Genomic DNA, 144,179 nt, shown 5'->3' with positions numbered 1-144,179 from the left:
TGGTTGCTGATAGGTAACTAGGAAATGGAGATCTCAGTCCTGCAACCTCAAGGAACTGAATTTGGCCAACAACATGAATGACCTGGGAAGTAGAGTCCTCTGCAGAGCCTCCAGTAAGAAATGCGACCCTGGTGAACTTCTTGATTTTAGCCTAGTAAGACCCATGTGAGTCTTCTGATCTACAGAAACTGTGAGATAATTAAGCTGTGAACTTAAGTTTGTGGTTATTTTTTATAGCATCCACAGAAAACTAATACACCTCATTTTGGGGTTTCTCTGGTGTAATTCCCTAGTGTGGGTCATGTTTTAAATCTATCCTTCTCCATGTATTCTTGGATATTATGCCTAGGAGGAATTGCTGTTAGAGGGGCTAAAGATTTCCCCAATGCAGGCCAATTTATTACAAAATGTTTCTTTCCTTTTAACACACTCATCGCAGATGAAAACTAAGCTTCTCTAAATACACCAAACTATTACAGCATTCACTCCTTGATGCTTTTATTCCAGCAGTTGTCAAAGTTTAAAGTATATAAAAATCACCTAGAGGGCTTGTTAATACACAAATTGCCGGGCCCCAATCCCAGAGTTTCCGATTCAGTAGCTCAGGGCCCAGAGATTTTCATTTCTGTAACAAGTGCCCAGGTGATGCTAATGCTGCTGGTTAAATGAACATCCTTTGAGAACCACTGTTTACTAAAATCAAATGATTTCTTTTGTTCATAAAATATTAACCTATTTTATTCATACTCCTTTTTATAAACCTATTTCCATACATAGGAAATATTCATCTGGGTATGTACCCTTCCATAAGAGAGTAGAAAAAACTCAAATCAGCAAATTTTTCTGATGATGAAGTAGGCCACCGAAATTATTTGGAGATTACTCATGACAATATTTCTGAAGAGGGAGGCTATTGGCATTTAAGGTAGGGTAATTCCTCATTGTGTCAGATTTTATTAAAGTCCAGTGTATTGCCTCTGGTCCTTGTCCAGCAAATGCCCATAGCGTTCCCCAGTCATTGTGATAACCAGCAATGTTCCCACACATTTCCAAATGTCCCTGTAAAGGATGTAGAACACTAATTGAGAACCATAAATCTATGTTATTCAAATTTACATGCCATTCTTCCCTAATATTAGTAAGGATTTTCAAATTTTATTCCCATGTTTTATTCACAAGTACTGGTTATTCTAAATATTTTAATTAATAGAAAATATTACTCTACTAAATTCCTGAGGCCACAACCAAGAAGAATATGTGGCTGGTACCATGAATTGGCTCACTCAAAAACACATTCCTTCCACTTTTAAGTGTGCAGGGGCTGGAAAGTAAAGGCCACACTTACCAGACTCCTTGAAGTTTCTCTATGTGATTTAATTTCCACCAATAGCTGGATCCTCTTGACCTGAAATCAGAAGAAGGACATCTATGAAGAGGAACTAACCAGGAAGCATCCATTTTATTCATACACATTATAGTAATAGTGATGTATTTTGAAGTCAGAAACTGTAGCAATAGCTTCCTAATTTACTAGTCAACTCCGTGACTCCACACATTCCCACCCTTTCCAGGCTAGTAGACTCCTGAACTGTCCACCTCTACTGTACGGATTTAGGACCCTTTCCTGGAAGCTGTATGACTTTAGGATTCAAACCTCAAAGCTCAGCTTTAAATCAGTTTCTTTAGCGTTCCCCCAAAGTCTGTAAGTCATTTCAGAGCCAGGAATAAATCCTCTTATTTTCAAACTAGCTACCAAGGAATCTGCTCTCTACCACAAAACTCCACTCAATATAGAATACAATTAGAACTAAATATTAGTCAAGAGAAAACCCATGGGTGTTAGTTTGTTTTGAAATCTAGAATCAAGATAATTCAAAGGTAATTATTCCCAGATGCACGCATGGAACAAAAAAGTTATAATAGGTACATAATATTTCTTCTGGATGGAAACCTAGTGGCAGTTCAGGAAGGCAAGAAAAAAAAATATTTGGCCATGAGTGAGGTTGGAATTATAGATAAACAAATTAGCTTTCGTCTTGGTAACTTCTCTTTATTCTCCCTCTACTTCAAGCTGTCAAGGTGGAACATATCCTATCATTAAAGAATGACCTATTTGGCTTTTTAAGACCTTTCAGTCAAAATGCAGTTCTAATTAGAATTTAAAGAGTATCCAGATAGAATTTACCACTTTTTATTAGTGTCCCACAGTATTTAAGACTATGGAAGGAAAGAGTTAGATTGCCTGTCTGGATGAATAAGGACACTGAACTAAATCATCGAAAGTGAAGTTTGGTGCAAAGGTAGCCATGAGAGCTTATCCAGACCCACCTGCCTCAGCCTAAAACAGATATACACGCCACATACACAGGCACAACCCCTGGCCCCTAGGGAGGCAGAGACATTCTGGTGAGGTTCTTGAGCATTCTAAATATTAAAAAACTGACTTATCAGCCAATCTAACTAGTGTTTAGTGGGCGGTGTTATGCTATGACGGTATCTGGTTTTCCCTTATGAATCAAAACCCAACATTTAATGCTGGCTTTTTCCATAGGGAGCCAGCACCAAGAAAGCATTAAATTATATAATGTTTAACTTTATTATTTTTTCAATTATTTGTTTGCTGTTCTTCCTATTTTACTAATATTCTAAATTCGTCATTTATAATACACGCAACTATCCATTTCTAACTCTTCCCTTTTTTTCCACTTTACACACTCAGACACATGCACACACACACTTACACCACAGTTAACGCTCACAGGAAGACTTTCTGTGCATAACATCACAAAAGATTTGGGGCTTGAAAATGTACATTATTGCAATGCAAACTAAGTTGAATATTAAACATCATTTTTAAAAATCTCTATAGATATTTCCAGAACTCATGCCTTAGCTTCCCACCATTCTGTTTGGCTTTCTTGTTGACTCTTTTGCTGTTGTTCTGGTTCTCCTTTCATCTTTCTCTTTTCCAGATTCATTTTCTATTTTTTCCCTCCTCTTTTCTTCAGTGTTCCTTCCCTTTCTTCTCTACCTCACTCAGAGGTCCCCCTCCCCCAAAACCAAACCAAACCAAATAGTAACAATAAATCCTTAATTTTCTTACATACTCAGTGTTCTTTGGTTCCTACCCTTAAATTCAGCAGACTTTTGCGTATTCTAAGAATTTATCTAAAGAATTCCAAGATCTCCATCTTATGTTCTTTGATAATTAGGGTTGGGAGGTTGGAGGGCTGGTGTATGAGGATGATGTAGAAGGATTCAAGGAGGGTGTCATGTTTTCCAGTTACAGAGGGATTTATCCTTCAGTTATTGGTGTTGGAATAATATAAATATTTTTCAATTGTACGGTGAGAAATATTTCAAATTAGAGAATTAGGGGGAGGGTATATAACTAAAGGCTTTATATTGCAAAAACGTCAAATTAATTTTAGCTGATATTGGTTGAGTGATTTCTTCCATTGTGTATCTTTCCATAAGCAGCTCCAATCAAATCTTCCTATCTATCTATGTATATGTTTTCATATCAAGCAAGTTCTAAAAGGGTATTAATATCTTAATTTATTATTCTAATGCTGTAATGCTTTTCACTTGCTTTCTAAAGTTTAGTTATTTTTTTCTGGCTTCTTGCTTCAGTGTATCTATCACCATCCTGTAATTTCTCATGACTTATATTGTTGCCAAAATCATTTTCTGTTTTCTAATCACACAGCTTGACAGTACGTCACTCTTCTTCACTTCAGTTCTCCATTCCAGCTGCATTTGGAATCCTCACAGATAATGAACATGAACTTAATAGACACGCTCCTCAAGTCTGGTAACGAGAAGGGAAAATTAAACTATCTCATTCAGGAATTGAAATTATTAACTGTGAATTTCCTCATTTGTCTCATTTAATGAGGTAATTCATGTGCCAGCACATTCAAATCTATACAGTATTATGCAGATGTTGGTTATTATTTACAATAATAATAATAACAAAACACTTTCTCTTCCCTATTACCATAGTCTTCAGAAACTAATTCAAGCATACCTGTCATGAACTGTGATTTCATTCACTAAAGCCTGGTCAGAAAAGAGCCTAAGAAAAGCCCAGTTTTGATGGTAAAATGTAGTAGAAAAGGCATCTATGGATGATGTCCATTTACAAGGATTTTTGAGATCTAGGAAGATACTTTAGATGAAGATGTAAACATAAACAAATTGTAAGATGGCTACTCAATGAGAAGATTTGCTGCCATAATTCATTTAGACCGAGTCATTTCACAGAATTTACAGTGGCAGACACATTTGACTTTTATTACATTTTCAGAAACAAAATAAAACAAAACTATCTTATCTGTAAAAATAAATCAGGGAAAAAAATAAGTGGGTGTGGAAAGCAAGAAAGTATTTCTCTGAAAACCTTCAAAGTTGCCCCCAAACCTAGAGGTATTTGGTAGGGTCATTGGCAAGGGGTTGGTAGGAAGGGCAAAAGGTTTAGGAGTGGAAGTTTGCCAAGAAACTCACAAAAGCGTCTGGGAGAAGAGGTGTCAACGCATGCCATGGTTTTCCATCTACTGGGAATCCTGAAAAGTCAAGATACCACCTTGGCTAAGTATGGTGAAACAGTCCTCAAACAAACAAACAATCAAAAGTCTTCAGAAGACATTTTGTTGTTGTTGTTGTTGTTGCAAAATAGAGAGGTTAATATCTGCAAGATAAAGTGTTTTGTAAAGACTAATGATCACTCCTTAATTCACTAATTCTCGAGGCAGGGATTTCACTTCATTTTAGGTACATGTATAAAAGCAGCGCCAAATCCAAAGACCGTGGGAAAACAACAGCAGCAGCAGCAACAACCTGGTTAAAAGGAAACTCTCTGACCAGTATTCTAGTTGTAAGGTCTTCATGATTCTGAATAGGCAGCTTATTGATTGTTGGTGTTTTCCCCTGTTTTGGTGATTTTCCCCTCTGTTGTTTTGTCAATATGCTATTTCGATTTCAACCTGAATTTTAGGTACATATCTTGTCCTGAAATCTTCCTTTTGACTCCCCTTGGTCCTTAAATCCCCTTTGGAGTGTTATGAATGTTATCTAATGTGATTATTCCTGATCTAAATACCTACAGCATACAAGCTTTTTTATGATCTATTCAGGTACAGATACATCCTGGTCTTTTAAATATAAACTGATTTCAGTTGCGTAAAAAATTATAACATAAAAAAGATGAAGGCAATAAGAAATAAACATAACTAGATCAGGGAAGAAAATCAGGAAAGGAGAGGTTCATAGATACGTGCAGGAAGTAATCAAATAAACAAGGATTTTTATAATGGCATCATTAATGAACTACAATTTTATGTTAGTCTTCAGCAAAAAGAAATATGGAGGGACCTCCCTGGTGGCGTAGTGGTTAAGAATCCACCTGTCAATACGGGGGACATGGATTCAAGCCCTGGTCCATGAAGATCCCACGTGCCACGGAGCACCTAAGCCCGTGTGCCACAACTACTGAGCCTGCGCTCTAGAGCCCACAAGCCACAACTACTGAGCCCACGTGCCACAGCTACTGAAGCCCATGTGCCTAGAGCCCGTGCTCCGCAACAAGAGAAGCCACTGCAATGAGAAGCCCGCACACGGCAACGAAGAGTAGCCCCTGCTCGCCGCAACTACAGAAAGCCCGTGTGCAGCAACAAAGACCCAACACAGCCAAAAAGAAAGAAAGAAAGAAATATGGAGAAGGAGTAAGGACAATTATGTATTAATGAAGACTATGGTAATAGAGTAGCAATATTAGAGAGCTGTAATGGAATTAAATTTTGTAAAGGAAAATTCTAGAAAGACAGCAGATAAAGCAACATAATGATATGAGCAAGTCAATTGTTCTGAGGAAATTGCACCTGCTAACTTCACTACAGTATTGAAATTTCAATTTTGCTTATAAAAATACAAAGGAAAAAAGAGAACATTATCGTGATATAAACGTCATTTTTATTTCTTTATAATTTAAATTTTGTTATACTTTTCAAGGCTTTTATTTTTACTTTTAAAAAAAAATAAGTATTTATCCCAAAACAACTCTGACAGAGGTTTACAGATGGGGAAGCTAAAGGCTCAAGAGGATTATAATTTTACAAAACTGCACACATCTATTAAGTAGAACCAGAGCCACAGATCCAAACTGGAGTCTTCTTCTTGATGCTAAATTGCTCTCCTACATGTCCACATAACTACATGACTACCTCAACCCTGGATTAACCTGGACAATATCTATTCATTTGAATTTTCTTTCTAATTGTATTTAAGATGAATTTATTCCAACATTGCCAGACTTTCTAATGTTATGCCATGTTGGAAAAAAATCACTTTTAGATCCAATTTATTTTTTATTAGAAATGAAGTCAATAAAGATGATTTACTCTGGTACTGTCTTTTGGCATTTCTCCTTTTCTATTTCTAGAAGAAAGTAAATCATCACCTTTTTTGACCAGGATTCTTTATTTTTGGCTGTGTTGGGTCTTCGTTTCTGTGCCAGGGCCTTCTCTAGTTGCGGCAAGCGGGGGCTACTTTTCATCGCGGTGCGCGGGCCTCTCACTATCGCGGCTTCTCTTGTTGCGGAGCACAGGCTCCAGACGCGCAGGCTCAGTAGTTGTGGCTCACGGGCCTAGTTGCTCCGCGGCATGTGGGATCTTCCCAGACCAGGGCTCGAACCCGTGTCCCCTGCATTAGCAGGCAGATTCTCAACCACTGCACCACCGGGGAAGCCCAATCATCACCTTTTGAAAGAGGTAAATTGAAATGAGAAGGAAATCAACAATATGTAATTGGTTCTTTCAGTAATATTGTGGTCACGCTTCACATATAACAGTACAATTATTCAGGCTTTTATAAATATAGTTTCTCTCTTTACAGGTAAGAATCAAAATGTGAAGTTTGTTGGCTCTTGGGGGGGGGTCTTGCTTTGGTAAAATAAAAATATAGAATAGAAGACTATAGTTTAGAAAAATGAGACATAGGTAGCTAAGCAGATGAGGCCAATTGCTGTTTTAATTATCCATAGCTTTTAAAATAAAATTGCATTTTAAAATGAGCTAATGATACAACTTCTTTGTACAACTGTTTCCTTGATTAAGATTTTATACTAAGTAATAAGTGAGAAAATTCAAGAATATGTTGTATTTTTGTTGAAACATATAGGAATTAGAATCTGAAGTGAGTTTTTAATCAGTGATTAGCTATCTTTCAATCATTCAGATGTCCTGAGATGAATGGTTTATATTCTAAACTAGAAAGGTAATGAAAAAGAAAAGCCATTGTTTTCCTCACGTAATACATTTTACATCAAAGAGAAATAAAATTTAACAATATGGACTTTTCTATTAGGTGCATACAATAAATGACCTTGACTGTCAAAAATGTCATTATCATTGAAAGGAAAACATTGGTCAAAAGAAACAATAATATTTGAGCAAGTTATTCCTTTGCCTCTATGACTACCTTGGTAAGCATTTTAATTTTTTAGTGAGATTTTGAATTAGCTTTTCTCCAAAGCCTTTAAGACAACATATATAAAAGTAAATAAACCTTAACCATTATAAAATTTCAAATGTTGAAACACAGAAGGGAAATGGGGAAGAAGGAAAGTAATAAAAAGCAACCAGTATGGGACATAGTGTTCAAGAATCCTGCTAACGTGGTAAATATCAGTAAATAAAGCAATACCACTGTCTATTTCCTGAGTGAATATGTTTTATGTGAATATTGCTTTCTGGTTCTTCTCAGGCAAAAGAGTTAAGGGAGAGGCTCGGGTTGGACCCTATGTGAGAATTGATTGCTTAATGCCTTTTTTTTTTTTAACATCTTTATTGGAGTATAATTGCTTTACAATGGTGTGTTAGTTTCTGCTTTATAACAAAGTGAAGCAGTTATACATATACATATATCCCCATATCTCTTCCCTCTTGCGTCTCCCTCCCTCCCACCCTCCCTATCCCACCCCTCTAGGTGGTCACAAAGCACCGAGCTGATCTCCCTGTGCTACGCGGCTGCTTCCCACTAGCTATCTATTTTACGTTTGGTAGTGTATATATGTCCATGCCACTCTCTCATTTTGTCCCAGCTTACCCTTCCCCCTCCCCATATCCTCAAGTCCATTCTCTAGTAGGTCTGTGTCTTTATTCCCGTCTTGCCCCTAGGTTCTTCATGACCTTTTTTTTTTTTTTCTTAGATTCCATATATATGTGTCAGCCATAAAAAGAAACGAAATTGAGTTATTTGTAGTGAGGTGGATGGACCTAGAGTCTGTCATACAGAGTGAAGTAAGTCAGAAAGAGAAAAACAAATGCTTAATGCCTTTTTAAGTCTCTTTGAAAATGAATTGGTCAATACAATCCCCCTCTGTCTATTAGGAAGAAGGGAGGCAGTCAGGCCTCTGAGCAGAAGCAAAAGCAGGTGGTAAAGAGTAAACAATTCCCTTCCCCCCACCCCCCTAATGGAACACTTAGAAAGGTGAGGAAAATGTGAGTTCTCTCGATTTCAAATAGTTTCTATACCAGGAAAAGCTGGTGTTAAAGACCCTTTCTAAAAGTTACAGGTGTTTAGCATTCAAATGCAATCTCACAGATACGGGCTGCCTTGGGGTGGAAGTCATCCACAGGAGGAATGTGTCACGGATTTTCCCTAAATCCCCAAACCGAACATCAGCTGTGGCTAAGCTTTTACATTTTTCTTCCTGGATATGAAGATCTCTCGCTCATGCCCACGATTATCACTTTGTTACTTAAATCAATTTAAAGTAAAACTGGAAAAACTAAATGTCATCAGAAATTGCTTTTCTGTGAATAAGGCTTGTCATACTGGATACAAAGAGATAACCAGGGTCCTATCAGGCCTATTTCCACTGGCTTAATCTCCTTAGAATTTGGGCCCTCCAAGTCCACTCAAAACAGTTCTGCCAAGAGCAACCTAAGGGAAGCCCTATATCTGCCTTAATCCAGACGATTTTTATGCTAAGTATTTCTTCAGCAAAAACACAATGTGAAAGAGACTATTAATGCCCATCTCCTGCTGATCCCAAAATAGAAAACTGACTGCTCTCTCACTGCCCTGCATCTTCCTCTGGATTTTTCTCACATCTTTTATTTCTGGGGCCTCTGCTCCAAGAAAATATACATTTCAAAATATATAAAATCTCCATCAGTACACCTTGAATTCCATGTTGAAATATTTAGGTAGGCTTTATTGGTTTTTACCAAGTTAGTAGAATTCTTGAATACTGTGTCCTGTACTGGATGCTTTTTTTCTCTGACACTTTTTGGGCTCACTATGTGTGCATTCCTGTTAATTCTAATAGCAACCAGGTGGGGTACCTATTATTAGCTGTATTTTTTTTGAGATGAGGGTTATTTTACTTACTTGAGGTCACAGAGCTAAGAAATGAGGAAGCCAAGTTAAGACCCCATTGTCTGACTACAAGGCTAGGCTGTTTCCTATAATTAGGTTGCCATCCAGAAATTTGGGCTACAGCTTCCATAAGCACTTGTTTATAAAGAACCTAATAATTGGATAGAGATTGGGAAAGCGAATTTATTAAGGAATGATGGTTAGATGGTGTTCATGAATTTAAATTCAAATCAGTTGTCAGGACTACATGTATCCAAGGAAACCATTTCACAAAATTGTATGCACTTGATATCTCATAATGTCTACTAGAAAAAAGGGCACTTAGTAGTGGCTTAACAGATGTAGTACAATTGGCGTGACCTTAATATTTTAATTGTATAACTAATATGCCTGGTGCCACTCCTTTCTGTTCCATTTCCCCCATGTATAGACATTTTGTCCGCCCATATTCACCACTTACAACCCAATTCAGGAATTTCTCTCTGTTCCTTCATATCTTCATTACATGTAGGCCCACCCCTTGCTAACTTATCTTTATCTACCTCCCTGAAGTAGCTGTAAAACCTAGAATTTCTATCCCAGTCTAAAACTCGCTAAAAACAGATCATAAGGCATTGGCTTGACAGATCCATTTCCTGGTTCAGAGCAGATACTCAATATGCATTTGTGGAGTGGCTTTGGGGCCAGAGGTGACCCACTCCAGCCAGACTTCTAGGCAAGGGAAGATGAGTTAATTCAACACTTAAACATATACATTTTTTCCTAGCCATTCAGATAACTGTGTTCAGGAATTATGATTTGGGTACACTGTTCTTATTTCACCAATGCTAACAAAGAAAAGAAAAAAATACGGGCAAAAGAGAAAATATAATAAAACCACTACATAAAAATTGAGACATTACAGTATGTGAAAACCGACCAGAATAATATAAAGTGGTTAGTGACGGAGGCAATTCAAAATCATTTTCTCAGACGAACAAAATGATACTTGCAATTTTGAGGCAAATATTTTTGTATATTCTTCTATGGCTATATAATTGCTACCTGCTTTTTCTGTAAAATAGATTTACAATTTTTCACGTTCTAGGTAATATTCATAAATCCTAAAATGATTAGTTTAGTCTAAGATTAGGTTCTCAAACTGTTCATTCCCCAGAGTCCTAGGATCCTAAAGAAGGGAATGCCTACAAGAGGGCAATTTGGGGATGGACATCAAACTCTACAGTCATATGTCTCAAATGTGTTCCACATAGAAATCTATCCAAAAGAGGTTTATAAAAAGTGATCTTGCTGCTAGTATTTTAATCCAATTATGGAGGTTGTTTTTCCTTAAAATGTTATTCAAATGTTCTTAAACACTTAGTGGATTGTCATTCTCTTACAGATTTACAGACCTTCTGAGTTTTCAGTTAGTGAATATTTAATAACATTTTAATAAAATTTAATGATATCAAACTGAGTCTGATATTTCGGAAAATATTACTTAGTTTATGCACCATAAATGTGTTTCTAAACTTGCATATTCAACATTTGCTAAATCTTAGAATTTAACAGATTTCATTAATTCTGCATCAAACTGTATGTTGTATATGGCAATGGCAGCTGAGCATGACGGTTAAGAGCCCAGACTCTGTAGAGCCAGTTACTTAGGGGACTTTGGTTGTGATGATTGATTTTATGTGTCAACTTGATGGGCCATGGGGTACTCAGGTTAAACATTATTTCTGGGTGTGTCTGTGAGGGTGTCTTTGGATGAGATTAGCATGTGAATCCGCAGACTCAGTAAATTGCCCTCCCCGGTGTGGGCGGGCATCATCCAATCTTTTGAGGGCCTGAACAGAACAAAAAGTGAAGACTGGAGGAATTTGCCCCTTGTTTTTCTGCTTCACTGCATGAGCTGTAACATCTCGTCTCATCTTCTTTTGCCCTTGGACTGGGACTTATACCATTGGCTCCCCTGGTTCTCAGGCCATTGGACTTGGACTAAATTACACCACCACCTTTCCTAGGTCTCCAGCTTGCAGACAACAGATCTTGAGACTTCTCGGCTTCCATAATTGTGTGAGCCAGTTCCTCATAATAAATCTCCATATATTTTTCTTTCCTATTGCTTCTGTTTCCCTGGAGAACCTTGACTAACACATTTGCCAATTATTTAACCTCTCTATGTCTTAGTTTACTCATCTGTAAAATGGTAACAATAAACCATTTCCCATATAGGGTTACTGAAAACTTCAATAAGAGTATATGTAAATCTTTCTTAGAATTTAATGGATGACTCAGAACAGTGTCTTGCAAGTATAATAGCCATCATTTCGAGAGTGTTTGCTATGTGCCAGGCAGGTAAGAGTTAGCTGTTTTATCATTTGTTTATTTATTCAAAAGAAAATGATGACACTGTGATAATTTACTTGTCAGTAACCATTGGCAGTAGTGTATTAAGCAGTGTTAGAGCAATCAGGCACAGGTGAGATTACAAGTAATAGTGCAATAATGTCTCTTGTGATAAGGAATGTTTAGCTGAAGATTTGTGGTTATTAGCCATTAAATAGCTTTGCATGTGCTTTGGTTCTAATTTACTTTATCTTTTAAGAAAATGTATTATACAGGAAATTCCTCTTCAAAATAAAATCCCACCTTTGTATGAAATGGGGGAAAATTTTTAGATGATAGGTCAGTTGTCTTGCATTTAGTTGAACAAAGGTGATTTTGCTTTATAGCACAAGCATTTTTCTTCTCATTATGGTAAGTAATGTGGCACTTTTTTGGACATCTATCTCAACCTTAGAATCACATTATTATCTCATTACTTTTCACAGTCTCTGTGAGAAAGTCAACATTATCAACTTTCACAATGGAGAAACCATATGGCAAAAAGTCTTAGTAATTTATCCATTGTTTCAAATCAAAGAGAAAGGCAGCGTCTTTAATTCAAGTAAGGTGATTATACTCTTAGTATTGTCACTTTGTAAGTATTACAAACTAACAATTACTTTTCTTCTTGGAAACTAGTATAGATGCATGTATGGGTCGTCAATAAGAAACCTCTAAATTGTTCTCCTTTTTTCACTGCAGAACATTTGGCTATGACTGACCATGCTACATGTCTGCCTATCCACCCGCCTATCTATATATCTATTTATCTGTCTTTCTATCCTTCTATTATCAATATTGTCATTTTTTTTCTTACTTAAAATGATAAATCTGAATATGTTGAAAACTTCATTTTAATTTATATTTGTCTTCAATATTTTATATTTCTTCTTTGCCATTTCCAAAAGCAAACAATATTTTTGGTACATTTTTATTTGCTTTCTTCCGTATTCAACTCAACATGAAACCATTCCATGCAGTAATTTTCTAAATTATTCCAAGTACGTCAAAATTTCTGCCTTAATATACCTCATATAAAACTTCCTTCTATCAAGAAATAAGGGGTTTTCAGCTTTTCCTTTACAAACTGTGTTTCTCCTTTCATATACAGAGAAATGTTCTTAGGTAAACTTTTTTGTTTGCATACTTCTCAGCAGAGGCTTCATTCAGTTGGATGGATGTTAAGATGGAAATTATTTTTGAAGAGTCCCCAGTTAAGGTTACCAGGAAGACAAAGAACTTCTGTGGGTGCATATGAAGCCAGAGACAAAGATATAAATGCATTATCATGAACATACTGAAGGACCAATGAGATGTAGACAATTAGGCCAATGTATTTTTATCTCTCTTTTGTCATCCTAGCCTCCCCCTACCTTCCAGAAGGTAAAAGTGATTGAGTAAAAGATAAAGCAAAACACAATGTTCTACTTAACTTAAAAAGGATTTTCCCAGGATAATGAAATTACAGCTTTCTCATTATTTCACATGAACCATTAAGAGCTATCAGACATACTTGAGTTTGTGTTAAGAATTCCAGATCATGCATCAAGGATGTTTCTAAGGCATAACCTCCGTTATTTACTGCTATGTTACTGGAGAATAGGAACTCTGTCTGCTTTGCTTATATTTTATAGACCCATCACTGCCATTCAAAGAGGTTTTTCATGACGGTGATGACACATTCTCTTCTTTATGTGTTTCGTGCTTGGACTATCAGTCACGTGCATTCCTTCCCTTCAAAGAACTATGTGGTGCTGAAAACTATGACTGAAAATTCCTAAACCCACTTGACCTAACCCTCTTAACACAAAAGAGTGTCTTTCAATGAAGACTAAGTATTTAATAATAAATAAAGATAGAAAAAGAAAACACTGCTGCTTTATTGGCTGTATGCATTCATGTGCAAAACTATATATGAGTGAAAGCAGGAAACAGTCTGGTTTTCTTTTTGATAAAACAAGAGAAAATGTCCTTACGTTTTCTGCCTCTTGCAAGCACTTTTTTCCTGGCTCACTGAATGGAGGTTAAGGGAAAAGGAAACAGTGTAACACACCCTGTGTATGGGTTACTTTGATTGCCTAAATTTTATTTTATGTGATTCATAAAGTTTTTCTTTTTAAGTTGAATATAAATTTATCATGTAATAATTGTTTATTGTAGTGTTTAATTCAGAGACATATCCTGATAAATACTTATTAATTTTGTTCTTCTAAGGATTTTAATTTATATATATATACATATATATGTGTATATATATATAAATCATTCCTTGCTGTTTTGCACATTTAACTGGAATCTGGGCATGAAATAAAAATATTTGTTAAATTGTTGGGGAAAAAGCCTTAGAAATTATAGTCATGTAGCCTTTTAATAAAAAATATTGAAAATTATTTTAACTAATACGCTCTAGAATCAATTAGGATTGTATATTTGATTAATCATTTGGTTAAAGAAAATCAGTCTAAGTAAATCACGTGAGGCAGGTAACATTTTAGACTATCATGTTGGCTTATAGTATACTTATTGATTGACAGGATGAACCTGATAAAAGCAAATTAGAAAATGCAAATGACATTCAACGGAAGATGAAATCTCAAGACTTTGGAATTAGAGTGGCAATGATACATATGGTTTAAAAATTTTTTCAGACTTCTTTTATTATAAGTTTTTGTCATAATAATCCTGCTTTGTGGGTTAAAACTACCTTTAGACTCTGGCTTTCATTTTCACATGTAAGGAGCTTGGAGGTTGTCACTGTGTCCTAACAACAAGTAAAAAGCTGAACAGACAAATCAACATCTCTTCTTGGATCTGTCAGAGAAGTGAGGTCCCAGGGCAAACCACTGCCCCCCAAATTGGAGAAACGGACAGGCTGGATACAAAAAGGCACAACTTATTGGAGCAGAAATGCCCAAGTAAATACCTTTGCAGGAACCAATGCTGGGGAAGGGAAACCTATTGTAATTGAAGAATCATTGGAGGCTCAGATGGGACAGGTCTGTGGTCAAAAAAAACAAACAAACAAAAGGTAGTTCTTTGAAAAGAGCAATAAAATCAATAAGCCTCTAGCTGTGCTAAGCAAAAAAAAAAGAGGACACACATTACTAATAACAGAAACGAAAGAGAGAACATCACTACAGATCCCATGGACATTAAAAGGATAATAAAGTGACGCTATGAACAACTCTATGCCCACAAATTTGATAACCTAGGTGAAATGGACCAATTTCTTGAAAGACACAATCTGTCAAAACTCAGACAAGAAGAAATAGACAATATTAATAGGCCTATATTTATTAAATAAATTAAATCAACAATTAATAACTTTCTAAGACAGAAGGCACCAGACCCAGATGGGTTCACTGGTGAATTCTACCACATATTTAAGGAAGAAATTATACTAATTCTCTACAGTCTCTTTCAGAAGATGGAAGAGAGAGATTTTTTCCTAACTCAAAATCAGACAAAGACATTGCAAGAAAAGAAAAATACAGATCAATATCTTTCATGAACATAGATGTAAAAATCCTCTACAAAATATTAGGCAGTTGACTCCAACAATGTATAAGAAGAATTGTAGGCCCAAAGCAAGTAAGATTTATCCCAGGTGTGCAAGGCCGGTTCAACATTCAAAATCAATAAATGTAACCTATCACATCAACAAGCTAAAGAAGAATAATCACATGATTATATCAACAGATGCAGAAAGCACTTGACAAAAGCCAACATCCATTCACAATAAAAGCTCTCAGTAAACTAGAAATAGAGGAGAACTTCCTCAACTTGATAAAGAATATCTACAAAAACCCTGCAACTCACATTATACTTATAGTGAGAAACTTGAAGATTTCCCACTAAGATCAGGAAAAGGCAAGTATATCCCCTCTCACCGCTACTCTTTAACATCATACCTGAAGTCCTAGTTAGTGCAATAAGAAAAGAAAAGGAAATAAAAAGTATACAGATTGAGAAGGAAGAATAAAACTATCTTTCTTCACAGATGATGGTCATCTATGTAGAAAATTTAAAAGAACGGGCAAAAAAACTCCTGGAACTAATAAGTGATTATAACAAGGTTGCAGTATACAAGGTTAAAAGTCAATCATTTTCCTATATGCCAGCAATAAACATGTGGAATTTGAGATTAAAAATGCAATATCATTGACATTAGGACCAAAAACATGAAATACTTAGGTATAAATCTAACAATATATGTACAAGAGCTACATGAGGAAAACTACAAAACTCTGATGAAAGAAATCAAAGAAGGGCAAAATAATTGGAGAGATATTCCATATTCATGCATAGGAAGACTCAGTATTGTTAAGATGTCCAGTCTTAACAAGCTGATCTATAGGTTCAATACAATTCCAATCAAAATCCCAGCAAATTATTTTGTGGATATTGAATAACTGATTCTATAGTTTATATGGGAAGGTAAAAGACCCCAAATAACCACACAATATTTAAGGAGAAGAACAAATTTGGAGCACTGACACTACCACACTTCAAGACTTACTATAAAACTACAGTATTCAGGACTTACTGTAAAGTTAGTGTGGTCTTGGTGAAAGAATAGACAAACAGATCAATGGAACAGAATAAGGAACCAAGCTACAGAAATTTAGTCAATTGATTTATGACCAAGGAGAAAGGCAATACAATGGATAAAAGATAGTCTTTAACATGTGATGTTGGAGTAGCTGGACATACACATGCCAAAAAAAAGAAAAGAAATGAATCTCTTTGGAACATACTCAACTCTCAGTTAAATATTTGCATCTGCTTCGTAAAAATTGTTAACAGAAAAACTCTCTGTGGCCATATGTCCTACACATTGTATTCAAGAAGATTTTCACTGATAGAAAGACAAGCTAATACAACCAACATTTTATCTATTCTCGTGGCCTTTTGTGTCTCCCAGGAATCTCTTTGGCTCACAGGTTACTCTGACAATAGAAGGTCTTCAGTGAGCAATGCTAGTTTCTTGCCAGAGCCAGCATCGTGAGCATGTGACCTATGCAGTCTCATTTGGTTTAATACTTATCTGTCTCCATCTCAAAATTCTTAATTTTTGAACAAGGAACTCCATATTTTCATTTCACATTGGGCACCACAAATTAATGCAGCTGACTGTAGATGTTTGCTGTGTATTACATTACCCAAATAACATGGAATGTGTGTGTGTGTGTGTGTGTGTGTTGTTTTTAAAACAAGTAAATGACTTTTTAAACGAATTACCAAAGAAAGCAAAGCAAATAATTAAATTATACTAGCAGTGAATACATTTCAGGTTTTGTGTTTGTTTTGTTTGGTTTTGGTTTTGGTTTATTACAATTCTAAATCTTCTTTTAAAAAGCAGAAATAGGGGCTTCCCTGGTGGCGCAGTGGTTGAGAGTCTGCCTGCCAATGCAGGGGACACGGGTTCGAGCCCTGGTCTGGGAAGATCCCACATGCCACGGAGCAACTAAGCCCATGAGCCACAACTACTGAGGCTGCGCGTCTGGAGCCTGTGCTCCGCAACAAGAGAGGCCGCGATAGTGAGAGGCCCGCGCACCGCGATGAGGAGTGGCCCCCGCTCGCCGCAACTGGAGAAAGCCCTCGCACAGAAACGAAGACCCAACACAGCCAAAAATAAACAAATAAATAAATAAATAAAAAAAAAAAAAAAAAAAAAAAAGCAGAAATAGGAAAAACTCAGTTTAGATAGATAAGGGAAGAGAGTAGATTCATTTTCAAAAGTAAAAAGCGTAAAGCTCTGGAGTTATACTACTTATGTCCAAATACAGGATCAATCATTTATAAGCTGTGTGACTTTGGGTAAATTAGTTAACCCTCTCTGTATCTCAATTTTCCCATCAATGAACAGAGTTAATAGTAATACTTATTTTGTGCAGTTCTTTGAGGAAAAATGAGATGTAAAACAGTGCAATGTTTGGCAGAGGAAGGGCTTACTACTGAGATATTATTATTTCCAAATGCCTAAATTCACTAGTACAGTGGCTTGTAGGTGCTAAAATAAATATTAATTAAATTGTTATATTAAAAAAAACCTAAAAAGACATTGAGATGTACCCATGAAAAAATTTTTACTGACAAAATTATGTAATGCATTTTCCTCTATGTTTTATTTGATACATTAGTCTTTCAACAGTGGTTCAATAAATAGAGACCTTAGAATATTGACATTTTTATTGTCTATAAAGCCCTTGGATTTCCTTAAAAGAAAGTATACATACATTCTTGGACATCAGACAATATTATTCATCCTCTTTAAGTCATTTCCATCAGTTTTTAAAGCATAAAAAATCAAGAGGATATTAAAAATAACCAATAATCTTGACCAAAGTGTTATTTTTAGATATCAAATTTATAAAGTTGACTCAGATATACAATTAGAAATTGAAATGTTTTTGTGTGTGGCCTGCATCTACTCTGTATAGAATAACAAACAACTTAAAACCATGCACTAGGAAATATGAAGAAGTTTCTTCAGGACCCACTTGATAAAGGGTTCTGGGGAACTGGTGATCAGCGGACCTTTCTGCGTGGGTATGTGATTTGCTATAAAGGCTTTGAAAGCACAAAGCCTCCAAGACAAATGAGAATAATAATCATAATCCCCAGTCATAAGCCTAGTAACACAGGGGTGATTAAATGTCACTCTCTGGGGAAGAAATAGATTGATTATGTTTCATACAGGGGAAAAAAACCTACATCTTCCTCAACTATGGCATTAAATATATGGCTAAAGTTGGGTTTCAAGCAGAGACTGGTAAATTGAAGAGAGATAATTAACTGCTTCTCTGAGGTATAAGCACTTACCACATGCAGTGGTGGTTATATTGACTAAGCATCTAATTTGGTATTAGCACATTTTAGCTTCTGAATAGATATGATCTTCCTTTTGTTTCCAACACGCTAGCAACCACCTAATTAGATTCTATCATCACACCTCCCATCATCACTACTAACAACGCCCTTCTGTCAACCTCAAGGTATATATACTCTCCATCTTTTAAATAGCAGACCTCCACGAACCTGCAACCTTCTGGTGGCCAGCAGAAAGTTCACCTATAGCTGGGGACCTCCATGATGCTTTCTCTGCCTTCAGCCAGCTCCATTTCTTTAACTCTAATAAATTGATTAAGGATTTTATCACATTGTAATTATAACATATATATTGTACTGTTTAATCACTAACACAAAATAATTACCATAAAAGCAACCGAATACCCACTTCCATATAAGAGGTTTAGTTTACATCAAGGCAGATTTGAGATAGGAGAGAAATAAATATATGTCTGTAGTATTCACCCACTTCCAAAATGAGTAATACCTCAAAATAATATGATTAATAAAAAGTTACCCAGGTAACTAAAGAAAGTGTTCTTTTTTTAGCTCTTTCAGGTGAAGGTATTAATTGACTTATCCACTTCGGATTGTTGGTTCACACAACCTAAGAGGTTAAAAAGAAAACATGAATAATAATAATTTAAAAATAAATGTATTGGTTAGAATGATAAATGCATTCATTTAATTGGTGTAGTATCAATGTTTATGTTCTAGTTCTCTTTCTCTATTTCAGGATAAATCATATCTTGGAAAACCCCAGTAGGTTCATACCTTAAGGAACTACCCCAAGTTTCTTGTTTTTTCCCACTACCTTATTGCTAAAGGAGAAGTCAACTGCTGCACATTTGAAAACGTCTGTATGAGCCAGAGTAGTACAAATTTTAGATAATTTATGTTACACTAACAATTTAAGCAAGCTGTAGAAATTTGAACCAGATTTTGCTTTTGTTCTGTTCTTTTGTTTCAGGAAGTAAAGTAAACTGAGACTTAAAGAAAGATGATAGGTTGCTGCAGTTCCATAGTGTAAATTACAAAAAAAAAAAAAAAAAAAATTAGGAGCACTGAGTCCTGGTCCAATACCTCCTCCTTAAGGCCTTGGCGCTCCGTGCACGCCACAGTAATAGCGTATTAATTCTCCATGATCCTGGCCAGATTTTAAAGTAAAATGATATATACCCAAGGTATCAGCTATAAATTCAGCTAATTATGATTCTGTAATCCGGTTCAGCAAAAGGAGAAAGAGAGACAGAAAAGGTAGACAGATGAGGATGGAGAGAGAAAAAACAAGTAACGTTACCGAAGAAGCATTGTTGTGAGCCTGATGTCTGTCAGCTAGGGAGGAAACCACACATGACATAGGTACTCACAGTGGGTACAGTCTGTTTCTTTGTGAGGCACGTAACCTTCCTGATTATTCTGTGTTCTTACAATTTATTTCTCTCTTTTCTACTCAGCGTTCCAGTTCATGGGTGTTAGATTCAATTTTTTAAGACTGTAGAGTCTCTATTTTATCAAAGAGAGACAGAGAGAGAGACATTAAAATGGGCTACAAGCACTAGGTCTTTTTAAAAATCACAATTAGGCATTATTACTTATAATTATATATGTAGATGTTAACTAAAGCTATACATAAATCTGTAAATTTTAAAACATTGCTTAAGATTTTTGGAGCTGACGAAATGTTTGGTATCATTAATAGTAATCTCAGTGACCTTACAATTGGGGTGGCAATGGGAATTGGGCTCTATTGGAAAAGACTTTACTTGGAAAAAATAACTCTTTATGGAGGGAGTTATCAGGGTTCCCAATCAGGAAAGACTTTATTTGGAAAAAGCCCTCCTTATGAATGGAAATAGTCTCATATTCTCAGGGTGTTTTTGCTTCTTTTGTCTGGAACCGTGTCTCGCCTCCTACGACAATCACTTTTGATTATCTTTTGCTAGAAAAACTTAAAAATAGCAGAATCTAAGCTTTGAACTGAACTCTTACATTATTATTATTTTTCTGTGTTTAAGTTTCAAATAACTTATTTTTTAAAGTAAGTCCAAAGTGTCCTGATTTATACATCTCAATAAAAAAAAATCACAGTGGCTCTTGTTCCACATATACTAAAGTTTAGACTAACCTGTAAAGATTAATTAGCATCTTGACCTAATGCATTAGAATTTTTAAAAAGTTGACTTAGCATTTGAACATCCATTTGTGAGTTCTTGGATTGGTTTTGGTGCAAGTCAGTCTGTACAGTGGCTTATACAAAATCCTTAAAATTCGTGCTGCTGGAGATAGATATCAGCACATGAGCCTCTGACTTCTGCTTTTCTACATTACTTTTCCATTTTAAAAGCATAACCTTTCGATGTGTGCAGGCACAACGTATCTGCAATTATATAATTACATGATGCATATGCATAATGTTAAAATTACAGATGCTCCACTGTGCTCACATAGCTGACAGTGTAAAAAATGCTACCATTCTATCCGTTCATTGTAAGCAGCCAGAAGATTAAAATGTTCACGACTGTTGTTAAGCCATTAACCAAAATGGTCAACAGCCTGATTTTTATCGCTCCTTCTCTCAGAAACATTTAAATAACTGTCCAATTAAATTCGATATTCTGCATATGTGTTTATTATAGCAACTTTAGGCTAAAACATAGATTATTGGTTGTTTGAATGTTTGCTAATTCTACAAATAAATGAACACGTAAATAAATGTTAGTCGACCACTTCTTTGTTAATTCTAAGTCCGGAATTGAATACTAAAAGCAGAAAGGCCAGATCAAAATATGACCAGAACAAAACGAACAGTAAAATCCCCCCAAAATTTCGCAGCGCAAAAATAGATATATTAAACTGATGTTCTGGTTCAGTGGCAGTAGTATTCCAGTGTCTCTTGGTTTTCATTCAGGCATTAGACTTTTCAAAGAAAATCTTAATGTGCTGTCTGTGTTGTTTTATTTTTTCAGTTAGACTCAGTTCCAATAAGGTAATATGTTATAGAACCTCAAATGAGGCTTTTTAAAAATTTCCTTTTTGTAGATTAGAAGAAACAAAGAAGGATATGTGTATGTGCCCTCTGCTGGCAAAGTGAAGATCAAAGTCTCTTTCTAGAGACAGAAACGAAATCCTGGAAGCAGAACAGCACATTATATTCAGTCATTTTACAGACGGAGCAAAACAGATTTGAATTAATTCAGTAAATGTCTTGAAAGAACTGCAGGCAAGTTTGGTATTGCAGTTTATAGCAAAGCTAAATGAAGTTATTGGGAAATAACAATGTTATTTTTTTACTGTTCAAAATTTTATATTAATTTGTTAAAAAATAATGAAGCGTACACATCTAATTTGGTTAATTCCATCAAAGTTCTAGGAGACAAAGTAAAGCTAAATTACTTTACAAGATGAATTTAAGCTTTGTAAGCCTCTGACAATAACTACAGTCCATTTGTCTCTCAATCTTAAAGCTAGATAAATTTGGTATTCCTGGAATCAATAGAATATTTCTCTTTTAAACTGAATTGAGCTGATTTAACATTTCCGTCTTTTTAAAGTCTTGGAAATAATATAAAAAATAAATCCATATAAGCACATCAATTTGAAAAAGCAAAATTAAAAACAAATATATATAAAGATACAGAAAATAAAATTAATCTGCCCCAGGAACTTTGTAAAACATCGACAGACAAATGTCCCCTGAACTGAAAACACTTAGAGAAAATATAAATGAGTAATAGGGATGTGATCAATGCATTAATGTCAACTTCAGGAGAATGTGACAAATGGTGTCTTGGAAGAGTTGATTTGGGACACTTCTCATCAAGTGTCTGGATGATAAAATACAGAACACATTTTTAAAATCTGGAAGTGGCATAGATTCAGTCCCAGCTTGGAAAATGGTGCTTTGGAAGTAAAAGGTGCCTCAGGAGTTAATTCACTCAAAGTCCCTTATTTTGCTAATGAGAAATCTGAGGCCCAGAAAGATTAAGTAAGGTCATAAAGATTGGAAGAAACCATAGTTTCATAAAGAAATAATCAGATACAGGATGTAGTTCAATAAAGACAACTGTGGAGCTGTGCATTAGGAGGGAAAACAAAAATATCCCATAAATCTGGCAGAAAAAAATGGCTTATGATCATGGTTCATAACAAGTTGGCCATGAAGCATTAGTCTGAGAGTACAGCATACAATTTTTTCTTAAAAAAACCCCAACCCAACAATATTAACAGATTGGAGGGAATTCGGAAAGGAGGGAAATGTATAGCAAAAAACATATAAATGGGAATCTCTTCCTTATGCTGCTACCAAATAGTTAAGAACTTTAATCAGTTACTTAATCTATTTGACCCTCAGTTTCTAAATATATAAAATAAACAGGTCAATTAGGTGATCATTCCCTATCATTAGCTTTTTAGGAGCTATGCTCTACTGGCTGGTATACCTACTGAAAGTGGGTTTCCTGAGGGCACACACAATAATACATTATTTTTAATTAAAAATTATATAAATTTATAAGTTTGAAGAATAGTCACAAAACGAATTAATGAGTTAGAAAGAAACTGAGGAATTTTAGAGAATTGGGGTTAAGGGATAAGAAATAGGAGAGGAGAAACGTGTGGTAGTTATGTCATCACAGAATTGTATAACTGGGATATCAAATACTACAATTCTTTCATTTGGAATATGAAGAAATGGGGAATGGGAAAGTTAAATGATATGATTATAGTTAAAAGTTAACAAATGACGGAGAAGTAGAATCCAAGTCTAAGTCGCTTACATTGCCCCTAATAAAGTAGCAAGCTGTGCTGCATTACTGCGGCTAGAATGATAGGATTGAAGAATAGGGAACTTAATTCCAAAGCATTCTCTCTACCTCTTTTAGGAGGGGAAAAAAAACCCCGTAAGTTAACGTTTAGTATCTAGCAGTCTGGATACTCAATAGAAATTGACAATCTACTTCTTATATTTTAATTATTTTTTTTTCATTTTCACTTCACTTTCATATTTGCTTAATGATGTTGGCTATTTATCCTTGTTAGGTATACCTGTAGTTAATTTTTGAACAGTAGTTAAGATTTTCTAAGAGGGTAATGGCTTCTATTTATAGAAGTACTGAGTTTACCATGTAGCTACACTAGTAGTCAATGAATCCCAGTGGAACCCAGTAACAGGGATATTCATCAGTGGGTTTATTTCTTACTGGCCTAACATCTTTAACAGACAACAAGCTTATTCAGGCTTCATGTTTCTATTTCCTCAAAAAAATACTATCTACCAAAAGGTAATGTTGAGGAGACAGGCAATGATTTTAATATATGTGGAAAATATACATATAATAAACAAAATCTCGTGAACAAGGGAGCGTGCCTATCTTGATAAGTAAAAAATCATAGAGGACCATTTGCCAGATGGAAGGGTAATACTGCAAGATGTAAAAGTGTCTTGAGACAGAGGAAATACAGCAAGGCTTATGACACAGTTGGATCAGAAAAAGAACCATGCAGATGGAGGCTAAGTTCTGATGAATATAACAAAATAGGGTCAAGCTGTGTACCAAATAAAGGGAATGGAACTCAAGGGGTGACAGCTTAGCGTTAGATGGCAAAAACACAAAAAAGAAAATTACGGGTATTGCCATTGGTATTCACGTTCTGTGTGAAGATGTTGGAAAGGCTGAAAGCCAAATTTGAAACAATGTGTAAAACCTGTTAACAACAGAGGGTGCCTCACTGAGGCATGAACAGATTTCCACACTTGCAGGTTATCTACTCCATTTGCAATGAACCGTAAACAGTGGTGAAATCTAAGTAACACTGAGGTAAAGGGAAGTAATGGCTGCTGTGTGGGAATGTACATCTTCCACTTAATATTATATACCGAGGTGAACTTTCTAATATAGCTAGACTTCCTCTTGGGACAGTCATTTCTTTAGGAGGGATTTGGGTGTGGGGCATGCTCTGTAGCAGTATACTTTCAGAAAGAGATGTTGCTAGTGGCTAGTTTTAGAGGGCCTTTTCCAGTTTGCTGTGTGAAGACAATGAGACTGCTTTTCAGTCTCATTTCAAATATCCAAGAAGTACCTCTGGGGTACCACAGCTGGCCATCCATATTGGAATATTATAGGCAGTTGCATGCTTTATTAAGATTAAGGATTCTGGGTTTTATTCCTTTTTTTTTTTTTTTCGTTGTCTAGGTTATTTTGGTTTTCTTTGAAATTCAATGGCGCAGAGTAGTTAGTTATCATAATATTCATGCTAGTGAGTTTCCTTTTTCTTTAAAAATAAATTAGAATGTTCAAGAAAGGTAAGCGTCTATAGTCAGAAGTGATTTTTAATTTTTAAAAATTAAATTAATTGTATCAAACAACCATACATAATGGAAAAAAAACACAGCCTTGTGTATTTAGGCAATCTATTTTTACAATATAATTTTCCTTGGTAGATAAATCCTGGAGGCATTGGAAAACTTTAGAACCAAAGTTCTGTAGATTTTGACCAACAGCAAATCGGAGTTCAAGAACCTCCGATTTGTTCCTGCATTGTTCCTTACCATACTTCATCGACAGTTTCCAGACAGCAACTTGATCACACTGGCCACCTGGTCTGTCTTTGTCCGTACATCCGCCCCATTCCCTAACAGCTGAGCATTTCTCTACTCACACGTAGAGAGCTGTGCGTGAGAGGATGGGCTCTGGATGAGGTAACTGTCTCACAGGAGTGGCACAGTACATGGGTGCTCCCAAACTTTCGGCTCTTAATTTGAAGCTCTATTTCCAGGCAATTCAGGAAAATCTTCACTCCCCTGAGAAGAAACAAAATGAACTTCATATTTTAGTACACGTTCATCCATAATACTCTAATCATGTATATAATGAATTATAAAATTATAATTAACCTGCCTATCTTAGTCTGTTTGAGTTACTAACACACAATTACCGTAGATTGGGTGGCTACAACAACAAACATTGACTTCTCACTGTTCAGGAGGCTGGGAAGTCCAAGATCAGGGTGCCAGCAGACTCAGTGTTTGGTGAGGGCTTTCTTCCTGGTTCCTATTGTGGCCATCTTCTCTCTGTGTCCTCACATGGTGAAAGGGGTAATTAAGGGAGCTCTCTGTGGTCTCTTTTAAAAGGAACTAATCCCATTCCTGAGGGCTCCATCCTCATGACCTAATAACCTCCCAAAAGACCCACTCCATCACACTGGAGACTAGGTTTCAATATATAAATTGGGGTGGGGGGGGACATGAACATTCCATCCATGGCTTCACCACTACTGTTTACTTTGGCTCACAGTGTCTAGATTACAAATTACTTTTTCCTTTCTGTTCTTGAGATTTTCCTCTCAATATTTAAATGGCTGGAGATATTCTACAAACAAAGACAGAGTCTGATTCACCTATTTGGGTTAAGTGCCCAAACTTTGGCTTGAGTTAAAGTCTTAGCAAGACCATACACAGTGGAGTTGTGCCAGTTCCCTGAAATGAATTTTGGCTGCTTTTACCAGAAGAAGAGAGAAAAGATATAGGGGAAACCTAAAAAACATAGCTTGTACATAGCAGTCTTCTCGCTGTGTCTTCACATGGTCATCCCTGTATTGTCTGTGTCCTAAAATCCTTTTCTTAGGACACCAGTCATATTGTATTTGGGTTCACCCAGGTTAACTGATTTTACCTTAATTAACTCTTTAAGGCTCTATCTCCACATACACTCACATTCTGAGGTATTGAATTTTAGGAAGTCAACGTATACATTTTGGAAGGTTCACAACTTGGCCCATAACAAAGTTTATTTAAAATAATATCTCTTTGTAAAAGCATTAGAACAACTAGGACTATACTAACTCTTTAATATATTAGAAGGCAATATATTAAATCTTTCTCACAGAATCACCAAATTGTATATCCTTATGTGATCTTGGAGATAGCTCAGTTCAACTCCCCATTTAACATGGAAGAAGTGGAAGCCTGGCTCATGGATGTGACTTGTTCAGATTTACTCTGCTGTGTCACTCCATAGCAAGTGCTTAATATTTACTTCATTTACTGATTATCTCAACACAATTTAGTGCACGTCTATTGGATTTTTGACACTGTGATATGTGCTGTGGAGTTTGTGGCAGGCACAGGCAGAAATAGTCCTAGCCCTCATGGAGCTTACAGCCTCAGAGAATGTACAAATACTACAAAATAATCATGTCAAAAAGATAAAGCACACCTGTGATAAATAATACAAGAGAAATCCATAGTGCTGTGAGAACCTACAGTAGGGTGCCTTACTTGACTTGATCAGGAAGATCTTCTAGCAGAAGTAAACTTGAGCTAAGGGCTGAATTATGAGTAGGAATTAACCAAATAAGGGAGAGAACATTGTAAGTAGAAAGGCCCCATGGTGGGTGGTCTACAAAGCCCCCATTACCTCTTTGACATTTCTCCAATGCTCCCCCTCCCCATTCAGTATCAGTTACACTGTCCTCCCTGCCATCCTCTGAGCAGGCTGAGCTTGCTTCCTCAACCCTTAATGCTCTAGCCCTCATCCTTGCGATATCTCCTCAGCCAGCTCCTTAACATACGTCAGGTGGACATTCTCAGTGAAGTGTCTCCTGACCACCGTATTTTCCATAACACTATCATCTGCTCCACTCTCTCCTCCAGTACTGCTTTATGTGGCGTGATTACTCTTTTTTCTTCTCCCCATAAGATATCACTTTTCCACATAGTTTATAATTTATTTATATATAAATATTTATTGTGTATTAATTGACTCTTCAGCTAGAACGTAGGCTCTGTTGAGGGCAACAATATTTGTCTGATGTATACCAAATTTTTCTGGTGTATACCACATACCACAGACAGATACATAGTAGTCATTCAAAACATACTTACTGGTTGAATTGACTGATTTATCGATTGCTGAAGGAAGGCTTGTGTCTGGAGCAAGAAGTTTAGAAAGGGAGTTAGGGGCCAGACCTGGCAGTCTTGTGACGTTTTGTAACTGAGGTAGAGATAGAGAGAGAAAGGGAGAGGGAGAGAGAGACCATTAAAAGATTTTAGGAAGGGGAACATGAGCAGATATAAATTTTGAAAAAGTTCCTCTGGTATTGGTCACTGTAATAATCCAGGCAAAGGCTATCAGCTTGGGTTAGGGTGACAGAGGGCAAGATGGAAAGCAGAGGATGGAGTCAAGAGAATTTAGGAGGTAAAATGTTGTGTACATGAGGAAAGTATGTCTAGCCAAGAATGCATCTTTTTTCTCGATTCCTAGCCCATGTTCTTTCTATTACAGAGGAAGAGAGAGAGAAAAGAGCATAGAGTTTATATTCAGTAGGTCCTCAGCTTAAATCCTGATTTCAAAACATGCTAAGTAACTTTGGACAAGTAACTTAACCCCTGAGACCCTCAAATTACTGTCTATGCAAAAGGAATAATACTTGCTACCTGGCAGATTTTCTGTAAATGTTAAATTAGAAAATGTAGTCAACAAATAGACGCTATTCTTAGTAACATCTTTCCCTGAAGAATAACTTTCTTTAGGAAAAAAAAAAAAGCTGTTTTACAAAATTGGACTTGCATTTTGGCTTTTCTTCAAAATGTCACTCATGAATGTTGCAATATTAAATGTCTTGTTGCTACTACTGTAAGAGAGAGCGTCTACTGTAATTGTCACCTTCAGCAATGCTCTGTTTATGGTACTCTATTGCAATAATGGCCTCCACTTGTCACCTCCCACACTGACTCCAGGCTTGGCCATATCACTTGCTTTGGCCAATGCAATAGCAAATATGACGTAAGCAGAAAAGCTTGAAAAGCACTTGCACTGTGGGGTTTCCCTTTTTGCTGCTCCTGCGGTCACTGTGATTGTCCCCCGTCAAGAAGTCCACTCTAGTCTCCTGGAGGATGAGTGATCACATACGACTGAGCTGAGTTATCTCTGCTGTAGCCCCCGAGCCCAAGCACACTGCTGGTGGTCATCCTAGACCAAACAGCCCCAGCTAAGACACTACCTGACCACAGACATCACCCAAACTGATTCAGACCAAAAGAATTGCCCAGTGGATCTTGTGGCTCAAGAGAAAGAATAAAAGTTTGTTGTTTTTAGGTCACTAAGTTTTTAAGTAGTTTATTACGCAGCAAAATCATTTAATTGACATATCATTGAATCTCCAGTCCATAGCAAGATCCCTGGAACATAATAGATGATAAATAAATGCTCCAAGAAGTCTGAATCTTTATTTAATGGCCTTAAAACACTATGTGGTTGGATTAATTGCTAAAACTTAATGTTTTGAATAAGAAAACACTTTTCTTCAGCAGTTACTATAACATGAATTATCTGATATGATTTTTTTCTGCCTTGGTAACAGTGTGATAAATACTATTTTCTTAAACCTGTGTGTGATTTATAAGCCATAAAGATCAAATATCATTTTGGTTCTGTGTTAATTTTGAAATTTTAGTTTGCATGAGTTAATTACTAATTATGAAAGACAGGAAAATATTTTTGCATACCTACCTACATACACACTTAAAACTATATGTATATATGCATATGTGTGTATTTATGTGTGCATATGTATATGTATGTATGTGTATAGATGCAAGTGGTTTAATTTTACGTTGTGAGGATTAAATATAATTATATGGTTTGGAGAGCAGTCACAGTTGAGACAAAAAGTTGGCTAAAACCAGCTGTGGAGAAATTTGAACATGCCTTGAAGACTGACATCTCACTCAAACACCACAGTCCTTAGAGTATTTACTATGACTTATAAGGCCCTACATATAGTGTTACTCTCTGACTTCATTCCTAATTACTCACCTCCTCGTTCTCTCCACTACAGCTCTTATGGTCTTCTGTTTGGTCTTTAAACTTGCCAAACTTGCTCACCTCAGGGCCTTTGCACTTACTAATTCCAATGCCTGGATACTTTCCCCAAATAGTTTTGTGGTTAACTCACTCACTTCCTTCAGGTTTTTGCTTAATAACCACTTTCTCAAGAAGACCTTCCCTGGTTGACCTATTTAATTTCTCAACTGCCCTTCAGGATGTCTCTGATTTCTCCTACTTCTCTGATTTTTATTTTCTCCTTGACACTCATCACTGTATCACATACTATATATATTATTTATTTATCTTCTTTATTGTCTACCTCCCCACACCAGAATATAACCAAATAAGGATAGGAATTTTATATAAAAGTTTACTACTTTATCTTCAGTACCTAGAACAGTGACTGACATGTAATAAAGTCTACTAATATTTGTTAAATAAATGAAAGACAAGGGTTTTTATTCCTAGCTGTTTCATGGTCTTGTGAATTAGCTGGACATTTTATGGAACTTTGGTGTAAATGTAAAGATAATTGCAGTTTTATTGGGAGAGGGTCTATGATTTTCAGCAGATTAACAGATTACTTGGAGCAGGAACCCAAAATGCTGCAAAGAGTTGATCTAAAGAATTTTAAATATTTTTTGAAATGCAGAGTTGAGAGGTATTGAAGTTTTTGATAAAGAGAGAAGCAAGAGAAGAATGGTATTAAAGGAAGATTAAGCAGACAGAATGATGGATTCAAGTCAGGATAGATTAAAGGCAAAGAGAACAGTCAGGAGGTTATTATAGTAAATAAGACAAGAATGAATGAGGTCTTGAACTGGAAGCATGGTTTTGGCAAATGAAAAGAAGCATTCAATCTCATTATGTTCAAATACTGTCAGTAACGGCTACTATGTTACAGTGTGATAGCATTGCTGAAATGGAAATCAAGTATCATAGTAAGAAAAAAATATTCTTTTTTAAAACTAAACAGAAGTTCAAATAGTGGGATTTTGTGGGCTGAGATAACCTCACTGCATTAAAGAGAGAAAGCTTTCACCACCAATGCCCCAACCAATTCCAACCTTAATCCAATGGTCATCTTTTCTGTCTGCCTACCAGCGCCACTATGAATGCTTTTGACTGTGAGAAAGATGATGGGACATTATTTGCTTAGTCCCATTAGAGGTACTGGAATAAGACAAAATACTTACTGGTAGGTAACACATTACTTACCAGTTTTCACTCTTTTGATTTGATTAGCTATGAATATACTTAAATATTTTCACTTTCAGCTAGAAAATTAATGTTATTTGGAATATATCTTAATGGAAATTATTTGAAATATTTCACTGAATTGTTCCCTGCAGCAGAGAGAAATAAACATGTAGCCTTGAGAATTGACCTCTCACCTTAAGTTAATTCTAAGTCCTATGTTTTATGTGCATTTTGTGTTCTCATCAATAATTTATCTGTAATTTCAGTAGAAAATAATACTTAAAATTATTCATTGGTTAAATTCTCATGGAAAAATTCTTTAAGAATATTGGTGCTATCTTTATAAACCACCAGTACCATGCTAGATACTCAATTTTGGAAACAAAATGGTAAAGAATTACTTTCATTTTCTCAAATGGTTGCAAAAGGGCCACAATATACGGTGAATCATGAGCTAACATAGTTAATAATCAGAAATTAAATAATAGAAATGTTAGCTGCTAGTATTTGAGAAATTGTTAGGACTGCAATGTAATTCAGCAGTTGGGAAAAAGATGCTCTGCACACTTGAACTTCTTTGCACACTGCTGTGAATTTGATGCCCTTACTGCTCTGTTCCTACAGGCCCAAGCCAGGGGTCCTTTCTCTTCCTTGAGCAAGTCCTAGATTCTTATCTTGCCCCTTGAACTTACCTGTCCAAGTGCTATATTCCTTCAACTTCTGCAATTTGATACGTAACTGATCCAGTGCACATATCCCTTATACTATGACCACGGAAGTTCTTCCAAAGGAGGTCCCCACCCCTAAACATAGGTATATCCCTTCCTGAATGCCTCTCACTCCTGGCCCTTCTTCTCCACTCTCAATGGTACTTCTCCATCTCAATCAGCTCTTTACATCTATGTCCTAACTGCTTTCTCAGCCCTCAGCATTAAAATTTACCTTCCACGTTGCTGGAAATTTGATCACACTATTAACTTTCTCATTTCCCATTACTTTTGCAGGTTGTGCTATTTAATTATTTTTTTTCCCTGAAACATCATGCTTTTCTCTCTACCTGCTAAATGCACTCATTCCTTGTCTTAGTTTCACTGACTCCCTTCTCTTGCCTAGGGAGATTCTTTTTTTTTTTTTTTTTTTTTTAATAAATTTACTTATTTATTTTTAGCTGCGTTTGGTCTTCGTTGCTGCGCGCGGGCTTTCTCTAGTTGCAGCGAGCCAGGGCTGCTCTTCGTTGCGGTGCGCGGGCTTCTCATTGCGGTGGCTTCTCTTGTTGCGGAGCACGGGCTCTAGAGCGCAGGCTCAGTAGTTGTGGCACCCGGGCTTAGTTGCTCTGCGGCATGTGGGGTCTTCCCGGACCAGGGCTCGAACCCGTGTCCCCTGCATTGGCAGGCGGATTCTTAACCACTGCGCCACCAGAGAAGCCCCTCCTAGGCATATTCTTCCTTCCTGTATTTCTACTGAACATTATCTCATTACATAGTAATGGTTAGACAATTCCTTGGTCATCTTTTATCTCCAATGTATAGCATAGTGATTGGTGCATAATTTTGTTTTTACAGTGATAATACCTTCAATCAAATGATGATTCTAATGATGGAAATTCCAGGTTACATATGTGAGAAGGGAAAGTAATGTCTTTCAAACTGTGCCAGGTATGTTTTTTTTGTTTTTTTTTAAATTTTATATATTTATTTATTTATTTTACTTATGGCTGTGTTGGGTCTTTGTTTCTTTGCGAGGGCTTTCTCTAGTTGCGGCAAGTGGGGGCCACTCTTCATCGCGGTGCGCGGGCCTCTCACAATATCGTGGCCTCTCTTGTTGTGGAGCACAGGCTCCAGACGCGCAGGCTCAGCAATTGTGTCTCATGGGCCTAGTCGCTCCGCGGCATGTGGGATCCTCCCAGACCAGGGCTCGAACCCGTGTGCTCCGCATTAGCAGGCAGATTCTCAACCACTGCGCCACCAGGGAAGCCCCCAGGTATGTTTAAGGCAGGCTTAATCACTACTATTCAACCACTACATTTAGGAAACCTTAATCGGACCTTGGCTGACTCATTGTCTGGGTTCTGGCTCCCATAGTGAGGCCATGTGGACATCTAGGAATGAAAGATGAGGGAAGGAAAAGTTTTCAGGAATGAATCAAGGAAACTGCTACTTGGCTTCTGCAACCTCATGCATAATGGCTTCTGGAACTACAGACAGCTGGGCAGGAAAAGCACTGGCTCTCAAAGGAGAGAAACAAATGCTAACCATTTTAATCCTTGCTGTGACTATGCAGGTAAAAAAACAAAACAAAACAACAATAACAGCAAAAACCTAGCCTGTCAGGCTACTTGTCTCCCTCTGTACCAAGGAAATTTCAGCAGCCATGACAGCTACCCTCATCCAGGTATTGCTTTCTGGAACACAAATATTGGACCATCCCAGGAATTCTTGGCTTCCTGACAAGAGTCATCTAATCTCACTGTCTACTCAAGCTAACCATCTGGAAATGAACCTGCTTGCTAAGATGAGCCACCTTGTGTGTATACATCCAGACACACTGGCACAGTAGCCCTGGTCCAAAACCAGGGTTCCTGTATCTTAAACCTAGAAGCATATAATGGGTCCAACTGCTAGAGTTACAGAAAGTGCTCTACATTCCTGGAATGAACCCCTAAGACCTATGAACTAATATTAAACTGAATTTCATTTGTTAAAGGGTCAAGTTTCATTAAAAAATGAAATGATTGTTATTTTAAGATAATGGCATTCAAACATTAATGAATGTATGTATTATAGATGTTCCTTAATATATAAACATAGTCTCTGGGCTTCCCTGGTGGCGCAGTGGTTAAGAATCCGCCTGCCAACACAAGGAACACGGGTTTGATCCCTGGTCCGGAAGATCCCACATGCCGCGGAGCAACTAAACCCGTGTGCCACAACTACTGAAGCCCACGTGCCTAGAGCCCGTGCTTGGCAACAAGAGAAGCCACCGCAATGAGAAGCCCACGCACCGCAATGAAGAGGAGCCCCCGCTCGCCACAACTAGAGAAAGCCTGCGCTCAGCAACAAAGACCCAATGCAGCCAAAAATAAGTTAAAAAAAAAACAAAAAAAAACATTGTCTCTGTATGTTTACATAAAACCAAACTTGCAACATACAATAAATCTACTTTTAAAAACATATTCCACATTTCTAGTGCCCTTTTTATGACTTCTATATCTTATAGGAGACAAGCAATGAAGCCATTTCATTAACAGTTATATTGAAAAACAAGTTGTTACATTTGTCCTCCCCTTCCCACAATCTCATGAGAATTTGAGGACAATGTGAAAAACAAAGTATTCAGTGATTATTGATTCAATGATTCCCTCTCTCCTTTCCCTTCCTGGCAACATCTGTAAATCATGCTTCATATAAGTTTTGAAAAAAATAAGAGGAACACTAAAATAATTCATATGCATAAACATAACAGTATATTATTTGATCTTTACATTTTGCCCAGCATTTATTTTATTATGCTATCATTTGTTTATAAGTTTCAAAAATGGGTCTGTGTAGTTTTTTGTTTTTTTAAAAATTTTATTTATTTATTTATTTATTTATTTATTTATTTATGGCTGTGTTGGATCTTCGTTTCTGTGCAGGCTTTCTCTAGTTGCGGCAAGTGGGGGCTACTCTTCATCACAGTGGGCGGGCCTCTCACTATCGTGGCCTCTCTTATTGCGGAGCACAGGCTCCAGACGCGCAGGCTCAGTAGTTGTGGCTCACGGGCCTAGTTGCTCCGCGGCATGTGGGATCTTCCCAGACCAGGGCTCAAACCCGTGTCCCCTGCATTGGCAGGCAGATTCTCAACCACTGTGCCACCAGGGAAGCCCCACGCCCTGTATTTTTAAAAGCTTGGGATCATATTATAAAATTACATGGTAACTATATTTCCATTCTATGTAAATAGCTTAGCATCTAAACATTATTAGTTGAGCAATACTTTCCTTGATAAAGGAAGGAAGGAAGGAGGGAAGGAAGGAAACCTAAATCTGAAATTAGAAGAGGATTTGCCATTGTGCTCCAGTGCCAAAGCCACTCCATCTTCAGTTGACAACAGCAGAAATGTTCCCATCTTATGACCTGGTGCCGGCATTTGTGGGTTTTGTTGGCACCAGCCAGGTCAGTCTCAGCCGGAAGCAGTGGTGAGAGGTGATAGTAGGTGGCAGTGAGGAGTGGTGCTGGTAGAGGTGATGAGGAGGTTTCCTATGGGTTACTCAGGATGGAGGTCTCAGAATAGACGGCTTATCCAAGGGTACACATGAGCCACTTCTTGGGACTCTGCCTAGTATGTGAAAAAGTCTTTGAAGAACATAAAGTATTATGTTTTCAAAGAAATAGTTTTACTTAGTCTGAACATGACACCATATTTATACCTAGACTGGAGTAACTAGAAGAAATGGAAATTACATTTGTGGAAAAAATTTTTTTTCCAGAGGAAATTAGACTGATAAAAATAAGACTTATATTTCAAAAAGTGATTTTGGGGAAAAATATTTACATTCAAGGAGGCCACAAAATCCAAAGCCAAAAAAATAAAAGCCAGTGTCTAGCTTTGAGATCACTTTTATTAGCAATCAATGTAAGATATTTGTGAGAGATACAAAGAACCTCTGAGCCCTCCTAAAATCACAGTCTAAATTTTCCTCTGCCACAGCCCTTCATAAATGTAAGAGTCACATGAAGTCTGCTGAATGGCACTGCTTTTCCAGTTGATAATTTGTTGTAGACTTTTCTTTACAGACGTGTATTCATTCTTTCCCCCCTTTAAAAGTTTATATAATAGTTTTAAGCTTATTAAAAGAAAATAAAATCCTCCTTTCTTGGGAGAACTTACGGCTACTGATTAGAACTAAACTTCACTCTTAAAGGGAAGAAAGGATGGGGAAGAGTAGATGGAAACACTTCACCTTTTGCTTACTCATTTCAGCTCAGGTGAGTTTTATAGTAAACCAAACTAAAAGCAATTTCATTTGAACTTCTCAGTGACCTTTCTGGAATTGGGCATTGGCAGCTTGTGGTACTTCCTAGAGGAACTGGCCATATTTCAAAACACCAACGTAATTGGCACGCCTTCCAATAACCTTTTCAGAGTCACAAGGGTAAGTGGAAACAGAGCAAAGCAAATATTCACAATGGTCTGTCTTGGACAAGGTTAAAGTCATTTTTTGTTTGTTTGTTTTTTGTTGCTTTGTTTTATTGTGTGGTTGTTTTTCATGAGAGGGAGCTTTGCCCGTAATTCTGTCAATCTAGAACCTTTTATAAATACGGAGATAGAACAAAGTCAATCCGGTATTACATTTATTTTTTGTACTAGTTAGAATCACTGTAAGAGACACACACACAGAAAAATAGTAATCAGATCTGAACACAAAAATGCCCATTTATTAAGTCTCTTCATGGTCAAAACACTACAAATGATATAGCTAAGTGCTGACAGCAAGAAAAATCAGGGTGCTTTTTTATTTTTCTTAACTGGTATGAACGTCATAGGGTCGACAGTGATCATTCTACTCCTTCATGGAATACCCGACAGTAAGTTAATTGGGTATATGTTTTTTTTTTAATCCTCGGCACAGGGAGAATTGAATTGCTCTTGCTTCTGGCCCACTGTGTTTTACCATCTGGATGCCCACAAACTTCAGGAAGTGCCCCTTCCTCCCAAAGAAAAACTAAAAGATAAATGCTTTTGAACACTACCTCATGCCTGTTTAAACATCAATTTCTGACTATACACAGCAGCTTCTTCTCCCCCTCCCCCTCATTCTCTTCGCTTCCCTCCCTCCAACGATCCTGACAAGAGAAAGAAGGAAATCTGACATGTACCACATTCCCATTACGATCCCCAGCGTGGCGCCGTTAAATAGTACCCTTTCTGAGTGGGTCTAATTGGCCGATATATGGTGCTTTCTATTGATGCTTTTTAGTCACTACAGAGTTCGGTGTACTTCCATGTATATAATTCATCACACGAAAGTCACTTTCTTCACCCTTATTGTCCTGCCGTTTAAATAGTTATTTTGTGTGAATTTCCATGTAATTAACTGGTTTGGTGGCAATTTCAAGCACTTCAGAAAGACAAAGGGAAAACTGAAAAACGCCACATTTGTGAATTGGCTTACATTCAGAAGCATTACTTGTCGTTTCCCTAGACCACCAGATGTCAGCCTAAATTGAAGAACGGAAAAGGAACCGTGTATCATAGTGTTAGTGTCTAGTGTGCCAGATGGAGTTTTACACAACCCTGCAGGAAGAGTTAGCCAGCAGTACTTAAAATTCAGTGTTAGAAATAGCACAAGTGACACTGCTGCACTGTAGTATTTTCTGATTATGGAACTTAATTGTATCATAGATCACTGATAGCTTAATTTCTGGGGATTGATTTTGTGAATTCAAGCAGTTCAAAAGTCACTGTTAAAGCTTCAGTCCATTTAATTGTTTCTGACTTAAGCTTTACTCAGGCTCTCGGAAGACGAACGGCTGCATAGAGGTAATACAGTTTTATTTTTTCTGCTGTTTATCCATTTATTTCTACGTGTGTCATTTACCGTGATTTACATTTCAGTGAGCAGTATTAGATATATGGGGCAGATTTTTCTTTTTGCTCTCAGTTGAGCTAAAAAAAAAATGCAAATATTAAACCATTTTAAAAATGTGTCACTTTTGATTTCACTACCATGGGAGAACCGACAGCCCTAGAAGGTTAAGATTTTCTTTTCAAAATTATCATCCATCTCAAATTGAGAGATTACAGGTATTACTTCTTAGGACCAAATTGTTGTGGGCTAATCTAACAGAAGTGGTCTGCTATATTTTTCATTAATATATACAACATTAAGCATGAGGTAAATGCCATGAACCTTAATGCCATGCATTAAGAAAAGCAGTCAGGAATACGTTTAATTTTACTACCTTTTGAATCTAACATGGGAGCATGAATAATATATTACACATGAGCCGGTGCGTGTGTGTGTGTGTGTGTGTGTGTGTGTGTGTGAGAGAGAGAGAGAGAGAGAGAGAGAGAGAGAGAGAGAGAGAGGGGAGAGGAGATGAGATATGTATGTTTTGCCCTGTTGTTAGTTTATTTAGGATTCAATCTTGCTCAAGCTGACTCTCATCACTGATGTATCAGTGAAATGAGGTTTTTCTCCCTCTGTCTCTTCACCTTCTCCTTGAATTTTTAACCCTGATGTTTATTTGAACACCAGTAGCCAGCTTCTTATCTTTTTTCACCCCACTGAGCTATGAAAGCCAAATTCCCTTTGAAGCCAATGATAATGATAATGATAATAAAACCTCATGCTTGCTTATCATTCTGAAAATAAAAGCGCTTAAAATATGTTACAGACACAATCTTATTAACCTCATAATTAAGTCCTTTTTGACTTAGTGAATGCGAATTTCAAAAAGGTTAAAGGCCTCCTCCATGGTTGCACAGTATATCGATGGCAGGATCAAATGAAACTCCTTATTTTATCTCAACAGTGGCTTTGACATCTGAACTTCGTTTAAATCAGATCAGCAGGAAAGAGGGACAAAATAAGAAGCTGGGCCTTTATTTAGTTTTACTTAATCCTTAATAAGAAAGTCTTTTATAATGATTTTCTGTAGTAGAAAATAAAATCTGAAGACTTAAGTTTGATTATATCCTACATATTATGTTTGTATATTTTGAATCTCAAACATCTAATCTATATGTCTTCCATTTTTAGCAAATATTATAATAACCCAGAGGCATATTAATCTCTAGCACATTACAAACAGCCTAGGGTACAGATTTTGTATTATTTACAAAATAAAAAAAAAATCTTCAAATGGTAGAGATACTGCTATCTAAAAGAGGATAGAATATTCTTACTTCTTTCCCAACATAACCACAACATACATTAAGGAAAAGTATAGATTTGATTTGCTAAATGTAATTTCAGAAATAAATGACAAAGAAAATCAAAGACAAAATGCCCAATACAAGCCTATGCAGATTATTCATGCCCATAGGTGTGGAGGGGACATATGGGCCCCGTTACCACAGGTGTGATTAGAGACTGAGTCTGAACATATGCTTTCAGGAACAGGGAGGTAACAGTATACCATACATAGTGGTTTTAGTTTTGCTTTTGTTTGTTTTTGTTTTTCCTATCCAAAGTGGCACAAGATTTTGGGGTTTTGCCTTGCCTGTGCTCCCCAAAGTCTCAAGTCGAAAAGAAAAGAAAAGAAAGAAGGAAGGAAGGAAGGAAGGAAGATAGAAAGAAAAGCTTCTTACTTTGTAGAAGTCACAAAATAGTAGATTATAGTTAAACCGTTCTGAGTTTCACCAAGTAATTGTTTATTATTTAGATCACAAATAGTTTTGAGAATTTCCCTGAGGACCTGTTCACTCCCATACTTCAGTTGCTTGATGCAATTGAAAACTGGGATTGAGGAACTTTCTATCCTTTTCCAGTCAAGCCCAAGTCCACCACAGATAGAAATGCATGATGATTTCCCTCCCTGTCAACACTGTGATATTGAGTAACAATCATAGTTCTTTTTCTCCCAACTCTCTGTGTAATCTCTCAGTTTGGGAAAATAGGTCTCAGAATGACTTTCATCCCTTTGGCTCTCTGCTCACCCACCTTTCCCATTATGCATCTTTGAATATATAATCTGCAACTTTCTTTTTCTCCTTTATGTACTCAAAGCTATGCAACAGACATTTGCTACTGGGCACTGCAGAGGGGATTCAAGGTGACTTAGTCTTCCTGGAGTGCACAGTCCAGCAAGGACAGCAGTGGTTAGTGCTTTATCCAAGTCATAGCACTCCTGGAGGAGCCTAGCAAAGGCAACGATCTCTTCTTTCCTGGATGTGAAAGTGGCTTTGGGAAAGACCCAGCAAAAGAGCCTTGAAGCAAGGATAAGATGTTCCCATGTGAATAGTTTGGGAGTATTTATTCTAGGTATCAAAGGCAGAAATGTATAAAAATTCAGAGGATGTTTGAAGAACAGTATTCACAGAGCGTCCTGGGGGAATGATAGCCCTCAACACTGACTTCATCTAATTCTTCTACTTTAGCTTATAAACCTTCCTTTTAAATGTGTTCATTTATGACAACCCCTGTTAAGCACTTACTAAGCATTAGACTCTGGGGGATATGCAAACCTCACATAGCTGAACATCATAGTTCGATTGTCTTCCATTCTTTATAAACCTCACAACTTTCTATTTTTATTCATTTCCTTCCATGATTTAGGGAAAGTTAGCAACTCCAACCTTTACTGCCCTTTGGAGTCACCTAAAGGGCTAAAAAACAACAACAACAACAGTAAAAACACCCCATACCCAGAGACCTCCTTGGACCAATTAAAGCAGATATTCAGGTGATTCTTGTGTGAGGAGCTCTGGTATAGGCTGTCTAAGGAGGACTGGTCTTTCCTGTTGGGTAAAACCAAGGCCACTGGAAAGAATTAGCAGTACAATCCCCTGCCCTGCCCCAGGGCCATGAGTATGGAACAGATTAACCTCCATCAATCTCTTAAAGCCCTGGCTGCTTTTATCTTTCCTGAGTTAGATACTTAGAATATCTGGAATATCTTTCACTGGGTCCCCATGGACTTCAGGATAAAGTTAAAATTCTTAACAGAGCATTCAAGACCCTTCGCTGATTTCTCACTAGATGTATATTCAGCCTGAGCTGCTGCCATGAACACACACACACACACACAAACACACACACATCTTTTGCTCAAAGATGTAGACACACTGGCCATTCTCAGTTTTGAACAATCTCTTGCTTCTTTTTTTTAAAATTAATTTATTTATTTATTTATTTTGGCTGTGTTGGGTCTTCGTTTCTGTACGAGGGCTTTCTCTAGTTGCGGCAAGCGGGGGCCACTCTTCATCGCGGTGCGCGGGTCTCTCACTGTCGCGGCCTCTCTTGTTGCGGAGCACAGGCTCCAGACGCGCAGGCTCAGTAGTTGTGGCTCACGGGCCTAGTTGCTCCGCGGCATGTGGGATCTTCCCAGACCAGGGCTCGAACCCGCGTCCCCTGCATTGGCAGGCAGATTCTCAACCACTGCGCCACCAGGGAAGCCCCGCTCTTGCTTCTTCTTATCCTAGTCTTATTCACTCTTTTCACTCCACACCTGTGTATGACTAACTTGTTACTCTAGGCTCTAAGAGCAAGTGTTTCTTGATCGTGCCCCATTCCTCAGGATGAATTAGATCCTCCCTCTCTCTACTCTTTGTGCTAGGTCCACTGCAGTACTTTTCTCCCTGTATTATAATTGCTAACTTTTCATTAGTCTCCTCACTAGAAGGCGAGCTCCTGCTGAGTGGGCAGGAGGTCATATTTACTTCTGAAACCCTTTGTCCACAATGCTTGACACACAGCAGAGGCTCAAATATGTATTGAAAAAAGAATTTTATTATTTCATGAAGATGTTACTATTCCATAATATTTCCAGATCCCTGCATTGTTGCTAAATGGTTTTTAAACTCTTGGAACGTTAAGGAGCCAACTTTGTGTAGCATGTTTTAGCTATTGCTAGACATATGCACAGCTTTCTGTGTATAAAACTCTTCAGTTTTAGAGTTATGTTATTTTAAAATTAGTCTATATGTTTAAAAAAGCTGAAAATGCAGACTCAGAAAATGCTCAGTAGTGTAGTGATTTCTTCTTTACATTTATAAAATTAACTGGATAACTTTATTTGGAAAAAATTCCATGCTGAGAAGTAAAGATCTTTCCTTTGTGTTTAATTAACTGTTGCTACTTCAGGCTTAAGGTAAAGGGAAATGAGAAAAACAAATTTATTTAAATTGGATAAGCAATCTGCAGATCAGTGAGAAGAACCTAACGTCCTTTGAAGAGCCCTTTTCTTCAGGTTTCTCCCATTAAAAGGGTAAAAGAGCATTGAAATTGCATAAATAATGCTAATTAATATTTAATGAGTGATTGACCAAATGCCAGATGTGAACCTACCGTGACCAAAACCAAGGAAATATCTTTCAATGGTTTTCACAGTCAATGTCTCTGGGGAATCATTGTTCAAATAGGTTGTTAAAATATTCCTAGTTTTCATGATCAGGCATTTATCTTCTGCTTCTATATTTAGGTGCAAAATAAGAATCTTTGGGCTCGTAATCAATAAGCCAAAAATTGTCTCATGAAAGTACAGCATTGTGTACTTCAAAACTACTGGAAAGACAAAGATAATTTAAACCCTACTATGTGCCACTATGCCATTCTGACTGCTGCAGAGAAATATTCCTGTTATGTAATGAAACTTTTCTATTTGGGTCATTTCCTTTCTTACTATTTTATCTCCATCAATTGCCACTTGCTCTCTTAATACCAGGCTGATACTGCCAAGATGTTACAACTGAATTTTTCATTCTTAAATGTTGAAATTGGATTATTCCCCTTCACACTTCTATTTTCCTAAACAAAGTTTTGGGTCTCTCCACAATTTTATTTTCTCCATCCCTCTCAAACATTTTTATCTTACTCATTTCATATTCTTAACTAGTAAGGGACTTTTGCACGTTGGATTGGCTGGGAAGCAGACTCTGAGATCCACTTTTTTTCCATAAGGTTTATTACAGGGTGGACTCTAGATTGACAACTGTGGAAAGAAAAGAGAGGAAAGCAGGACTGAGCAGAGGAAAAGACTGAGTGGCAACGTAGCCACATCTAAGTCTTCAGCTCAGTCAGTCAGCTGGCCCCATAGGGAGCGCGGAGGCTGAGATGGCCCACCAACAGTCCTGAGTTTAAATGAGGGTGTTGCCAAAATTTGGCCTCTGTTCACTGGTGCTGGATTAAATCTTGGAGACAAACTTTGGGGTGAAGTAGAAAGAAATAGCTTTATTGCTTTGCCAGGCAAAGGGGGCCACAGCAGGCTAATGCCCTCAAAAACTGTGTGTCCTGCCCTGGAGGGCGGAGTGAAGAGTCTTCTAGCGTTCAAGGAGCAGGGCATGATCAGTTCGTGGACGTTCCTCTGGTTGGTTGGTGGTGAGGTAATCGGGAGCCAGCATCATCAACCTTCTGGTTCCAGCCGGTCTGGGGTCTACGTGCTTGTGGGCAGCACACAGTTCACTTCTCCCACCTGATGGGGGTTTCAGTACCTGCAGAACAGCTCAAAGGACATGGCTTAGAAAATTATCTATAGTCCTTGAGGAAGAACTAAAGGTCCTTGACTTTGTTTAATGGCTAAAGTATTATTATTTTGTCTTGCTTGACTCTTTTCCTTTCTTTCTCCATTTTCTCACTTCTCTGATTAGATGTATTCTTTGACTACAGTTTTTCTACAGACAAAAGGCAGTCGTGGACACGGGTGGGGTCTATTCTGGGAAGGTCCTCATAGGGTCCTGCTCGGTTACACGGGGCCAAGGCCTTCGTACACAGACCAATCATTAGCTCTGGGCTGCCCTTGGTCAAGGAGACTCTTCACTTGAGCCAATTTTGGGGCTCACAGAGACAACACTACCAACGGCTAGGGGAGAAGTCTTTGCTTCCTGACGGGGGATCTTGGTGGCACACCATAGTGCCCACTACAAGACCAAACTGGTTCAAATGTGCCTTTTAGCAAAGAGAGCTAGGCCAATATTTCCTAAGGGAATTTAATGACTATTGCCAACTAAGGTCTTTAGATAATACTCTGATGTGCGACATGAAAGGTCTCCTTCAGAAAACAGTTTGAGAGACTGAATTAGGGAGGGGCCCGGGGGAAAAGAGCACAGGAAAATGAGGTGGGAATGAGAAGGACTGAGTGAGTTCGTTTAAGTATGGGCCCTATGTGGAACAAAGTGCCAGTGAGAAACCCCAAGTGGCATGGGAGCCAAAAGGATTTTAAAGAACAGAGTTGTCAATATCTGATTGGAAGTTGTTGCTGTTGCTTCAGTGTCAGCCTCTCTCAACGCCCTCACTCCCACCAAAGTCTTTAATGAAATTTACTTCATGCATGTGTCCTGCATGAATTATGTAATTTTCGTGGAGATTAAGGTGTAAGTTTGAGATTCATAAATGGGTTGACATAGCATATGTGCAAATAGGAGCTCTGTGAATCAGTAGTTTTTAAGGGGTGATAAAATTCCATGGATTTGATACGTGTGAAAACATGTATAGTAGTTTTAAAATAAATAATGAAATTATAATTCAGAATTTAGCAAAAGAACCGCTTTTTGAACTCATTTCCCTTTGAGATAGTGAAGACACGCTAAATATGTTAGTACACACCTGATAGAACCTTACTGCCAGAATGTCTTTTCTTGCATGGATATTTGTGTCAACAATTTATTAAAGGACTAGAGCAATGAAAATTGGATTAGTAAAATCTGTTTGGGGAAGAAACTCATTGCAATTTTAAGATTGAACCTAGAACAATTGGAGGGATAAAAAGCAAACAAAAATCTGCCATTTTCCAAGTACCCATTCTTGGAAGTGGGTACAAGTACACGTACCCAAGTACTCACCAGGCCTTGAGTAAGGTGTCCTGATCCTAACACAACCTTGGATAGTAGATAGTCTCATTTTGCATGGAGGAGCTCAAGGGTTAGAGAGGTTATGTCACTTGACTGAGGCTATAGAACTAAGATTCAAACCCAGGTTGGTCTGGCTAAAGGCCCATGTTTTCTCAATTGCTGAGAAGTTTTGAAACTTTCTCATTAATTCTGATAAAAAGGAAATGCTCAATCTGACTGACATGTTTCAGCAAAATCCTATGGTACAGATATTATATTATTTCCAAAATCCTATGTAGAATATAAATTATCACAAAATGAGGAAACAGAAGGAGAAAGGACAAAAAGATCCTCATAGAACCATTAGTATGTTGGGCTAGGGTGTTTTCAATGACCAAGTAAGAAGGTATTGGTGATTAGCAAGAATGTCATGGTGATTATATCTGCATATTATTTGAATTTGTTATACAACATCTGCTCTGGTTAGTAAATTATAACCTGTTCATTCCATTATCCAATTCCAAACCCATAATATTTCATCACTGATTATCGACATTATTGTGTTGACCTTGAGAGAGATATCTGAACTCACGTGCCAAACTCATAGTTGTAACCACAAAAACAACCCCCATATTTGTACATGTGGGCTGACCAGGCAAGCAACATCATTTACCTAATGATTTCTGAATCAGATCTGTCTATGCTTAGTTCTGTTATACCTTAAACTTATAGATGTCAGAAATACCTTATTTTTAACATATCTATTAATGGCTATAATGGAAACAAATTTATTCTGTGTGAAGAGCTAATCACACTATGTCTCTGTAACTGTTATATAAATTTGTTTGAATCATCTTGGATAGGTTTTATGTAAACTAGTTGTTAAAGAATGAATCCATGTGGTATGTAAATACAAGATTATATTTAAATTCTAAATAATTAAGGGTGGAATTTCTAGAATTAGAGGATATACTGTTTTAAATTGTTACAATAGTCTTCTCCAAAGAGGTATTTTTAATAGTTCCTTGGTGCTTCTTACTCAAACTTCTTTTGATTCTTATGCATTCACCACCACCTCCACTTTAGTACAACTATCCAATATTTTTCCATCCACTCTTCAAAGAACTATTTGGTCATTTTTTTCTATGTCCATGGACTTTTGGGCTTTGTGACTCTATCTTGTTCTGTTCTGCAACTCATAAAAATTAGTTAGCAAGTGTAACACTAAAATCATTTTAGTGAACAAAGCCAACTTCGGTGTCTTCACCGAAAGAAGATGTAACTGCACAGTTTAGAGAGAGCAGATATGTACAAATCAAATCAGGGCTGTCCCCTGTGGGTTCCAGCATCACACAATAGCTTGACTCTCCAGTTACCCAGAGTCTGGTCTCAAATATGCTTTCTTCTAGGCAGGTTTTCTGTAACAGATCCTGTGCCCACAGGACTCTCCCTTGGGCAGAAGCAAGCACAAAGGCGCTTTGTCTTCCTCTTGAACAGGATTCAAGGCGACAGCCCTTGTTTCTTTGCTTGTAAGTTCTCCAAGCTGTTCAGCGTGACAGGAGGAAGCAGAATGTGTCTGTGGTCCTCCCACCTGCCACATTACTCTGAGTCAATTGGGAGCAAACTGTTGGGGACCCTCATCCCACTTCTGAAGTCCAGCTTACAACTCTTAACAGGAGTCTTGAAAGAAGCAAGCTTTCCTTTGGTTATATTTATGTGGTTTACTTGGTGTTATTTCCTGGTAACTACATCATACAGTAAAGGCACATTATTCTGTCTCAGAGGAAGGACATTTTTAGGAAATATCAACACATACAAATTAATATGTTTCCACAGGTTAGAAGAAGAAAAAAGTTTTTTTCTTTATGTTTTACATATGTAAAACATATGTAAAACATGTCTTTGTTTCTTACAGAACCAATAAATATTGATTGAGCTCCTGTAAGTGCACATAAACAGGTGATGATGAGACTGAAACCCTGTGCTTCATACAGGGAAAGTGTGTTCTATCAATGGGCTACAGCCTCTAGGAATTATTGCTTTGCTTGTGTACCACTTGTGTTTCCTTGCTTATTTCTGCTACGTTAGGCTTTGTATCCTCTATCCTTCCAACTTGTTTGGCAAAAATTGCCAAATGCTATGTGTTTTCCCCCTTGTCATTTTCTGAATTTATGTTTGTCATATTTAATTTTCATTGTTCCTAATGTGGTACAGTATTTTCAACATCTCTTTTTAATTCTGAGGCCATACTCTTTATAATGTTTCTCTCCTGTGCTCATGGTGTTATAATCTTTCAACACTTCTAACTTTCAAAGGTTTTATTCTGTGCTTAGTCACTTTCATCCTTTATTTCTCTCTTTTTTCATTCTTGCTTTTGGGTTTACATTCCTAGACTGTGATCCTGCTGGGCAACCGCCTGTTACAAACTGCAGCGCAAGAATCTCCTGGGAACAGCCTGTCAAAATCCTCTGCTTGGCGATCGGTTACAATGCTTGGCAGCTGGTGTGTGACTTATCACTGCTTGAGCAGAAATGTATTAAACTGATATGTGGCCACATTAGTGTCACCTAAACAACTGACTCTAGATGATAAAGTAGCCATGGAGCAGAAAAATAAAATTATATGAACAAAAAGCAAAATTACCAGTGACATCACATAAAATAATGGTAAAGTGTCCAAAGGTGGACCAAAACATTCATGTTTCATTGTTCTGAGACTTACATGTTCTTGTGCTATGAAATAATTTGGTGTGCATATGTGAAACAGCATATAGTATGGATATACCTGTTCGAACTGTGATTTTTGAAAAATATTTTCTAATTCTCATCTTTGTGTTTCTGTTCCCTAGGCTCTCCCCATGTTCACTGGAACGGACCTAGATACTCTACAGCAAAACCATTTAGTAGAGGAGAAAACATACAGCATCATGAGAATGGAGTGGGAAGGGGTAAAAACGACTAGGAATGTTACCTGGGATCCTAACGAATCCTCGCATTCCGTTTAAAGAAAATAGGTCCCTACAGTATAACGGTATGGTATTCTACATCTGGGCCTTAATAAAATCAGAAACTATTCTTTTTTTTTTTTTTTAAATTACCGGTACATTTTTCTTTTTCTTTTTTTTTAAAATTAATTAATTAATTTATTTATTTTTGGCTGTGTTGGGTCTTCGTTTCTGTGCGAGGGCTTTCTCTAGTTGCGGCGAGCGGGGGCCACTCTTCATCGCAGTGCGCGGGCCTCTCACTATCGTGGCCTCTCTTGGTGCGGAGCACAGGCTCCAGACGCGCAGGCTCAGTAGTTGTGGCTCACGGACCTAGTTGCTCCGCAGCATGTGGGATCTTCCCAGACCAGGGCTCGAACCCGTGTCCCCTGCATTAGCAGGCAGATTCTCAACCACTGCGCCACCAGGGAAGCCCAGAAACTATTCTTTTATATATGTTGAATAAAGAGGAGCAAGAAATTCAATTCTGGAAAAACAGCGAAGGAATTACACGAAAAAGAAAATCCTTTTTTGAATAATTTATTCTGTTAAACCGATAATTATATTTAATCACAAAAATGTTTGATTAAAAGACAACCAGATGAAAAATAACAGGTGCTGGTGAGGATATGGAGAAATTGGAACACTCATATTTTGCTGGGGGAATGTAACATGGTACAGCCACTGTGATAAACGGTTTGGCAGTTCCTCAAAAAATTAAAAATAGAATTACCGTATGACCCAGCAACATTCCTAGGTATATGCTCTGGAAAACTGAAAGCAGGTACCCAAGGAAACACTTGTAAATGAATGTGCATAGCAGCACTATTTACAATAGCTAAAGGTGGAGGCGGTCCAAATGTCATCGGCAGATGAATGGATGTATACGATGTGGTGTATGCAAACAATGGAATATTTTTAGTAATAAAAAGGAACAAAGTACTGAATATGCTACAACACGGATGAACCTTGAAAATATTATGTTGAGTGAAATACATCAGATGGAACAAGTCACATTTTTGCATGATTCCATTTATATGAAATATTCAAAATAGATAAATCCATGGAGTCAGAAAGCAAATTGCTGGTTGCCAGGGACTGAGGAGAGCAGGAAATGGGGAGTGATTTCTTAATGGGCATGGGGGTTTTCTCTGAGGTGATGAAAATGTTTTGAAATGGGGTACAGATTGGAGTTACACAACATTGTAAATATACTACATGCTACTGAATCGTTCACTTTAAACTGGTTAAGTTTATGTTATGTGAATTTCACCTTAATTTAAAAAAGAGAGAGGGAAGTCTTTTTGGAGATCCAAAGATAGATAAAATTTTTCCTGACAATGTGAGGAAATATATATTTTCACAAAAGTTTAATAATCATCTTGCATTTGAATGAGTAGATGAAATTATAGTTTTACATCTTCTCCTGAAGCTTTATTCATCATTTATTTATTTAACAAATATTCATAGAGTGCCTAGTATATTCTAGTTATATTTTAGTGTCACCTGATTCATCCTTCTGGGGAAATTTTCTTTTTTTTTAAAGCAATGTTTTATTAGGTTTATGAATAAAAACAAATAATTACATGTCTATTTAAAATCTATTTTCATGTAGTCTTAGACTTTAAGGGGAATTGTCAAAGAACGTTTGCTTAAAAGATGAATAAGTTGGAACTGGAATCCAGCCCAACATTTCTGTCTTTCTCGCTCCCTCCTTCTCTTTTTCTCTTTCTTACTTCCTGTTTATTTCAAAATTACTAAGTCAAATAAATGAGAATGTTTTTAAATGATAGCTACAGAAGTTTAAAATATTATGTTTTTGATACATAGTATATTTGAAAACAGTTGTGTGTATATTTTTAAAATGTTCCTTTTTTCTATCCTTGGAAGACCAATGATTTTCTAATTCATTTTAGAGCAGAATCCTGTTTTTAAATTTGATCTCATGGAGAAGCTCAATATAGAAAACAGATAAAAGTGGAGCCGATCTACTTGAAGCTGCCCCTGCTTTACCCTTCATCAAGTGGCCTCTGACCTTGGAACACAGTCTGAAAACGGCTACTTCAACCAATTCAATATAGTTAATGACATTTCTTGTTCCCCTATTTCTATATAATTTGTTGAGCTTGTTACTACAAGAAAGGAACAAATTGCTCATTTTCAGTGATACATGGACTCAGGGATTCCTCCAGAATACATTTAGTAAATTACTTCTAGTGAAGTAAATTGTACTTTAGTAGCCTGAAAGAGATCATGAAGTTCAGAAGAAAAAACAACCTCTGTCTCATTCCATTCTTTCTATTAGGTTCTGGGTATTCTGTACAGTTTGGGTTTTTTAAGGTTTTTGTTGCTGTTGTTTGTTTGTTCATTTTGTTTTTTTTGCTTATTCCCATCAGACTAGGTCACGGATCACATATTATTGGTCCCTCTTTCTAATTTTTTATTATTAACCTTGAAAATCATCTGCCAGCTATATCTTCATCTAAGCACAGATGATTTTAAAACTTATTCTTGGGGAATGACCAGACAGCACAGAGTTAATTACAGCAGGAAAAGGCAGGGACTGCATTCATTGATCTAATGACAGCCATCAGGAAGAATTCATTCTAGCAAGATGCATCTCCATAGGGGCTGGAGGAAGACAAAAATTGAGTTTATCGGACTTCCCTGGTGGCACAGTGGTTAAGAATCCGCCTGCCAATTCAGGGGACACGGGTTCGAGCCCTGGTCTGGGAAGATCCCACATGCTGCGGAGCGGCTGGGCCCGTGAGCCACAACTACTGAGCCTGCGCGTCTGGAGCCTGTGCTCCGCAACAAGAGAGGCCGCGATAGTGAGAGGCCCGCGCACCGCGATGAAGAGTGGACCCCACTTGCCGCAACTAGAGAAAGCCCTCGCACAGAAACAAAGACCCAACACAGCCATAAATTTAAAAAAAAAAAAAAAAAAATCGAGTTTATCGTAGCTGCTTGCATGATAATGCCTTAGGTGTCCTATCAAGACAACTATGTACTAATTAGGAATTCAGAAGCTGACCAATGTTTATTCCTATGGAGTCCCAAGACATCTATCTTCTGTAAGCATCAGAGACTGCTACCCTTTCCAAAACTTGGTAGAGGCCAGGATATTACAAATGACATTATTTGCTGCCCACCTGTGCTATTCGATACAGAATATGTCATTTTGGATAGGTCTAAGTCCTTTTGCCTCCCCACTCTTTTCCCTCTCACCCCCACCAGCAGCATACTACTTTGACTAGTAATTCTGGAAAGTTCATGTCCATATCATCCTCCACGCTATGCATCCTCTCCTGCTACCCAGCTTCTTTCTTGCCAATGTTCAAGAACAGCCTTATCCTATTACCTTTTTGTTGTGTCCCTTTGGCAAAATGACAACCCTAGATCAGTGTAGTTCCACCTTTCTTTTCCCATACAGGAGATACTGAATGGTCATAATTGCATAAATTGATACTATAGCAGACTCATTGTGTCCAATCCTGATAGAACAAACTCCCATTGCTGACTGTCAGTCATTCTATGAGTAATTCTCTAAATATTTATTAGGTCTCTATCACATGCCAGGAGCTATTCTATGCTCTGGTGAGGTAGCTGTCAGGAAAACAGAAATGGGTCCCTTCTGTCACAACACATTCCAGTTGAGGAGAGAGAATATAAACAAGTGAACCAGAACAAAAGAAAGTTTCAGTTACTGTTGAGTGCAATAAAAAGGGTCACCAGGATGATATGACAGAGGTATATGGAGAGTGCCACTGTTGGTCATGGTCAGGGAAGGTCTCCTTCTTAGACGAGGTGACTTGAGTTGAGCCAGCAAAACAAAAAACAGAGGGAGGGCATCTCTAGGGCAAATAACTAGATTCATAAGAGAACAGAGGCTTTCAAATAAAGGAAATGAGGCCAATGAACTCAGAGTCGAATATATAACAGCAAGTAGAGTGAGCAGGGCTGATCATACAGGGCTTGTAATCCATGCAAATAATGTTCTGAGTACAGCGGAAAGCCCTTTAAAGGGTTTAAATACTTTTTTTACTGTCTGAGAAAGAGGTTACCAATAAGCAAAAGGGGAATGCTAGAATGCACCCTGCGGTACTGCATTAGATAGGAATCAGCGGAACTAATTACAAATAGTTATTTACAGATGGATAGATAGATAAAAAACATAAGTGTATGTATGTGAGTAAAGGTTCAGGGTACATGCATATATTTCCTAGCTCATACACTGAGAGGGTCTGGAAGCAGTGACTAGCTCTTTGTCAAAGAGCACACCCAGCATCTAGATCTTGGTTTTGAACACATTCTCCAATAAAAGGACCCAGAATTCCTTGGAGAAGCTGATTCCAGGGCTGTGCTGAGAAAAATGCAAGAGAAGCCTAGAGCATCTCACGGTGCCAGAATGTACAAACCCATGCCCAAAAAAGAAAAGACGGTGGGGTTAGATTGAAAGGTCGTAGGATCCAATCTGAAGGAGTTCCTAATGGTCATATCTGGACCTATTTAAGCAGCAATACAAACAACTACGGTACTGGATTATAATCCATACGGATTGGGAATCTGTTGATATTTACCAGTACTGATGCAATTTGGTTTTGAAGCTTTTTATGGTTGGCCTTTGTTCGAAGCTGATTTTCACTCTTGGTCATTTCTGTGAGGACTTGCACAATATACTATTTTTTTTTTTTTTTCACGAGTGATATATACCTGGCTGAGTTCTTGTTGCATCCCCTCCCCACATCTGTCCTTTTACTCCTACGGTCCCTTGTGTCAGGCGATCACCCTCTTGGGGAAGGTCCCTTCAAGGTGACTCTGGCTCAGGGAAAACATTAATCCTGAGCCCACCTGCAGGCCTGCAGATATAGTTTTTGTTTCCAATAGTCACCTCTATTTACTTTAAGATCAGAAAAGCTGGTTATCTGTAATATCTCATTTTAAAACTTTTCCAGATGTGAATGACACTGACATAGTGCCTCCCCAAAACTCTAGGCAGTACAAGTCAAACTCTCTGAGTAGTCCTCCTGACTACCCACTCGATTTGCTCATGTTAAAAGGCCAATAACCTGATCCTTTCTTCTGCTGGGAGAAAAGGGAAAGGGAGGAGAAAATGCTGCAGTAGTTCACTAGCTTTCCTCCAAGAAACTCTTTCTCTCCTGTTCATTCAACTTCAGACTTTTAGAATTCAAAGAGGGAATGGCACAGGAAGAAGTAATGGCTAAGTGTACAAAGTTGATTTTTGATCACCTGCTTTACAAGTCCTGCATAGATGTCTAGCACATTACTATGAAATGTGAAAATACTTGCAAGCTGTGTGTTAATTCTCAAACTGGCAACAACATCTCAAACTTTTGGGCCTTCAGCTATCCTCAAGATCCAAAGAGGCCCATTTTCTTATTTTGAGATAAGAATAAACTTGCCTAATAAGAACTCATTGCCATTTTCCACAATAGACTTGAATAACTTTCCAAACAACTCTTGTGGGCCTTGATAGGACACTTTACCTTATTTGAAAAATGAACTCCAAGAGAAATTACCTCAGTTTTGCCATTTCAGCTACTTTTATCCTTCCCTTCTTTTCATGGAGTGCCCGAATTAATGGATACAAATAAATCCATACCTAGACACATAGTGAATATTCAGAACACTCTGGACAAAGAGAAACTTCTATAAGCTTTCAGAGAGGAAAAGAAAAAAAAAAAAATGGAGGGACACTAATAAAGGGTGAAGGGTCAAAACAACTTTGAATTTCTCCGTGATCACATTGAAAGATCATGGACAACATGCCAAGATTGCAGAAGGAAAGTTGTTTTAAACTGAGAATTCGAGATCAAACCACACTCAGTCGAGGATGAGGATAGAATAAAGATATTTTAGTCATGTAGTGTAGCAAAGAATTATGTCCCTTGTGCTCTTTCTATGAAAGCTGGAGAAGATGATCCGTTCAAACAAAGGACTGAAACAAGCAAGAGGAAAACACTGAATGGATTCTGTTTGGAAAGACATGAAAGGAATCCCCACAATGAGAGTACAAAGAGTCCCTGCATGACAGCTGTGCACCAGGCCAAGAGGGCAATGGGACTAGATTGGAGTCAAAAAAAATGAAATTGATAGAATGACTCATAAATCTGATCATTTAGGAGAAGATTTAAACATTTGGCAAAAGGTTTGGGATTGAATTAGTGATGAGTATAGAGAAAACTAAGCAAACAAAGAAGATAATTAACTCCAGAGAAAACTCGTCTGTTACTAGCATTTGCATAATCATCGTAATGTAAACAAAAATATTAATCTAATCAACCAAATGCCATAGCTATATTGGGAGGATTAGTAATGGGATGGTTGTGTATTTGTGGGGCTCACCTTCCAGAGTAGCAACTGATCAAATGATTCCTAAAACTGAAATATCAAGAAGTAGGAATACCAACATGTTGATGAAAACCATGGAGTTAAATACCACAGTAATCAGTTAAAAGTGATGAACATCATTGCCTATGAAAAGGAGAAATGTGGGGAAAGCGTCCAGGGGATTGCTTTGTTACCAAACCTATGCATTTATTTCTCTTTAAAACTTCTGCATATACCTGGAGAAAACCATAATTCGAAAAGATACAGGCACCCCAATGTTCATTGCAGCACTATTACAATAGCCAGGACATGGAAGCAACATAAATGTCCATCAACAGAGGAATGGATAAAGAAGATGCAGTACATATATACAATGGAATATTCCTCAGACATAAAAAAGAACGAAATAATGCCATTTGCAGCAACATGGATGGACCTAGAGATTGTCATACTGAGTGAAGTAAGTCAGACACAGAAAGACGAATATCATATGATATCACTTATATGTGGAATCTAAAAAAAAAAGGGTACAAATGAACTTATTTACAAAACAGAGGTAGAGTCACAGATGCAGAAAACAAACTTATGGTTACCGGGGGATAAAGTGGAGGGGAGGGGTAAATTGGGAGATTGGGATTGACATATACACTCTACTATATATAAAATAGATAACTAATAAGAACCTGCTGTATAGCACAGGGAACTCTACTCAATACTCTGTAATGACCTGTATGGGAAAAGAATCTAAAAAAAAAAAGAGTGGATATATGTATAGGTAAAACTGATTCATTTTGTTGTACACCTGAAACTAACACAACATTGTAAATCAACTATAATCCAATAAAAATTAAAAAAAAAAACTCTGTACACATAAAATTTTAATAACAGTGAAAAGAAAACACAGTAAAAACAAAACATTTACAGAGACTAATGAGGTCTCACCCTTGTAAGTCATGGGACTTACAGTCTAGTAAGGGAAACAGGTAAATAATAACTAAATAAATAAAATAATGGAACAATAGCAAATAGGGTGCCTGATAGAGAACAACTGGGGAGGTTTCTTTCTTCCTTCCTTCCTTCTTTACTTCCTTCTTTCTTTCTTTTCTTTCTTTCTTTCTTTCTTTCCTTCTTTCTTTCTTTTTCTTTCTTTCTCTCTTCCTTTCCTTCTGTATTGGGTGGTCAGGGACAATGTCTCTAAAGAGGTAAAATGTAAGCTGAAGTTAGAATAAAAAGTCATACGTGGTGGCAATTCCCTGGTGGTCCAGTGGTTAGGACTCCGCACTTCCACTGCAGGGGGCACGGGTTCAATCTCTGGTCGGAGAATTAAGATCTTACAGGCCACGAAGCTAAAAAAAAAAAAACCAAAAACAAAACCCCTGAGAAAAGTCATACATAGGAGTAGCTGGAGGTGGGGTTGGAGGAATGTACCATGTAGAAAGAAATGTCAGTTAGAAAACTTGACATTTAGAGAAACTGAAGAAATTCTTGAGTGTTCATTGTGCATGTGATGGAGTGTTTGAGATGAGTTTGGAGAAACAGGAAGGGGCTAGATTAGGCATGGATTTCATTTATAAAATTATATCTAGAGGAAATTAGGATGTTCAAGCAAGCAAGTAAGCTTATCTAAAGATCAACCTGGCTGCCTAATGGAGAATGGGTTGGACACAGGCAAGATTGGAAGGAGGTAGTCCAGACAAGAAACAATGGGGGCCATGGAAATGGAGAGGCATGATTTAATAGAAAACATATTTGTCATAATGTACAAAATTAGGTGATAGATCTAACATGGTGTTTAAAGGAAAAGGAAGTATTAAAGATAATAGATTTCTGGTTGGAGCAAGCTGGGAGATGATGGCTGCATTTACTAAGACAGGGAATGCCAGAGAAAGAACAGATGGGAAGGGGAGCATGCAAGTAGAAAAGTAAAGTCTTTTCTGCACAATTTAAATTTCAGATGCCATTAGGTACTCAAGAGGAGCCATGAATCTTGCAGATGGATTTGTGAATCTGAAGTTCAGATATATGTCAGGGAGCCATCAAAGATGGGCAGGAGGGCATGGTGATGTAGAAGTCAAAGAGGAAATTGTTTCATGATTGAGAAAGGAAATCAACTATGTTCAATACTGCTGGGGTGAAGGTAAGAAGAGAACAGGTATGTGTCTCTTGTATTTGGCAATATGGAGGATATTAGTGACCTTGAAAAAAAATAGCTTTACCAGAATGGTGGAGGCAGCAATCAGAGCTGTTGAAGAGTGAGAGCTGGGTGAAGAATTAAAAATAGTAGAAAACAGAAAGAGTTATTTCCTAAGAAATATTTGTTGAATGAATTGGATATCCAAACAACTGACTGGTCCCTCAGTAAATAGGAAATGTTGAGTAGGCCACAGGATGAGTTGCAGGATAGGAAATAACAAAGGTCAGGAAAATCCTATATCATAGGAGATTGTAGTGTAAGCTTCGTAAGTTAGACATTAGATCAGTTCCAGACTAGTAACAAATGGCTAGTTTTATTTTTCAAGTAAAAAGCATTCAAATAAGTGTAAAAAAAAAAAAAATCAGAGCCAATCTCTTCACCAAACAGATTCATAGACATCAAGAAGCCCAGAGCTCTTAACACCCAAGTAGTAGTTTAGAATTTTAGTTAGTAAAAGCAAGTTATTTTGAATGCTTATTGACTCTCACATCTTCGATATGTTTTTGTTACTCATACGATTTTAAAACTGGAAAGATCCTGTATTAGTTTCATAGGGCTGCTGTAACAAATTATCAAAAACGTGTTTGCTTTAAACAACAGAAATTTATTGTCACAGTTCTGGAGATCAGGAGTCTAAAATCAGTTTCTTGGGCCAAAATAAGGTGTCAGCAGACACCTGCTGACACGTACTCCCTCCAGAGGTTTTAGGGAAGGATCTGTTCCTCCTTTCTTCCAGCTTCTTGTGACCCCGGCATTCCTTGGCTTGTGGCTGTATCACTCCATGATCACATTGCCTTGTCCTCTTCTGTACCAACTATCCCTCTGCCTCCTTCTTATAAAGATGCTGTGATTACATTTGGGGCTCACCAGATAATCTGAGATAATCTCCCAATCTCAGGATCATTACCTTAAGCACATCTGCCATATTAGCTAACTTTTACACGTTCCAGGGTTTATGTTCAGGGGAGAGGGCCATCATTTGGCTGACCACAAGTCCTCAGAGAACATTAAATGTAACTCTCCTTGTTCGTGAGGGAAAAGATGCAGAGTTGAAGTGACCTACACAGACTTACCTAATAACAGACAGGACTGAAGCCAGATGCCAGCCCCTTGCTGCAGAAACCTCACACTGAATTAGAAGCAGAAGGACACTTTTTTTCTGGTTGTGTATAGGCAAACTAGAGATTCATGAATTACAGAGACTGGAGATCAAAGATTCGAAAAGAAATCATGAATTTGTGGTTTTATTTGGATGATAAACCGAAAAATTATTTTTAACAGTTGTACAGATGAAACTTCTCATTTATAGTGCTAATTCATACTTTAAAATGTTTTGTTAGATTAAGGATGAAGTGACTCCAATTAATGTTTCTTAACTGGGATGTATGGACAATTTTCCTGAGGGTTCTGGAAAATTTTATTCTCTTTTTGTTTTTTTTTTTTTGGTTAGACTCGTTCCAACTTTTTTTTTTTTTTTGAATGAAAAACTTTTTTCTTCTTTTAAAGAAACAATGTTTGAAAACAGTGGTGTTGATCAGTGTGTCAATGTATTAATCATTCAGATAATGAAACATTATTTCCCCTCACACCAGGAGAGAGAGAAATAAGCCTTGTGTGGCCAAGATCCCTCCTGTTGAAGGAGCAGGGAACGTTAGCTGGGTTTTCATGCTTCCAAACCATTTTTTTTTACAATCACTGCAGTACACTCTTTTCCATTTTATTTGTATATTTGTTCCACACATAAGGTTTCCTAGCCAAAGGGAGAAAAAAAAGTTAAAAACAATGTCTTGGATGATTAAATCATACCACAGAGGGTGCTGAAATGGTAAAACTGCTGTTGTCAGTTATCACTGCAGACTTTTCCAAGTGTCACATCATTTCTATTAGGTGAAAAAACCATATAGTACAAGAGGAAAATACTCAAATTCAAGTTGTTTATTTGACAGTCACTCAAAGTTGCCCCAGGGAGGGATGAAGAGATAATATCAGCGTATCTTCAAAATAATTGGGTCAGTTCGAATGCTATTTGGAAATCTCATTTGTAAATATCTATTGAAGAAACTTTTCCATTTCTTAACGTGCTCAGCCCCACCATACCTTGTCTGAAAGCTGAGCTTAACAAACACCATGTTCTGATTCTCGTCTTATGATTTTGTTCTCAAGAATGTGAGCTGCCTGGGTCCTTCTGTTCTGGTGGGCTGACTACTGTGGGTGGTCTAGCAGATGTGGCTGGCCCCTGTCCCAGACCCTGCCTTGTGTGGGAGCTACTAGCTGCTGGTTGTAGGGTCCGGGTCACCAGGTGGTGGGCCGTAAAACCCCAGGGGGCCCCAGAGCTAGTGCTGGCTCACTGGCGGGCAGAGCTGCATCCTGGGGTCTGGTTGCAGGATCCAGGGGTCCCAAACCTGGCGTCGGACCACTGGTTGGTACGGCCAGTTCCTGCCACAGCTTGCTGCAGGATCTGGGGTGTCCTGAAGCTTGTGTGGACCTTTGGTGGGTGGGACTGGGGCTCATCAGTCCAAAGGCTGGTGCTGGCCTGCTGGTGGGTAGGCGGGGTCCTGCCACCGCAGGCTGTGGAGCTGTGGTTGTCCTGGGGCTGGCATCTGCCCTCTGGGTGGTGTGTCTGGTCCCAGAGTCTAGAGCAGGCTTGCTGGTGGCATCAGGCCCCAGGGGATTCTGGAGCTGTTGCCTGCCCACTGGCGGGCAGAGCTGGGTCCCAGGCTGCATCCTCTGGTAGGCAGCATGGCGTCCTGGGAAGGCTGTGGGCTCAGGGGTTTTCTGAGAAGCCTGTGTGCTGGTGTGTGGGGCTGTGGCCCTGCTCAGTTAGTTGCTTGGCCTGAGGCTAATAAGCTGGAGGGAGGATTCCAAACCATCGCTTGCCAACACCAGTATTGTGGTAGAAGGAGCTCCCCAAACGGCTGCCGCCTGGGTCTACATCCCAAGGGTGGGCTCTGCTTGCTTCCTGCCTCCCTGGGAGACTCTCCAAGATCAGCAGATGGGCCTGACCCAGGCTCCTATCCAATGACCTCTGCTGCCCAGGGTCCTGGAGCACGTGAGATTTCGTGATACTCTTTGAGTGGAGTCTCTGCTTCCCACAGCCCTCTGTGTCTCCCGAAAGTAAGCCAGGTGGCCTTCAAAGCCGAACACTGGGGGAGCCTATCTTCCTGGGGCAGAACTCCCACACTGGGGAGCCTGTTATGCGGCTCAAACACCTTGCCGCTCGAGGAGAACCTCTGCAACTGCAATCATTCTCCCATTTGTGGGTCACCCACCCGGGGGTGTGGGTCTGGACGATACCGTGACTCAGCCCCTCCTCCTCATCTCCTTGTGGTCCCTTCTTTATACCCTTAGTTGGAGAAGATCTTTTCTGCTAGGTTCTTGTCTTTTTCACTGATAGTTGTTCTGTAAATAGTCATCATTTTGGTGTCCTTGTGAGAGGAGGTGAACTCAGGATCTTTCTGCTCTGCTGTCTTGGGAACGCCCTCCAATCATTAATTTTAATAACAAAATATCAAATTTTTTCTATTGTGATCAGGCTTACCCAACCATTTTTCATGCTTGATTTTAATCACCTGATCAGTCAGTTGTATAATTTTAAATAAGGGTTTTGAACAACGTGGTTTATTAAATAACATCAACCTTAAGATAAAAATCTTACAATGCAGAGCCCAAATAGAACTGCTTCACAATTATTTTAGTGAGAGTTATGTATTCGTGTAGCACAGTAGGCAAGAGAGTGGATTTTGGAGTCAGACATGGTTCATATCTTTCCTCTGACATCCAGTTCAGATTAGTGAATAGTCTCTCAGTAACTGCTTATGTAAAGTCAGGATAATAATATCTTACTGGTAGGCTAATTTTGAGTTTTAAATGGTTATTGTATATAAGATGCCTTATAACGTCATTTTAAGATATCACTTATGTAAGATTTTAAAGAAGTAGAGTACCAAAATATTTGAAACCTGCACTGTAGTAGAATCCAGTGAAGTTTCCTGCTGTCACTAAAATATATGAATCAAAATATCCCTATAACTATGGCGTAAACACAATTCCTATGAAAGTGAGAATTACAAAGCACCATTCAGGTGATGGAATGATTCCCACAATTTTACTTTACAAATGACACTCAGGTACTTCATCAATTTTTAAATTGCTCTTTGAGAGATGAAAAATAAACTCACGTTATCATCAACAGAATAATGTCAGCTGAAACTGTACTTCAGAATGATGGTCTTGGAAGGAAAATATAAATTAGATTCAACAGTTCTGGAGCCACTTTTTCTCAAGAATTAGATCCCATGGGTCTTAACGATATCTTTAAAACGAATGGGAAAATGCTTGGCAATATTAACAATAAGGTACCATATGTACTGCATGAGCAAAGAATAAGCTTTATTTAAGGAAAAACGTATGCTCTATGAGAATGTGAGGACCCATGATTAAGGATGCAAATACAATAGACCTGTCCAACAACGTGGAGGTTGACAGCATGCTGTTATCAGCATACGTGAGCAAATGATTGGTACATTCTTCTGAGAGAGGCAGCCATGATGCTGTGGGAAGATCAAAACACAGATAGAAATTTCTCATTAAGTTTGTTAGGTTGGAGGCAATTGTGTAAGTGTGTTGTCAGCACTCTTGAAAATGCTCTTGGCTAGAAAAGGCAAATTGCTTGGTAGCAAAGTAGAATTATATGTCCCCTACAAGCTGTCTATAAGGAATGATCTCTGCATTCTATTGTTTTTTCAATTCACAGTTAGTGTTTTCCAGGATAGATGAAAACTTATAAAAATTTATTACTGACATAAGCAAGTTATACTGACCTTAATATTGTTTCTTCTAAGGGAATTCACCCCACTGGAACATATTATAGATAAGATATAGATGATATAGACATAGGTTTAATGTTATCAAACTCTTTTAATTATATATAACTAAATATATATTATATAAATATTAATGTTATATATCAATTTATGTTAATTGTTATATATTAATGTATTTATTACTGTATATAATCAAAAATACATGTATATGTTTGTATAATTATTATAGAAATAACTATATATAATATACACGTATTAGTTTCCTAGGGCTGCCATAACAAAATTCCACAGACTAAGTGGCTTAAGCAACGGAAATTTATTTCATCTGGAGGTATGAAGTCTAAGATCAAGACGTTCACGGGCTTGGTTCCTTCTGAGGCCTCTCCGATAGGTTTGCACATGGCCTCTTCCTGCTGTGTCCTCACATGGTCTTTCCTCAGTACCAGTGCTTCTCTTATTATAAGGACACCAGTCAGTGGATTAAGACCCACCCTCAAGACCTCATTTTAACTTAATCACTTCTTAAAGACCTTATCTCCAAATACAATTACATTCTGAGGTACTGAGGATTATGATTTCAACATATGAATTTTGAGGGGGACTCGATTCAACCCATAACAATACATTTTATATTAATTATGTTTATGGCTACATATTAATTATGTTTATAACCACATAATTAATAGAGTTTGATGATAGTTGCTAAAAGTTTTACATGATTAAGTTTAGTGTTCCATTTTCTTTTATAGAATATCTTAATGTGGAATGGCTCTAGACTCATTTTAGGTCTCAGCTGCTACAATAGTGGAACAAGATGCCTACAGTCCTATGTCAAATGATCCTTGAGCGACACTCCCAGGGAAACTGGAAGTGTTAAGGGGTGGACATTAGCAATCTCAGTGTCAAAAACCTGCCACACCCCTGACGATTCCTATTAGGCATAGCTTTTGAGCATCCTACCACGTGGTGTTTGAACTGGTCCTTGGAGCACAGCATTCCCTTCTGGGTATGACATTCTAAAAGAGATATTAACAAGCCATAGCAAGAATGTAGAAATTATTTTCTATATGACTCTGCACGGCAGAACTAAACTAACTTGTGAAAATAACAGGGAAATGTATTTTACCTCAATATTGGGAACAATCTATGTGGCTTAAAGTAGAATGGGCTTCTCATTATGTGGTTAAACCCCTGTCCAATAAGTATCCAGAGGGAAGATAATCCCCAGACCACCCTCCATGAAACACTCTTCTCTTTCAATTTCTACTGTTAATGTAACTGGATCTAACTTGTGCACGTAATTACTGATTTGTTTCCTCCCAGAGAAAAGAAAGCTGCAGATAAGTGAAAAGCTTACATCGGATAGCATCAGGGTTTCTGGAAGGTCAAAGACTATGAAATATGATGGGACAGTTATCACCTTATTCTCCTTCAGTTTTTCAATATTTTGAGGATTTTTAACTGTAAAACTAATTTAATAAATTTTAAATATCAACAAGAGAACTCCTTCTTTTTAGTGATTTTTTTTGCATGAAGCAGTTATGTTTTCCTCAATGGAAAAGCAAATATATGCTGGTGCATTATTTTTCTTTTTTTTTTCAAAGAATTAACTGTGCAGTCCATTGTATGGCTTAAGAGCTATGGTAGCTTAGTGTAATATATAAATGGATTTTTTGGAATAATTTCAAAAAGCTTGACACCCTCTGATTGTGCATCTTCTCTTTGTATTGTCTCTTAATTCATGACAAATCAAATAATGAGACCAAATTAACTGAAGAAATTTTTATTCCCAATGATTTAGAAAGGACCCTGCTTGGGCAACTGCTCTCCAAAAGAGAAGCAGGCATAATAGGGCAGAAGATGGGGGCATGGGGATTGAGAAGAGGGACTGAATTACATTTCCCAGAGTGTTGTGTACCTTGTATAGGATCATGAGTTCAGAAGTTAGGTTTAGCTTGGGCAGAACCAATTCTAGGAGAAAGGGAAATGCATTTGACCCTGCGTTCCTGGTCTGAGAGTCATATTGCTACACCTAGCAAGTTATTTGATCCTTCTTTCCCATATTTGATGTTAAATTGAATTTTCCCCCAACATTTTGATATAGTAAAGGGAACAAATATCATATAATAAAACAAAAAATTGTGATTTTTCTCTAAATCTGAGATATATAATAAAGACAGTTTTTTTTTTTTTTCCTGTGTTTATAATCTTTTTTTAAAAACATCTTTATTGGAGTATAATTGGCAGGATGGGAATAAAGACGCAGACCTACTAGAGAATGGACTTGACACAGGGAGGGGGGAGGGTAAGCTGGGACAAAGTGAGAGAGCGGCATGGACATATATACACTACCAAATGTAAAACCGATAGCTAATGGGAAGCAGCCCCATAGCACAGGGAGATCAGCTCAGTGCTTTGTGAATAAAGATATTTTCAATCTATAAACACGTGTTATAGTTCATGTTGATGTTTTTACTTTCAACTCTAAATGGAACAAGGTATTTACTTGCTTTATACAACAGCATAAAGATAAGAGAATTCTGAATTTCAGAAAGTAATCTTCTATTACATCTTCTGTCTGTGCTCTCATTTTAAGTACCCAGCTTTTCCCCCAAACACAGTATGACTGATTTCCTAGGGGTTAATGATACATGTGCATTTCAAAAATAGATGGGAAATCTAGAGTGCAAAATTATTTTCTCCCAGTGGTTTTTTTTTCAATATTTCAACTTTTCAGATGTATATGTATATGACAAAAGAAACCGTATCTTCTGTGAATATGTTGTCCATTCTCACCTTGCTGCTCTTTTCTCTCTTTGCCAAATCACTAATCTGCGTCAGTCACTCGACAACAGGGTCAGTCTCAGCCTAGTTCTATTCCCATTTTACTCCACCTAATTGCATTCACTGTCGAGGTGTGTTCGATTGTTTTAATATACTTATTCTTTCATCATATTCCTTTGTTCTTTTTTTTTCTAAATAAATTTATTTATTTATTTTTGGCTGCGTTGGGTCTTCGTTGCTGCGCGCGGGCTTTCTCTAGTTACGGCGAGCAGGGGCTACTCTTCGTTGCGGTGCCCACGGGCTTCTCGTTGCGGTGGCTTCTCTTCTTGCGGAGCACGGGCTCTAGGCTCGCAGGGCTTCAGTAGTTGTGGTTCACGGGCTCTAGAGCGCAGTCTCAGTAGTTGTGGCGCACGGACTTAGTTGTTCCGCGGCATGTGGGATCTTCCCGGACCAGGGATTGAACCCGTGCTCCCTGCACTGGCAGGTGGATTCTTAACCACTGCACCAACAGGGAAGCCCTCCTTCGTTCTTTACAGTGGTCTCCTACTATGATCTGTTTTTACCTCCATGGAACACTTCTGATACCAAATGCGTGGATTTTCCACACCAAGCAATTCTCCAGTTCTCTGTGGACACCAGCTCAGTTCCTACACCAATTCTGCCATTATCTACCCAGACCCACAGCTCAATGGATCAGTCCCACATGACTGCCCTCCACCTTTAGATGCCAATCACAAGTAGTAGGTCCCCAGGTCACCCACACTCTTGTCTGACTTGGCTGCAAACTGGGGGTTTCCACAACCACCTCCTCAGTTTTAATAATTTACTATAATGGCTCACAGAATTCAGGAAAAAACTCTACTTATTATTACCAGCTTATTGTAAAGGATACTCTAAAGGACGTAGATGAATAGCCAGATGAAGAGGCACTGAAAGGGTTCCAAGTGCAGGACCTTCTGTTTCCATGAAGTTTGGGGTACACCATCCTCCTGGCACTCAAGAATGCATTCATCAACCCAGAAGCTCTCCGAATCCCTTTGTTCAAGGTTTTTATGGAAGTTCTGTTATCTAGGCATGATCGATTAAATCACTGGCTTATGGTGATTAGATCAGTCCCCAGCCTCTCTCCCATCCCTGGAAGTCCGGTGAATGGAACTGAAAGGTTCAGGCCTCTAATCATATGGTTGGTCCCTCTGGCAACCAGAACCTTATCCGAAAGCTATCTAGGGGTTCCAGCCACCAGTCATATCATTAACATATACTCAGGTATAGTTGAAAGGGACTTATTATGAATTACAAAAGACAATCCTCTCAGCCTTATCATTCAAGAAATGATGAGGGTTTTAGAAGCTCTATGCCAGGAACTGTGGATAAAAACCAAATATCTATTTCAATTATATCACAGCATCACAGTGGGTTTAACCACTTGGTAAAATAGCTAATTAGATCTTTTCTGACCTTCTGTTTGAGTGAAAAATAACTAAATCAAGCATGCAGGAATCCAAGTGGATTAAGTTTGAAATCTGTGATTTACCTGTACCATAGACTAGATACTGGAAAAAGCTTCAGGTGGGCAACAGAGATAAGTGGAAATCATTTTAGTACTATCTGAATGTTTCTGTTCTACATTAGCTTACTCAAGATATTCTTAATAAAATATTTCCTGTAGTTTTTTCCTTATATTTGTTTCAAGTGAGATTTTCTGGGAATCTCAAAATCTTTGTTTAAAGTGAAATCTCTGAGATTAGAAACAAATAATTTGTTAGGTAATAAATTGGAGTATACAACTCTGAGCAACACTGTACTGATGTCCAAAAAGTTTTTATCATTTTTTTAACTTTAAGATTATTTCATTTATTTTTTGCCATCGCCTTTAAGTGAAATTCCAGAAATGCTAATAGTGGATATTTCAAGAGTACTGATTATGTGCCAGCTAATATTCTAAATGCTGTATGTCTATTAATTTAATCCCTGCACCAACCCTATGAGGTAAATATTATTACCACTCATTTTACAGAAGATGAAACTGAGGCTCAGAGAGATTAAGTAACTAACCTAAGGTCACACAGCCAGTAAGTGGCAGAGTCAGGTTTTGAGCTAAGCAGTCTTACTTGTGAATATTATGCATTCTACCTCCTTAAAAATCTTTTATTTTGGGCTTCCCTGGTGGCGCAGTGGTTGAGAATCTGCCTGCCAATGCAGGGGACACGGGTTCAAGCCCTGGTCTGGGAAGATCCCACATGCCACAGAGCAGCTGGGCCTGTGAGCCACAACTGCTGGGCCTGCACGTCTGGAGCCTGTGCTCCGCAACAAGAGAGGCCACGATAGTGAGAGGCCCGCGCACCGCGATGAAGAGTGGCCCCCACTTGCCACAACTAGAGAAAGCCCTCGCACAGAAACGAAGACCCAACACAGCCAAAAATAAATAAATTACTTAATTAAAAAAAAATATTTTATTTAATTGCTCCCGCTCTACTTTTTCTTTCGGGTCTTTTCTAGTGTGCTAGAGCAGGGGAAAATATTTTTAATCCAACATTTAAAAATTCTTACTTTAGATAAATCAAGAAATTTTAGGGAAGCATTTTACCACTACTGAACCAAACAATTCTTAGCAATATAAAATGATTTTCTTAATTTTCATGCAATTTTGATATATTAGAACAGTTTGTGAAGTTCAATAGCTTTAACTTCTATATGTTCTATGTGATCTGTTATCTTGACACTATGGTTAATATAATACCTAAAGAAGATATAAATACTATGGTAAAACTGATTTTAAAAAGCCAAATAGGGCTTCCCTGGTGGTGCAGTGGTTAAGAATCCGCCTGCCAATGCAGGGAGCACGGGTTCAAGCCCTGGTCCGGGAAGATCCCACATGCCGCAGAGCAACTAAGCCCGTATGCCACAACTACTGAGCCTGCGCTCTAGAGCCCGCGAGCCACAACTACTGAGCCCACACGTACCACAACTACTGAAGCCTGTGTGCCTAGAGCCTGTGCTCCGCAACAAGAGAAGCCACCACAATGAGAAGCCCTTGCACCACAAGGAAGAGTAGCCCCGCTTACCGCCAACTAGAGAAAGCCCGCGCGCAGCAACAAAGACCCAACACAGCCACAAAAAAAAAAAAGAAAAAGAAAAAGCCAAATAATCAGGCTAAAACTTTATTTAGCAACTTATTTATACTTCTGAAACTAATATAATGTTATATGTCAATTATATCTCAATTTTTAAAAATTTACCTATATGAGAAATCCTTTTTCATTTCAGCAGTGTTTTTTTTCATATCCTTTTGTAGATAAAACTTTTTTACACCCCTGCGAGGTTTGTGTCACTATGACCTAAAGAAAGGTGAAGAATTAATATAGCGTTTGAAGTTCAACAAATAATTTCCTGTTGCATTTTCTTCTTCATATGTCCTCATTTTCTATGTTTCCCCCAAACACTGATGTATTACCACAGGCTAAGGATACATTTCATTTCAGAAGTACGCTATGCAGTGTGCAAGGGTTTCTTTGTACTTATTTTTCTTTCAGTTTTTCAGTCTGTTACATGATGACTATGCAAGTTTCTTCTGGTAACAGGGTATATTTTGTCTTATCTGTTTTCATAAGCTTTCTTACTGTACTAATAATTGCTTTTTGTTTCTTTGTTAAAACTTGAATCCAACAGTAGTTGCGAGCTTGCTATTTGTCTCCTCCCCTTTTCTGTACCTTCCCCTTTACCCTTCACAATCTTCTTTCCAACATCACAGTGCTAAGCCCATCATTTATTGAGTACTTACTAGGTGTTAATCATTGCATTTAACGTTTTACATGCACCATCATATTTAATCTGTATAAAAATCTTAAATAATAAGTAGGAACTACTTTTATGTCTATTTACAGATAAAGAAAATGAGGCACAAAGAGTCCAGTGCTCATAACTGGAGTTTGAACTCAGTAATCCATGCCCGTAAGATCGGCCCCCCTAATAGACTGCCTCTCCCATAAAACAGGTGTGACCTCTGGGTTTGACCAACTGACAACTGATTTCAAGCCTTGTTAAAGAAACTCCTGACCATCTTGGCTCCTAAATCTATAATTAATTCTAGTCAGAAAATTTGATTTAAGGTAAATAAATAATGAAATTGGAACTTTTAGTTAACAGTATGCAAATAGTCAAGCTGTGGTTTACAAAGGGTTTTTATAGCCTTTAATTTGGAGTCGACCCAGTTCCATAGGTTTAATTGTTACACAGAACAGACAGATTACAGGAAACTCCAATTGTATAAGGGAGATTGTTTTTATAAACATTAAATATTACACTTACTATTTCACACACCTGCATGTATAAATTATGCAAATCTTTATGGCATCTTTCTGTTTGAAGTAATTTTAGTTACTTTCTTAGGCAATATGAAACATTTGTACTTACCTAAAACATGACCTTATGAACACTTTATTCAGACATTTTTATTCAAGTCACGTGTTCAGTAAACAAATACTAAATAAATGTCTACTATATGTTGACCATTGGGTTAGTCCTTGTGGGTATTGCAAACATGAAAAACCAAGATTAACTGTCTGTGAAATAACTTTAATAAATATAACAAATAAGTGAGCATTGAAGATTTCTGATTCTGGGATTCATTTTTTTTTTTTTTTTTTCCATATAGTAGCTACGCCTGAATGTAGATACCAAATACCATTGCTTGTAATGAAAAGCAACACGTATAGGGTTTCAGAAATCTTTTCTTTTTTAAAATTTTGGTCATTTGAGCAATAAGTTTGATTATTTAGAGAGGTCTATAAATTAGCCTTTATTCAAAATGTCTATAATTTTAATCATGTTATTTTAGTTGCAATAGGTTGTAAATTTGCAATAAAATAACAGGAAGGCTGTAACAGATGTTCTGTCAGCACATGTGATTTCATCTGAGACAATCAAGCATTCATCATGCTTAATCTTCATCGATTGAACTGTACTGATTTTCAATAATGTGAGCTCTGTCCGTTCAAAAGGCTTCTGATACTTAGGAAGAAATTCTTTTGACTGGGACATTTTTTGTTTAGTGGCTAATTTACCCCAAGGATTGCCTCATCTCCTATTACAAATCATGTTATTTAGTTGTGTATTATTTTCATACTACTTGATTATAAAGGTGGCCATATACAGTCCTTTTTTTTTTTTTTTTGGTCATTCATTCCATATTTTTTTTGCACATGACAAATAGTTCACCTAAATAAGTAAAGTATTTCTCTGCATAAGATAAATATTTCACCTAAATAAGTAAAATCTATGCTTAAACTGGATGCAATTTGTAAATAACAATGTTAAATTATTTCTTTGAAATATACTACCCAGATGGCAGTTTAATTAATTTAGACAGTTACAGAATCCTATTGAACAGCACATTAGTAGTAATACTTGCAAAAAAGAAAATACAATTAGGCTTCCCTCAGGTTTACTACACAATGAAAATAAATTTCATTGAAAATATAGAATTTCCTAGAGAGTGTTTTGTTTTGAATTATTCTTGGACCTTAGAAAATATGGGGCAAAAAATAAAATATGGGGCAAAAAATAAAATATGGGGCAAAAAATAAAATAGGGAAAAAAGGGACAGCAGATGGTTTATGGAAATGTGTGTAAGAAATGGAGAGTGGGGAGGAAAAAGCAGGACAAAGGAGAGAGCCAAAGAGATCATGAAACTGAAAGAAGAGGCCAAAAGGGGTCAATAGAGAAAACACAGGCAGTTAAAAACCAAAAGGAGAGGAGGAGGAAGAGGCGGAGGGCAAAGGCAAAAGGAAAGGGAAATAGAAGGGACCTGCAAAAGGAGAAGCAGAATCGTGGAAGTTCAAGACCAAAGCTCTTCCTTTCACTCGCAAGGCCAGACATTCTCAGACTAACGCTCAGAGATTCCTGCAGCTCGCCAAGCTGTTGGGTAATGAGAAGGTGATATCCTGCCTCGAGGCTTGCTTTCCTAGAAAAGGAGTGGTTGTAGGGGGAGAAATGAATGAAAGCTCCTGCCAATGGGACCTGGAGAGAGGCAATTAGGTCTTGGCTGGTTCTCAGGTCTTGCAGAGGCCATTCGTCTGCACCTGGAACCGTCTTGGTTGCTGGGTAAATGACAGCAGTTTGAGAGGCTCCTGAGGAAACGTGGGGAGTTGCCGAGAAACACAGGAAGGGTGAATCTAGAGGTCAAAGTAAGATTTAAAGTGGGCAAGAAAAAGGAATAGAATTGCCCCTATTTCGTTGCCTTTTCCAACAAAAGGGCTGGAAAATAAAATAATATACCTTCCAGAATGTCTTTCCATTTATTCTGAAAAATTTGTCATTTTAATCCCGGATGATGTTATATTTCAGGAAGGGAAAATCAGAATTATGTGCCTCTGATATCTGTTCTGAGATTTTATAAAGAACTTCCTCTCCCAAACTCCACCCCTACAGTTAATTATTTATATAACGCATTTGATTATCAAATTCTTTCCTTTTCCAAAAGACATGCAGGCTGAAATCAATGAAATGTTACTTTAGGTGGAAATTTCTTTTATCTTTTAAGAAAAAAGAGAGAAATCTGGGGGAGAGAGACATGCATATTATGACATCATTTTATGATCAATATTTATACAGAACATATTATACTTTCTATTAAAAGCAATCTGAATTAAATGCAGATTCATTTTAAAACCACTAACTCTAAATTTTTAAAAATTCGATAGCATTTTCTTCGCTTTTAGATCTCAGAAAACATATAGAAAGTTTATATTTGCTAACTTCCTACATTTATTCAGCAGCAATGCCAGTTTACATGCTTGGCAATTCTTAGCATTACTGGAGCATAAGCTTCATTTGTTGAAAATGTGCCCACGTTACCCATTCATGCCGTTTGTTTTAATGTGCAGACCTGCCTCATAGGACTTCAAAGAGTATGCTGAATAAACACACTAATAATCATGTTATACCAGGAAATAATCTTAAAATGCCACTAAAAGAAAATTTGTGGGAATGCTAACTTTTTCTCTTCTTAGACACATTACCAAGTTTCAAGAACCAAGAGGGAAAATATGAGAAAACAATCATAAAGAATTTTTGGAATGAGGGAGTAATACTTTCCCCTTTGCTTCCTAATTTGTGAAGCTGGTGTTACATCACTCAGAGAATAGTATTCCACAAAGCCCAAAGGACAATGTCAAAGTTTTTTCAAGACAAAGTTACAGGTTTTCAAAAAGGCGGCTGGAGTGAGGAGAGACAGTAACGATAGAGCTTGTAGACTTTCTCTGCTAGAGAAACCACTCTGAAACACTGCGTAAAACATTGGCCGGCTTAAACCAGTTTGTCTTCTTAAATAGGTTGTTGATTAATCAAACTGAAACAGCTGGTAAAGCACTGATCAGCTTAAACTGGTTTTGCCTCCTTGAATAGGCTGTTGATTAATCAAACCTTGAGTTATTTTACATAAACAGCACTGGGCATGTGCAAGGTGAGAACCCATGTCTCCTGGATAACCCCAGAGTCAAGGATCTTCCATCTATGGAACCCAAAGAATAGAAGTGTTGCCACCAGAGCCCTTTAGCAATCAAAAATTCCTTCAGTAAGTAATGTCTGGCTTCCAGCAGCACGAATGGTTTATATGGACCGCTTTGAGACTAGCCAGTCAGCTTCCAAGTTTGAAATTCCCCAAACCCCTTGAATTTCACCCTGAAGCCTAGAGCAGGAAGACGGATTTGAGCCCTGTTTCCTGTCTCCTTGCTGGTGGACCTCAAAATAAGGCTCTTTATTTTCTCAGAAGCCAGTGCCGAAGTATTTGCTTCTGTGTGTGAGCGGCAGCAAGTCCTTGCTGGGTAACAATGTCGCCTGGGCTTAGACGTAAGTTGATGAAATGGTGCCAGCACCTTACATCTCAGGTGGTTTTCACTCCTCCATGCTGTCTCACCCTGTGTCTGACCATATACTCTGTCTCTCGACAGTAACCAATTGGGCTCTAGTTTTTCCTTCTCCCTCCTACCACTCCTCCTCTCATGGGCATCCATCCTCCTTCTATCATCTTCCTTTTCCTCCTCCTTATTTCTGTTTTGATCTTTCTCCTTTCTCTTGTCTCCATACATTTTCCGTCAGATAGCTGCCAGAAGCAAGAGGGAAAGAAAATATTTAGGAGCTTTCTCTTTGTAGTCTGTGTTGCTTTTGATTTTACAGTTGTAGGGGAAAAAATGATGTTATGACTTTTAAACTGTAGTGATACAAGGGAGGTTAGTAACTTGGTGTGATGTGTACTTCAAAACGAGAATGGCAATTCAAATTCAATTCATAATTACTTACTAGTGAAAGTAGTCGTTCTCCCTGAGGTGGTAGCTCTTTTGCCTTCTTGCAAATAGTTTCCTCACAAGGTCACTTGCCAAGATAATTTTTCCATTGGTGTGAAGAAGACATAACTTGCTGGCAAAACTGCATCAGTGTATTAAGGATGTATCTAGGGCAAATAAGTAGCTGTTTGTTACAGCCCAGAACGAGAAAATTTTCAGAAAATTTAAGAAAATTTGCTGCCTTCATCACAGGTCTAAAACCTCTGTCTAACAAAGGTAACAACATTCGCCAAATATAGATGTCACATTTTAAATCTCTACATCAAAAAAAAAAAAAAAAATATCGGGACTAGTTTTGGGGTTGGTGATCACAAATTTGAATATTCAAATTATTTTTGTTCCATTAAAGTAAGTAAAATGAATTTTACTAGAAAATTTTCTGTTAGTAAAATTTAATTAATAAATTTAAGACATTTAATTCTTTTCAGTTTACAATATATTCTGTGTACTTACTGATCTCAGTGATCTTCCACTAGCTGCAGTGCCAAGAACTTTATTGATGGGCAAATGGTACCCGACCTCACGGAATTCTATTGTAAGATGCCTTATAGGCATCTTAGTCTGCCCATTTTTCAGAATACGCTACAGAATCAGTTTTCAGGTACTGATACTGCTCCAGTAATATTTACAATGTATTTCTGAAATATAAAAAGATAGTTTCCTTTGTGATACCCAAAAATGCCTTTAGGGCATGTTGGTGGTTGCTGTTGGTAATGATGATGTGTGGTTGCTTTCTCAAATATGCTCTACTTTGAGTATACCACATGGGATGAGAGAAGCCAAAATTATGCAGACATTCAGTGATCGTCTTTGTTTATTGCTTCCATTCATTGAGTGGGGTAGAGTTCACAGTTTGCTGTTAATATGGAGCTCTGTGAAAGGCTAAAACCCATGGATGACCTGTCAGTTTGCCAACCATTTAAAGGAACGAGAATTAGTGTTTATGAAATAGAATCATGATTCAAAAACTTAATGACAGGCTTCAGAAAGGGCAATGAAAGTAGCATTAAAAAGACCTGTAATCTCTGGAGAGTCTTTTAAATTTCATCTACAGAATAATTTCCACGCTATTTAACTGCCTCCTCAACAGGATTAAAGAGATCTAAACATGTTCGTTAAACAGCAATTCTACGATGGTGGGATAGGGAATCAGGTGCAGTAGGGGATTGAAAGAGGGTTTCAGATTGCGGGAAGCATCTCTGTAGAGTATTCTGTGTTAAGCACAAGATTACTCTGTGACAAATCTTGAAAAGTAGTACATGTGAGTATATCTAAGAAATTAGGATAAGAAAAGCACATGTTCTTGACATATATTGGATGTGTAAGTAGCAACTATCTTTGTTAAAGTTTAATATTTTTCCTATCATATTATTCATCTAGCCACCTCAAATGATTTTTGGAAATGGCTAGGTGGTACAAATAAGTGGATTTTTTTCTACACATGTTTTCTGGCAAATTATTGTCATCCTTAAGTCACAAATTTCATATAGATGAAGAAATAGATATGCAGTCCTCTTTATACACATTATGTGCAATTAAATGCTTTGGTGGTGATGATGGTGACAGCAAAGATCAATGGAGGGAAGTAAGTTACCAAAAAAATTTTAGAAACTATCTGTAATTTTAGAAACTATCTGTAATTGTCTGTTTCCTGGTAAGAAGAATCTAGTCAATTTCTTCACTAATGACTAAAGTAAGCAAAGTAGAGTAGTATTTATAAGAACACTCACCCCTCGGGTTGTGTCATGTAGTATTTTCATTCTTAACCTGAGTGGACTTGATATAGTATTTGTTTGAATCTAAAAGATAATAGGGAATTCAGTGTTTGAATCCAAATATTTGGATGTAGATTTAAATACATTGAAAAAAACCCACTAACTCCTAGGTTGCAGTCTTATAGCATTTTAACTGTAGTCTTCAATGGGCTTGATATAAGTATTTATTTGAATCCAACAGAAAATCATGTTACAATCAGGATCTGCTATGGACTAATATTTTATAAAATATGGGAATAACATTTTAAAATATTCTAAATATTACTACATAATACTAAATATTACTACATCCGACACTTGGTACCTGGGAAATGTTTTGACCAAAGTCTGGGCTTTGATATTTCATGAAGAAACCCACGAATAAAAGTACTAAAAAAATCCTAAATTTGAACTTTTCCCAGAGTTTGGGATTGTTTAATCAGGATGTCAGCCCAGAGAAATGAACACTACTTTGTTGTTGTTTTTCTCCAAGCACAAACGCAGTATAGCTCATTGAAGGTTCTCACTGAGCTGTGATAAAAGCTCCCAAGGGAAGGTGCTTTATAACACTCCTCTGCTCATTGATGAAACCCTGGGTTTGAAACCACTGGGGCAGCAAACATCTCTGCCTCTTACAGGGAAGATCAACCTAACTCAATGTACAATCTAGGAAGGGCGGGCTATCATTTCTGCTCTAATGCATCCCACACATGCTTGCAAGGATAGAGGATAGGCAAACTATTTTGAATAAGGAGAATTTTATTGCATCAAAAATTGCTTTTGAAGACAAAGATTATTACTCAGCTAGTTTCTAATGTGAAAAAGTTGACAGTAATAAACCATAGCAATTTTTTTTTTTAAAGTACCAAGTTGTATACCCATTTTCTTTAGACCTGGATAAAAAGTACATGATAAACATCTTAAGTTTTATATTATAATATACATAATTTATATATATTAGATAGAAAAATATTTATATTAGATATATATTAGGTAAGTGAAAACCTTGTTATATGTATATATAACATAACTGAATGTAGATGTAATATAAATATATGTATTATATATAAAATGTTTCTATATAACTGAACTTCTACAAATTAGAAATTCATTCAATTCAGTAAATTTATATTTTGAAACAGATGAACAATGTCAAAAAATCCCCTTTAAGAGCATTAAACCAGTCAACTGAAAATCAATATGGCTTATTTTTAGCATCTTAATGCCCAAATGATATTAGCCCATTCTACCAAAATGAGAAATTTGGTAAGAGACAGTAAGAAAGAGCAATGTAGGCACACTCGGCTTCGAATATGAAGTTTCTTAATTCTTAGAGTGATCCAAAAGCAAGTAATGGAAGTTCAGTCAGAGGTGCAGAAACAAGAGGGGTTAGTTATTAAAGATACATTTCCTATCCTTAGGGAACTACTCACGATTTGGTGGAGTGAATCCCAGCATGACTCTGAGTAATGTCTTTAAAATGCAGTATCTATCTGTACTGATTTACTTGATACTTATTTTTACATTAGTTAATATATGATTTATCCTGCCTGTCACGAAGTAGGTGTTTATTAAATAATTGATGAATGAATGGGTATGAAATTGTCATCAGTAATTAGAGTCTTAGTATGCTTTGAGAGTTTGCTGGGCAAGAAGGTCTGGTGAGAGAGAAGAGCTCTGGAATTCAATCTAGAAAATAATATCCATTAAAGTCTGCTGTCTCCATAGGAAAAATCAAGAAAATCCCAGTGTTATATTTGTTATACATGGAAAGTTTGATCATGATGATTAGAAATATATTGCTCAGCTGTCCTACATTTTATTGGGTGACTTTTTAAAAGATACCGAGACAAGGTCACAGCAACTTAGAAGAGGCTAAAATGATTTTTGGCTATTGGTGGCAATTTGTCATTTAACTGTGTTTTTATACAAATATGTATAAAAATAAAGGATAATATTAGTAATTAAAACTCCAAACACCGAAGCATCATTTAGTGCTAAATGTTCTAAATTATCTAATTACGAAATCAAAAATTAAATTGTGCATGGCAATGACAAATATTGTCAAATGATTTACTTCCTTCTGTTCTTGCTAATATTACAGAAAAGGCAGGACATTGAAATTACTGGTATCTGTTGAAGTATATCTGGAAGAAAAAAATTCTGTTTAATCTAGGAGTACTTGAAGAAATAAAAAAAAAATTATTTTTATTTTTTATTTGTAATAGATCTTTATTGGAGTATAACTGCTAACAATACTGTGTTAGTTTCTGTTGTACAACAAAGTGAATCAGCCATATGCATACATATATCCCCATATCCCCTCCCTCTTGAGCCTCCCTCCCACCCTCCCTATCACACCCCTCTAGGTGGTCACAAAGCACCAAGCTGATCTCCCTGTGCTCTACTGCTCCTTCCCACTAGCTAACTGTTTCACATTTGGTATTGTATATATGTTAATGCTACTCTCACTTCGCCCCAGCTTCCCCCTCCCCAACCGTGTCCTCAAGTCCATTCTCTATGTCTAGGTCTTTATTCCTGCCCTGCCACTAGGTTCATCAGTACCATTTTTTTTTTGTTTTCAGATTCCATGTATATGCGTTAGCATATGGTATTTGTTTTTCTCTTTCTGACTTACTTCACTCTGTATGACAGACTCATCCACCTCACTACAAATAACTCAATTTCATCTCTTTTTATGGCTGCATCATATTCCATTGTATTTATGTGCCACATCTTCTTTGTCCATTCATCTGTCGATGGACACTTAGGCTGCTTCCATGTGCTGGCTATTGTAAATAGTGCTGCAGTGAACATTGTGGTACATGTCTCTTTTTGAATTATGGTTTTCTCAGGGTATAGGCCCAGTAGTGGGATTGCTGGGTCATATGGTAATTCTATTTTTAGTTTTTTAAGGAACCTCCATACTGTTCTCCATAGTGGCTGTATCAATTTATATTCCCACCAACTGTGCAAGAGGGTTCCCTTTTCTCCACATCCTCTCCACCATTTATTGTTTGTAGATTTTTTGATGTTGGCCATTCTGAACGGTGTGAGGTGATACCTCATTGTGGTTTTAATTTGCATTTCTCTAATGATTAGTGAGGTTGAGCATCCTTTCATGTGTTTGTTGGCAATCTGTATATCTTCTTTGGAGAAATGTCTATTTAGGTCTTCTGCCCATTTTTGGATTGGGTTATTTGTTTTTTTGATATTGAACTGCATGAGCTGCTTGTGTATTTTGGAGGTTAATCCTTTCTCAGTTGCTTCGTTTGCAAATATTTTCTCCCATTCTAAGGTCGTCTTTTTGTCTTGTTTATGGTTTCCTTTGTTGTGCAAAAGCTATTAAGTTTCATTAGGCCCCATTTGTTTATTTTTGTTTTTATTTCCATTTCTCTAGGAGGTGGGTCAAAAAAGATCTTGCTGTGATTTATGTCATAGAGTGTTCTACTTATGTTTTCCTCTAAGAGTTTTATAGTGTCTGGCCTTACATTTAGGTCTTTAATCCATTTTGAGTTTATTTTTGTGTATGGTGTTAGGGAGTGCTCTAATTTCATTCTTTTACATGTAGCTTTCCAGTTTTCCCAGCACCACTTATTGAAGAGGGTGTCTTTTCTCCACTGTATATTCTTGCCTCCTTTATCAAAGATAAGGTGACCATATGTGCGTGGGTTTATCTCTGGGCTTTCTATCCCGTTCCATTGATCTATATTTCTGTTTTTGTGGCAGTACCATACTGTCTTGATTACTGTAGCTTTGTATTATAGTCTGAAGTCAGGGAGCCTGATTCCTCCAGCTCCATTTTTCTTTCTCAAGATTGCTTTGCCTATTCAGGGTCTTTTGTGTTTCCATACAAATTGTGAAATTTTTTGTTCTAGTTCTGTGAAAAATGCCAGTAGTAGTTTGATAGGGATTGCACTGAATCTGTAGATTGCTTTGGGTAGTAGAGTCATTTTCACAATGTTGATTCTTCCAATCCAAGAACATGGTATATCTCTCCATCTGCTTGTATAGTCTTTAATTTCTTTCATCAGTGTCTTATAGTTTTCTGCATACAGGTCTTTTGTCTCCTTAAGTAGGTTTATTCCTAGGTATTTTATTCTTTTTGTTTCAGTGGTAAGTGGGAGTGTTTCCTTAATTTCTCTTTCAGATTTTTCATCATTAGTGTATAGGAATGCAAGAGATTTCTGTGCATTAATTTTGTATCCTGCTACTTTACCAAATTCATTGATTAGTTCTAGCAGTTTTCTGGTGGCATCTTTAGGATTTTCTATGTATAGTATCATGTCATCTGCAAACAGTGACAGTTTTACTTCTTCCTTTCCAATTTGTATTCCTTTCTTTTTCTTCTCTGATTGCCGTGGCTAGGACTTCAAAAACTATGTTGAATAAGAGTGGCGAGAGTGGACATTGTTGTCTTGTTCCCGATGTTAATGGAAATGCTTTCAGTTTTTCACCAATGAGTATGATGTTTGTCTTACATGGCCTTTATTATGTTGAAGTAGGTTCCCTCTATGCACAATTCCTGGAGAGTTTTTATCATAAATGGGTGTTGAATTTTGTCAAAAGCTTTTTCTGTATCTATTGAGATGATCATATGGTTTTTATTCCTTAATTTGTTAATATGGTGTATCACATTGATTGATTTGCTTATATTGAAGAATCCTTGCATCCCTAGGATAAATCTCACTTGATCATGGTGTATGATCCTTTTAGTATGTTGTTGCATTCTGTTTGCTAGTATTTTGTTCAGGATTTTTGCATCTATGTTAATCAGTGATATTGGTCTATAATTTTCTTTTTTTGTGATATCTTTGTCTGGTTTTGGTATCAGGGTTATGGTGGCTTTGTAGAATGAATTTGGGAGTGTTCCTCCCTCTGCAATTTTTTGGAAGTTTGAGAAAGATCAGTGTTAGCTCTTCTCTAAATATTTGATAGAATTCACCTGTGAAGCCATCTGGTCCTGGACTTTTGTGTGTTGGAAGATCTTTAATTACAGTTTCAATTTCATTACTTGTGATAGGTCTGTTTATATTTTCTAATTCTTTCTGGTTCAGTCTTGGAAAATTGTACCTTTCCAAGAATTTGTCCATTTCTTCATGGCTGTCCGTTTTATTGGCATATAGTTGTTTGTAGTAGCCTCTTATAATCCTTTGTATTTCTGCAGTGTCAGTTGTGATTTCTCCTTTTTCATTTCTCATTTTATTGATTTGCGTCCTCTCCCTTATTTTCCTGATGAGTCTGTCTAAGGGTTTATCAGTTTTGTTTATCTTCTCAGAGAACCAGATTTTAGTTTTATTGATCTTTGCTATTGTTTCCTTCATTTCTATTTCATTTATTTCTGCTCTGATCTTTATGATTTCTTTCCTTCTACTGACTTTGGGTTTTCTCTGTTCTTCGTAGTTGCTTTAGGTGTAGGGTTAGATTGTTTATTTGAGATTTTTCTTGTTTCTTGAGGTGAGATTGAATTGCTATAAACTTCCCTCTTAGAACTGCTTTTGCTGCGTCCCATGGGTTTTGGGTCTTCGTGTTTTCATTGTCATTTCTTTCTATGTATTTTTTAATTTCTTCTTTGATTTCTTCAGTGATCTCTTGGTTATGTAGTAGTGCACTGTTTAGCCTCCATGTATTTGTGTTTTTTACAGTTTTTTTTCCCTGTAATTGATTTCCAATCTCATAGCATTGTGGTCAGAAAAGATGCTTGATACTATTTCAATTTTCTTAAATTTTCCGAGGCTTGATTTGTGACCCAAGATGTGATCTATCCCGGAGAATGTTCCATGTGCACTTGAGAAGAAAGTGTATTCTGCCACTTTCAGGTGGAATGTTCTATAAATATCAGTTAAATCTAGCTTGTCTATGGTGTCATTTAAAGCTTGTGTTTCCTTATTTATTTTCTGTTTGGATGATCTGTCCATTGGTGTAAGTGGGGTGTTAACGTCGCCTACTATTATTGTGTTACTGTCAATTTCCACTTTCATAGTTGTTAGCATTTGCCTTATGTATTGAGGTGCTCCTACGTTGGGTGCATAAACATTTATAATTGTTATATCTTTTTCATGGATTGACCCCATGATCATTATGTACTGTCCTTCTTTATCTCTTGTAACAGTCTTTATTTTAAAGTCTATTTTATCTGATATGAGTAGTGCTACTCCAGCTTTCTTTTGATTTCCATTTGCATGGCATATATTTTACAATCCCTTCACCTTCAGTCTCTATGCGTCCCTAGGTCTGAAGTGGGTCTCTTGTAGACAGCATATATATGGGTCTTGTTTCTGTATCCATTCAGCCAGTCCGTATCTTTTGTTTGGGGCATTTAATCCATTTACATTCAACGTTATTATCGATATGTATGTTCCTATTACCATTTTCTTAATTGTTTTGGGTTTGTTTTTGTGGGATTTTTTCTTCTCTTGTGTTCCCACCTAGAGAAGTTTCTTTAGCATTTGTTATAAAGCTGGTTTTTTGCTTGTCTGAAAAGCTTTTGATTTCTCCGTTGAATCTGTATGAGATCCTTGCTGGGTAGAGTGATCTTGGTTGTAGGTTTTTCTCTTTCATGACTTTAAGTATATCCTGCCACTCCCTTCTGGCCTGCCGAGTTTCCACTGAAAAATCAGCTGATAACCTTATGGGGATCCATTTGTATGTTATTTTTTGTTTTTCCCTTGCTGCTTTTAATAATTTTTCTTTGAATTTAATTTTTGTTAGTTTGATTAATATGTGTCTTGGTATGTTTCTCCTAGGGTTTATCCTGTATGGGACTCTCTGTGCTTCCTGAACTTGGGTGACTATTTCCTTTCCCATGTTAGGGAAGTTTTCCACTATAATCTCTTCAAATACTTTCTCAGGCCCTTTCTTTTTCTCTTCCTCTTCTGGGACCCCTATAATTCGAATGTTAGTGCATTTAGTGTTGTCCCAGAAGTCTCTGAGATTGTCTTCGATTCTTCTCATTTTTTTTTCTTTATTCTGCTCCTTGTCAGTTATTTCCACCATTTTGTCTTCCAGCTCACTTATTTGTTCTTCTGCCTCAGATATTCTGTTATTGATTCCTTTTAGTGTATTTTTCATTTCAGTTGTTGTGTTGTTCATCTCTGTTTGTTTGTTTTTTAGTTCGTCTAGATCTTTGTTAAACATTTCTTATATTTTCTCAATCTGTGCCTCCATTCTTTTTCCGAAATTCTGGATCATCTTTACTATCATTACTCTGAATTCTTTTTCAAGTAGATTGCTTATTTCCCCTTCATTTATTTGGTCTTGTAGGTTTTGACCTTGCTCCTTCATCTGTGACATATTTTTTTGCTGTCCCTTTTTTTTGTTTGTTTTTGGATAAGTGAGATTGTGTTCCTGTCCTACTGATTGTTTGGCCTGAGGACTCCAACAGTGGAGTTTTGAGGCTGTTGGGTAGACCTGGGTCTTGGTGTCGAGATGAGGACCTCCAGGAGACCTCACTCCGATGAATATTCCCTGGGGTCTGAGGTTCTCTGTTAGTCCAGTGGTTCGGACTTGGAGCTCCCACTGCAGCAGCTTCAGCCCAACCTCTGGCTCATGAACCAAGATCCTGCAAGCCACATGGGGTGGCAAAAAAAAAAAAAAAAAAAAGGGAGAACAATAAAAAAGTAAAACATAGAATTAGACTAGGAAACTAACAGATATGTTAGAAAGAATATAAAAATAAAAATGTAGATGAAACAACAACTGGAAGGTGAAACAAAACCACAATAGTAAAAAAGAGGAGAAGAAAAAAAAAATGGGGGGGAAAAGGCCTTGCTGTGGAGGGTGGGGCCTAAGCAAGGGTGGGTTTTTGGCAGTGAGCGGGGCCTATACTTGGCACCCATGGGGCTGGAAAAGGCCCTGGGGGGTGTGGCGCTTAGGCTCAACAGAACAGAAGGGGCCCAGGCGGGTCTCCTTCCTCTGATCTCAGAGGGTGGGGGACCAGCCTGGGTGCTCAGCAGGTTTCCCAGGCTCGAGTGGGTGGGGCAAACGTCCTCCACTCCTCTCCCACTCCTCAGGTCCTGGAGGGCCCCTCCCACCTGCCTCTCCTGTAGATTGTGATGTAATTTCAGGCAGGGACTAAAGAAATTATGAAAACTTTCCCAATATTTTTGAAAATGACACATTTACACAGAATAGAAATTGTCAATCATTCAGCGTTCACTTGTCAGCGTCTGGCTCACACTCTTCCCCAGTGTACTGAGTGAGGCTCAGCTATGAAGGCACAGCTATTTTGGCTCAACATGAGACATTCTGATGGGCAATACTCACTTCACACTTACCTGCAGGTTGTTCAAGGTTCATTAGGCTGCAGTTTGAAATCTTCTACAGATTATCTGTGATATGTGTTGTAGTGTGTTCATTCCTTTTTATTGATTGGCAGTCCTCTGTTGTATGGGTATGCCAGAGTTTGCTTAACTATTCATCTATTGCTGGATGTGTGGGTGGAACCTAGTTTTTGGCTATAATAAATAAAGTTACACTGAACATTTGTGTACAACTCTTTGTCCGAACATATGCTTTCAAGTTTCAGCAAATTTGAAAAACTTTTATGTTTCTGCTACGAGGAGATAATATTTTCACTTTTGAGACTGGCAATATTTTTTTTTTTTAAATGTCTGTCTCTGTCCTTTTTTTTTTTTTTAAAGAAATTCACATTCTTATTGATTGATTGATTGATTGCTGTGTTGGGTCTTCGTTTCTGTGCGAGGGCTTTCTCTAGTTGTGGCAAGCGGGGACCACTCTTCATCGTGTTGCGCGGGCCTCTCTCTTGATCATGGTGTATGGTCCTTTTAATATGTTGTTGGATTCTGTTTGCTAGTGTTTTGTTCAGGATTTTTGCACCTATGTTAATCAGTGATGTTGGTCTATAATTTTCTTTTTTTGTGATATCTTTTTCTGGTTTTGGTATCAGGGTGATGGTGGCTTTGTAGAATGAATTTGGGAGTGTTCCTCCCTCTGCAATTTTTTGGAAAAGTTTGAGAAGGATCAGTGTTAGCTCTTCTCTAAATATTTGATAGAATTCACCTGTGAAGCCATCTGGTCCTGGACTTTCGTGCGTTGGAAGATTTTTTTAAAAAAATTAATTAATTAATTTTTTGGCTGTGTTGGGTCTTCGTTTCTGTGCATGGGCTTTCTCTAGTTGTGGCGAGCGGGGGCCACTCTTCATCGCAGTGCGTGGGCCTCTCACTGTTGTGGCCTCTCTTGTTGTGGAGCACAGGCTCCAGACGCGCAGGCTCAGTAGTTGTGGCTCACGGGCCTAGTTGCTCCGCGGCATGTGGGATCTTCCCAGACCAGGGCTCGAACCCATGTCCCCTGCATTGGCAGGCAGACTCTCAACCACTGCGCCACCAGGGAAGCCCCGCAATATTTTTAAAAATTGTGAGTTTTGATGAGTATGTGTTGGGGGTAATGAGTACTCTTTAAACATGAGCAAACTGGGCCTATGGAGTGGTACAAATCCTTTCAAGAGCACCTTGATAGTACGTTAGAAAATAAAAATATATGCTTATCCTTTGTTCCTGAAATTCTCACAGTTTGCTGAACTATTGGGAAAATTACCTTCTTCGTGCCTCTGTTCCTCATAAGTGTAAAGAGAATAATACATGATACATATCTCAAACGGTTAGTATGTTATTCATAGGATTATAGTAAGCATTAAAGTAATTAATTCATGAAAAATGTTTGCCATACCAAAAACTTCTTACTTATTATTTTTATGATAACTTATAGGAATCTCTTGTTCAAAATTATCTTGTTAAATATATAGGGAATATATGTTTAAGGGTGTTCACTACAATAACATTGTTATAATGAAACATTGGAGATAATCCAAATGGCCTTCATAATGGATTATTAAATCAATTATGGTACATCTTAGGAGGTAACTTACAGAAAGGATGGATTTGGGTGCTGGAGAAGAATGGCTGATTCTAAATACTGCCTCAGTCCTTCCTACTTGTGAAGCTTGGTCCATTCCTTGGTCAGTCACTGTTCAACCATAAAAATGATGATAATAATACCCACCTTATAAAAGCTTTTGTAAGGAATCAGTATAAGTTGCTTAGAAGAAAACCAAGGCAGAGGAAGCATCCCATAAATCCATAAATTGTAGTATCACCATGGCATATATGCACCTGTTATAAGAATAAGGCAGGTCTGCATGTGTTACCACAGGATACTCATTAGAGAAAAGTGTTATTTTTTTTCCCCTGTAGATATTGTATGATAGAGGCAGGTAAAATATCCACTTCTGTATCTTTAGACTTGGGTGAAGTGTTCAAATGTGTCAAGTACTACTTTATTCTCTAATTATAGGAAAGGAACAATAGTTTTTTAAAAATTTTATTGAAGTATAGTTGATTTACAATGTTGTGTTAGTTTCTGGAGTACAACAAAGTGATTCAGTAATACATATATATATTCTTTTTTCAAATTTTTCATTATGGTTGATCACAGGATATTGAATATAGTTTAGGAAGGGAACAATAGTTAAGCATATTTTAAGTTTCTAATTCAGCTTTAAAAATTCTCATTACAAATGAAAATTTTAATATGTAAAATTAGTCAACTCAACAGTAAAGAATAAAAATCAAAGTTAAAAGAACACTTCTTGGTCTTTGAGTACTTTATTTGAATTTGTGAATTTAAGAAACATATGTTATATATTTATGTACACAGGGAATAACAAAAGTTAAATGTTCTAATGGAAAGACTACTGTGACTGGCAATATTGAGTGATTGTCATTTTATAATATTCCTTTCACACTGAAATGCCTAAACATGAAAAGACAAAAATAGGAATGGTTATGCTAACAAATGCACTTTGTTTTCCATGCCGCTAAATCTCCTTAGGAGCAAGAACTCCATATACAGGTTGTCCAAAAGATATTCAAATAATTTTATGAAATAAACAAACTTGCAGCCTTACTCAGATTTCAAAAAGAAGTTGGTTTTCATTCATGTGGAAAAACCAAAAACAGAGCAAATGTGCATGCAAAGATAAATAAAAACACTGGCTGCTTCTCAGTAAAGGTGACAGTCTGTCTTTCACACTAATTTATGTACGGTATAATAAGTAACCACTAAATGTAGTAGCAGGGGGAAATTTGGCTGGAATTGTTCCTTTTACAAGGTGCAACCACACTTCCTGCCCATAATTTAATTCTAATAAGGCATCCCCAGTCAAAACCCTATCACAGCGTATCTCACTGTTAATACTTTCAGACTCAAATGCAAGCTTGTCTACTCCATCAACCACTAAAAATCCAGAGATATGAGCACTAAATGACTCAATGGTATACCTAAAAACGTACACCCCAAGATAGGGGATTCTGAATTTTCCAGTTCTTGGAGTATATGAAGCTCCATAGTTGACATCCAAGTTATTAAATAAGATAGGACCAGGTGTAGTCATTCCATATGTATGAGATGCAAAAAATGCCACCATCGGTGCATATCTGTAAGATCCTTTTGAAAAATCTGTTAGCGGAAAAAAATGGAAAGAGTTAATTTTCATGTTTTGACCTTGTTCTGTTTATCTCTTTATCATTTTATCTCGGTTACAAAAAGCGTTAGTAGAGGGAAAAAGGTCATTCATCAGACTTAACAAGAGCATATGTGTTTGGGTGTTTGCCCCTTTTCTTGCCTGAACTACCCAAAATTGCTTAGCCTCTCTGAGACCGTTTCTCCCTTTAGATCAGGATAGAATGGTAGTAACACTCAATACCTTCCTCATAGAAATGCCTCAAAGATTAATTTGCATGTTGCTTTGATCTCTCCAGAGATGAAGGAATTCAAAGCACTCTATGATTATTATGGTATGTCAGAATGTTTTAAAGCCTCTTGCAGGAATTAAAGCTGACATGATGCAGAAACAATTTTTCCAGCACCTTGTCAAACAGTTTCTAGAGGCTAAAACAGAAACCCAATGAAATTGTATGCACTATCGAGAAGTAGACAAAAGCCATCTTCTATGTAATTAATGCCAAATGTACTTACAAAGGCTGAGATTTAAAAACAGACTAAAAAATTTACTCTTTATTATGCAGCGCACTATTAAGAAAAGGCTGATCTGCAACATATTTTTTGCTGTCATTTTAAAGAGAATATATTTTAAGCCCTGCACACATTTTCTTGTATAAAAATCAGAAATGGTACACTCTGGAAGTAAATCTATAGCAACCAATACTTATGAAAGTAAATGGGCAAAAAGGCATCTTGTTCTACTCAATACATCTGAGCATGTTCTAACAGCCCTTAGCCAGTCAAAATGACACTATGAACTTGACCTTCATAGAAGACATACTGCTATTCACTTATTATGGCTTCATTTAAAGGATCAGATCTGATATGAATCAAAGACGTATTCTTTAACAACTTGTTTGAGGAGAAATAGTTTATACTAGTTCGACATATATACATATATATATGTATTTTCTTTTAAGATGCACTAGGAAAAAAATAAGTGGGGGGGGGGAGTTTTCAATAAACTGCCTCTATTATACCAATATTGAAAATTTCAACTAGTGTATATCAATGAGTTTACCTGACAAAATCATGTATGTTATTCAGTTAATTTGAGAAGTAAAAGGAATTAATCCTCAAGTGAGTCCAGATTAAGCAGGTCTAAACATTCATTCGTAAACAGTTCAAAAACTGTTTTTATGACATTGAGCAAATCCAAGGATGCGTGTACTTTCTTACCTGGAGCTAAAGCATTTTCTTCCACCACCTTGACAGTACAGTTGTGACCAGTAAAAGGATGTCGGCAAGCACAGATAAAGCTAGTTCTTCCATTTATACATGTGCCCCCGTTCTGGCATGGGGATCTACTACAGTCTGAATACTCCTCTGTTACTGAAAAAGAATCAAGATAAAAGAGGGTAAAAGTGACCTATTTTCCTGTTGATCTCAAATCATAGTTTGCAGCAGAATTAGAAATAAGGAAAATGCATTCCCAGGTCCAGGACACCCACCAATGTAATCATGGGACTTCATGAGAATCTCTGAACTACCTGAGCTGCTTCTTCTGAAGCCCTTTCCTGTTTTTTGGAAGTGGGACTAATTCTGTGATTCACTGCATTTATGTGTGATAAATATTAAGATTTTGGTCAACTGGAGAACAGATAGACTATCTGGACACACAATCATGGATATTTGGAACCAGTACATGACAAAAGTAATATTTCAAATCATTGGAGGAAAAAAAAAAAAGTCTATTCAGTAAATGGTGCTAAGCTAATTGGATATCCATAAAAATATAAATTCCATGTGTGCAAAAATACTAAATGTGAAAAAAACATATATGATTGCATTACAGTCAAATAAAAGGAATATCTTTGTTGAGCTTTAAAATTTTGGAAAGCTCTTTCAACACAAACAAAATAAACAAAACCCAGAGGCCATAAAAGAAAAATCCTGACATTTGATGACCTAAGAATTAAAACTCATTTGCAATGAAAACCACCCATTATTGAATTTCAAAGTGCCAGATTAAGAGAAACTATTTTTTTTAACAGCTACAACAATCTGATGACTAATCATAGCAAATGAAAAGTTCTGACTAACCCAGAAGAAAAAGTATGTAACCCTGTAAAAATAGTGAAAAGTGGGCAAATAATATGAACTGGCAAATCATTGAACAAAAACTACAAAAGCTCATTAAAATTTTCAAAACTTATTCAACCTCACTACTAATTAAGGAATAACAAATTACCACCAACAATATTTTATCAGGTGGCAACATTTAAAAACAAAATAATCATGCAATATGAAGGAAAATGGGCATTCTCATACAATGTTGATTAGAGCTTATATTGTTGGAACCTTCAAATAGGACAATTTGACCATATTTGACAGAATTAAAAAGGTTCATTTGCTTTGGAGCCAGAAATTTCTCCGGGCCAGAATATATATTCCAGACACCCTTCCATATGTATACAAAGATAATTATTCAAGAAAGTTCTTTATGATATTACTTGCACTAGTGAAAAATTGTAGGACACCTACATGACCACTGATGAGGGACTTGTTAAATGAATTATAGTATCTTTTCATCAAGGAATATTAGACAGCAGTAAAAGAGTGGGGTAAATCCCCAATATGTTTGATTTGCTGAAGACGGCAAGTTTCAGTTCACTTATTAGATATAGAATAATTTCAGTTATTTAGGAAGCCTCAAATTATGAATATGGTTATAAACATAATTCATAATTATGTGGAGAGAAAAGGTTGGAAGAATACATTACTGGCCACAGTTACCACTATGGCTCCACCTTGTGGAAATTGTGTAAACAGTTTACAATTCACTCATTTCAAATCATGGTCACTGATGATTTTTAAATTTAGGGTTATTTGTTTTAACATCTGTCTCAAGAGTGAGATCTATAAATATTTTAAATAATTCTACCTAATATTTAATAATTCTAATTCATATAAAATGTGACCAAACTGCATGCCTGTATAATTAGAATTAAAAAAATTTTTTTGAAGTGTAGTTGACTTACAGTGTTATGTTATTAGTTTCAGGTGTACAATATAATGATGCAATATTTTACCAAACTATACTCCATTTAAAGTTATGATAAAATATTGACTGTATTCCCATTTTGAGAAAAATATTTAATGGATCAGTGTCAAGTACAGAGCCTTATAACATACAACCAAAGATTGGTTGGCACTGATTTGTCAGTTGAAACTATTTGTATTTCATTATACAACCAGCTACAAATCTACTTTTGTATATCATCTGACTCATATTTTTTTACTTTGTTACTATAATACTTAAAAAATGGTTAGGTACCTTTATAATAAGTTCAATAGGCAATTTCTTCTTGAATTAACAGCAAAAATCAGACTCCAATAAAGCATCATTTTCTTTTTGACATCTTTCCTCATCCCTTTTGATAGAATTAATTGTGTGAATTCTCTTATTTGTTGTCTGATGCTCTGAAGTTCTGTTGAATTGATCATACCCTACTGTAACTGCTCACTTGTCCTTACTTCCAGTAAGTGTGGGCTTTTGTGAGGTGAGGGCTCAGGTCCTCCATTTCTTAAACTTTGTGTCACTATTGACTAGCACAGTGCCTGGCATATAGAAGTGCTAAATTGTCTTTTTAAAGATGAATAAACAAATCAGTGGAAGATGGAGTAGATGACCTCATCCTTAATCTAATACTCTTATCCCTTCATCACAGTTTCTCAAACATCATGTAGAGTTTGTTGCTATGATGTCACTGGCATGTTTTTCTAGAGACATAGAATTATTTCAAGCAAACTTTCCACAGCTTCTACCTTGGGCTTCCATAACCTCTTAAACTCCTTTCAGTCCATTTATTTTCTTTGTTGGAGATTGTACAATTAGTTAAGTTCTGCCAACTCAACATTCTACTTTCTTGTGCAAAGAGTATAACTAATCTTTTAATATTCATTTCCCTGCTCTGAACATGACTAACATTCTTTTACCGCTGTCTTGGAATGTTTCATAAGTCTCAATTTGTTCTGGTCTTTGCTTTCTGTGCCCTAACGTGTGCTCAGGTTACACTTTTCTATTAATCCTACTTCCATATTTCATAAATATTCATGTTAAATTTGAACTGATTGAAGAGCTCCTTACATTTTCAAAGCACTGTCTTTGCCAATATTTACCATTCTTTATTTTAATTACTTGCTTAATGTCTGAACTCCATGAGAAGAGGGATTGTGTTGAATTTACTACTCTGTCCACTCAACCTTTCTTGGCGCTCATTCAGCACTTATTCAATAGGTATTTGATGAATAAAATGAAAGGGCACTTTATATTGATGTCTTCTATTTTTATTTATAGTACCCCTAACATGTCATATATAATATGTTTTACATAACATAATGTTTTACTTTTCTTAATTACTTATTTAAATTATTTTTAAATTTGTAAAGCTTAGTTCTATTTTAGCATCAGTATTTTATTTTTTTATTTCTTCATTTAAACAGTAACGTTGTAGAGGGCAGATAACTCTGATCCCTGCTTAGGGCAGAATGGAGTTTGCAGCAGGTTACTGAGGAGACCTATCACTGCCTCTGGGTGAGTTTTGTCATACACAGAGGAAAACATTATACAAATCCACCAGTATCTGCTCTAAATACTGTATCCACACAACATTAGAATTTTTCTTTATCTTTCCTCCTGATGCCAATGCTCTCTAACATGTTTTCACCCTCATACCAATGGATACATTAATTTTCAATGCTATTCTGTTGCATCATTTATCAAAATTATACCTATCAAATAATGCTTATCCTTCCATTGCTCTAAAAATACTTCATATGTCCCTTTTCAACAACTTCTAGAAATGTGAACAGTTGTTTATATTAAATTTTCAAATTCATTGCTCTAATCACTCATATTCTGTTCATTGGTGTATAGACAGATGGAAATATTGTTTCCAATCATCTTTACTACTTTTCCTTCAACTGTCAGTTTTAATTTTTGTTCTTCTTTTTAAATCACATCTGTTGTTCTTGATATTGTTTCTGGGATCTTTTTTCTTAACCTTTCAAATATAATTTAAAGCTCATTTAATCATATCAGCAATCTTTACCAAATGAAGTAGCCCTGTCCCAGATGATTTACTATAACCCTTGTCATTAAACTGTTTTCATTTATCTTAAGCTATGACCCAGAAAATTTAATGTTTTTTATTTGATATTATCATCTGTTTTGCCTTTTTCTCATAATCTTCAATCAAAAGAAGTATTAAAAATGGCAAATATATTGAAATATGCTCAACAATGTTAGTCATTAGGAAAATGCAAAATAAAATCACAATTATATACAGTAATACACTTATTAAAATAGTAAAATAAACAAAATTGACAGTGCCAAGTGCTGGCAAGGTTGTGGAGCAATTAGAATTCTCCTACATTATTCATGGAAATAGCAAGTGATTGGCCTGTCCTTATAAAGTTAAAGCTGTACTTATCTTACAACCAAGCTATGCTACTGGTACATATTAACTCCAGAGAAATGAAAACATATGTGTACACAAAAACCTGTATGTGAATGTTTATAGCAGCTTTATTCAGAATCACCTCAAACTGAAAACAGCCAACATATCCTTCAGCTACTAAATGGGTAAACAAACTGTAGTACAGCCATACAACGGACTACTACTTGGTGATGAACAGGAATACATGCAACAAAATGGACGGATTTCAAACATATTATACTAAGTGAAAGAAGCCAGACTCAAAAGCTTACACACAGTGTATGATTTAATTTAAAAGATACTCTGGAAAAGATAAAAGGGTAAGGGAAGAAAACAGATCACTGGTTGCCAGTGGCTGGGAGTGGAGGTAGGGTTTGACTACAGAGTTACATAAGAGAATTTTGGGGGGTGATGGAACTGTTCTTCATCTTGATTGTTGTGGTGATTGCGTGACTACACATCTGTCAGAATTCATAGACTGCACATCAAAAACAGTGAACTGAACTCTAGGTAAACCATACCATAAAAAAAAAACCTCTCCCCAATATTTTTACTTCTATTATTTTGTTTGCACAGGTCTCCTACATCATTATGTCTTTTTGTCTTTTTCTTTTTCTTAAAGACTTTGAGTTCAGAGAATCACGCACTTTCCTTGTTCTGATGGTTCTGATTACTCCTCCCCCAACCCCCGTGCTCTCTTCAAATAAAGGAAATCTCCATGTTTCTGTCTTCAGTTCTCTTCTTTTTCTCTAGCTACCTAATTCACTTCTTTGCCCTCAAATATCACCTCTGTGCAATAATTTCCACTTTTTAGCTACAAGCCCTCTTTTGGTTCCAGACCTACGTTTGTAAATGACTTCTGGACATTTCCATAGGGATAAGAGATCTTTAAACTCATGTGTCACAGAATAAACTTCTCTTCCTGTGTACAACTGTACTTCCTCCTTAACCTTCCTACTTCCATTAATGGAATGACCAACTTCCCATCACTGATGCTTTATTTAAACTTTGGTGTTATTCTTTATTCTAAGAGTTTGTATTTTCAGTTAGCTGTTTTCTACTAAATATTTATTCACTTTTAACTAACATTCCTAGTTTCCATTTTGTTCCTTTCTCTATCACTATTTGAAGTCTTAATCTATTCAAGCCAGGGCTGCTGTAATAATTTTCTAACTGATCTGTGAATGAACTCAAAATAAATCTTAATAATGCACATACAAGGTGACATCATACTCCTCAAAAATTTTTAATTGTTACCAACAGGATGAATTTAAATGTATTATACTCAACACAGTGTGTAAATGGTTGAATAAATGCTCAGCCCAAAGCTACCTCTTCCATGAGATTTGCCCAAACATCCAGTTCTCAATAAGACACGAAACTCTTATGATAATGAACTCCTATAACATTCATTTAGTGCTTAGTATATGCTGTGGCATGTTTCTTTTCTTTCACATTCAAAACAGCTTTATAACAACATAGTGTTCAAAAGCACATGGAAAAAATTTTAAAACATAAAACATAACAACCAAATATCACATTACTCTATAGGTACATCTTCCACTGTCAACTTTTGTTACAACAAAATAACAAAGTTTCCATTATATCCCCAGTTGCCTGCAGAATTCACTATTTTTCCCACAGTTGAAGCCTATCCCACCATCTTATTTAATAATACTGCACTTGGCTCCCAACACACTCAGCACATCCCACAAAACTCTGCTTCTCTACCTTTCTCTGCTTTTTCTTTTATGCATAATATTTATCACCTTTTAACATACTATGTAATTTACATTTTTACTTACTTTTTTTTCCTCTATCCTTGCTAGAGTGTAAACTCCAAGAAGATAGAAATTTTTAAAAATGTTATGATGTATCCAAAGCATCTATAACAATACCTGGTTTTATTGGCGCAATATTTGTGCTGATGCCTCTCGAATCTAAATATCCATGAAAATGTTTAAATTTAACACTCGCTTAGGATTATAAAGCCTAGAAAAGAGTTCTTAAAGGACTGTTGATTAACTATAAAAATTGATTTCCTTTTTTGTAAAAGTTAGATGTGTATTTTAATTCCTATATGACTCTGGCACAGTGACACACAATAACTTTCTTTCACTGATTTCTTTAGCTGTCCAAACACTGTGTAATAATTTTTCTGGTAATTTGTTCGAGAGGTGAAGAGACTTGAGTTTTCATTAATCCACAGTATCAACAAAGTGCCATGTGATATTTTCCCCTAAAACAATGATATTCAAAATAAACAGCTTTGAATAATTCAAATTAAATTTATAATAAAATACTTATTTCCATTCAGATCCGCTTTGAGGCTGTGTATAGTAAAACTGGCAATTACAACTTTTAGGGTATGTTTTTCAAATTTCATACGCAGTTAATATACGGCAGAACTATTTTTTTATGCTGCAATTTTTTTGTCAAGATGCGAGTATCATGTCCACTCAAACTGCTGTGCCACATGGTCACAATCTGTGATTTAATAATCCCAGCACATTCTTTTTCATGTTTGATAATCAGTACAGCACAAAATAATACTATCATGTGCAATTTTGAACTTACAGTGTTGTCAGGGACTGGTGGAAAGACATCTATTCAGTGTATTTAATTACAGATCAGTTAATAATCAAATTTGGTGTCAAATCTTTGGTGTCAAAGAAGCAGTCTATTGTTGAGAAATAGCTCCTGTGATTCTTGTTAGAAAACGAATCCCAGCATATGCAGTGACTATGTAAATGGAACCTGGTATCCTGTCCCATTTCCTTTTTATTGTCAGACCATGTGTCATAAATTTTGGTTCAGATGTGAGTGTCAAATGCATGAGTTTCTGACTGTTCACCTTAGGTACCATGGTCACTTTATTGCAAGACATGAAGCAGGAAAGGATTGTCAATTTTGTCAGCATCCTCTCTTCAACTGTCATCCTTCCTTACAAAGGGGCATCCTCTGGAAAGCTAGGGGAGTCTTTTCTTCTCCCAGGGAAGAATGAACAAAAACTAGTTCATTTAATATTCTTTTCAATACTGATATGTTTTATTGACACAAACTGGGGAGGCTGTCCCCAGAAGACAGGTTTGCTAACCAACTCTGACACAAAGAATATCTTTAATATCATGAGCAGAAAAGAGTCAATATAACAGGCCTGAGACTGCTGCCATTAGGAAGGCCGACTTGCAAGGATTTTCCCTTGATCTATGCCTGGGAACTTGGCTTCTCTCTATTCTCTAACTATTTAAAAAGTGTCTTTTGCAGTGCCCTGACTCTTCGGACAAGCTATATGGTTTATGCTGAACGCCTACTTTCCTTTTAGAGTATGGAGTTTTTGGTATGTGCTCCACAGAGGGTGCCTATGTGACCAGCCCTATTATGGAGTGAATGTTTGTGTCCCCCACAAACTCATAGGTGGAATCCCTAACTCCCCAGGTGATGGTACTAGGAGGTGGGGCCTGTGGGAGGTATTTAGGTCATTTAGGTATTTAGGGTGGTGCCTTCATGAATAGGATTAGTGCCCTTTTAAAAGGGACCCCAGAGAACTCTCTCGCTCCTTCCCTTTCTGCCATGTGAGAATAAAACAAGAAGTTGACAGTCTGCAATCCAGAAGAGGGCTCTCATCAGAACTTGACCATGCCGGCCTGATCTCAAAACTGTGAGAAGTGAATTTCTCTTGACTATAAGCCACCTTATCTATGGTACATTGTTATAGCAGTGTGAGCCCCAATAAAACCCTTGAGAGCTTAATATCTGAGGGTCTTCTCTGGGCGGAAAAATTGCACACATGTGACTGCATTTTTTGGTGACTGGAAAACAGAACATATAGAAGTACACCCCCTCATGGGAAGGAGAGAGCATAAGAAAGCCTATGCATGGATTTCTCCAGACTCTGCCTGGGTCTTTCCCCTTGCTGATCCTATCATCTATTATTTCACTATAATAATCCTTAGCTGTGTGTATAACTAAATGCTGAATCCCATGAATGCTTCTAGCATAGCAAGCTTGTGTGTCATTTTGGATACCTTACAAAACACATTGTAAACTCAATTCAAGTAGCTATCCTTCAAAATTTAATTAGCTTATATTCAATATTTTGTATAGAAGTCAACTTATCCTGAGGTATATATGAGAATGTTTATTTTTTATGATATGGAAAAGCATATAAAGAGCTGAAATACCTTGGAAAAAACTCTTATTAAAACTTTTGTGGATATTTTTTAGTGCTTGTCAGTACCCATGCATTTTTATACATTTAAGCCTTTATATTTTTAATCCTGTTCTTTTTGATTTATTATGTGGTAAGCATAAGCTCATTTATCAACATTTGCTGAGTTTAAAACACAGTGACATAAATTAAAGATGGAACAATGGAATACCATGAGCATTTAAATTATGTTGCTACATGGAAATAATTACATATCAAATATTAAGTGAAATTTTTAGAGAAAATAAAATATAAACATTGAATATAGCTGAGAAAATTGTATCATATAGTCATAACTACCTCAATAATACACTGTATGAAAGTTGATTTCTTTGATTCTCAAATTTTGTAAGGTAGATATGTTATTCTAATTTTATAAATGGGGAAAGTAAGTTTTAGAAAAATAAATGACTTTTACAAATAAACACATTGCTAGGCAGGACTTAAACTTTGTTTTCCTGATTCCAAGTTCAGTGCTTCTTAGTCATCACAACTGCCTCTATGCTGTGTCACAAAATTTAGAAATGGTTTTTAAAGTGATGTAAGACAGTAAAATATTCACTAGGTTCTTATTTTTTCTTTTAAATTGCTTATATTCACAGAAATGATAATTTAAAAAGTTGTATTTGGTATACTGCCAAATCTGTTACAGAATGTAGTCTTTCTTAAGAAGAGTAGTTAAAGTGACATTGATGAATAAAAGAGGTTTATTAAGGAGAGTTAAATATACTTGGTAAATACTGGAGGAACGGTTAAAATAAAAAGTCGATGGTCTCACGAGCGGAGGGCGCATCCTCAGCCATGCTGCTGACATCGTTACAACAATTCAATTCAGGATTCAGCTCCTCTTGCAAGGCAAGCAGCCAAACCCGCTCTGCAGGAACAAATCTGCCAATTGCTCCACAAACAAATCTTCAAAGAGGAAATAAAATCCTCTTGGTGTCTACTGGACTATTGTTTAGAAACAAATCAAATATTTAGGGATTCAACCAGAACAGTTTATCAGCATTGGCCTGAGAGGAATCGTAATTAGCATAACTGAATGTGGGAATGGCTCAGAAGAAAGTGATATGGAAGGGAACTCTGAATGTTACCTCCTACTGCATCAGCTCAAACAAGATATGGTGTGGGGCTTCCCTGGTGGCGCAATGGTTGAGAATCCGCCTGCCAATGCAGGGGACATGGGTTCAAGCCCTGGTCCAGGAAGATCCCACATGCCGCGGAGCAACTAAGCCCGTGCGCCACAACTACTGAGCCTGTGCTCTAGAGCCCACAAGCCACAACTACTGAACCCACGTGCCACAGCAACTGAAGCCTGTGCGCCTAGAGCCTGTGCTCTGCAACAAGAGAAGCCACCGCAATGAGAAGCCTGTGCACCTCAACAAAGAGTAGCCCCCGCTCGCCGCAATTAGAGAAAGCCCATGCGCAGCAACGAAGACCCAACGCAGCCAAAAATAAATAAGTTAAAATAAATTAAAAAAAAAAAAAAAAAGATATGGTGAACAACTGATGCCAACTTTCAATGACAACTGCCCACTGGCCATTGACACAGAAAAGCTAAACTGAAAAGTATCCCTTTTACTTCCTTCTGGTCAATGCAGAAACAAGTGGTAATATTTGGATCCTCAAGAAAGCAAACTCCCTGGGAATATCAACTCTGGCCATATGGAATATTCAGATATGGCCAGACTCTGAGATAGATATGGTTCATCAAACACAAGCAGAAGGAAGAGGAAGGCAGGTGAATAGACTTCACAATCTACTTCAGTACAGTAGTTGAGCAGAGCCTTGAGTCCAACAGACCAGGAGTCAGGCTCCATCACTTACTAGTTGCATGACCTTAGGCAGGATACCTTAGTTCATCTCTCTGAGGGTTAGTTTACTCATCTTCAAAATAAGAATAATGATAGCTACCTCATAGATACTAAATGAAAGAACATATGTAGTAGAATTTGTACAGTGCCTGGGATGTAGTAAGTGTTAATAAATGGTATCCAATATTACGTCATTATAGTATTACTATTATTTGGCTTCAAAGGAGGTTATCAGTTATTAAAATTAAGATTAAACAGGAAGCGACTCACAGACATAGAAAACAAACTTATGGTTACCAAAGGGGAAAGGGGGAGGGAGGAGGGATAAATGAGGATTGGGATTAACATATACACACTATATAAAATAGACAAACAGCAAGGACCTACTGTATAGCACAGGGAACTATACTCAACATTTTGTAATAACCTATAAGGGAAAAGAATCTAAAAAAGAACATATATGTATAACCGTATAACTGAATCGCTGTGCTGTACACCTGAAACTGACACTATATTATAAATTGACTGTACTTCAATTTAAAAAAAGAAAAAAAATGATTAAATTTTATAAACTATGTTTCTGTGGTTTTTGTTTCTACAAACTGCATTTATTCTGCAAATGATAGTGGCTATAATCTGAATAATATTATTGTGAGATTTGTAGAATCGTGATAAATTACCTTCTGGTGTTAGGTAGGGGAGTAATGTGGCTAGACAGTATTTACAGTATCATAGAAAAGTCAGAGGAAACACAGCCAAATTTAACTAGTGTGTCGGTGTGTCTCACAGTTGGTATCAAAGGAAGTAGTTTATTTTGCAATTGGTTTATTCTTAGAGGAGAATTTAGCCTGAGTCCACTGGTTTTATTATCTTGCACAGACTTTACCTGCTCAGCTGTTCAGTGAATACCATCAGTTTTATGACCCATAGAAGCAGAGCCAGCTTAACGAGCACGCATACCTACGCATCCACTTGAAAGGGCCTCACACATTTTTGTTGCTGATTCTGTATACAGTGAATATCTGCCCCACATATGAAATTAGGCCAATATACCTGTATTGCCCTGACATCATTATGGGTTATCTTTACAAAGATAAAGAACTTCTAATTAATTATTAACTTGAGGCCTATAAAAATTCTACTTACAGTAAATAAAGGAACAAGAAACAATTATATCCAGGCATCATTAAAAAAAAAAGAGAATCAGTACTAAGTTAATTATTAGCCTATTAAGCCCAATATTGAGTCAACTTGATATAAATATCTCAATGCAATTTTTATAAGCTCCTAACATGCATTCTTTATACTCTAAAGGTTTATTAGTTCTTATGTTCTACTGAGTCTCTTAACTCAATTAATTTTGAAGCTATTTAAATTTATACTTACTGGATAGATACGGGTATTTTTTGGTTTAAGGAAAAAAAAATGACACAGTTTGCCTGGTGTATGATCACACATCCTGTGGAGTTTAACTGAAACTCATTTGCAGTGGCCAGAAGAGGACCAAGAATTAAAGTAGTATGAAGAAAGAACAACTCAATATTTTTCCTAAAATTATTATTGTAAGAACATCTTGTACTGAAATACTACTTTTCTCTTGGAAACATGTAAGCCTAAATAATTTGTTCTGTGATCCCACATGGTAAGATTAGTCCTCCTGGGTCAGATTAATTTGGAAGGAGTCATAAATAAATAAAATAGTTTAAATTGTCAAGAGACAACTCAACTTTGTATTATTCTGTGATTTTTCATATTATCTGAACATTCAGAGATTAAACATGAAGGGTCATATTAAGCTAGGATAATATTACCCTTTTGTAATGAAAAAGCAATAAAATTCAAAATTCATCCAAATGAGTGTATATTTTAACAGCAGACTCATATGAGAGGTTCACTGTCATTTCTTTTAGTAAGAGTCCGTAGCTATTCTTTTCATTGTGGAAAGATTATTTAATATTACTCATATGCCAGACATCTTAATAAAACACTTCTTTCGTACAGAGAGACTATTAAGTAGTTTATATGCACTACACTAAATTCTTCTTTCTTCCCAAATGTATGCTTCTCTGGTGTTTACAACATCTGTCAATGGTACTTCTACCCTCTCATTTCCCAAATGCAAAACCTCAGTATATTCTAGATCTCTCCCCTCCCCAAGTGCTGTGTATTCAGGCTGCGAAAAGCTCATGTTTTTTTACAGCAATCCAGCCTGCAACATATTTCTACTAGTGAGCTCAGAAAAATACCTATTGCAATCCCATCACATAAAAGGAAGAAGCCGAGACCCAGAGAGGTGGATTACTCAAGGCTACACAGAAACATACGGAAATAACTAGGACCAGAATCATGATTTGTTGTTCCTTAGACCATTAATTTTCCCACAAGCTTTCTGTTTCTGTTGATATTACTTTCATGACACTATTCATACCCATCTCCTCTGATTCAACTACCTCTTCCTAATATCTGGCTCCCATTGATCTTGCCAATAGTGTCCTAACTGGTATCTCTGATTTCTTCTTTGTGGTCATGCTACACACTACTGGTAGCTTCGTGCTTCTGAGACACAGTTCTCACCATACCCAATGCTCTGCTTGAAATTTTCAAAGACCACTCTTCACAAAATCATGTCTGCATGCCTTGAATGTATCTCCCCAAAATCTATATGTTGATATCGTAACTTCCAGAGTTGCTGAAATTAGGAGGTGGGGCCTTTGGAGGTGCTTAGGAGATAAGGATGGAGCCCTCATGAATGGGATTAGTGTTCTTATAAAAGAGACGCCCCAGAGCTCCCTCACCCCTTCTGCCATGTGAGGACACAGCATGCAATTACTGGAACCAAGTGAACCAGGAAGAGGGCTCTCACCAGAATGTGACTATGTTGGCACCCTGATTTTGGACTTTCCAGTCTCTAAAACGTCGAGAAATAAATTTCTGTTGTTTCTAAGCTACCCAGTCTGTGGCGTTTTGTTAAAGCAGCCCAAAGGGACTAAGATACTTAGCTTGTCATTCAAGGCCTTCTGTGATCTGCCCAAACTGAATACCTGCTCACTGTACCTTCACTCAGCCAGACAGTCATTCAACAGATATTCACTGAGTTCCTATTGCATACTGACCCTTTGCCAGGTAACACCAAAAGGAATAGGATACAATCTGGTCTTACTCATCAGGGAGCTCATTGTCTAATAGCTTCCTTTAATTACACATGCAAAGAAAAATGTTCTACAAGGGCAAACTTGATTGTTTTATAGGGGTCTTGTCAGAAAAAAAGTTAAGAAACATGTAGAAAAATATTTACACTATAAAGAGTCGTTTTGTATTGATGCCTACTTTATATAGGATAAAATCAGATTCAAATAATATATCAGGGATCTTTGAATTTCTTAACTATTTACTCAAGTTTAAGTAAGTGCTCTTTATATCTTATGCTCTTGCTAAACCATACAGACCTACTAAACACCACTTAAATAGGAAAAGAGATTAAAAGTTATTTTTTAACAATAGCTTACCAGGAAGTAGAATGCTGTCTGTGTTTCTTTGGGTCCGGCCCATCAGGACAGTGGTCACATTCACTGTTGGTTTCTTAAGTGTATTGGGTTTCTTCAGCAATGGTTTTATTTGCTTCTGTGACTTGACAATATTTGCAAGACTACCAGACAATGCTTGATTTATATACCGAGTTAAATTAGATAGGGCAATTTGAGTTTTCATTTCAATCACTGATTCCACAAATTCTGTCAGACCTTTCTGAAGAAGCTGAATATCTGGTAGGGAACCTTTTATCCTCTTGGGTATGGTAGCATTCAGTTCTGATATACTTGTAGAAGCATCATGACATATTGTTAAAGCTTCATAGAGAGTCTTGTTAAGTAAAGAGAAATTAATGGAAAGATGAATGGATTTTGCTTCCAGGGCTTTAAATCTGGAATTTAGTACCTGCAGTTGTAGAGCCTGGTCTCTCTCATTTGTAGCTACAAAGCCTTTTTTTAGTGAAACATAATAAGGTATGAGCGTCTTGGTCACTTTAGACTCAATGCCTTGCAACCGAGTTTCAAAATCTTTGGAAATTTTTGTGGCTGAGAGTATTTTTTCCTCCAAATGACTCATATTTTGCTGGTATTTTATCACTTGGGAACTGGTTTCATTGATCATTTGAGAAATCTTTTGAAAGTTGGACAGACTTAGTTTTTCATCTTTAGGAATATATGCAAGGGCCTTGGCAACTTGCAGAACAAAGTTATATCTCTGATTGTCATTGACCAAAATCTCAATAGACTCATTCAAACGTTGGAATTGAGAAATAAATGTCAAAATCGTTTCCATATTTTGGATACATTTGTGATGGACCTCAGGATTATACTTTGTTGTATTTAAAGTCTCTTTTAGCATGTAGTTATCTTGAATGAAGTCAATGGCATTATTTATAATAGTTATTGTCTTATTTAGACCATCTTCCATTTCTAAGGCATGTTCATCGATGCGTCTGTCTAAGGAATCCCCACGACTCTGTACTTCATTTCTAAGTAAGTTGTATCTTTTTGTAAGTTCTTTGATTAGCAAATTTAGACTGTTAACAGCAGTAATCAAATTTTCCACTTTTTTCTTTGTAGCTACTACGTCTTTTGGTTGCTCATATGTCATTGTCTCCCTAAAGGGTGCTCCCTGCTCGAGCAAGGGTTGAAGAATCTCCATATCGTAAGTCAAATCATTTAGTTGCTCATTCATTTTATCCATCTTATTGTCCATTGGAAAGAGAACCTCAACCAATGTTTGGTTTAAAACTTGTAAATTCTCTTCTGTGTCCTTAATTTGAAATTTAAAATCATCTCTGCACTTGGATAACATGTCTTCACATTCCTCCCTGACAGATTCTTTCTCCATCTCCAAAGCAAGGGTGAGATTGTTAATCTTGCTGTCTTGGGTGTGCAAATCATCGAACATACGCAGCAGCATCAAACCCTGCTTCTTTACAGTCTCATGTAGAGTAGACAAGTATTCAGTGACGTTATCGCTAACTGATTCAGCGGCTGGAACACTCTTCTGATTTGATACTTGTTCCGTTGATAAAAGATGCTCCTGCACGTCCTTCATTTTAGAAAGGGTCTTGTTGAGGGATTCATAATACAGAATGCTCCTTGAGCGCTCCTGTTCTAGAGCACCTTCTAAATGAGTCTGCTTTGCTTCTAGTTCTTTAATAGGCTTCTCACATGCAAAAGTCATTTCTTGTCTTACATTCACAATGCGATTTTTTAGATCCAGTATATCAGTCGAAGTGGGCCTGTTTTCTTGCATTAAAACAGACTTTTGCTGGACTGCTACTGAAACCACGGTTTCATTAACTTGTCGAATTATCTGTCTGGTGTTTTCAAGGTCCTCCGAGAGAGTTGATACCGTCTTGAAGAGCTGCGCTATGGTCTCCTGCATGTCATTTTGAAAAATTTTAAATTGTTCTCTTACTATATCTTTCACCAGATCATTAATGCTTTTGGATTTTAGACCTGGAGAAAGAAATAATAAACAACAATAAATGATACATGATTTTAATAATGTAAACTTGAGATAGTTCTAAAAAGATAAAAGTTTGAGACTAAACATTAATGACATGAGATAATAAAAATATCTCTTGACTACATTTACTTATGAAATTTAAAAAAATTACTAGAGTTCATATAAGGTGGTCACCCTCTTAACTGATAAGTCTGAGGGAAAAAATCAGTTGCTGGGAACATGCTAGAATCATAGAACTAAGGTTCTCTGGACAAAGGCATAAAGGAACTACTACCGACTTCAGTTAATACAGCCTTGTATGCAATGATTCTAGCCTTAGTCTTGTATAAAAATAAATGGTTTGGGGCTTTCTGCCTTAGTAAATAATACCTGATGTTAGCTCATGACTGTTTATTAGGTTTCTAGTACAGTTGACCCTTGAACAATGCAGGGATTGGAGTGCCGACCCTCTGCACAGCTAAAACTCCACATATAATTTACAGCTGGCCCTCCATTATATCCAAGGTTCCTCTGAATCCACAGTTCCACATCCTTAGATTCAACCAACCGACTGTGGATTGTGTAGCGCTGTAGTATTTACCATTGAAAAAAGTCTGCTTATGTAAGTGGACCCAGGAGGTTCAAACCTATGTTGATCAAGGGTCAACTGTAATTAGGTTTCAGAACTTGTGTTTCGAGCTTATAAAATTTAATATATTGACTGCAGAGAAGAAATTTAATGAGGTTCCCAGAGGAGGAACAATATGAAGTAATAATCACAAGATTCAACAATAGTTCATAATAACAATAAAATAAAAATAATGAGAGGTTTGAGGATCACAAAACTAAGTCAAATGATAGAAATTTAAGATCCACATTGACTCTCATAATATGACATTAATTTTTTAGGTGATTTTATTTATTTATTTTTAGTTTGATAATTCTTTTTTTAAATATTTCTATTGAAATATAGTTGATTTACAATATCATGACATTAATTCTTAACAAAAAGAGGAGAGGAAACTTGCCACTAATGAAGCACATACTAGTATCTCCCCTTTAGAAAGAATAGAATGATCACGAGCCAGAATTATGGATAGTTATAAACGTAGCATTAGAAAAAAAAAAAGGAAAAAGAAAAAAAGGGTCTTGAACTATTCAGAACTACTTAGAACAGGAAATAAATATTCAAACATGTAAAAACAAAGAAACAAACCTGTTACATACAAAAACAGAAAACGGGAAAAATAAAACATGCTTGAGGCATATTTATAGTACATGGCAATGAAACAGATATAAATGGAAGATATGTTCATTCAAACATGTAGCCAATGTACCCAATATCTGTAAGGTAAAATACAGGCAACATAATACAAAGCATTTTAATCAGGAAGGTCTATACAATGGGGTATTGTGAAGTAAATTATGGCTACTATGAAGTCTATTCAAGAAAGATGATTATAGGATAAAAATACATAGTCTCTACATGTCTCTATTTTGTAAGCAAGTTTTAAAAAGTATTTAAGTTGCTTGAGAGACCTACATAAAACATATTGTGAAAGAGCAATTATACCAGATAGAATGATGTATTGCTTGAGGGTCTTGATACTAATTATGTGGTACAAAGACAAAGCTGTGAATGGATAAATATTTCCTTGGAAATCCTAGATCTTAAAGATGCATGTTTTTAATTGATCTTTACGGTCTAGGATTTCCAGAGTACAAAAATTTGTTTTACATTTCTAAACCTAGTAGAAACTGATATAAACTTAAAAGTCTAAAAACTATAAGTAAGTGAAAATCAACTTGTATGTAATAGAAAAAAATAATAAAAGCATGTGAAGTATGAAATAGTAATCAGCGACACACAACACCAAAGTACTAAGGAAAGGCTTAGAAAAGATTAAATAGCTGCAGTTAAGATAAATTATACTGAAACAGTCCTAACTTTTGCATTTACTAACATGAATAATCATACCAAGAAAGGTTTTAAAGTATTTTTATTTTCTAAATTTTACTTAGCATTTGACATGTCACTCATTTATACAACAAATCTTCGTTGAGCACATTCTAGATGCTACACAGAAAATGAAATGTGGAAAATTAGATTTCTTATACTTAAAATAGAATATATTAGCTTCACTGAGTGTAAGGCACTGCTTAATAGCAAAGTTATTTTTATTGCACTTTCTACAGGATCATTTAGTCATTTCCTGTTAGTTAAAATTGTCTTTAATTCTCATGACAAAAACAACTAGATGAAACACAATAAAATAATTAAGGTTAGGAATCAGACTTCCCTAGGATATATAACCTCATAATTTTGGCTTAAAATGTTTTCCAAGATTGACAAGGTAAAATAAAACTTAAGCGTAATTAAATTAATTAGTTAATTGTGGACAACAACAACAGATTTTCACTTCAGCAAGAGAAAAACTACATGACCTGAAAGTCAGAAAAAGAATGACAATAGGCGAAAACACTGTAACAGGTAAAATTTAGTACAGAATCGTGATCAAATTAATTAGGAAAAAAAGTAAACAATCGAAGTAAACATTAGAAGGTACTCTCATGCTTTAAAACTTCAATGGAGGCTGGGGCCCTGCCCCAGGGCGGGGAGGGGGAGGGGGAGGGGAAGGGGGAGGGAGGAGGGGGAGGGGAGGGGGAGGAGGGGGGAGGGGGAGGGGGAGGAGGAGGAGGGGGAGGAGGAGGAGGGGGAGGAGGAGGGGGAGGAGGAGGAGGGGGAGGAGGAGGAGGAGGAGGAGGAGGAGGAGGGTTTGGCTGAGCTGCAGCTGTCTGTCTGTTCGACACAGGCTCAGGCCCCACTGGGGAGACGGAGCCCCAGGACTGTTGAAGCCTGGAAGTCCCCGCCCCTCCCCCCCCCTCCCCCCTCCCCCCTCTGCCGCTTTGTGGCATCCCCTACCCTTTCCCACTCTTATAATCTAGCCATGACTAGCAGAAGCACAGCCAGGCCCAGTGGGCAGCCCCAGGCCAGCAAAATATGCCAGTTCAAACTGGTCCTGCTGGGTGAGTCTGCAGTGGGGAAGTCTAGCCTGGAATTACGTTTTGTCAAAGGGCAGTTCCACGAGTACCAGGAGAGCGTCACTGGAGCGGCCTTCCTCACCCAGTCGGTTTGTCTAGATGACACAACAGTCAAGTCTGAGATCTGGGACACAGCGGGGCAGGAGCGATACCATATCTTGGCCGCCGTGTACTACAGCGGTGCCCAAGCTGCAACTGTGGTTTATGACATTACTAATCAGGAAACCTTGGCCCGAGCAAAGACATGGGTAAAGGAACTACAGCGACAGGCCAGTCCTAGCATCGTTATTGCCCTGGCGGGGAATGAAGCCGACCTGGCCAACAAGCACGTGGCGGAGTACGAAGAGGCCCAGGCGTGTGCAGATGACAACAGCTTATTGTTTATGGAGACTTCAGCCAAGACAGCTAAGAACGTGAACCATCTCTTCCTGGCAATAGCTAAGAAGTTGCCGAAGAGTGAACCCCAGGATCCGGAGGGTGCAGCAGGCCGAAGCCGGGGGTGTGGATCTCCACGAGCAGTCCCAGCAGAACAAGAGCCAGTGTTGGAGCACCTGAGGGCGTGGCTAGCGGCGAACAAGTATGGAGCTAGCACGAGAGCCAGGAAATAACCTCCATCCCCACCGCTCAGCACACAGCCCCTACGGTAACAGCACACGGGGCCCTGGCTCCCAAGGGCTGCCTCTTGACCGCTCCGTCACGGCACTTTGTAACGCTTCAGCAACAACACCAGGCAGCTGTTGCCACTGGCCTCCTACCCCTGCTCTGGGGCTTGGGGGTCAGATCCCCCAGGACTTACCTTCCAAAACAAACTTTCTTCACTTTGTATTATAGGTGCAAGACAGTGACCTACGTATCTTTCCTCCTCCTCCTCGTCCCCATTTTTTTCAGAAAACTTTTTTTTGTCTCCCACCCCTTCCCCTTCTGCTTTTGGTCAGTCTTTGTTCTTGATCCCCTTTTTCTTCCCCTCCCTGGGATGGAGAATGTGGTGAAACCAGGAACTGAGGAAGGAGGTTTCCAGTTCAGTCACATTAGGGGCCCTGGGGGAAAGTAAGCCTCAGAGCAGAGGGGAGTAAGGAAACATTTCCTTTTTGTTTTTATTTGGCTGGAGTTTCTCATATTTGAAAACACTGAGTTGGCCTTGTGGAAGGTGTTTCTAGGTAGAGGTGAGAACGGGAAGGCAAGCTCTCCGGCACCAGGCTGGAGTCTTGTTGTTAGCTAACTGGGCAGAGGTGGAGATGCAGTGTCATCTGTGGCTCAGGAACTCGTCCAAGGCTTACCTTCCCCTCACCCAGCCTCTTAGGTAGCTTCTCCCCCACAGTGGGGGAGATTCTGGACCCCAGAGTCCTCCAAAGAATCTTCACTGGTTGCGTGCATCTTTGGCTCTACTGTGATCTAAATGGAGGGACCAGTTTCTGATACCCATCCTCTGACTTACACATATGCATTTTTTTCTCTCTGGCCCTCAGATGGCCTCAGCCCCAGACACTATATCCCCCCCCTGCAGTTTGCACTTTAATTGATGGTAGTTCAGTTGTGATACTGTTTTATGGGGGTTGTGATTGATTTACCTGCCCTCTTAACTTTGTAATTAAGTGGAATCCGAGGTGTATGTGAGGTTTGGGGAGGGGCTGTAGAGAACAGTACCGGTGGCAGCTACTCAAGCCCAATCTCCCCTGCTAGCTTCCTCCAACTCTGATTCTTACTTCACCTATATTCTGGCCGGCCTAACTCTTGGGTGTAGGTTTACCTTTCCTGGGGAATTAACCGAGCAACTGGAGAGCAGTCTCAGGCTAGCATAGGCCATTGTAGGGGAGTCAAGAGGAGTCAGCAAGAAGGAGGAGTTTTCTGTCCTTTCCCAGGGTTCCCATTCAATTTGATCCACCCATTACCACGTCTTTTCTACTTCCCTGTAAATAGGTATGATCTTTATTCCCACTGTACAGTCTGTTCTGCCCCCCGCCTCCCATCAGGCCCTATATCTTTTCTCCTTTGTTAGTATCTTCGGTTTGGTCCCTCCATGCTTAGCCCCCAAACCCATCCCCCATGCAACCAGTGGTTTAATCCGCGTACCACTAGGGGGGTAGCACCACAGAGGCCTACTTGTGGCCCCCTAGTATCATAACACCTGTTCCTGTGGACAGGGAACGGCGGGCACTGAGGGTCCCTCACAACTGTCTCACATCACCAGAGGACACTGGTCCTTTCTAAATCTCTAGTCTCTCTTCACACCCCTCATCAGGTATTTTAAGATGTCTTTGGGAAGCCATCAAGGCAAGAGAGAACTCTAAATCCCTTCTTGTTCTAGCCCAGGGTTTTGAGGAAATTGGAGGAAATAAGATAGGAGAGGCCATAGTGACGTAGGATTGGAACCTTTCTGCCCTTTTGGCTTGCAGACTGCCTCCTGTCCCAGAGAAGCTGCGAAATCCATGAAGCTGAGATTCTGAAGGACCCAGCTTAGGTTCTTCCACTTACGCCTAAATTCCCTTCCTTTACCAGGGGCAGCCTTAGTTCCCGTGGCCCTGAAACACATACACATTTTCCCCTCCTTTTCCCAGCACCCACTAGCCCCCCAAAGCAGCTACTGCATCCTTACAAGTGGAAGAACTACGACAGCTCCCTTAAGTTTCTTAGAAATGAAGTTCTTTGTCTGTGTAGTTTTCCCCATGGAGCAGTAGTGAAGCTGTTTCATTGCCTTGGGGCTGGGAAACCATTTCTCCAGGCTTCTTCTCCCCTCCCTTGCCCCCCTTAGGAACAGGATTGGCCTTAGCTTCTGGGCCTATCTGCTGCCTTCCTTCTACTTCCTATTAGCTCTTCTGCTTTCCTTGGAGCTCTGTTGGGCTTAGGGAATCTTAGTTTTTATTTCCCAGCTCTTCATTTTTTTCTTCTGATCATTTTTTTTTTTAAGGGGGGATATCTTTTTTCTTTTTTTGGCTTCTAAGAAAGCATTTGCCTTTTTTCCCCTTTCTTCCTCTCCCAACATAACAATCGTGGTAACAGAATGCAACTGCTGATTTACCGATGTATTTAATGTAAGTAAAAAAGGAGAAAAAAAAAAAACCCTTCAATGGAAAACTACATTGGACAAAGGGTAAATATCACAGCAGTGTCTGAACAGGAAAACAAGCTTTTCAGATAATATTTCTATAATTTGTTACTAAAGAAACAACTGTGCAAGAATCTGATTTTGCAAAGATACATCAAAGTGCTTTATGTCAATATATGAGTGGGCACATCATTTGAACTCTGATTCTGTTTCATGTGGCTCATGTGCTTCTACTTCCTAAACGATTTGATATTGTATTTGGTAACAACAGATATATTTGATATCCGACACCTGGGCATGTCCCTTCTGTGGTTGTGAATGCATGGCCTATTCGTAAGATTCAGATACTTCTTAAGGTGTTGGGGCATTTGATTTTGAACAGTTTCGCTGGCTACTAGGAGATGAAGCAGTGCTTCTCAACTTGGATGTAGAGTAAGCGAGAGAAGGGGACGTGGTTTTAGGAAAGCACAGTACCTTGGGGGTGAATTTAGTTTTTGTTTCCTGTATAAACATTCATTAACTACAAGCCCTCTGGTTCTCATTAATTGACTGTGCTCAGTACATGATTAACGTGTCCTGTTGAAGAGGGAATACTGTTGTTGTCGTTGCTATGAGTGTGTATTTTTTCCCATGTCAGGGTCAGAATTTTTGTTAGTAGGTTCACAAAAAGCTGTTGACAGGCCTAATTCTCTCAGGTTATGATAACCAAATTTTGCTAAACAAATTGCATTACTATGGTTATAGTCAATTATGTACTGTTCCTATTTGACTTCTTTCTCATGCTCACTTCAGGGAAAATACATTCCTCTCTCATGCTTGCCATGGGTAAGTTTTAGCCACAGGGAGCATGCCAGAAATGTAGGACAGAGTCTTTCTTTCAGTTGGTTAATAGCACCAATAATTTACATGATTAAAAAAAATCATGATTGCTCTGTACTGGTAAAGGATATGGAAATCACCTTTTTATTTCTTTTACCTGTGAACCACATAAAATAGAGAAAAAATAACTTGTGAGTGATAGAAATGGGGTGTACAGTGAGTATGTTTTATGTATAAAACAAAGTGAAAGGGACCAATAATCCTGAGACTTGGGAACAAACAATAAGCCCAGTGAATTGAGATGCTCCTAGTAACCAAAATACTTGTCTAGAATATCTGTGCCCTTCCTGAAACCTCTGCCGAATTAACTCCTCTTGATCCATTATCAGTTGAGATGGTTTTTCTTTGCAGAAACCTTCCCTGAAGTCTAAGACTGGATTTATTGAAACTATCAAGGGGTCCCACTGTATTGTACATAACTCTCCCATAGCAATTACTCACTATATATTCAGCATAAGTCTCTCTGGTAGGCAGAAAAATGCTGCCCCACCTAAGATGTTCACACCCTAATTCCCTTAACCTGTGAATATGTTACCTTCCATGGCACAAGGGCCTTGACATATGTGATTAAGGTTAAGAACCTTGAAATGAGGAGATTATCCTGGATTATCCAGATAGGTCCAATGTAATCATATGAGTCCTTAAAGAGGAAGAAGAAGGCAGAAGAGTGGGTCTGAGAGCTGCCATGAGGGCTCAACAAGGGCACAAGCCAAGAAATGCAGTGGCTTCCAGAAGCTGGGAAAAGCCAGCTTACAGTCATCAAGAAAATGGAACCTCAGTCCTAAAACCGCAAGAAAATGAATTCTGACAACTCAGATTAGCAGGAAATGGATCATCCTGTAGATCCTCCAGAAAGGAACACAGCCTGCTATGCTATTTTAAGAGCACAAAATTCAGGCAAAACTGACTCACATTTCTATGAATAACAACCTGATATGTTTTAGAATATATTTTATTGATTATATTCCATGAGCGAGATACTTTCTGGGATAATAATGCACTTTAGATTTATTCTCAATATCTTCATCAACATTAAGATAACCATGGATCTAGCTGTCCCTGATAATCATCCCTTAACCTCATCTTTATCTTGAGCTGTGAACCACAATGGAAGCAGATTAAGTATGGCTCATTTTAACTATAAAGGAATACAAGTTAGACTGTAACTAGGTACATAATGTCAATAAGTCAGATGAGATATTCAGTCAAAAAGTTGACTATATTAGTAAAAAATATTTAGATGCTTCAAGATATTTCAGAAATAGAGGGATTTAAAAGTATCTTATTCAAAAAAAACTTAGACTTCTCTATCACCCAATCTAAAGCAAAGATCCCAAAATGATGTGAGAAAAGATAAATGAGTCATTTGCTGTTTGTCTCAACTGAATGAATAATTTATTTTACTTTTACCTTTTAGAAAAGATTGAAATTCCCTGCCTTTATCTTCACTGATTTTCCCTTCTAGTGAGGAGGATGTGTTCCTTATATCACTCACGGCTGAAGAAATATTGTCAATCTTCTTCTGCAGAAGGGTCAGTTTCATTGCCTGGTAGTTCAGCTGGTCTGTCATTTTTTGTGTCACTGCTGCATATAGAAGAAGAGAAAATAGGAAACGTTTAAAAGTACATATTTAAAAACCACTCAGATTTCATGATAGATTGAAAGGTAATTCAAATAAGCCATGTTTGCATTTCATATTTGAAAATATAGATTATATGCACTTAGCAAACGGCATCCTGACTTTTATACTAATATTTAGGGGGTAGAAATTTGTAAAAAGCATTCTAATATCTTAGATTTCTAAAATGTTTTAACTTTGTCCAGAATTTTCAGTCTCTCTTTTGATAACCTTAAAGAGTTGTTTTTAAACTTTCAATAGATGAGGAAATTGAGGGTCAGAAAACTAAAATACCTTGCTTGAGGTTACAGAGCTAATGCTTTATCTTCTGCTTTCAAATCCAATGCTCCAGCATTAAATAGGTGTAACCATATATATATATATATATATATATATATATATATATATATATATATATACACACTACACACAGATACGTATATATACTACATGTATATATGTAGTTTGTGTCTATATTCTGAGAATTTTATTCTTTACTGAGGTATTCTTTAGAGAGATAAAGAGATTCAGAATTTGGTTAGAATCACTTTATAAAGCAATGATACTTTCCATGCCATTACACATGCGTTTCAATAATTCAAGGAGGATTTTATGGTATCTTGTGAAAATACTGAATTTCAATCCCTTAAAAAAATTTGAGTACAGATCCTAAGCTATATTCACCTGCATTCTTAAAGAGATCCCCTTAAATCAGATTTCTCAATTTGGGTGCCTTATTTTGTATGACAAGATATATGCCAAACATAGTGAGATGTTTTTAGCAGTAACCCACTTTATGTTTCTAAGAGATGAGGTTATGTCTAAAAGGAATGGTAAAATATTTATGATTAGAAAGATGAGAAAATATGTAACGTGCCAACTTTAGATCAACACTAGGTTCTTGTTGATTCTGAGCCACATTCTTTGCCCTAGTCAGTGAGCAATACCCCTTAGTGATCTCTTCTCAACCGAGGGAAGGGAGACTTCTTAGCTCCCTTAAAATGATCCAGTCCCCCCATCTATGTCAAGGTTCTTCCATGACTGTACTCTTTGCAGGGCAAAAGTTTGATTTAGTTTTGGAAACCTGTGATTTCCTTACAACCTAGTATGACAGCACTTTTATTCTCCTTCGGTGTCTGCACACAGAACTCCAATAATTACACATGTTCCCTTCAGGCTGGGAACCTGCAGCTCACCCACAGTTTCTCCCAACATGCAAACAGCAAAGGATCGAGAGGTATGTTAATGTCACCATCAAACGTTTGACAACCAACTGATGTCTTGTTTGGCAGTCATCATAAATAGTGTTGACAATGATTGGGGTAAGGATGGCAGTAATTAAGAGTCTGTGACCTGGGTCACCACAGTCTTGTTGCTGCTGCTCGGGCGTCCCTCTGCCACCTGCGGCTTGACTCTCAGCCTGGTTACTGTGTATCAGCTGCTGTTGTTGCTGGGCTAGACGGAAGCAAAAAGAGGAGAGAGTTAAGCACTGGGACCGCCTCATTTTCTCCAGTCCTGAGCAGCAATATGGCTGATGTGCCTTTTCCCGTGCACGGAAGCTTAATGGTCAGAGATGATTGCAGAATAAGAGGCTCCGCCCCCACCCACAGGGTGATGTGCTCCCTCCCACATTGGTGTTGGAAGTGCAAGACTCTAGTTCCGTTTGGAAAAAATAAAATTATTAAGGTTTCCTTTTAGGTGAAAATGGGTGGTAGTTTGGGGAAGCCGTGTAAACCGGGGTGTGTAAACTGCCAGCATGATTGAGAGGAAACTTAAAATCAGCTGTGTTAAAAGCTAGAGCAGCTTTCTAAGTGGGCTGTCACAAAGATGGCTTGTTTAACAATGCAGTTTCCAACTGGTGGCCACTTGGAAGTAAGGGAGAGCTACAGCTTCTTTACTAAAAGAATACCTGCGTAATAGTGCCGCTTAAATGGGTTGTTCCCAGATTTTTAAGAAATACATAGGCTCAAAACATAAAGACTGCAAGTAAAAGTAAACCACTATAGGGCATGTCTCGAGGGGATCAACCTGTAAAGTCAGTGAAATTTCAGAAAAATAGAAATTCTTATAAAATAAATTTATTAAAGAATTGCTTCTCATTTCCCATGAATCAAGTAATATTTTAAATGGCAATATAATTTTTCATTGGGGAAAACAATTTAGAGGGAAGATTTATTAAACATATTGAACACATCAAGTAATGTATGTCTGTAATTTGCAGACTTCTAATGAACAAATTTATTCATGGAAGTCTGCATATCAGATGTGAGAAAACAAGCGTTTGGTGTCTGACTGTGCTTCTTCCCATGTGAAATTATGTACCAATGAAACTGCACCTCTGGCACATGTTATGCTCCCTAAGGCATATGTGGCTGGGACAATAATACTAAAGCATCTCTACTCCACAGAAAATATATTTGTCACTAATTTGAGTTAGTCTCTCTTGTTAGATTGAATTTTGCGTTGCTTTCTTCAGGGCACTGAGCTAAATTAATCAATCTCCATTCATGTCCAAGGTTTTTGCTTTGATTTTGTTTCTTCTTTTTCTCCACTTCATAATAGATGGTCCTGCATAACTGTTGATTTATTTGGTGGAAGAAGACAATCTGTAGCTTGGGGAAAAGTGTATGTATTTGAGGGCTGCAGTAGGTGGTGAAAAGTATTAAATTTCTGCTAGATCCTGGTAATAAAGTTCTTATAGCCCAAATTCAAATTAATTCATACAAATATATCTGCTAAATAATTGTATGGTTTTTAAAATCAAGGTTCCTTCTTAGATGATGTAATAAAGCATTTTCCTGGGAGCTAAAATCTATCTACCCAGGAAGGTTACCAGAGAGTAAAGCAATGATTCTCAAACCAGGGTCTCTGAATCAGTATCAGCATCACCTGGGAACTTTTAAAAATACAACTTCTGGGCTCCATCCCAGACCTGCTAATTTAAGAAACTCTGGAGTGAGGCAGCAATGTGTGGTTTAACAAGCTCTCCAGCTGATTCCAGTGCACACGAAAGTTTGAGAGCCACTGGCGTAGAGCATCAAGATAGATCTTCCTTAGCAACTTCCCACCTCGCTACCTTCACTGTTTCTCTTAGCAGTGGAAGAGCATTCAGGATACAGACTTGTGTTACAGCAAAAGGAACAGGTGGATTTAACAGAATGAACAATTGGTCTTTTCATTTTTTTACTGCTTACCTTTCTGAGCTAGATCATAGGAAAACAAAAAGGGCTGGTGCATTGAAATGCATACCACGACTTGGTAGGCAGAAGACTTTGTTAGGAAGCAATGTGTAATTATGATAAAAACAAAGACCATATTGTTTTGTGACATACAAACAAGGTTGCTCTTCAAATGTCTTTTGCTATCATTAACTTTTAATGCATATTATGTTTTTGCTTTGTTTTTTTACGTTTCTTTAGAATAGTGGTTTTTCATCATGGGTGGAAATCAGAAGCATCTGTTAACTTTGAAACACTAAGTGTCAATGTTCTGTCCATCCCCCTCCCACCCATCTGAAGATTATGATGCAGTAACTCTGTTCTGGGGAATTGAGCATGTGTGTACAGAGTTTTTTAAACTCTGCAGGTGATTTCGATGCATGACCCTGGTTAAGAAGCACTAATTTAGAACAAATTTCAAAATTTTCTAATTCTAATAAGCAAATTCAGTGGTGTAAGGCAGAAAATACCAGATGTTTAAGTTAAAAATTGCAATCCAGAAATTGATCTTCAGAGATTTTTCAACAGCTGTAAGTGCTTGTTGATAACAAGAGCATATGTTAAAGACTTGGTTTATTAAAACTCTAGTGAATAAAGACCTTTAGTCTCCTACCATTCCATAGAGAAGCGGGCCTTTACAAGGAGTAAGTGAAGTGGGGTGGATGTGGAGGATGATTGTCACATTTCCCGACTCCCTAGCATAGATGACATTATTCTCTCTGTCGTTAGGACACAAGATCCCTGAGGAGGCATTCCTAAGCGTGGATGCATGTGAAGTGTTTGAGCCACCTCCGCAGCAATCAGATCTAGAGTCCACTTACAATTTTAGAATGTCTCAGAAATAAAAGGGCCTTTCCACTCACAACCTAGGCTATAGCTCCTCACTCCCACCTGGTAACATTCCACATACCCCAACTCCAAAGCTGTATTTAGTCAGTATGCACCAATGTGACCTAGCAATTATTAAAATACTGAAATACAGCCATACCTATTGGCAAATATATAATGATAAATTGTAATAACTGATAAAATTAATTATAAAAATCAAAATATTAACTTATCCCGTTAATGGTGGATACATGATAAAGATACAAGATACATCTTGTAGGATACATGATAAATGTATGGAATTCCTATTATAATAATATCCGAGAACCGTTTTTCAGAGCTGGCAGTTTGTTGGGCCCGTTTCATGCACTACATAGATTTTATGAAACGTTCTATGTTTTGGCAGAATCATCAGTTTATCATTATGTGTGATTTATGTAGTAGTTAGAATTTCCAAATTGTTTGGTACTTACTTTAGTTTACTTGCTAGTACTAATTGTCCTCAGCACGTAATTTTTGCTAAATATTATTAAAGAATTTATAATCAATTACTGAAAACACTGGAAGAGACAAAAGTTTAAATTTTCAGAGTACTTCTTTTAGATATCATGAGTTGGAATTTTTTGAATCTGAGAAAAAAAACAGAAATGTTTTCAATAATGAACCTAGTCCTGGATTCTCTAATATACAGTGCAAAAATCAGTTAGCCTGGGACATCTTTTGATATATAAAATATCAAAGTCAAAAATATCAAATCAATATCAAAAATTCAATTCAATTTAAAACGTAATTTGTATTTTTGAAATAAAATCAACTTGATTTTCAATAAAAATTAGTGGACTATTTTTACTTAATATATAAATGTTGATTTCAAATAATGATATAAATTTGTATCATTTAAAATAAAAATTGGGTTTCCCTGGTGGCATAGTGGTTAAGAGTCCGCCTGCCAATGCACGGGACACGGGTTCGAGCCCTGGTCCGGGAAGATCCCATATGCCGCAGAGCAACTAAGCCCGTGAACCACAGCTACTGAGCCTGAGCTTTAAGGCCCATGAGCCACAACTACTGAAGCCCACATGCCCTAGAGCCCGTGCTCCACAACAAGAGAAGCCACCGCAATGAGAAGCCCGCACTCCACAACAAAGAGTAGCCCCTGCTCACCGCAACTAGAGAAAGCCTGCACGCAGCAACGAAGACCCAACACAGCCAAAAATAAATAAATTAATTAATTAATAAAAAAAAAGTAAACCCTCAATACTGATCTAAATAAAATTACAATACAAGCCTCTTAAAAAAAAAGTAAAATAAAAATTACTAGAGTCATTTGTCCTCATAATGACATTCAGTTTCTGTTAAAATTCATTTGTGATCAAGAGAAAAATATTAAAGAACTTTCTGAAATTAGTCTCATGAAATGAGCTTTTGTAATGATAAAAATTTTCAAGTTAAGCAACGCTTTTGAAATAAAAAACTTCAAAAACACTTTATCAAGTATGTTAATAAAAATAAAATTAAAATATTTAGAAAAAATTAGAACTTTTAACATTATCATATAATTGAAATAGTAGATAATTTCAGAAAAGAAAAATATTATGGAAGTTACCTGACAAAATAATTCTGATATAAGAATATCATTTCAAATCAGTTTTACGTTTAGCATTTGGAAAACAAGCTTTTTTACAAAAAGAAAAAAGAGAATTGGTTTTCAGAAATGACAGTCTACTAGAAATGTCAATCCTTTTTTAACTTTATAAGGGAAAAATATATTCCCCTTTTTAAACTGGAGATAAATTGAAAACTGATAAAAGATATTTTACATATGAAAAATGTTTATACATACTATTTGACACAAAAATTAATAAGGGATAAACTATATGAGAAAACATAGATTTTCTAATAAATCATATGAAAATGAAATTTTTATGATAAAACTCAAAAATATAATAAATGTTTAAGTTCCTTGATTTATGATGCCCTAAATTTGACCAAACGATGTTTGCAAAGCTCTGTGAATTAATTAAATAGGACATTCCTACAAGAATCTTTATGATTTAGTTAATAATAAATATACTGAATATTTAAAAATGCACACACTATTTAAGGACTGAAAAAAAAGGAATGCAATCACTGTTAACTCAGTAGTGGCTAGTAGATAATTCAGCAGGATGGCAATATCACTGATGTTAAAAGAAATTATAAACATACTGAGATTTCCTGTCGCCTAATGGCTCTAAATGTGATGGAGAAATCTCTAAAGGAGACGGAGGCGGTCACCTATATTAAATCATCTCTCTGACATCATTTAGCTGGTGTCATCCATGTCAAAAGAAAGAGCACACCAATAATTTGTAGAAATTAAAAAACTGTTTAGAAATTATTTGGATGATAAACGATGAGTGATTTGTGTTATGGCTTATATTACTTGGTATGTAGTTTATAATATAGATAACATATGCATTAACTTAAGAAAATAAAAAGTAATGCATTCTTAATTTTTGATTTTTATATTAATGTATATATTAATTGATACTGAGTCAGTTGTCAAATGTTTGAATATGACCCCTGCCCCTTCTTACCCCATCCTCATAATCAAGAGGCAGATTGGTTGAGGCGCTCATGAGCCTGACTAAAGTGGAGCAACCTCAATAAAAATCACAACAGCATTTTACATAGGCTTTATTTCCAGGGGTTCAAAATACTATGCTAAAGCTTTATTATAAATCATAAGGCATTATTTTATATTGCATTATCATATTCTAATGAAATTGGGTCTCTTCATCTCTTTACAAAGTATTACATCTTGTATAGTTAATGCAGAGATGATTACATTGCATTTCATTGAATATTCTCCATTTGAAAAGTACTGGCAAAGCAGGGAATCACGCACACACACGCACATACACTCACACTCACACAAGAGGAAGTAGGGGGTATTTTATGTGTGCTCCATTCCTATTTGAGGGGGGGAATTCATCAAGTCATAGTTCTCTCTTTGCCACTCGGCCCAGGCAAGATCCTGAATGTGCAAGAAGTGAAAACAAACCTAGGTTAGAGGGAAAGGGTCAAGAACAGAAAGGAGGTAAACAAAAAGAATTCAAGAGTAATTTTCTATTGACCTTAGGGTCAAAAGAATTTCAAATAAGTTTTATTCATGCAATCTGGAAAAATCCTATTGCATTGCAAATGAGAGAATAGAAAGTGACATACTAGAGAAAATCAGCAAATTAGAAATAAAAACTAAAAAGATAAGAAAAAATTTTAAAATCAGTGACAAGTAGGAGAAGAGAAATTAAATAAAGCTTTCAGGAAGGAAAAAGAAATAAATTGAAAGGGATAAAGATGAACACATAGAAGTATTGAGTGGAAGTCTTTAGTTTTCTTGCATACTCATTTTTGGTGATTCACTCCTCAGTATGTGGAAATACAATATCTATGAAATAAAAATAAAAATTTCTCCATATTTTTGTAAAGTTTTAAAGAGACTGATTTGAAAGAAAATGTAATTGGAAAAATCCTTTCAATATTGAATTACCAAAACTAATGTGATTGTGTGTGTGTGTGTGTGTGTGCATAAAACTTCCCATTTGCTCTTAGCTAGTTATTTTTAAATTAATCGTTCTAGGAGGAAATAGGTGAGGAAATTGTACTCCTAATTGTAAAAGAAACAACTGTTAAGCATCACACAAAGATCTTTGAGATCCAATTGTCATATGAACCTCTTTTCTCTGGAATTCATTGGATGGGGTCTGTGAAAACCTGAAATACCTGTTTAGCAAATTCAATAGTTTGGTATCTTTTCTTAGCTCTGTTTGTTGACTGGAGTTCAATACTTGCATTCATCCCGATTTATTTCTCAGTATTTAGCTGGTGCAGAAGCACTGATACCATCTCTGACAGTGGAGTCAGTTACTCTCCTGTGATAAAATTCCTGGTTGATCGATGTTCTTTTATTTTTCCATTTAGCAGTCTTTCTGTCTTCCCCACGTATTCTCTACCACAGGACCGCCACGAGTCTAGGTTTTCCAGGCAATGTATCTCATCTTGCACTTAAGCACAGACCTTTGCTTTGTTCCATAGGGCCCAGATTTCTGTCTCTTTTTTTTTGATCCTTTCTAAGATATTGGAGCTGAGACAGAAGGGCATTTATTTAAGTCAAATAATTTCCAGAGATCTTTATGGACTTCTCATTTTTAAAAAAATTCAATATATTTTAAAAATTGGATTTCTTTTTTCTCTTCTCCCAATACAATTACTCTTTTCTCCTTGCACTAGAAGCTCTGATCTTGGTGGATCAAGGACTTAGAGAAGCAAGGTCAGCAAGTGTCAAGAGCAACCGTTTTCTTATTAGGTGCTTTTTCTTCCTTTCTTTTTTTTAATTAGACAGGTATTATTTGTGAGTTTTTTTTTTCCTTCCAGGCCTTTGAGGCATATCGTGGAAGTCATTAATGGCAACTCAGTAATGAGGAAGCTTGCTCTCTCTGCCTTAGAAACAGAAACTTTCCTGTGTGGCTTGACAAGACCGGTTTCCAGCTGATTCTTTGATATCAACTGAATGCTTGCATGATGATGTTCAGTACATATGTAAAGATTTACCGAGATTTAGTAGTTTAACGGTAGAATGCAGTTTTATGCAACAAAGGTCCCTGGTGTTTTTTGACTAAATGCATCATAATTTTATTGAGCAAGATGCCTACATCTTTGAAATTAAGGAGGTAATGTTCTTTTTCAAAGAGGAAAGCATTAATCACCACCGAGGAGAACCAGATATGCAAAAATATAAGAAATACAGGGTTTTTTCTCTTTTAAATATTATAACTTTTATGGCATAGTAATTGGAGTAATATTTAAAATAATCTTACTAGAGAAGCCCCATATTTAAAATGTTAGTTACAATAGCTCTTACATAATTTATTGAATTAGTGCACACTTGTGAAATGAAATATTTTTATATATTCATAACATATGGCAGGGTTAGTTTATTCCAATTACTGCATAATTGCATTTTTTAACATTCATAATAACTGTGATAGATTTTATAAAGCACAATTTTATAAAATACCTTTTCCCTACATAGAGGATCTGGTTAAAGCTGACTGGATTTTCTTTTGTTTTGTTTTTTGTGTTTTTATTTTTTTAACATCTTTATTGGAGTATAATCACTTTACAATGTTGTGTTAGTTTCTGCTGTATAACAAAGTGAATCAGCTATACATATACATATATCCCCATATCCCTTCCCTCTTGCGTCTCCCTCCCACCCTCCCTATCCCGCCCTTCTAGGCGGTCACAGAGCATCAAGCTGATCTCCCTGTGCTATGAAGCTGCTTCCCATGTGGCACATATGTACAATGTAATATTACTCAGCCATAAAAAGAAATGAAATTGAGTTATTTGTAGTGAGGTGGATGGACCTAGAGTCTGTCATACAGGGTGAAGTAAGTCAGAAAGAGAAAAACAAATACTGTATGCTGACTGGATTTTTTAAAAACAGATATGTAAAGAAGTTTTTTTTTTTTCCTCCTCTCTGATCTAACATTATTTGAACTTAAATTCCTGTACTTTGTGTCATTAGAGCAAAGCCACAATTTCCTTGTACTACTTTAGAACATTTTAGAGACATCTACTGGAAAAGCAAATTATTGCACTTTTATAAAATTGGCTTAAAAAGTATGTTGTTACTGACATTTCAAAAAAATTTCTCGCATACCATATCACAAATCTAGCTCCCTTTCTGAGACAAACTCGTTGACCCTCAAAAAGATATAACAAATGTAAAATATATAAAAAGTGTTACTTTGCCATTGGACTTAATGCTCCTTTTTTTCCCAGCAAAACTCTATTCACTTAGACTTCTTAAAACTTAGTTTCTTCTTGACAGTATGACTAATGTTTTTAATAAACTGATCTAGAACTTATTACCAGAATTTTGATTATCTGAGTTGCAGCAAAAAGAGCATGTGTGGAGGGTTAGTTATATTATAAACAGCATATTGGAGAATAAGACAACAGGAATAATTGCCCCATGGATTCTTTTTTAACTCTTTATTTTATATTGGAGTATAGGTGATTAACAATGTTGTGTTAGTGTCAGGTGTACAGCAAAGCGATTCAGTTATATATATACATGGATCTGTTCTTTTTCAAATTCTTTGGACCCGAATTTTGAATCACAACATCCTTTCCGAACAGGTTGGGGTTGGGTCTATGGAGAGAGAGAGAGAGATAGAAAAAGAAAAAGAGAGGGGCAGAAAGTGAAGGAGGAGAAATAAACAAGAGTACAGTTGCCAGCAATTCCATTTTATTCCTGATCTATTGATTTTTTTGTATATTTAAAAAGACCTCCCTGCTGTAATTTATATTAAAATTGTTACTTTTTCTATTATGAAATTAATTTTGTTGTGGGGAGGAAACTTGTTGGGGAAACAGGGAGTTGTGAAATTCATGTAATAGTTTACAAATTTTCTGTGAATACAATAATTTCCTCTTGTTGTAAAGGACTAGCACTGAAGTAATTATCACGGTAGCTACATGACCAGGTTTTCCAAACCCTTGAGGGCTCTGAAGAGATTTAAAGAATGCATCAGCCACACTGATTATTCTTGCCATATTTGGAGCTGCTTGTCATATGAGACACTGTAGAGAGTGCTGTCAAAGGAAACCTGACAATTTTCTCTCCCACATAAGAATAAAAGACTGTTGGCACATATATAAAGTGTGATGAAGAGGGGAGGGGGACTTGGCACATAATTGGGTAGGAATCAGAAGGAAAATATGTGCACCTCCCCACCCCCTGCTCCAAGGATAGATGAGATAATGAAGAATGGTTCAAGGGACAAAGGGACTCAGTAGCTCTTGATACTACCAGTGCATCAATTGCAGTAATAAAAAATTCAACAGCTTTTATGTACTTCAATAAAAGTGAAGACTAGGATGGTCAGGATATCGTAGGGAGCAACAGTAGGTTCTTTTGGAATCACAGTTGTATTAGAGTTGATTGTATGACAAAGTGACACAATGGGCATATCTGCCATCAGAAAATTATTCCTACCGTAGATTTCAATAGAAAGAAGTCCTTCCCACAGCAGCTTAATCAGCAGATACCTGAATTATGAGTAATTCTAGTTACACTATTGTGACGGAAAGTCATAGAACTGTTCTGGGACATTTTTGTTAATGGGGATTCAAGATAACGATTTGTGAATCCAGTATTAGAGATATCCACAGGTTGCTTCCATTAGAACATGAGGTGTTAGTAAGCAATCAAAGCTAAACTGTTTGAATTCCATTTAAATATTTCATATAATACTTTTTCAAAAAAGGGAAAAATAGTACGTAGCAGGTATTCAAAACTGTCAACCAGTCTTGTTTCTTGTGTGTATATTTATAATGATGGAATTCTATGTTTTTCCCTCCTAGGCATATACAGTCCATCATAGTGATTAATAATCGATTAGCAGGTGTAAAAGGAAGAAGCGTGAAGCAGCACAGTCTTCATCAGCTGGACACCATGACATTCGTTGACATACAGACTTTGCTGTCTGTCCCTTATGTACGACAGGGTGTGGAACGACATTCGAAATTTCTAGAAGGGTATATTGCGAATAAACACTGAATATTTAAGAAATGATCATGGAATTAATAATCCTTTTTCATAAGGAGAGAAATATAAAAATTAATCTTAAACTTTAGAAATATAATTCTAAATACTCTCCAGAACTCATAACCGTCTGACATACACAGACTATAAACAACTATGTTTTACCACTGTGAGTATATCTGTGCACCTCATGGAAATTAGAAATCCTTTGAAAGCAGGATCATATTTGGAGTTTTTTTTTTTTTTAGAATATGGTAAAGTATCTTGTTTGCAAATATTTTTGGTATAGATGATATTTTGTTTAAAACTTTATTTTACCTGGTTATAAATGAAGTGCATATTCATGCTGTACTCTGGAAATGTATTAAATTTTTATAACATCTTTGAAATTAAGGCCATATCCAGAATAAATAGCGTTACAGTGAAATTTGCCTATAGATTCTCAACGAATGGGCTAGAAGAACCATATATAATATCCTTAACTAAACTGCAGGTTTCCTAGAGCTTTTATATTACAACTTCCTTTTTTTAAAATGTGAATCATAATGGTTTCTCCACACTTACATTAATTTTTAATCACAGTCTCTTACACTGCTGATTGAATTCCCCACTACGGCTAATAGCCTTCCTTGTAATATTCATTCATTTAAAATATGTATGCTGATGCCATATCTTATTTTTCAAAGGAAACCTGTTTAAAGCCCAAAGCAAAATAATAGTCACATGGATGTTAGGCCACAGCAGGTTACCATGTATTTGATCAGCCTCGCCACCAGAAAATCCTTAAAATCTGTTGAAAAAATGGCTCCATTAGGATATTTTTTTAAAAGCAGAATTATTCATGTCATATTGGTATATTCTTTACAACTGAATTTCATTTATAGACAATATTATTTCAAATAACTGAACTGGAACAAAACTAGAGGGTAATCTTATTTTTACATAGGGTCACTTCTAATGACAGTTTATTTAAAAATATACAATTAGGATTTCTGATACTTTAACAAGGCATGTGTCTATGCCATATAGCTAAGAAACAGTAAGATATGTAGTCAGGGCTCCAATTATTCATCCTGTGAAACCAACATAAAAATGATGAGAGACGTTAAAGGATAGCTTATGAGAGATCACAGCTACTAAATTAGGAAGCTCGAAGAAAGTAACAGTCTTGATAGTTTGGCTACATGTTAATTAACTTTGTTCAAAAGATAAATTGCAACTCTTTTTTTTCACTGGAATCAGTTGCTTATTCTTTAGAAGTTTTATGCTTCTCATTGTTATCATGAAATTAATATTAGAATATACCTTCTAACTGACACTTCGGTCCACTGAATCCAGGACAGCACTTCCATTCTAATGAGGTAACAATTTTATGTTGCATCCTGTACACAGGATTTGATATCTTCTGAGATCTAGAGAGGAGAGCAGTTGGGGGAAAACAGATTATTTGTCTCACATTAAATTATCAATTGGAATAAAAGTGTTTGGGATGATACCTGGAATATAATAATAAGCATTCAGGGACTTCCCTGGTGGTGCAGTGGATAAGACTCTACATTCCCAATGCAGGGGGCACAGGTTCGATCCCTGGTCAGCAGATCCCACATGCATGGTGCAGTTAAGAGTTTGCATGCCACAACTAAGGAGCCCGCATGTCACAACTAAGGAGCCCACCTGCCGCAACTAAGACACCATGCAACCAAATAAATAAGTAAATATTTTTTTTAAAAAAAGCATTCAGTAAGTGTTATCTGTTCTTCTTCTTATTATAATAATCTTCATCATCAATATTATTGTCAAACAGATTTCCTTAAGTACATTACAAAAAGCATTAAGGTTTATACTCTTTGGTATTTTAAATTTATACCTATCATTATGTTTTCTAAAGATACTATAACTTTTCCCTTGATAATGCTTTTCACTAAACCAATGTTAAAACTTATTTTAGTTCTAATTTTTAAATAGTTTATGGGAATAGTTCTTATTTCTTATATCATTATAGTTAAAAGAATCTGTTTTCCTCCAGATCAATATCAAATAACTCAAAACAAATTAGATATTCCACTGTGATTTCAACCTGTGCTTTCTCATATCTCAAGTTTTTAAATTGTACTACCTATTGTTTCTCTCATATAGTATTTGTCTGAGAGGGAGGTGGAGGAGGGAAAAGGATCTAACATGAGAAAATGTTGTTTTTGAGAAGAAACCATGAAAGGGAAATGAAGAAACTATAACATTTCAAATTAACAATCAATATAAGTAGTGACTGGCCCTAAATTGCAGGCCTTATGTATGTAAATGTAAATCATAAATACAATTTGGCCATATTATTCTTATCCCCATGACTTCAATATTTAGCTAATATCTATCAAATGATTCTATGAAATGGGTATGTATTATCTTGTTTAATCCTCACATTAGTTCTATGAGGAAAGTACTATTGTTATCTTGACTTGCTGACGAGGAACCTGAGGAACAGAGAGATGGAACACTTGCTGAAAGTCCCACATCTAAAAGTTATCGAGCTAGGATTTTAATCCACTCTGCATGGGTTAGCCTCTCCTGTTATTATCTAGAGTTTGTTACGTATGACTATGGGGAGACAACAGTAGTCACTCTCATGGATTATGTATTATAACAGACTGGGTTTTAGTTTCTGCTATAACCTGATGGGCAATTAATTATGTGTGAAATTATTCCTCAATTTTTTTTTAATATTTTCATATCTTTTATTCCTAATGGTTGATTATGTATATTTTCTTATTTATTTATTTATTTTTGTCTGTGTTGGGTCTTCGTTTCTGTGCGAGGGCTTTCTCTAGTTGCGGCGAGCGGGGGCCACTCTTCATCGCCGTGCGCGGGCCTCTCACTGTCGCGGCCTCTCTTCTTGTGGAGCACAGGCTCCAGACGCGCAGGCTCAGTAGTTGTGGCTCACGGGCCTAGTTGCTCCGCGGCATGTGGGATCTTCCCAGACCAGGGCTCGAACCCGTGTCCCCTGCATTGGCAGGCAGATTCTCAACCACTGTGCCACCAGGGAAGCCCTATTCCTCAATTTTAACATGAGCTGTAAGACTCCTTCCATCTCTGAAAGTAGGCTAATCATTCATCTGTGTTTATTTCTGTAAATTATACTCAGCAAATAACTCTGTCCTGTGAAATATCATATCTAGTCCAACAGCTAGTGCTAAACAGGAAGTAAGGTAGTTTGGAAAGGATTCTTTAGAGTTTATTAGGGTGAAATCAAGCAGTTAGTTGCATTATTATTGGACTCAGTGTTCCTGCTTTGGCAAACTGGATTGCAGGTGTATGTGTCTCAGACAAAAAGAAAAAGTGACAAACATTGCACATGCACTGAAATAGTGAGTGCATGGAGAGAGCCATCCAAATGCAGAGAAAGATAAGAAATGAGAATAAAGATACCTATTTCTAGTTTGTTTAAAGAGAGAAAAAAGCTCACCTTGAACTCAGAAGGGCAGTATGATGGGGGTTACTCTGGTAATAGTTTCATTACTAAAGAATTAACAGTGCATTCTTTGTATCTCAGGTTGACTAGGAAATTGTCACAAAGGGAGTAAATGCCAGAAGCAGAACTGGAGCTCACCTCTCCCAAATCCCTAAGACATGCTTAGCTCTCTGGACCATGAGCCCTAGCTATTCCTTTAGGGACTACGAAACACCTTGATTTTATATATCCTTATTGCACACTGTTCCAGATTGCCAATGTGTCAGATTCACTGCCTGAGTTATTTGTATGACTATTTGTATAACATTAGGCATCATGGCCTGAATGACAATTTTAGTTTTTATTGCAGGCGTTCCTGAAACACCCCCAGCTGAGCTACTGTGACTGTATGAATTCAGAGAATTTATCAATGACTCAGCCCCACATTTTAGGACAATTACATCATTAAAACAAAAACCCTAAATAAGTCATTACAATAGACACAAGAAGAAAGGCCCTACTTAGCTGCTTTACCATGCATAATAGCAATTAGTGGCTTGCAAAGTCATGGACTTCTCTTTGGCCTAGTATGAAAGGGAAATTATCAATAGCCCTTTAAAACTGTGTATGAATTTAATGGAATTAAAGGACAGGATTGTTGGTCAGGTCATAGAATAAAAGTAATAGTAATAGTAAAAATAGAAACAAACTTGAGTTAACGCTCACTGAAGACTCACAGAGTACCAGGCACTAGGCTAAACATATTACTCCATTTATCTCACATATTCTAAAAACACCCACATGAGGCAAGTATAATTAGTTTCTGCATTTTAACTTATTTAAGATCATACTTCCAGTTTAATGTGATGACCCTACCCTGACCCTACTATAGTTATGTGTACCTGGCATGATTAACTTTCTCTATATATTCCAGGCCACACATGATTATGGTACAAGAAGTGGGTATTTTCAAGAAATATTACATACCTCTGAGGACAGGATCCACTGGTCCAGCCACAGGGCCCTCTGCCAGTTGGAACATAAGTGACTTGGTTGTCCAGTATCACTGTTGGAGATAATCTGGTATGTACATAAGCACACCAGTTCCTAAGGAAGAGATCATTTTTGTTAGAAAAAAAATTATTGTCAGAAAGAATTCTTTTCACCAAAGTTATTTGCGTAGACCTATATCTACTGTCAGTACTGTGTATCAGATACATTGAAAACTTGGTATCTGGCTTTAAAATATCTGGAAATAACAGAAAACATATGTTACTTCATTACTGTACTCATGGACAGTAAAGAAACACTGTAAGATAAAAGTAAATTAAGAATAAATCAGAGCTAAAACCAGAATCTCTATTGTTTAGCTATAAGCTAAGTCAAAATCCAAAATTGCCCTTATGCAGATATCAGTATTAGACTGAGGTAGTGACTCAGACCTAGATCTGTTACTTCCATTGAACAATGTGCAGTAAGATGAAAATAAATAAATAAATAAATGATGTAAAAATGATTGAAAAAGAGGAAAAAAATAACCGTTATTAGCAGCAGGTGATATGATTGTGAATAAAGAAAATATAAAGGAGTCTATATGTAAATGATTATAATGAATGAGTTCATCAATTTAGTGAAGATCAATATAAAATGTTTTATAATTAATAAAAAAGTTTAGCCATGCAGTTAAGATCAGTTATAGTTTGATGTGCTAACAACAAATTTTAAAAAGATACTGTTTATAATAGGAAAAATAACATTGTTCTCGTTAAATTTAACAGCATGTAAAACATTGACCAGCTTAAACTGGTTTTGCATCCTTAAAGAGGATGCTGATTAATCAGGCCTTGAGTTATTTTACAGACAGCCCTGGGCACGTGCAAGACAGGAACCCATGTGTCCAGGATAACCCCAGAGCCGAGAATCTTCAGTCTATGGAACTCAAATAATAGACGTGTTGAGGCTTTTATGAAATGAGAAGTTCTTCAACAAGGAAAATCTGGCTCCCAGCAACAGTGGGAGCTTATATGGACTAATTCAAGACTAGCCAATCAGCTTCCAAGTTTGAAATTTCCCTAATCCCCTAAACTTCACTCCGAGCCCTGGATGGAGAAGACAGATGCGAGAGCCTTGCTTCCTGTTTCCTTGCCAGTCGATCTCGCAGTAGAGCTTTTATTTTCTCAAAAGCCGGTGCCTTGGTATTGGCTTCTGTGCGCATCGGGCAAGGAGCCCTTGCTCGGTAGCAATGTTGGTCACCACAGAGGGATGTAAATCTCATGACTGCCTGCCAAAGGCACCGCAGCCCCTGGCAGAGCGCAGGCCCTCATCACCCACCCTGAGCGGTCACCCAGGCCAAACTTGTCTAGAGGGTCAGCTGTCACGTTGCTGCTTCCCGCTGCTGCCCTCCAGGCTCCTTGGTGCTACTTTCACTTTTGAGAGAAGAAACCGCTCCTGGATCAGATGTCTTTTGGGTGAGTAACATTGTTAAAATGTGCCAGGACCTAAAGTTGTCTAATAACCTTCTCAGGATTGTGGGTTAGATTCCCACCCTAAGGGAGACAATATAAAAGTTTACAGCTGCTGAGGTACTCAAAGGATTGAGTCCTAAGACTTTGGATTTCTTTGTCCATGTTTGTCTATGTCTGTTTGGTTAGGATTGGTTAATAGGGGTTGGCTCGTGGATGACTGTAGCAAAATATTAAACCTGATATTAGTGAGGGTCCTCTGAATCAGGAGGTAAGAAATGGCTCCCTGACTAGAAATCTTGCTTTATGCAGGGGTTGGTTTTTCACCCATGCCTAATATGATCGCCTGGAGGTATAGATACAGGTGTGTGTTCTTAATGGAACCTGCCCTGATTACCATGTTGTGTGAGAGGGTAAGGGAGAAATGAGGGACTGTAAATCAGGAGAACTCTCCACTCCAGAACATGTTCTGTGCCTGGGTTAGAGGAATTTCCACCCAAGACGCCTCCTTGGTGTCATTTTGCTCTGGTCATCCTGAGAAAAAGCCCTTCCAAAATGGGATATGTCAACGATATACCTGCTAATTTAACAGGAAGGGAAAAGAAGAAACATGTGATCATACCAGTCAGTCTAAGGAGTAAGCACAGTAAAATTAAATAGGAAATATAAGTAAAATTAATGAAATGGGAGCTAGGAGAAAAATCGTCTATTTCCAAATTGGTGGTCAGCATGGAATAAAAAGCACACCTGTGTCTTTAGAGTGAGTTAATGAAAGGCAGAGACTAAAGAAACAAAACAGGTGGGACAATGTTATTAGACAAACAGGGATTTAAGGAAGGTTGAGATTGTTAAGGCAGTAACAGGACAAAGAGGTGTTGTGTATAATTACTTGAGGTTTAAGTAATAAATATGGTGATCAGACTTGGCCTACATTTAGCCAACTGTAAAGCAAAGCAAAAAAATCTTCCAAAACACAGACAAAACTTGATAAGAGCTATTTTCAACAATCTCACTAAGAATTCTCTTAAGTATTAAACACATCTGAGAGTGGCTGGAGAGGGTTGAAGTATTTTGAAGATGGAGATAATGTTTTCTAATGGAGATAATATCTAAGAATCAACTGGTTATAGAACTCTTATCAGTAAGTTTGTACCTGTCCTTTCGGATAATGTGGCTCTTTTAGCTACGTGCTTTTATTCTATAAATAGTAACGTATTATGTTCTTAATTCTATATGACTTCCTACTGTATATGGTATACTGGAGTTATGAAAAAGAAGAAAATGACTTTCTTTTGTAACACTGCCTAGCTCCAACATCGGCTAGAGTCAGGGGGAAAATGGCCTGAGAATGGGTCTTCGAATTACAACACGAGCTTACAATTAAGACTTCTTTTGCAAAAAAGAGGAAAAATGGGAGGAAATCAGCTGTCTCCCTGTTTCTTGCAAGGGAAGAGGCCTTTATACAATTGGACACATTTTGGTTTTTCCTCAGTGAGAGTTTTAACCCTCTTTTGTATGAGCCAAGCTAGCAGGCATTGAACTGCTTTTAAGTGTGTAAATATGTATGTAAAAAAGGAAACTTTGCCAGGAGGAACAAACATCGGTGGTGCTAAACACCATGGGCTACACGGAGGCCTAAATGCATTCTACCTGGAAATTGCCCGGACGTCTAGATTAGCTCATCTATGATCTCTGCTGGGGGGGTAAAATGTTTTGATTTTCTCCCATGAAGATTAAACCCCAGCATGCTCAGAAAGAAGGGAGGCCTTGATTATTTCAACCTGTATCCTCTGTCACATTCAGCTCTGGGTCTCAGGCAGCTGCCTCACTTCACTTTCTTCAAGGTGATACAGTCACCTCTTCCACGCTTCTCCCCGTCGGGTAAGTGTTTCAGGGTGGCGAGTGAAACAGAGGCTGGCCTTTCCTAGGCTCCTCTGCGGTAGGCAGGTCCACCTCAGCACGTGGGGGAGAGCTACTAGGATCTTCTGACCAAACTGGCTACAGTCTTGGAACTGCTTGGACGGATTCCTCGGCAGCTGGGAAGCACGCGTGTCGGCTACGGTTCTGACAGCCATCTCTATCTAATGGAAAGCTTTCCGGCGTTCCCTAAGTGAATCCCCAAGTCCAAGCTAGTCATCTGGGAGACTTTCTCCGCAGTGGCTTCTCAGGGAATTCTTATAGCCAAGTTGTAGACAGTCGCTGCTATATTGGCTTGCTTCTTTCCAGAAACCAAACTAGGAGACGGAATTGGTTCCTAAACCCTCAGGTTCTTGCTTTCTCTCTCACGCCTCTTGAGGCTGGTTGATTTCCCTCTGCTTTTTTTTTTTTTTAAATTAATTTATTTTTTATTTACTTTTATTTTTGGCTGCGTTGGGTCTTCGTTGCTGTGCATGGGTTTTCTCTAGTTGCGTCGAGCGGGGGCTACCCTTCGTTGCGGTGCACCGGCTTCTCATTGCGGTGGCTTCTCTTGTTGCGGAGCTCAGGCTCTAGGTGCGCGGGCTTCAGTAGTTGTGGCGTGCGGGCTCAGTAGTTGTGGCTCGTGGGCTCTAGAGCGCAGGCTCAGTAGTTGTGGCGCACGGGCTTAGTTGCTCCGCGGCACATGGGATCTTCCCAGACCAGGGATCGAACCCGTGTCCCCTTCATTGGCAGGCGGATTCTTAACCACTGCGCCACCAGGGAAGTCCCTCCCTCCGCTTTTTGAGGGGAGTGAGGGAAGGTCCTTTTCTAGAGATTTGCAACCCACAGACTGTTCTCAGCTCTTGCGTTTAAAACCTGGGCTATTGACCGAGCTGTGACTTAGGAGTCTCATGCTCTCTCTCTCCAAACCTCCATTCTCAGAGGGGCTGGCCAACCCCTCAGAACCAGCACTAAGGGGGAAAGCCTTTGAGGGGGCAAGCCTCTAGTGTGCCAAGGTGCTTCCTATAAAGGAAGAAGTGTGCTTTGAGTCCCCAGATGTGCCTTCCTTCATCTCCCATGAACTCAAGGGCTTTCCAGGTGCAGCCAACATTGCTGCATCACACAGACCTCGAGTTTCTGGTAAAGCTGCTGGTTGACACCAGGCCCAATTCATGAAGGCTAGGAAAGGCCTTTCCAGGCTCTTGGTGTATGTCGCCAAATAAGCAAATTTTGAGAATTTGACAATCTCACGTGTTCAGAGATAGAGAACTGGAATCTCATATATACTGTTGGTAGAAATATATGGTAAAACCACTTTGAAAAACAGTGTGTTAATATCATGTAATAATGAACATGCGTATACTGACCCAGCAGTTACACTTCTAGATATATACTTTAGAGAAACTCTTGCACATGTGTTCCAGGAATCATGTTATCTGAGTATTTATAGTAGCAAGCATTATTCATAACTATCAAAACCTAAAAGTAGTTTAAATGTCCATTTACCATAGAATGGAGAAATACACTGAAATATTGACACATAGATATTATTCACCAGTTAAACAAATGAACTGTAATATTCAATAACCCAAATTTAACTTATAATAAACTTGTGTGATGCAAGCAAGTTACAGAAATAATACCATACAATGGTTTTTTCTTACATAAAGCTAAAAAATAAAAGTGAATGATACACTGTTAGGGATACATATGGTAAAATTAGGTATTATAATACATTTATTTTGTATCAGATATAGCACAATTTTAAATGATATGATTAAGAATAACAAATAAATCCTGCCTTACAGAAAGATTTAGCTGAATCGCTGTTCTGACCCACATGTCTTATCAATTAGACCATATTATATCCATAAATTTTCTCAAGCCTGTTTCTAAAAACCTTTGTTTATATCCATCCATGTATGCTTACTGTCTTCAACATATAAGATAGTAGAGGAATATGAATTGACCACGCTCCAGTGAAGCTGAGAAACTTTAACAGCATCAAAGTAGGCCATTTGCCACAAAAATGCCATGATCAGACAAAAACAGCCTTTATTAAAGTACCTATTTTTAGATGATATTCTGGTAGAAGCCATCCAAAATCATATAGATACTGTTTAGGAAAACAAAAATCAGCCTCATTTCTGGTTGTAATACCAGTTATTTTATTATAAAACATCCTATACTAAACTGTAGAAAGTTCTTAATAACTATAGATTAAATGATTGGATTATACATGATTTTTTTCTCTTTATTTTTCTGTTTCTGTCATTTTTTCCCTATTGTGAATATGTACCTTGTTATGTTAAATTTATATTCTTCCCTCTCATTTGTTTTCTGAGGTTTTTAATCAAGGGTAGAGGCAGAAATGATTTACAAAATGTAGTACTAAAGGAAATGCTACATGACTGCAAAATCAAATCACTGAGTTCAAATTAATATGAGATGTATGCCACTAAATCAGTAAAACATAGGAACTCTATGCTGCTTAAAATAATAATTATTATTATAATTAAAATAATGTAAAAGTCAACCTAAATGTTAAAAAACAAAGAAGGAACACATTTTTCCCCAGAGTAGAGTCACTAAAGTTAGTAAACATCTGCTTTGGAATATTTAGGCCTCTTTGGACCAAATGTCCCTCTACAAATAAAGCTGACTCAGTCATTCATCTGTCTAAGGCAGATAAATTGAGCACTATACAGCTTATTGTGCAAGGTTCTTTCGAATGTGAAGTTTGAAAATTCAGTTCCATAAAGGCATAAAAAGACACGTTGGCACATTTTGTTCAAGCATGGTGATACTTGGAAAAATAATGTGAAACTAAGTATGGCAAGAACAGAAAATAAACATTTTAAAATTAATAAAGACACCATGATAAAGGATATTTTAAAAATAGATTTCTCCTGCAAATCCACTGATTATCCTAATTACAGAGAATGTCTAACTTCATCAGAAGCACAAATTGTCTGTCACGTGAGCATTGGCTGAATGACTATGGAGGGCACAGGGCGAGGCAGGAAAAAAGTACCACCATCCCTACATACCCTGGGTACTGAAAAAAAAGAAAAGAGATGGTTGTTAGAAAGATAGATAGACAAACAGAAAGATATTGTTTGTGAGACTAAATCTCTGCAGTGTCACCTGCAGAGACTGTTTAAAACCCTAAATAGTAAAACCATTTCATGACTAAAATAGTTGAGTAGGCAAAAAAGCAGATTGCCAGTGGCCCAGCAATCTTTGATCCAGTGTAAATTGGAAGAACAATCCACAGCCAAAGAACCCCTGGTGTGACTTGTAATTAGGTTTATGCTACCGATGAAATAAGCTCGTTAAGGGATGTTAAAAATGTAAATATAAATTTAAAACGAAATAATCTGAAAATATAAGTTTAAAAACAGAAAATTCAGCATGGTGAAATGGTGACAGGCAAGTATAAAAGCAAATGTAATGATCCCAGACAAGCATTTTGCTTAAATCTAGAAATCCTTTGTACTTTTCCAGAGTGATTATGGCGGACGGAGAGCAGTTTCTTTGAAGTATTGAGCTTTCCGTGGGGTCCGAACACTCCAAACAGCAGACTGCATTTGGGATTCTCTTTAATGGTAATAACACTGTTGCTTTTGTGCAGCAACATGTACTGAAAAAAGCTTGTATTGATCCTTTGGATTTTCCAAGTTAATAGGTAAAATGTTTGTTTGAAGAAAAAGCAGACATCTTTTGTTATTTATGAACATGAGCCTGGCTTGCAGAACTTACAAAACAAAAGGGAGAAAAGGGTTCTATTTTGACATAGACAACTTGAAGTCTTGTGGATAATGAACTAAGGAAAGCATTGCAAGTAAACAATCACTGTACTTTTGATTGAAACATTTTAGAAATCCAGTCTTCCAAGGAGCCGTGAAAACACTAAATTAAAAACAAAGATTCCATTAATTGGTCATTTGCCATTTGAAGTGTACCCTGACCAAACCCTGGTCCAAACATATCCATTCTTATCCTGAATTGAGAGTGGACTGAAGCAACAAAGGATTCATTTAAATAATGACCATGACAAGTATTTCCCTTAAGAAATAGAAGACATCAATCTAAGAATTAACGTTATTTATTTATACTAGTCCTTAGAACACAGATTAATAAATTCCTTGCCATCCTGTTCGTAGAAGACAATGTTTAAACATTTATATTCATAACTTGTGATTTGAATTGACACGATAGCATGAAAATACCAAGTCCTGAGGCTATTCACTAGAAGTCAAGGTAAACCAGCAAAATCCCCTCCATAAACTAGCCAACGATATGTAATTTTCTCCTGGACGTTGGAGAAGATTTTCTGCTTGGGGAGACGATGTATTTAAGGACATTTTGACTTTGTTTCCTGTCATCCCCTTATTGAGATGAACTTAGGGATTCAATGAGGAACAAGAGAAAATGAAACAACTTATTAGCCATTAGCTTCTTTATTAAATGTGGCTTCCTCATCTACACAATACATATAATAATATTACCTACCTACCTCACAGGATTGTTGTGAGATTAAATGACTTAATATATGTAAAATACTTGCTGCTGCTGGTAATGACTACATGATTCAGAGAGCTCAGTAGGATTTTTTATGAAGGGAATAGATACCTATATAGCTATATATATGTATGTATGTATCTCCCATTTTGTTTTTTGCCTCGTACACAAGTAGAGATTGCTCCTTTCTTGCTTCTGTAATGACCTGATAAATTCATCTTAACCATAATTGCTTATGTATATCAGGTCAATAATAAGTTCCAGAAAACCATGACAGAAGACTATTATTGGTGATGTTCAATTCATATGATGAGGCTTAGCTTTCAGAAGAAATATATTCTAAATGTCTCTATAGTCTTAAGTAGTTATGAACAAAAATACTTCCTAAATGTTATGTAATCTTTATAGGAATCTTTATTTTTTCAATCAAACTAAAAAGATGAAATTATTAATTATTATGAGAGACCAGGATTTACAGGTAGTTCATCAGTCATAAATGAGAAAGGAAATATACCCAGTGTGAAAGAAATATTAACAGAAATTGGAAGTAAGCATTTAGATTTAGTAAAAAGATTCTTAATATGTAAATCCCACACAAATAAAGCATTAGACTTTTTATATTTAGTTTTGGCTATTAGTCCAAAAGATAAGTCCATCTTGATACAAATCTCCTTAGGAAAATGACTATTTTCAGATTAAAAAAATATTGTGGTTCATTTTATTTTAGTGTAAATACCTTTATATAGTCCATCCTTTTTCAAAAGTCTATATAATATATAAACTGGGATAGAAGTATTAGTTTTATAAAAGAATCATGTAAATATTTGAAACAAATCTTGAGAGGCAATCATGAAAAGCTCAGATTATGGGGAATTTCTGATACTTTAATTATCTGGTTAATTTAGGTTTTAAGATGAAACCCCTTTTATATACCAACTTTTGCAATAAAAATCTTTTGTCAGGCATCACTTATTTGCCTTCCATGGTGGGCACAGTGTAGTGAATGTAATTGAGTTTTTAATGATATATGCTGTATAGTACCTCAGAGTCACAAATCATTGTGTACATACAATAATAATACGACTAATAATTTCTCAGTGTAATATTTTAGGAGAATGAGCTGAGTGTGTCCCCCTCTCAGGATGTGCATGGAGTTTGCTTTTTGGATCCAACCTATTTTCAAAGTTTTAAAGCCAATGACAGTACATTTTTAAGAGGTGCACTGAATTAGATATAAAAATACATATGTTATACTTAAGAAACAATTCTTAAAGATACCTTAATTAAACTTTTTTTCACAAACTTGTTTTATTTCACCTAATTTTATTTTTTTGTTTCTTTTCCCCATCCTGTTATTTCAACGTATTCAGGGACACTGTAAATTCTATTCCAGTAGGTGTCAGACTTTCCCAGTGTGCAGACCACAGAGCCTCGGGAAAGGCAGGCTAATAGGTGCTGTGATGCTTAATTCTATACTTAAACCAGTTGTTCCTGTAAACTGACTCTTTTAGCATTTCCCCAAATAACACATTTTTAAATTAATATTTTGGTATTTAAAGAAACAGAAGGTGTACAAACATTTCTTGTTTAATCACTCCTTAAATTCTGGCATGTATCATACAATATGTATGTGTATATTTAGCAGCAATTTAGTGAGTAGAAATATCAAAGAAATAAAAAAGGAAATGATTAATGAGAAAAAACTGAGATACAGAATATACTTTAGTATTTTCACTGGCAGTAATGTAGTAGATACATTTATTTCTCAAGGACATAAAAAATACTCTTTAATATAATGGTGTGTTTCTTTTTAGAATTTAACAGCATGTGGGAATAATCCCCTTGGATGCTACTAGGCCACTGATAAGAACTTTGCAAACTACACATGATAGAGACTGAATGTTTGTGTCCCCCCAAAATTCATTTGTTGACATCCAAATTCCCATTATGATAATATTGAGAGATGGGGATTTGGGGATGTGGTTAGGTATAAGGGATTAGTGCCCTTATAAAAGTGGCCCTAGGGAGATCCCTCATGCCTTCCACCATGTGGAAGTACAATGAGAAGTCGGGAATCTGAAAAAGAGCCCTTACTGGCCATGCTGGCAACCTGTTCCTGGGTTTCCAGCTTCCAGAACTGTGAGAAATAAATTTCTGTTGTTTATAAGGAACCCAGTCGCTCATTTTGTTATAACAGCCTGAATGGACTAAGATGGCCTCAGAATTTAATTGACCAGATTTTTCACATTTAAAACCTCATAATTTACAGAATTAAGCAGAAAAATGCATATTACGATAGGCAGCAGAATTAATTTAATGGTTAGTTTTTGTAATTTTAAACCATTAAATTTTAAAATTTAAATTTTCTATTTACAAGTGGTTTAATAAAAGACTTGTAGAATTTATCATGTTAGACATATTAGAAATCATAATTCATTTAACTTGAGCCACCTATTTGTACATAAAGCAAGTTATATGGCTTATAGAAAGAATAAACAAATGAAATTCTAAAATAAATAAAGTCAATAAACTCAGCAAATATAGTATTCATCTTGTTTCATATTCAACTTTTCCCTTCTGGCCATTTCATTAACATTTTACCATATTTATGGCCATTCTATATGCAAAATAAAATACAATGACAAACAAGTAAGTGGGAAACTCTCTAGAAGAGCTCTGATTTCTGCCCTCTCTCCCTCCTCCCTTTCATTAAAAAAAAGAAGAAAAGAAAAGAAAGAAAAACTCCTCAATTGAGCATCCATATTTCTATAGTTCTCATATTTCCCAAACTTATATTTCTAGTCTTTATCTCCGCTGTGAACTCCAAATCCATCCAATAATCAGTCATTCCACAGAGTTTTGTGGAGCTCTCTCTATGTGCATGGCACTATTGTTGGCAGTGAATAGAATAATAATAAGTAAGAAGGGCAAGGGTCCTATCTTCACAGAATGTATTTTGTGGAAAAATATAAAATACACAACTGTCTGCATAAATAGACCCAATAATTTCAAATAAATGCTCTGAAGAAAAAATAGGGGTGATAAGATAAGGATGGCAACTTTCCATTGGGTGGTCAGAGAAGGTCTACTTGAGGGAGGGATATTAAAGCTCAAATTGCATAAGAAAAGGAGTCATTTGTCTAAATGCTGAGGGAAGAGCCTTCTCTCAAGCGCAAACAGGAGTTTCCTTGAGATATGTATTAACTTGACATGGTCAGTAATCAGGAGGAAGGCCAGTGTGGCTGGAGGAGATTGAGTGGAGTGAGCTTGGAGCATGGTAGAAAATGAGATCATAAAGATAGGCAGGCGTCATGTCAGGCAGGACCCCGTGTGCATGGTGAGGATTTAGGACTTTATTCTAAATGTACTGGAAGCTACTAAGTGATTTTGAGCATGTGAGCAAAATACTAAACTTCACAGGTTTTAAGACATCTCTGAAATCAGGAATATATTTTGAAATCAATGATATATTTTAGTCACTACTGGTCCGACAGTAGTTATTGCATTGCCTTAGAAATGTCTTAACCAGTTTCATTTATATCTTCATTTCAAGGAGGCAAAAGTGATATAAAAACTCTGAGATAAATCTAAAAACTTTAAATAATGTCATACTTTCTGATTAGTACATAAAATCACATCACAATAGATGAAGTCTTACATCCAATGAAACACATTAACCTGAATTAAAGTTTAAATACCTTAAATGTATACAATGTTCTATGTCAAACGTATTCAATAAAAAAAGTTTGAAAGATCTCACACTCGTGTGGAGGCAAGAGTGGAAATGTGGACAAGTTAGGAGACTAAGTAGTAGATAATGGTGGTTAAGAATAGCATGGTGTGGTGAAGGTGGAGAGAAGCTGGCAGATTTGGGGGATATTGGAGGGAACACCAAGAAGACTCCTTGATTGATTATATAAAGGCCAGGAGAGAAAAAGTATAAAGGACATACCCAAGGTTTCTAGTTATGGAACTAGCCGTTCACTGAGATGAAGATTCAGGTACGTGTGTGCAGGGGTTGGGATTGTGAGAGAAGTTAGGTAGGCAGTTAATGCCTATCAATATCTCGTTTCACCTACTATCCTCACAGGGAAGGCTCATAACCTCCGGGGTAGGCCACTCATCCTGTTATGTGCTCTCATACACTTCGTTCAGAATGTTTGTTCATCACCATTTTGATTCAACATCAGCATTTGTGATGTACTGTTTTTCCTCCCCATTGCCCTTTTCCCACTGGACTGCAGATTCCATGAGGACAGAACAGGTGAGAGTTTGTCTTCACTGTTTTGCCCTCAGCACAAGCACAATGCTGGGGACATATTAGGTCCTCAGCAAATATTGGTTCAATACCTACATGCGTTAATCCCAATTTCTTCTTTTTATCCTGCCTGTTTCAAAGTGCTTGGTCACTGACCAACACCCACTGTTCCAGACAGGAAACCACAGCTCTGGTGTAGCCAGGAGTTCCTGTGGTGGTAAGATGAGGGAAAGTGCAAGATGAGATAAAAATATGCCAGAAAAATTCTACTGACAGAAGTATTCCTTTTACATAGAACCACTATAAAATTCCAAAAATAGTAAGGAAAAAAAACCCAAAACCTAAGATGAGTTTATCCCAAGTCAACAAGGTTTTATTATACAGAAATATTTCTTTGGGAAGGATTCATCTATATATTCACATATAGATCCATAAACTTTACATTCAGTTTGTTAAATACTGTGTACTTATTGTAAACCAAACACTTTACTAGCACTGAAAATATGTCCCTAAACGCAAGGAGATCACAAGTTCACTGTAATTATAACATACCATTGTAAGTGCGGTGATAGAAGAATTCAAAGAGAGCTATGTGAACAGTTAGAGGGGCCACATAACTGAGCCTGAGAAAGCTTCCTGGAGGTATTATTATCAGGTGTAAAAGAAGTAGGTGATGGGAAAAGAAGACCATGCTAGCCAGAGGGACAAACGGGGAACAAAGGTAGGTTTAACAAACAGCGTATTGCGGACTAGAAAACTACAAATTTTAGTGGCCAGAAAGTCACAGAAGATGAGGCTGGGGAGGTTGGCAGGAGCCAGGTCAAGGATGCCATTGTATGACCGACTGCGAATGGAATCTGGAATTTATTCTGGAGGCAAAGCATAGCCCCTGAAGCCTAAGAAGTGGGGAAATAAACTGGCCACTTGTATTTTCCCAGTTGGGATAATAGACTGTATTTGCTGAAGGAGTATAACGTACGGATTGAGAGCTACGTCTCTGAAGCCAGCCAGCCTGGGTTTGAATTTCTGTCCTGGGGTTTACTAGCTAAGTGACCCTAGTTAATTTTCTTAACCTCCCTATAATGAAGTAGTCACAGAATCTTCTTCATGGAATTATGGTTATGATGAAAGGATTGAAAATATGTGAGTGTGTGTGTGTGTGTGTGTGTGTGTGTATATATATATATATATATATACACACACACACACACACACACACACTCAGAATAGTACAGTACTAGGAAAAATGCCGTAAAGTGTTTGCTATTATTATTATTTGCTAATCAAATGAAAATATGAAAGACCTCTTTTGACCTTACCAAGGCTTCTTTGCATCAGCACTGTGTCCATAATAGAGGGACCTAAGTTCTCTCTAATACCATTATCAATTGCATGGCTAATGAGTAAGAAGTCTGGGACTTAATGAAGTAAGTATTACTTAATGAATGAATACTTAATGAAAACTATTACCGGGACTTCCCTGGTGGTGCAGTGGTTAGGAATCCGCCTGCCAATGCAGGGGACACGGGTTCGAGCCCTGGTCCAGGAAGATCCCACATGCCGCGGAGCAACTGGGCCCGTGAGCCACAACTACTGAGCCTGCACTCTAGAGCCCGTGAGCCACAACTACTGAGCCCACGTGCCACAACTACGGACGCCCGCACACAAAGAGCCCGTGCTCTGCAACAAGAGAAGCCACTGCAATGAGAAGCCCGCGCACTGCAACAAAGAGTAGCCCCCCCTCGCCACAACCAGAGAAAGCCTGCACGCAGCAATGAAGACCCAATGCAGCCAAAAATAAATAAATAAATGAATTTATAAAAAAAAAGAAAAGTATTACCAAAGAGAATCTTAGCTCTCTAGGACCTCAGGATGTAGAATCTCTAAGTACAGTTAGTTCTTTTCTCTAGAAATAATTTAAGATTCTTTTCATTGGAAAATGCATGGGATGGAGTTCTGCTCAGCAAGTTACACCTTTAATATCTTGTTTCCTCCTAACATACAATGAATTTTTAAAAATCTGAGATATGTTGGTGCTTGCTTTTTATATAACACATTCCTTGGGAGCAGGAATTATTTTTATTTTAAAAATTCTATGTTTCCCCCGAGACCAGCAATGTATAAACAGTCATCAAATAAGTAAGGGTTCATAAGCTTTGACAGTGAGGTCTTTGGATAAAACAACTAGCATTTATTTAAAAACTAGTATTCATCAAATTATCAATTACTAGTTCTAATTATGAAACAACCATATGCCACTTTCCATATGCTATGTAAAATTTAATTGGTATTTTACTTTCAACTGTTTCCTTCTTTTGGTTTTAGTTACTAGTCTATTGAAAAATCCCTTTATAATAACATCTCTAAAAGGTTCAAATCATTTCCTATGAGTGCGTAAGATTTCTATATAATTGGTTTAAAAAATTAAATCATAGTCTAACAAAATATGATTAATAGAAATGATCTTATACATGACTCAGAAAAGACTCAATAAATTACGTTTTTTACTTAATAGACCACATTCTGTTGTTCCTAAACATGAGAAAGTTTAATTTATATCTGTTAAAATGTCTGTTTTAGACAGTCTATCTATCCTAAGTTGAACATTTTGTAATCTGTAGCATTTGTTTTTACAGTAAATTGGCCTGTTCCAAATTCCACCATGTTAATAAGTTTTTATAAAATCAAATTTACATTCATGTTTTCAAAAATTCCATAACCTTTGAAATACAGTAAAAAATGGATTTGAATAATAAAGAATACATAAATACAAATCTATTGGCTTATATACTTCCCAGTGTCTCATGTTTATATCAACAACAGTGTTAACACAATGCCTTTCATATAGCAGGTGTTAGTTGCTATTATTAACTTGAATTATTTTATATAGTCAGGTGTTTAACTTTGAACATTAAATGAATAGAACATTGACGTGCATTTTCCAGGGTTTTGTTTTTGTTTTTTGGTCCTTTTGAAAGACTTCTTTAATGATACTCTTTTAAGCTTTGTTTTATTATTTTGCTTCAAGAATTCAAATTGAATTTTCTCTAATTTTAAATCAATTTGAAAAATTGGCCTTTCTAGTCAACACATTCATAATGATGGCATAATTCAGTATAATGGTACTAGTAAAATATGACTTGTTGAGTACCTATTCTGTGAGAAGCATGTGTCTAAGCACATCTCATTAATTTGAATCTTGCATGATAACCCTGCAAAGTTGGTAGTTTTATCTGTACTCCTTATACCATACCTGTATTTTACAAATGAAGAAACTGAGATTCAGGGACATCAATTGACTTGCTCAAGTCAAGGATCTAGACAGTACTGGAGCCAGGATTCCAACCTAGCTCTGCTTAGTTTGAGCTTGATAATCATATACTTTCCATAGCGCAGGCTGTTTCAGTTTTTAAATCTGTTCACATCTTAACTGTATTGACATTTTTTCTTTCATGTTGTGCGTGTAATTCTCAGCACAACCAACATACCCTTGATCTGAATTAACTAACAGTCACTGTGAGGTTACATTGTTTGTTACCGACTATCCCCAGTTAAAGCACCTCTATTAGTAACTTCGACCACTTCAGTTAAAATAAATTGCTGCATTTTGTTTGTTCATCTTTTCCCTTTTAGATAAGGTAACACTTAATTACCTCACCTAACTGAAATATGATCTGGTTTCATCTTGGACATGAAATCCTTTTCTGAAAGTGAGACAACTGTTAGCTTGCAATCTTATAAACCTTATAGTTAGAAAGAAAAAAGAAAAGAATGTTTCTTACTTTCCTCTAGTTGTTTCAAAGCTTGATTTTTGGTAGCTGGTTCTTTGGCTTCCAGGGCTGTCACCTCTGCTGAGGTACGTTTCCCGTGGGGATCGATTTCCCACGCCTCTAACCGAGTTTAGAGAAATGGCTTGTTCATCCGACTTTCTGGCAAAGCTCTGAAGAAATTTCAGGGTGGAGTTGGAAAGGACCACTGACTCTGCTTTAGGACTGAACCTGATGCTCGATTTGGCCGGGAGGGCAAGAGTTTGTAACTTCAGTACCGCTTCTGTCTTCCCTGTGGGTGTGGGAGTTGGGTTTCTCAAACGCTCGGGAGATGCACTTGTCTCTGAGGGAAGCAGTGTTGATTTCAGAAGACTCTCTTCGGAAGTGCTTGCCTCGGGAGCTGTGGCCATCTCCACGGATGTGATCTGGGTGGTTGGCTGCACCTGAAGACTTTGTATTTTGCTCAGAGGAACCGGAGCAGAGGTCTGGGAGTTCCAGGACTTCTCATCCTCGGGTGTAGTCCAAGTATATGTAGAGTTGTTAAGCCCAATCCCCCCACTCCATAAACTAGAAAGCAGGATGAATAGCCTTGCTCCTTTCATTTCAGTAGTTTGAAGCTAGAAAGCTCATGTGAAATTGGGAGGGGGATAAAGTCCTTCTAGCCTTTTCGGTGGCTGCTTCCACACTGAATCTGCGAAGACAGAGCTTTGCCAATTTGAGATGTGTAGAGGAAACAGGTTTCTGTGTTTTGTAGTGGACTCAGGAAGTTTGATTTCCTGTTTCTGTAGGTTCTGTGTGATCTGTGACCTCTGGTAGGATGATCTATGGAAGCAGTGAAGGGTGTCTGACGAAGCTAAGGGTAAATGGAAAAACACAGGCAATTATTATCAGGAAAACCCATGAGAGAAACATGAAGTAACTTTCCTTTCCTAGGTTCACTCATATTTCATGTGTTGCTGATTTTGAAGAGAAATTTCACGTTGATAATGGAATTTTGTTTGGATGGGCTGAGTCAAGGAGTTTATCATTTTGTTCTGCTATACAAGGAACTTGAGAAAGTTTTGTGATGCTTCCTTTCCACTGTGCCCCATCCAGAGAGCCACATTTTGTTCAAGGACATATATGCATGTACACACGTAAACAAAAACTCATCTGCAATGTCTCTGCTCTTTCGCACATCACAGGCTGAATTGTGAAAAATATATATACCTCCCTATTTTTATATATACACTTCAGCTGTAGCATTATTTGAAGTTAATCTCAATGATGATAATAAAAAAGAAAAGCATAAATTATTGAATTATGCGACTATACAAGAAAATCACTTTAAATTATGCTCTCCAAATTTCTATTAGAACCAATTAATGGAACGAATAATCAGAAATTTACTCCCTCTATTTTCTAATCCTTATCTTCTAGTGGTTGGGGGTGATTAGTATTTTACCACTAAGGAAGGGATGAAAAAAAGTGGAGTCACATGAAAATAAATTAAACTGGGATCAGTTTTTGTACTTCTTCTGTAGTGCAATATATAACAGCTGCAGAAAAGAGGAACTAAATTGATCAAAGACTTTTCTATGGTTGTTTTCCCAGTAGAGGTGCTTCATGGGATTTATGATTTCACTACTCCAACAAATGTCTGATTCTCAGACTTCCATTAAGTTCTCTCATCTGTAAAATATTCCATAGCAAACTTTTCAGACGTACAAGTAACAAGCTGGAACAGTTCATCCATCCATACATTCCTTTCTTCCTTCATTCATTCATTTAGTAATTACCCAAACCCTCAGTCAGCTTTAG

General features: G+C 37.1%; 1 protein-coding gene, 2 long non-coding RNA genes and 1 pseudogene across 4 annotated transcripts in view; 3 read left to right on the top strand and 1 right to left on the bottom strand.

The window, feature by feature from the left end:
• LOC132365751 (uncharacterized) overlaps window positions 1–47,114 on the top strand; it is a 116,677-nt gene extending 69,563 nt beyond the window's left edge. The window contains exon 5 of the long non-coding RNA XR_009503216.1: window positions 46,954–47,114. This is a non-coding gene — a long non-coding RNA (uncharacterized LOC132365751). The remainder of the gene's footprint in view (window positions 1–46,953) is intronic.
• A 23,586-nt stretch (window positions 47,115–70,700) lies between these two features.
• Window positions 70,701–101,066, top strand: LOC132365750 (uncharacterized). Of its 2 annotated transcripts, XR_009503214.1 has the most exons (5): window positions 70,701–70,810; window positions 71,006–71,085; window positions 89,300–89,390; window positions 100,762–100,838; window positions 100,926–101,066. It is a non-coding gene; the product is annotated as an uncharacterized LOC132365750 (long non-coding RNA). The 2 variants fall into 2 exon arrangements; XR_009503215.1 differs by lacking the exon at window positions 89,300–89,390.
• MMRN1 (multimerin 1) lies at window positions 83,689–143,232 on the bottom strand. Its single transcript, XM_059922412.1, has 8 exons — window positions 142,395–143,232; window positions 126,460–126,579; window positions 123,336–123,442; window positions 111,738–111,839; window positions 110,177–110,350; window positions 99,825–101,813; window positions 86,033–86,185; window positions 83,689–84,808 (listed from the first exon to the last, which is right to left on the bottom strand). The coding sequence occupies exons 1-8, from the start codon at window positions 142,979–142,981 to the stop codon at window positions 84,387–84,389; spliced, it is 3,654 nt and encodes a 1,217-aa protein (XP_059778395.1). The 5' UTR covers window positions 142,982–143,232; the 3' UTR covers window positions 83,689–84,386.
• On the top strand, window positions 104,707–105,399 carry LOC132366705 (ras-related protein Rab-5B-like; annotated as a pseudogene).
• Window positions 143,233–144,179: the final 947 nt, after the last annotated feature.

Source organism: Balaenoptera ricei, chromosome 5, assembly GCF_028023285.1.
Source record: "Balaenoptera ricei isolate mBalRic1 chromosome 5, mBalRic1.hap2, whole genome shotgun sequence".
In the NCBI taxonomy this organism is placed as follows: Eukaryota; Metazoa; Chordata; class Mammalia; order Artiodactyla; family Balaenopteridae; genus Balaenoptera; species Balaenoptera ricei.
This window is presented reverse-complemented; position numbering and strand designations above follow the sequence as displayed.

Coding starts and splice junctions, on each gene's coding strand:
- MMRN1 (XM_059922412.1), bottom strand. CDS start 142,981: ATGAAAGGAGCAAGGCTATTCATCCTGCTTTCTAGTTTATGGAGTGGG. Junction 110,351..111,737: donor ACAAGACTGTGGTGACCCAG/GTCACAGACTCT, acceptor TTCTATATGCAG/CAGTGACACAAAAAATGACA. Junction 101,814..110,176: donor ATTTCAATCTTTTCTAAAAG/GTAAAAGTAAAA, acceptor TTCTTTCTCCAG/GTCTAAAATCCAAAAGCATT.